The following is a 135724-nucleotide window of genomic DNA, read 5'->3' as shown; positions in this document are numbered from 1 at the left end:
GTCTGTCACGAGGCTGAGGTCAAGGTGTTGGCCGGGTGCCCCCGGGGGGAGGGCCTGCTTCTCAGCTCACTCGTGTGGTCCTGGACAGGAGGCAGTTCCTCGCAGCCTGTTGGACTAAGGGTCTTAGTTTCTCACGGTTGTCCTCAGGCAGCTGTCCTCAACAAAGAGAGCAAGTGAGGAAAGCCAAAGGCAAGTGCCAGCAAGTCAGAAGTCACGAAGGGGGCGGGGGTTACGCCAGGGAGTGAGTAGGACCAGTAGTGGATCCCCAGCACCATCTCACAAGGCTGCCTGTCTCACGTGTCAGCTGGGAACTGGGTCCTGCACTCCCATGTCGCTCATTCTCCCAGGCTCGGGCTCCCTCTGCCCCTGATGGATCTGCAAAACTAGGCGGCAGAGGTTAAATAGCCTCTGTTAATGCCACTGAGTACATCCACCCAAGGCAGCTGTAGCCTCTCATCTCCACTGCTAGGATTCTTGGTAACTTGTCAAAAGGGAAATGAAACGGAGTGAGGTAAGTGGGTCAGAAACACAACTTCTGGGCTGCCTCCCTCCCATTGCTGTGTGTGATGGTATTCACGTTAAGTTCTGTACTCACATTTTGTGTTTTGAGGGTTTGGTTTTGTTTTTTACTCAGTTTTTGTGCCTATAAATAGTGTTGACCTTGGTGAGCTCTTTATTTGACTGGTAACAGTAAGCTCATCTTTTAAATTTGTACCATTATTTGAGTCTAAAATGAAATAAAGAGTTTAATTTTTATGCTCATCTTATGGACTCTGTCAAATAATCTATCTTCATGCCTCTAGGTAAGTAAAAGTCTTCGCTTTGTCTCACATGCGGGTGTGTGTGTGTGTAAATATGGGTGTGCTGCTCTTTTGCTACAAATTTCATATGGTATGTATGGAAATTTGGCTTAGCCCTTGAGCAGCCTTTACTGAGTCACAGATGTTTCTCTCTGTGTGAAGAGGTTCCCCTCCCACGCCCTATTTTCTTCCCATACCCAAAGGCTTGGAAACCTTAGAACCTAGGCTTTGGCTGTTTATCCCGAGGGTTTCTTTCCTCTGGGAGTTTTGGCTGGCTGGTTGGTTGTTGATTTATAATACAGAAAAATCCCTTGGAAATTTTTAAGGTCTCAAAATACAGAAAAGTTGCCAATTAAACAGAAAAAAAAGTGTTGGTGAGGATATAGAGAAATTGGAATCCTTGGTAGGTAGGAAGATAAAATGGTGCAGCCTTTATGGAAAACGGTATAGTAGTTCCTCAAAAAGCTAACACTAGTCACCATATGATCCATCAATTCCATGTTTGGGTGTATACCCCAAAGAATGAAAACAGGGACTTGAAGAGATATTTGTACAATCATGCTTGTAGCAGCATTATTCACAATGGCCCAAGTGTCCATCAGTAGATGAATGGGTAAACAAGGTGTGGTCCATACATACAATAGTATCCTGCATGCTATTTAATGGGGGCAGAGCCGCCGCACACTTAGCACGTGGCAGTTAACGTGAGACCCTGAGTGCGAGACCAGGGTTAGAGATCCCGCTCAGTCAGCCTCGTTGGGGTCCTCGAGCAGAGAGTACGATGAGAGCTGATGGAGGCCTTCTCCCTGGGGCCCTACGGCCTTGGGATGGGCGGGTGAGGTGGGGGCCTGAGGACGGGCTGAGGGCTGGGTCCCACAGAGCTCCAGAGCCCTCCCCTCGGCTGCCCGCTGGCTGGGACCAGGCCTTGAAGCAGCAGCGAACCTCTCCCCATCCCTACCTCGGCAACCTGATGGCGGCGGCAGTCTCCATGGGTCACAGACCGTGGAGGCCTCAGCACCTGGAGTATATGGACATTGCCATTAAGGTAACAGCTTCAGGGAATTCCCTGGTGGTCCAGTGGTTAGAACTTGGCGCTTTCACTGCAGTGGCCCAGGTTGGATCCCTGGTTGGGGAACTGAGATCCTGCAAGCCACACCAGAAAAAAAAAAAAGGTAACAGCTTCAACCAGCTTCAGTCTCTCAGTTCAAGTTTCAAAAATTGGTCCAGCTTAGATCCGTTGTCTCCCACTAGGAGGTGGCCAGAGGTCAGGGTTCAGTTGCAAAGACGCTGCACATCATTACTTCAGGTCCACTTCTGTGGCTGGGGCTATTCTCAAGGGCAATTGTTTGTGACCTGGGACTTCACCTGATGGGTATTTGCTACAACATGTATTCCTATCGATCCTATACAACGGATCCCCTCCAGTTTAAATGAGAAGCCTGAGTCTGGCTGGTCCTGGGCCCCTGGCTCCCTCAGTGATGACAGCTGGGCAGGGTCTGGGGACCTGGTCCCGAGGGCACTACCAGATTTGCCTTCTCAGCTGGGCCTGGGCACTGGCGGGAGGACCCAGACTGAGGTGCTGGACGAACGCTCCCAGGCAGGGTGACCGGCCTGTGCCGGGACCCCCTACTTTTAGCCAGGGCCTGGACCTCAGAGGGTGAAAGTTGAGCCTTGGGACCTTGCCCTTTCTCGTCAGAACAGAGAATAACATTTGTTTTGGTGGAGGGTTACAGGAACCTGTGATCTGACCATGACCTGGCCTCAGGAACAAAGGATCTGACACCAAGAAGTCTGCAACAACTAACCACGCCCCTCCCTCACCTTTCCTATAGAAGGGCTTTGCTGAAAGCTTTTGGGGAGTTGGGGTGGTGGTTTTCTTTGTTTGTTTGTTTTTGCCCGCCCCACACGGCTTGCAGCAACTTAGTTCCTTGACCAGGGATCCAACCTGGGCCACCGCAGTGAAAGCGCCGAGTCCTAACCACTGGACTGCCAGGGAACTCCCAAGTTGGGAGTTTTTTTTTTTTTTTTTTTTGCCGTACGCGGGCCTCTCACGGCTGTGGCCTCTCCCGTTGCGGAGCACAGGCTCCGGACGCGCAGGCTCAGCGGCCATGGCTCACGGGCCCAGCCGCTCCGCGGCATGTGGGATCTTCCCGCACTGGGGCACGAACCCGTGTCCCCTGAATCGGCAGGCGGACTCTCAACCACTGCGCCACCAGGGAAGCCCAAGTTGGGAGTTTTTTAAGGCATGATTCACCCGTCTCCTTTCTCTGCTCCAAACTCCAGCGTTTTGGTATTGTTTGGCTTCGCCGTGCGTCGGGCACACGGACTTGGTTCGATAACACTACAACATGGATGAGCCTTGAGGACATTATGCTAAGTGAAATCAGCCCGTCACAAAAGGACAAATACTGTATGATTTCACTTATGTGAGATCCCTAGAAGAGCCAAACTCATAGAGACAGAAAGTAGAATGGTGGTTGCCAGGGCCTGGGGGGCTGGGGGGAAACAGAGGTATTGTTTAGTGGGAGTAGAGTGTCAGTTTTGGACGATGAAAGAGTTCTGGAGATGGATGGTGGTGATGGTCGCACAACAATTTAAACGTACTTAATGCCACTGAACCGTACACTTAAAAATGGTTAAGGTGGTAAATTTTATGGATAAAATTTTCATGTATTTTACCACTTAAAAATAACAATAAAATTTTGTGGCGCCGCATGGTATGTCTCAGGGGACCCCAGGACTTCTCCTAAATTGAAAGATTTGCTAGCAGGAATCAGGGTACTCCCAGCTAGGGTTCACTACAGTGACATGGTTAGGATATATATACAACCAGGTCATCAGGGACAAAGACCCGGGGGAGTCTAGAGGAATCCAGGTGCAGGCTACCTTATTCTCCCTCCCTTCCCTGAGGGGTCACCTAGAGCTTCCTCTTCCCCCAGCATTGAAGATGCAGCAGCACATGTGCGATGTTTCTATCCAGGAAAGCCCACTAAAGACACAGCACCCAAGGGTTTTACAGGGGCTGGTGGCAGGCACTCTCTGCCTGGCATTTACCAAGATTCTAGACTTGCAGAGAGAGAGCAGGCAATTATTCAGCACAAACCGCATTTTTTTGCACAGTCTAGACACAGTGAGCTACTCTTGCCCGTTAACTGTTGGCTAGAACTGATGATCAACCCTGCCTGCTGTGTTTACCCTTTCATGCACAAAGCCAAGGCAGTGTTAAAGTAGCACCTTACAAACAAGGTTAGAATATTTCTTCCGCATCACCAATGACACAGAAAATCCTATAGAGGGAAAGGCCTTGAAGTGAACTAGCCCTGGGTTTATCGTTGTCAGGCTTTTCCTTCAGGGCTACAATCCTTGGAATTGTTCTGGCTTGTGAGCTAGATGTATGTGACTTTCACAGATGGGAATCTCCAGTTTCCCCCATTCTGAGGCTTCCCTGGGGTGCTTTGTATCAGGGAATCTTAGAATTGTTCTCGAGGATGATGGTATTTCCTAAACCCCTGTTGTTAGGTGTGACTCCTGTACCAGTGTCAAAGACCAGGATAGCAAGTGATTGTAGAAACTGTCATTGCTGTTCTTGGAACGAATTTTATGAAATTTTAGGTGAATTAAGTCATCTAAATAGAATATGTATATATCCTTATTTTCTCAAATTGAGAGACTAATTGAAAGCAAACATTCTTTGCAATATGACCTAAGTGTCCACTTCTGTTACTTTTTTAAAAATAAATATTTATTTAATTATTTGGTTGCTCTGGATCTTAGTTGTGGCAGGAGGGCTCCTTAGTCGTGGCATGTGAACTCTTTAGTTGCGGCATGCATGTAGGATCTAGTTCTCTGACCAGGGATTGAACCCGGGCCCCCTGCGTGGGGAGCATGGAGTCTTAACCACTGCACCACCAGGGAAGTCCCCCACTTCTGTTACTTTTGGTCTTTCAAGAAAATAGGAGTCTTGGGAAGATTGGATAAAATTCCAGCCATATAAGGGGATAAATGTGATACTGTGAGCCTTTGTTTTATAATCAGCAGTGAAATTATTATGAATATGGATTATGGATATTGATTAGGAGACAAATTTGATAAAAAAAGAAGCTGGAGAGGTTGTGGAGAAAAGGAAACCCTCCTACACTGTTGGTGGGAGTGTAAATTGGTGCAGCCACTATGGAGAACAGTATGGAGTTTCCTTAAAAAAAACTAAAAATAGAGTTGCTGTATGATCCAGCAATCCCACTCCTGGGCATATATCTGGAGAAAACTTTAATTCGAAAAGATTACATGCACCCCAGTGTTCATAGCCTCACTACCTACTATAGCTAAGACACGGAAGCAACCTAAATGTCCATCAACAGATGAATTGGTAAAGAAGATATGGTATATATATATAAATACACACACACAGTGGATTACTACTCAGCCATAAAAAAGAATGAAATAAAGCCATCTGCAGCAACATAGATGGACCTAGAGGTTATCATACTAAGGGAAGTAAGTCAGAGCAAGACAAATACCATATGATATCACTTATATGTGGAATCTAAAATATGACACAAGGGACTTCCCTGGTGGCACAGTGGTTAAGAATCCGCCTGCCAATGCAGGGGACAAGGGTTCGAGCCCTGGTCTGGGAAGATCCCACATGCCGCGGAGCAGCAAAGCCCGTGTGCCGCAATTCCTGAGCCTGCACTCTAGAGCCCACGAGCCACAACTACTGAGCCCACGTGCCACAACTACTGAAGCCCGTGTGCCTAGAGCCCATGCTCTACAACAAGAGAAGCCACTGCGATGAGAAGCCCACGCACAGCAATAAAGAGTAACCCCCGCTCGCTGCAACTAGAGAAAGCCTGCGTGCAACAACGAAGACCCAACGCAGCCAAAAATAAATAAATAAATTAAAAAAATACATATATACATGACACAAGTGAACTTATTTACAAACCAGAAACAGACTCACAGACATAGAAAACAAATTTATGGTTACCAAAGGGGAAAGGGGGTGGGGGAGGGATAAATTAGGAGTTTGGGATTAGCAGATACAAATTACTATATATAAAATAGATAAACATGGGAATTCCCTGGTGGTCCAGTGGTTAGGACTTGGCAGTTTCACTACAGGGGGCCAGGTTCGATCCCTGGTTGGGGAACCAAGATCCTGCAAGCTGCACCAGCCAAAAAAAAAAAAAAAAAGATAAACAACAAGGTCCTACTGTATAGCATAGGGAACTATATGCAATATCTTGTAATAAACCACAATGGAAAAGAATATAAAAAAGAATGTATATATGTATAACTGAATCACTTTGCTGTACACCAGAAACTAACACAACATTGTAGGGACTTCCCTTGTGGCGCAGTGGTTAAGAATCCACGTGTCAATGCAGGGGACACGGGTTTGAGCCCTGGTCTGGGAAGATCCCACATGCCTTGGAGCACCCGTGCGCCACAACTACTGAGCCTGTGAGCTACAACTACTGAGCCCGTGTGCCACAACTACTGAAGCCCACGCACCTAGAGCCCGTGCTCTGCAACAAGAGAAACCACCACAATGAGAAGCCCACACACTGCAACGAAGACTAGACCCTGCTCGCCGCAACTAGAGAAAGCCCGTGCGCAGCAATGAAAACCCAACACAGCCAAAACTAAATAAATTTAAAAAAAAAAACAAAAAAATACAACATTGTAAATCAACTATACTTCAAAAAAAATTTTTAATTAAAAACAGATAATTAGATTTGAAAAGTTAATGTCTCATTAAAATGTAATGTCTCATTACATAATTAGTCAAAATGTCTTATTAACATAACTACTTTGGCTTGTTTGGTTGGCCGCCTTTTGGTTTGGTTTCCAGCAAGTAAAACACAGTTAAACAACTTATAACTCATACTTCTTAAGAAAAGAATTGTCTATGTTTTCTTAAGAAATAAGGAAATGAAAAAAAAAATTAAAAAAATTTTAAAAAAAGAAATAAGGAAATGTCGTTCATGGAAATAGTCTGACTCTTGAAATTTTGTGTGATTTATTTTTTTGTTTGTTTCTTTAGAAACTTTTTATTTTATTGAATTTTTTAAAAGCAGACTTGTTTTGGCCATGCCACATGGCTTGTGGGATCTTAGTTCCCCAACCAGGGATTGAACCTGAGCCCTCAGCAGTGAAAGTGCCTAGTCCTAACCACTGGACAACCAGGGAATTCCCAAGTCTTTCATTTTGTACAGCTCCTCAGACCTCCTTTCTATCTGCTAGATTGGATGCTGCCTGATTCGAATCGATGTTTGCCCAAACGTTTAAAAATTTTAATATGCCTTAGTTTACCTTTTAACAGGATGTACGCAGTTTATCCATTCACCAGTTGAAGGACATCTTGGTTGCTTCCAGGTTTTGACAATTATGAATAAAGGTGCTATAAACATCTGTGTGCAAGGTTTTGTGTGGACATAAGTTTCATCTCCCTCGGATAATCACCAAAGAGCACAATTGCTGCATCGTATGGTAAGAGTATGCTTAGTTTTGCAAGAAGCTGCCAAGCCATCATCCACAGTAGCCCAACCATTTGCCTTCACGCCAGCAATGAATGAGAGAGCTCCTCTTCTCCACGTCCTAGCCAGCATTTGGTGTTGTCAGTGTTCCAGATTCGGGTCATTTTAATAGGTGTGTATTGGTATCTCATTGTTTTAAGTTATGTCAACAAAAAATTAGTCAATCTAAGAAAGAAAATGGAAAATTTTATTCAAGCCAAATTTGAAGATTTTATAAAACCCGGGAAGAGCATCTCAGAAAGCTCTGAGAAAAATTGCCTGTTAGAAGTCAAGGCACAGGTATATGAGTTTTTTGAGACAAGAGAGCTGTACATTTAATGACGTATTGTTGACAGTTTACACAATCCAGATCTGAGCGTCATCATGGCGGTGGGTCATGTGGCCTCTTACAAGAAAGACGGAATGTTATCTTTTAAGGAATTGCCTTGTTGATGCTAGGAGAATGCTGCTTTTTTTTTTTTTATCGAGCAGGTATTTCTGCTGCTGGGGGAGGTTTGCTCGATGCCTAATGCAGATACACAGTGCAAAGTAGTGGGGAGAGAGGAGGCCCAAGGGCAGAGGAAATTTTTTATGTTTAAATTTTTCTTGTCTTGCCATAAAATATGAATTTTATTTCACAGTTGCATTTCCTTGATGACATATGATGTGGAGTATCTTTTTATGTGCTTATTTGCCATCTGTATACCTTCATTGGTGAGGTGTCTATTAAATTCCTTATTCTTTTTTTTTTTTTTTCCTTATTCTTTTTATATTTTGGATAACAGTCCTTTATCAGATGTACCTTTTGCAAATATTTTCTCCCAGCCCATGGCTTATCTTGTCACTGTGTTGGGTGTGATTTCTTTTTGTTGATCCATAATATACTAAATTTTAATTACTCAGTACATTACGAAGTATATTTTTGTTAATCTGGTAAGCCAAGAAACTACGTTTCATAGTGGCTTTCAAGCTTGAGACTATTTTCAACTTTGTGTACAAATGGTCTGAATATGCCATCAGCTCTTCCCTGGTGCACCTGGTTGTGACTTGGTTTTCTGAACTGCTATTAAATCTGGAAGGTTTGATGTTTTTATCGCGAGTAGTTCTGCCCTAATTCTGTGTGAACTGAGATGGGTAATTTAAAGGAAAACCTGATTGCCATTTTAGAGACGTCACATCCAAAAGAGGCTCATTTGGGCATTTCTTTTTTGACTTCATTTCAATTCATTGGTCTTCCTTTCTTCTTTTCTTACTTAAAACATTGTCAGATATTCCCAGTTCTTCAATCTTCTTTGTTTATATTCTAAGCCTGTTTGACTTCTTTTTAAAATTGGTTTCATTCTATTTTACATTTTAAAAGGGATCTTTTGGGATAACTGTCACGTGAACTGAAAAGCAGAGTCTTTGGATGACTCATCTCACAGACATTGGGAGGGAAAAAGCAGATTTCTTTTTTCCTCTAATTTTGTGTGGTTACAACCATTCAAATAAGAGAGGAGCCAGTAAATCTTTTCAGTCAGTGTGTTGTGCTGGGTAAGGGGACTGTTGGATAGATGCTGCTGACAGAGAGAGCCACGCTGGGGGTCTGGGCTGGGTCTCCTCCTGCAAGTGGGTCTGCTCCTGCAGCTGGTTGCACCTATAACTATGCTGTGTGTGCCCGACTCTGCAGGAAATGATTTGTTTTGTGTCCAGAACTTTATTTATCTTTTAAATTCATTCGTTCATTCATTCATGCATTTTTGGCTGCATTGGGTCTTCGTTGCTGCACGTGGGCTTTCTCTAGTTGCAGCGAGCGGGGGCTACTCTTCATTGTGGTGTGTGGACTTCTCATTGCGGTGGCTTCTCTTGTTGTGGAGCACGGGCTCTAGGCCGCAGGCTTCAGTAACTGTGGCGTGCGGGCTTCAGTAGTTGTGGCTTGCGGGCTCTAGAGTGCAGGCTCAGTAGTTGTGGCACACGGGCTTAGTTGCTCCGCGGCATGTGGGATCTTCCTGGACCAGGGCTCGAACCCGTGCCCCCTGCATTGGCAGGCGGATTCTTAACCACTGCGCCACCAGGGAAACCCCTGAGCTATTGTTTCATGACTGCTTTTCCTTTATTCCTGCATTTCCTCACTTCCCTAATTAGTAAATGCTTGAATCTGCTCTTTGGAACTCCGGAAAGGCCCAGGAGACTAAAGCCTTTTTCTACAAATAAGAAACGGGGGACACAGAAAGGCCTTTGTACCCAGAAGGGCCCTGCAGGGTCCCGCTCCATTTCACTTTGACTTAGTGTTGACTGAAAAAAAAAATGTACAACCTAAAAGTTGAGAATTATGTTTTATTTGGTGGACTTACTCAGGTCTTAAGCCTGGGATGCAGCCTCTCAGATAGAACTGAGGGACGGTTATTTATTTATTTATTTATTTATTTATTTATTTATTTATGGCTGTGTTGGGTCTTCGTTTCTGTGCGAGGGCTTTCTCTAGTTGCGGCGAGCGGGGGCCACTCTTCATCACAGTGCGCGGGCCTCTCACTATCTCGGCCTCTCTTGTTGCGGAGCATAGGCTCCAGACGCACAGGCTCAGTAGTTGGGGGTCATGGGCCCAGCTGCTCCGCGGCATGTGGGATCTTCCCAGGCCAGGGCTCAAATCCGTGTCCCCTGCCTTTGCAGGCAGATTCTCAACCACTGCGCCACCAGGGAAGCCCCTGAGGGACGGATTTGAAGAGGTCAGGGAGGAGCCAGGATACAGAGGAGTTTTTGCAAAAAAACGCAGGTAGTCAGAACATCAAAAGATTACTGTTAATTAAAGAAAACCAGACATCTCAAGTTAATGAATTTAGCACTTTTCTGTGTATGGGAAGATGCAAGAGTCTGGGGCTTACTGCAATTTTTCCTTTGATGTGCACCTTAACTACCTGGGCCAGTATTCTGTTCACCTCCATCCTGAGTTCCCCTCAGCGTGCACCATGGGATGTCTGCCGTGGCTGATGGCTTGATGGCCACACTCTTTGTCCATTTTTTTTGGCCTGTCCCATAATTTTGCAGGATAAGGTAGATTGTGTTTGGTATACAGTCAGTTTTCCTTCCCGAGAGATCAGCTCTATCATCTTACTCCTTTCTGGATCAGTGTAATCATTGAAACTAGCAAAAACGTGAAGAGCCCAATACAGGGCATGATTATTATTTGTTTTAATTTTTTTTTCTATATCTTTATGTATTTATTTTATTTTTTGGCTGTGTCGGGTCTATGTTGCTGCATGCGGGCTTTCTCTAGTTGCAGCGAGCGGGGGCTACTCTTCGTTGCGGTGCGCGGGCTTCTCGTTGCGGTGGTTTCTCTTGTTGTGGAGCACGGGCTCTAGGCACGCAGGCTTCAGTAGTTGCAGCACGCAGGCTCAGTAGCTGTGGCTCAGTAGTTGTGACGCACGGGCTTAGTTGCTCCACCGCATGTGGGATCTTCCCAGACCAGGGCTCGAACCCATGTCCCTTGCCTTGGCAGGCAGATTCTTAACCACTGCGCCACCTGGGAAGCCCCAGGGCATGATTATTTGTGTCTGTTCATGTTAAATACTTAATATGCTAGATGGGCCAGTGCCACCAAGCCCTCCAAGGCCTGATTCCCCAAGGCTAATTTCCTTTGTTTACAGACTTCACTAATCTGTAGTGAGTACTTAACTGTACTGTATCTATACTGAGTGCTTAATTTAACTACACTGTTTTGTTTGGTTTTGTTTTGTTTTTGGCGGTGCTGCGTGGCTTGTGGGTTCTTATATAGGTCCCCAACCAGGAATCGAACCCAGGCCCTCGGCATTGAGAGCACAGAGTCCTAACCACTGGACCACCAGGGAATTCCCTTAACTACACTGTTCTATGCCCTTTTGTTTGCCTCTTGGTGGGTGTTGAGCCAAAAGGAACAACCAAACCAAAGAACAGGAGAAGGAAGGATTTCTTACTACTTGCAGCAAGTAAGAACACTGGGGATCTCTCCTAAAGCGGTGTCTCTCCAAACAGCAAAATTGGGGAGGCAAGGAAACAGATTGTCCCTTAGGGTCCCCAGAAGGAGTGCTGACCTGTTGACACCTTGATTTTAGCCCAGTGAGACCCATTGTGGATTTCGACCTCTAGAACTATTATAGATTTATGCTGTTTTAAGCCACTAAGTTTGTGGCAATTCGCTACAGCAGCCATAGAAAATTAATACAGGGAGAGATTAATTTTTAAAAATCCTATCTGATGAACTACTCAACTACTTCTTTCGTGATGGTTGAGAATAGATCTAAGATAAGACGTGGTGTAATTTTCATTAAATGTCTTAGTTTAGAAAATGTTGTTGGTTCCTAATTTCCTACCAGATGAAGCCTAAACATTTTTTTAAAATAAATTTATTTATTTATTTATTTATGGCTGCGTTGGGTCTTTGTTGCTGCCCACAGGCTTCCTCTAGTTGTGGTGAGCGGGGGCTACTCTTCGTTGTGGTACGCAGGCTTCTCATTGCAGTGGCTTCTCCTGTTGCAGAGCATGGACTCTAGGTGCATGGGCTTCAGTAGTTGCAGCATGCTGGCTCAGTAGTTGTGGCTCGTGGGCTCTAGAGTGCAGGCTCAGTAGTTGTGATGCATGGACTTAGTTGCTCCGCGGCATGTGGGATCTTCCTGGACCAGGGCTCGAACCCGTGTCCCCTGCATTGGTAGGCAGATTCTTAACCACTGCACCACCAGGGAAGCCCTATGTTTCTTATTATATCACAACCAGTATAGATCTGAGCTACATGGTGACCCTTGGGAAGTAGGTAGCAAGTAAATAATTATTGCTCTGTTATGATTCTGAAAATATGAAAACATAATAGATTCAGACTGGCAGCCCTGAGATCTTAAGGTTTGGACATGGAAGGAACCTCAGAGAATATTTAAAACCTAGAACACAGATACAGAATATAAAAGTCTTCATCATTTCCAATTAGAGCACAGAACCACACCTCTGTGTCCTAAATTTTGGTATAAACTTATCCCACCTCAAACCTGTCTGTCCAAAGCTTAAAAATCACCAATATCTTCCCCCATGATTTTTCTTGCTTTCCTTCTTGCTTTTCTAGCCACTCTTGTAGCCTTAAGTTTTGTTTTCTCTTTTTAATAAATATCTGGCTAAAAGGCTTTTCTTGGAGTCAAAGCACTGAGGTAATATCCTTAAGGGAGGTAAAAAGTTCAAAAGCTGGCTTATGTGTCCAGTAAGAAATCACTTATTCTCGCATAGAGAGGGAAGAATTGCCTTAATAATGCCATAAATGGTCTTTATGAAATTCTCTCCAATTAAACAGCCTTCTCCTCTGTGCTGTGGTCTTTAAATTGGCCAGGTCACTCCTCTGTGGGTAATAGCCAGCTCGCAATGGATTGTTGCTGCCAGTAATCTTTTTTTTTTAAGAAAGAAAATCACACACATAATAACCTGTTTGAAAAAGCCGCTTACTGGGACATTATTATTTGTTTTCTGGCTGCAGAACAATGAATGCAGTGCACAGCTGTCTGTACGCTTCCCTGAATGCTACCGGACTGATCGGCTGCAGTGAAAGAACCTGAGATGTGTTCTATGTATCAGAGCAGAAGGTACTCATACTTAGAATCTCCCGCATTTGTACGTGTATAAATACCATCCCCACCTCAAATGTATGACAGGATGATGGGTATGGTCATGCTGTGCAACGACCAATGAGAATTATGAGTTTAAATTTAGTGGTGAGCAAGCATAAATAAGGAAATATTGCCTCTTCCGATATTAAATACCTTCCATATTAGTGAAAGTTAACCTCAAAAGGAAGAGAATTATACTACTCAGGTGAAAATGACAGGAAGACACTGTTCTAGGGAGACACTGAAACTGACTCAAGAAGAAATAGGAAACCTGGAAAGACCTATAACAAATAAAAAATTTAATTAGTAATTTAAAATCTTCCCTCCCCCCACAAACAAATCCAGGCCCAAATGGCTTCACTGGTGAATTTGATCAAATATTTAAAGAAGAAATAATACTTATCCTTCACAAATTCTTTCAGAAAATAGAGAAGGAGAGAAACACTTTCCAACTCATTCCATGAGGCCAGTATGACTCTGATACCAAAGTTAAAGACATCACAGAAAAGAAAACCACAGTCAACATAGAGGCCAAAATATTAGGAAACTTGAATCTAGAGAAAACGAACATATAAAAAGGATGGTACACCGTGACCCAGCAGGATTTATCCCAGGAATGCAAGATCAGTTTTGTGAACCAAAAACTTATGCAGGAGGCTGCAAATAAGAAAAGAGTTTAGGGCTTCCCTGGTGGCGCAGTGGTTGGGAGTCCGCCTGCCGATGCAGGGCACACGGGTTCGTGCCCCGGTCCGGAAAGATCCCACATGCCGCGGAGCGGCTGGGCCCGTGAGCCATGGCCGCTGAGCCTGTGCGTCCGGAGCCTGTGCGTCCGGAGCCTGTGCTCCGCAACGGGAGAGGCCACAGCAGTGAGAGGCCCGCATACCACAAAAAAAAAAAAAAAAGAAAAGAGTTTATTTGGGGGAGGGATCTTAAGAATTGCAGTTCGGGGGCTTTCCTGGTGGTGCAGTGGTTAAGAATCCACCTGCCAATGCAGGGGACACGGGTTCGAGCCCTGGTCCAGGAAGATCCCACATGCCGTGGAGCAACTAAGCCCGTGTGCCACAACTACTGAGCCTGCGCTCTAGAGCCCGCGAGCCACAACTACTGAAGCCCATTAGCCTAGAGCCCGTGCTCCGCAACAAGAGAAGCCACCGCAATGAGAAGCCCGTGCACCGCAACAAAGAGTAGCCCCTGCTCACCACAACTAGAGAAAGCCCACACGCAGCAATGAAGGCCCAAAGCAGCCAAAAATAAAATAAATAAATTTATTAAAAAAAAAAAAAGAACTGCAGTTCGGGAGACACAGATTCGGGTAATCCGGAAGAGTGTTCCAGGGAACAGAAGGAGTCAGGGACTTATGAAGACAAAAAGCCATGAAGTTGTTAAATGTTGCCTGGTGAGAATTGTGATTCACTCTGACCGAGTCAGAAAATATTTGTCCTTAAGGAATCACAAGTTGTTTCAGGGTAGGGGTCTAATTAGTAGATACGCTGTCGTGAGTTATTTTAGGGTAAGTGTCCGATAAGTATTTTGAGTTTCCGGCAGGCATTCTGGATGACTCCATCAGGTCAAAGGTTACATTCCATCCAGCCTGAGACTTGCATAAGTCACACTTCCTTAATAGTCTCCAGGCTCCATTTAAGAGTGCTCTCTTAGCAATACCAACTGAATTTTGATTCTCCTTTCACGGTTTAACATCCAAAAATCAATTAATATAATTGTGTCATTTTCCAGCACCAGTTATTCTTCAACACCCACTGGTTGTCCTACAAGTAAATTCAATTCTGACACTAATTACCCAGAGTTAGCACAGACCCCTTAATTTGAAGCCTGTCTCACAAGACAGCCCTCAGTTCTGTTGCCACAGCCACAAATCTCGGCTCTCCCCAAGGCTCTGGCACTTCTGACTGGCTGACCACAAATTCAGGGGCTCCCACATTCCTCCTTCAGATTTGATAATTCTCTAGAACAACTCACAGAATCAGAAAAGCACTATACATACTTTAGCAGCTTTATTATAAAGGATGCAACTCAGGAACAGCCAAATGGAAGAGATGCACAGGGCAAGGTGGGGTGGGGCACAGAGCTTCCATGTCCCATCTGAATATGCCACTCTCCCAGCACATTGAGGTGTTCACTGCCATGGAAGCTCCCTGAACGCTGTTCAAGAGTTTTTATCAAGATTTAGTTATGTAGGACTTCCCTCGTGGTGCAGTGGTTAAGAATCCGCCTGCCAATGCAGGGGACACGGGTTCGAGCCCGGGTCCGGGAAGATCCCACATGCCGCGGAGCAACTAAGCCCGCGAGCCACAACTACTGAGCCCACGTGCCACAACTACTGAAGCCCGCGTGCCTAGAGCCTGTGTGCCACGAGAGAAGCCACTGCAATGAGAAGCCTGCACACAGTGATGAAGAGCAGCCCCCGCTCGCTGCAACTAGAAACAGCCTGCGCGCAGCAACGAAGACCGAACGCAGCCAAAAATAAATAAATAAATAAATTTATTAAAAAAAAAAAAAAAGATTTAGTTATGTAAGCGTAGTTGATCAAATCACTGGCATTGGTGATTGATTCAATGTCCAGTTCCTCACCCCTCCCAGAGCGGGGGCTGAAGTTCTAACTGTCCAATTACATGCTTGGTTCCTCTGGCAACCAGCCCCCATCCTGAAGCTATTTAGGGGCCCCAAGAATCACCTCATTAGCATAAACTCAGATAGGGTCCAAAGGGACTCATTAAGAATAAAGACACTCCTAGCGCTCAGGAAATTCCAAGGATTTTAGGAGCTCTGTGCCAGGAATCCAGGACAAAGACCAGGTGTGTGTATATATATATATATATATATATATATATATATATATATTTTTTTTTTATTATACTGCAGTAATGCATCATATTAATAGAATAAAGGACAAAGCTACATGATCACTCACGTCACAGAAAAAGCCCCTGACAAAATCCAAAACCATTCATGATTGAAAACAAACAGAATTCCCTGGTGGTCCAGTGGTTAGGACTCTCTGCTTTCACTGCAGGGGCCTCGGGTTCGATCCCTGGTCGGGGAACTAAGATCCCGCAGCCCGAGTGGTAAGGCAAAAAAAAAAAAAAAAAGAAAGAAAAAGAAAAAACAAACAAACAAAAATATAAACACCTCTCATTAAAGTAAGAACAGAGAACTTCTTCAACGTAACAGGAGCATCTATGGAAAAGCCCACAGCTAACGTGCTTAGTGGTGAAAAAATGAATGTTCTTTCCCTCAGATCAGGAGCAAAAGAAAGGCAAAACGTACACTTTCGCCACTTCTGTAGTAAGACAAAAAAAAGAAAAAAGTCATCCAGATTGATAAAAAATAAAACTGTCAATCACAGATGACATGATCTTGTATGTAGATAATTCCAAGAATATACACACACAAACCTACTAGAACTAACAGGTTAAGCAAAGTGGCAAGACACCTGCTCAACATACAGAAATCAATTGTATTTCTATAAACTAGTACTGAGCAATCTGCAAATAAAATTAATACAATTCCATTCACAATAGCATCAAAAGGAATAAAATATTTAGTAATAGATTTAACCAAAAAATGCAATTTTTCTTTGCTGGAAAGTACAAAGCGTTGCTGAGAGAAATTAAAGTTCTAAATAAATGGAGGGAAGTTCCATGGTCATGGACTGGAAGACTCAGTATTGTCAAGATGGCAATTCTCACCTCATTGATTATAAAATCAATGCAATCTCTAACAAAATCCCAGGTGGATTTTTTTGTGTGTGGGGAAATCGACAGGTTGACTTTAAAATCTATAGGGAGGGCTTCCCTGGTGGCACAGTAGTTGAGAGTCCTCCTGCCGATGCAGGGGACACGGGTTCGTGCCCAGTTCCAGGAAGATCCCACATGCCGCGGAGCGGCTGGGCCCGTGAGCCATGGCCGCTGAGCCTGCGCGTCTGGAGCCTGTGCTCCGCAACGGGAGAGGCCACAGCAGTGAGAGGCCCGCATACCACAAAAAAAAAAAAAAAAAGGAGGTCCTGGTAAGGAATATGGAATTAATAAGCTACCACCAACCAGAAGAATTCGGGAAAGGTCAAAAGGAGAGAAGAGACTCCAGTCCATATGTCCTACTAACCTCCCAGAATCCTTCTTGCTGGAATCCATCTTGGCTAAGTGATGCACGTGCCACCAGGAAGGACCCTGAGTCAGACTATGGGCCAAGCAAGATGATTGGCCAGAGACAACCCGGAAACTAACCCCATTACCATAAAACCCGAGACTTCGAGCCACGTGACAGAGCAGTTATCCTGGGTTCCCTTACCCTCCTGGTCTCTGCCCAGGCGCCCCTTCCTAATAAAGTCTCTTGCTTTGTCAGCACGTGTGTCTCCTCGCACAGTTCATATCCGAGTGTTAGACAAGAACCCACTCTCGGGCCCTGGAAGGGGTCCCCCTTCCTGCAACACTTGGATTAACTAGAATTCTACAAACTGAATTAAGAGTATATGGCATCTTTTTTTCTTTGATCCAGTCTAAGAGAATTTAGTTAGTGCATCGGAGCAGCTTGTGGAAGCATTGCTTTATCAGGACATAGGGAATGTGTCCCATTGTGCAGCCTGGGTTTATTGAAGTTCCAGTAGTGTTTGGGATATTTATTACCAGGTGAGGAGAGTGGGTTAGGAAGATCTCAGAAGCCTCTAGGAGGGAGTAAATTGTTTAAATATCCCATGTGCCTCTGAAATTGAAGCACAGGGCTGAGATGCTAAGTGAATAAAGTGGGCCTGTGGGTCCCAGCTCTTGCTGACTCCGTCTCATTTGTCTCTCTCTCCAATATTATGCTCCTCCGTGCAGATTTCTCACCACTTGTCTCTCTGTGTTATTGGAAACGTCATGGTATCCACAGTAAAGCCAATTTAAACCCAGTAGAGTCTGCAAGCATTAACACTTATGCTCGAAAACGGGGAAAATTATAGAGCCTGCTGCAGGAAGTTCTCATCGCACTGTTCACCAGTGTCACCGGGGGTGAAGAGATGAAAAATGGCCTGGAGGGCGGCAGAGTGAATTTCATTCCATGCAAAGAAAAACGAGATTAAAAATATTTCAAGGTGGGCTTCCCTGGTGGCACAGTGGTTGAGCCTGCCGATGCAGGAGACACGGGTTTGTGCCCCGGTCCGGGAGGATCCCACATGCCACGGAGCGGCTGCGCCCGTGAGCCATGGCCGCTGAGCCTGCGCGTCCCGAGCCAGTGCTCCGCAACGGGAGAGGCCACAACAGTGAGGAGGCCCGCATACCGCAAAACAAAACAAAACAAAACAATTTCAAGGCAATAAAGTACCTTCAAGTGCCTGCACTGGACAAATAAACCAGAGTCACAGGTGTTGGGAAAAATCACAGAATGGAACAGGGTCTGTGCAATGTGGAGGACTTCAGTGACCGGCCATTTGTGAGGTGGGAGTCATAGGGATTCACTGTCTTCCGGGTGGGGGAGGAGGGAGTGCCTCAGAGTCGCTGGGGGCCTCGGCCCTCTGTGTCCCTGTCACCATGGTTTCCAGTCTCCTGGGTGATCTGAAAGCATGTCTCTTTTATTCTGCCTATTTCCCTCTTTTGCGGCCCAGCTTGCTCTCGACCTTACCCTTTTTTAGATTTCTAGAGTGGGTTTCTTAGCCCTGACCACCCCCCCCCTTTTTTTTCTGGTACGCGGGCCTCTCACTGTTGTGGCCTCTCCCGTTGCGGAGCACAGGCTCTGGACGCGCAGGCTCAGCGGCCATGGCTCGTGGGCCCAGCCGCTCCGCGGCACGTGGGATCCTCCCGGACCGGGGCACGAACCCGCATCCCCTGCATCGCCAGGCAGACTCTCAACCACTGCGCCACCAGGGAAGCCCGCCCTGACCCCTTTGACATTTGGGCCCTGTCATTTCTCTCGTGGGGTGTCCTGTGCATGACACAATGTTGAGTTTCTGTGGCCTCTACCCCCAGGGTGCCCGCAGCACTCCCCTCCTCCAGTTGTGACAACCAAAAATATCTCCAGGACTTCCCTGGCGGTCCAGTGGTTAAGACTCCGAGCTTCCACTGCAGGGGGTGAAGGTTCGATCCCTGGTCAGGGAACTAAGATCCCCCATGCCATCCTGTGCGGCGCAGCCAAAACAAACAACAAAAAAAATCTCCAGACATTGCCACATGTCCCCGAGGGGGCAAAATCGTCCCCACCCACTCCTGTAGAGAATCTCTATTCTAGGAGGTGGCAAAACTTAGCTGAGTCTGAAGACTTCTGAGGCATTGAAAGGGACTGCCTTGCTCAGAATGGGTCAAATCGACCTCTTGGAGTAAAATCAGCTCCATATAAATGACCACTTAATGGTGTGGTTGATGCGGTAGACAGAATAATGGCCACTCAAAGATGTCCTCATCCTAACCCCCCGAATTTGTGAAAATGTCACCTTGCACAGCAAAAGGGATTCTGCAGCTGTAATGAAGTTAAGGATCTTGAGAGGGGAGATTTTCCCCGACGCTCTGTGTGGCTCCCGTGTAATCACAGGGTCCTTGCGAGCGGGAGGCAGGAGGGTCAGAGACAGGGAAGGAGAGGTGATGTCAGAGACAGGGAAGGAGAGGTGATGTCAGAAGCAGAGGTGGGAGAGAGATTGAAGACGCTGGCCTTGAAGGTGCAGGAAGGGGCCACGAGCCAACACATGCCTCTAGAAACTGGAAAAGGCAAGGAAATGGACTCTCCCCAGAGCCTCCAGGAGGAACGCAGCCCCATTACTGACGCGGGTCCTTGGACTCTTTAATCAATAGAAACTGATAAGAAACCTGACAAGGAATTCAGGCAAAGCTTTACTGGAACTTGTGCAGCCCGAGGGAGTGAAAACAAGTTAACAGGTGCCCTTGCGTGCTCCTGTGGGTGGGGGTGAGCTGCTCCCTTAAGTGGGGGGAGGGCAGGGGTGGATCGGTGGGTCGGGCTGGAGGGGGGCTTAGGTGGCCTGTCCACCCCCTTGGTGGTGCCATGTGCAGGGGTCATGCACAGGATCCTGCTTTTGCACCCGGCACCTCAGAAATGACAGTGGGTTTGTGGCCTTTTTGTATCTTTTTTTTAAAAAAAATAAGCTTATTTATTTATTAATTTATTTTTATTTTTGGCTGCGCTGGGTCTTCGTTGCTGTGTGCGGGCTTTCTCTAGTTGCGGCGAGCGGGGGCTGCTCTTCATTGTGGTGCGCGGGCTTCTCATTACAGTGGCCTCTCCTGTTACGGAGCACAGGCTCTAGGTGCTCGGGCCTCAGCAGCCGTGGCTCGTGGGCTGAGAGCGCAGGCTCAGTAGTTGTGGCGCACGGGCCCAGCCGCTCCGCGGCATGTGGGATCTTCCCGGACCAGGGCCCAAACCCTTGTCCCCTGCATTGGCAGGCTGACTCCCAGCCACTGCACCACCAGGGAAGTCCCAACCTTTCTGTATCTTATTGTTCCTAATTGCCCCAACTGCACATGCACCGCAGTTGTTTTTAGCCCCTTGTAGTTTCTTTGTATTCTGTTGTTGAGACGTTTGTTCAGGTGTAAGCAATGCAGCCAAGGGTCTCAGGTCCCAGCCTGTCTCAGCCCTGTTGACACGCAGTGAGACCCGTTTCGGAATTCTGACCTCCAGAGCTGTAAAATAATAAATGTATGGTGTTTGAAGGGACTAAGAAATGAGCGCAGTGGCATTGGTTGTTCTTCCTCAGTTAGACAAGGCTCCAGAGAGGGGGAGCAGTGCCTGGTTTCCTGCACTCCCACAGCACAGTGCTGTTTGCTGGCGAGGGGAAGTTGGAAGCAGTGTCTTCCATAAACTTTGCGATGAGGTTAAGTCCTCCTCTTTCCTGCAGGGGCTCATGGGAGCTGATGGCCTGGGCATTGAGGCAACCTCTAACCCATCAGCTGGGATGATTGCCTGCTGGAAGTCAAGCTGGGAAGTAGTGCAGACCCGGCCTGGACCCGGGAAGTCCGTCTTGAACCCTCATCTCTCCGCGGCACCCCAGTCACGCACATCCATCAGCCAGCGTCCCACTGGGAGCCCCGCGGACTTTTCTTCTTGAGAGTTAGCACCCAGGGGGTGTCTGTGAAATGCAGATTGAACAGTGCAAATTTGGGGGTCTTTTTCCCATTTACCGTGGGAGTCGGGTTGTGCAAAAACTGACTGATTTCATAAATTCATTGTTTCATTTAGACATTTTTTAAAAGATTTTTTAATAGACCTAATTTTGTAGAGCAGTTTTAGTCGACAGCAAAATTGAGTGGAAGTACAGAGATTTCCCATACACCCTCTGCCTCTTCACACGTGCAACCTTGCTCACTCTCAACATCCCCACCGAAGTGGGACGTTTGTTACAATTAACGAACCGACGCTGACTCGCCATTATCCCCCAAAGTCCACGGTTTACAGCAGGCTTCACTCTTGGTGGCGTACTTCTATGGATTTGGACAAAGGTACGGTGGCATGTGTCCACCACTATAGTAACACACAGAGCAGTTTTGCGGTTTTCCTTTTTTTTGTTTGTTTGTTTTGCGGTACGTGGGCCTCCCACTGCCGCGGCCTCTCCCGTTGCGGAGCACAGGCTCCGGACGCGCAGGCTCAGCGGCCATGGCTCACGGGCCCAGCCGCTCCGCGGCATGTGGGATCTTCCCGGACTGGGGCAGGAACCTGTGTCCTCTGCATCGGCAGGCGGACTCCCAACCACTGCGTCACCAGGGAAGCCCCGGTTTTCCTTTTAATGCAGATTGCAGACCATGGGAAATACTTGGCGTGTTAGGATCAGCTTGCTCAGTAGATACTCGGTGTAATTCCCCTGTAGCTTCACCCGGCACTTATAACTTTGGCCAGTTATCTATTAAACGTATATTGTTTATTATGAGGAAGAGCAGGTGAGAGAGTGCAGCCAGGTCAGTGTAAAATCCTCCCAACTGCATGGAAAATGTTTAAGTCATGCTCACTTACTGAGATACATTCAGCAAGTACCAAGCACCCAGTGCCATACATTAGGCAGCAAAAGCCACAGAGCTTGGTCCTCCTAGAGTTTCCAGCCTACACAGGGTTGTTTAGGGAGCTTGGCAAATCTGTTAACTACAGATGAGGAATAAGAGAGGATTTGCCCAGATAATACAACAGAACTTTCTTAGGAAAGGATGGAGTTGGCGTGTAGGTCCTAGCAGGCCCTCCAACAAGCCAGTCCAGGCAAAGCTTCAGATGCCAGACCACGGGGTGAATGACCCCTCCCGAACTTCCTTCTGTCCTCCTGGGATTTTTGCTCACTCCTATGGGTGGGTGAGGAAGTTGACAAATGAGAAACCCAGGTTCTGGTCCCTGCTGCGGGTCTTTAGGTTGGCCATGGGCTCCCTCAAATTGAGTTTGCTTATCTGAAAAGAAAGGTTTGGACATGACGGCCTCTGGGATTTCTATTAGCCAGGACAGACTGATTCTCACATGGATGGGGGCCCTGCTAGACCAGGTCCACCTCTGTTTGTTTCCATGTCCTGGTCGGTCAAATACCACCAACCCTTAGCTAGAGCTTCAGATGAGTTCCAAATGCTTGGGCAGAAGTTTCAGCCACGGCCCTGTGGCCCTCTAGACCTGCACTGCTTGTCAGATCAACAAGTTCCAGCTGGAATGCACCTCTTTCTAGCCAGGGGGTGAGTAGGCATTACTGTGCTGGTTTTGGAGTCTTGCAGGAAAGAAACGTCCAGGAAATCGGGCTCTGTCCTCTTGTGCCCTGCAGAGGGCGTCCTGCTCTTGCGGTTGGCCTGCGTGCATCCTGTAGGTCGTTGCTTCCTTTTCGTGTGGCTGAGGCCCAGGGCTGGGCTGGAAGAGGAATGGAACTGACATAGTAACTTCCGATGCAATTTAAACCTGGACTCGGCCCCTCAAACGAAGCTTCTGCTGCACTGTTCTGACTTCCACACTTGTGCCTTTCTCCTCTGGCTGATGTGGAGATGTCGGTCCTTGTCCCGTGGCCTACATGCTCACGTTCCTATTTAAACCCCCGAGTTCATAAATTGTCCCTATCTTTCATTTCCTCTTTGAAAGACACTGAGAACTCAATTTGTGGAAAATGAGGTCCACTCCTCCTGGACCTTGTATGTTATGTTTTTAGGCAAAACCACTTTACAGATGTTACTCTTTTGAAAGTGCTTTTGCCTAAAAACATAACTTACAAGGCCCAGGAGGACTGATTCATTTGGTTCCCGTTGCCCTTTACCTAAGAAGAAAACACAAACAGGAAAACTGTGAAGTAACAGTTAAAACCAATGTATAAATTCATTTCTAACCAAGCTCTAGAATTCCTAGAAAGTACTCTGCACTTCCACTGCAGGGGGCATGGGTTCGATCCCTGGTGGGGGAACTAAGATCCTGCATGCCATGTGACATGGCCCAAAAAAAAAAAGAAAGTACCGTAGAATATATATATATATATACATACATATATATATATTATATATATATATATATATCCTTAGAGCCATTTAATACTGCTGCAGGTTGCCATGAGGAGGGTAGGGGCCGAATGGTGGCACAGAGGAGGGGCCCTAACCCATTGTCACGGGACTTCCTTACTGCGGAGCAGTTACAGCTGTGGGGGAGAGGAAGGCGGACGCAGTTCCGTTTCCCAGCCCTCTGTGCTCTCTGTGGTCCCTTGTGTCTTCCTCCGTGAGCACAGTATGGAACTCTTAGGCTGGCTCCAGGGGTCATTTGTCCCTCCCTCCCACATCCAGGGGACACCTGTCATAGCGTCCCTCAACACTTGCTGTCAGAAACACAGCTGCTGTCTAACATCTGCTGCCCTTACCGGGACTTAGATGAATTTCTCTGTTTTTTTTTCAGGATGAGCTAGTTACCCTTCTGTAGTGGTTAAATAGTGTCCCCACCAAAAGATATGCCTGTCCATATCCTAACCCCTGGGCGCTGTGAATGTGACCTTACTTGGAAATAGAGTCTTTGCAGATGTGATTAAGGTGAGGATCTCGAGATCTTCCTGGATTTGGGATGGGCCCTGAATCCGATGGCTGGTGGCCTGCTAAGAGAAAGGAGAGGCGGAATGGAGGCTCACAGAAGGAAAGGTGATGGGAAGACGGAGGCGGAGACTGGAGTGATACAGCTGCAAACCAAGGACACCAAGGAGTGCAAGAAACTCCCAGAAACTAGGAGACAGGCCTGGGAGAGCTCCTCCCTCAGAGGCTCCGAAGGAACCAACTCTGCCGATACCTTGATTTCAGACTTACAGCCTCCAGAACTGGGAGAGAAGAAATTTCTGTCGTTTTAAACCCCGCGGTTTAGGGTAACTCGTTATGGCGGCCCCAGGAGATCAATACACCTCCTCCCCAAGCCCTGACCATTTCAACAAGAGTGTGTGATGGCTGCCTCTTATTTTTTAATTAATTAACTAATTAATTAATGAGGTTGTGCTGGGTCTTTAGTTGTGGCAGGGCGGGCTCCTTAGTTGCGGCTGCCTCTCATTTTTGATTCTCAGTTAAACCATCCCGTGTTTTTGAATAATTTACATTTCAGGACTTCTCTTCTGGGCCCCTCTGCCGTGGGCCATGGTAAACCTCACGGGTACAGTCTCCTCCCTGACTTCAGCCGGCTTTCCCCCCAGGTTCGCTCTGCTGACCACCAGTGGGGCCGACTGGGTGCCTTTTCTCTCACCTTCACTTGGGCGGGCTGCTTATGCTCTGAGGCCCAGTGACATGTCATTAGCTGAAAAGAGTCTCAGAAGGCTAATGATGTTTTCTCCTGCTTTGTCCTCTCTTCTCTGTTGATTTCCTGAAAATAGACTACCTATTTTTAAAATTTATTTTATTTATTTATTTTTTGCGGTACGCGGGCCTCTCACTGTTGTGGCCTCTCCTGTTACAGAGCACAGGCCCCGGACGCGCAGGCTCAGCGGCCATGGCTCACGGGCCCAGCCGCTCCGCGGCATGTGGGATCCTCCCGAACCGGGACACGAACCCGTGTCCCCTGCATCGGCAGGGGGACTCCCAACCACTGCGCCACCAGGGAAGCCCTATTTTATTTATTTTTATCTTGGGCTGCGTTGGGTCTTTGTTGCTGCGCGTGGGCTTTCTCTAGTTGCGGCAAGTGGGGGCTGCTCTTTGTTGCGGTGTGTGGGCTCCTCATTGCGGTGGCTTCTCTTGTTACGGAGCACGGGCTCTAGGCGCGTGGGCTTCAGTAGTTGTGGCACGCGGGTTCAGTAGTTGTGGCTCGCGAGCTCTAGAGCGCAGGCTCAGTAGTTGTGGCGCATGGGCTTAGTTGCTCCATGGCATGCGGGATCTTCCCAAACCAGGGCTCGAATCCGTGTGCCCTGCATTGGCAGGTGGATTCTTGACCACTGCGCCACCAGGGAAGTCCCTGTGAGTCTGTTTCTTTTTTGTTATATTCACTAGTTGTTGTATTTTTAGATTCCATATATAAATGAGATCATACAGTATTTGTCTTTCTTTGTCTGACTTATTTCACTTACCATAATACCCTCCAAGTCCATCCACGTTGTTGCAAATGGCAAAATTTCATTCCCCTTTGTGGCTGAGTCGTATTCCATTGTGTGTAGGTATAAGACGACAGAAGTTTATCTGCTTACTGCTCTGGAAGGCAGACATCAAAATCAAGGTGTCAGAGCATGCTCCCTCTGAAGACTCTAGGGAAAGGTCCTTCCTCACCTCCTCCAGCTTCTGGAGGCTCCAGGTGCTTCTTGGCTTGTGGCCACATCACTCAATCTCTGCCTCCCAAATCTCCCTCTACCTTTCTCTCTCTCTTTCTCTCTTGTATTTTTTTTTTTTTGGCTGCACTGCAGGCTGGCGGGGCCTTAGTTCCCTGACCAGGGATTGAACCCACACCCTTGGCAGTGAAAGCGCAGAGTCCTAACCACTGCACGGCCAGGGAATTCCCCTGCCTTTCCCTTATAAGGACAGTTGTCATTGGATTTAAGCCCAACCTGATAATTCAGGATAATCTTATCATGAGACCCCTGATTTAATGACATCTGCATAGAGTCTTTTTCCAAATAAGGTCACTCGCACAGGATCCGGGAAGTGGACAAATATTTTGGGGGGGCCACCGTTTGTAGAGTGAGTGTGCTGTGTTTCTGAGCTGTCCTTCCCCCACAGGACTCTCTGAAATGTGGACTGTCTGATGGCCTCTCTCTCACATCTGCAGGCTCTCCCTCCACCCCCAGCACATTTTCCTCACCTTGTAAACCATTCCCAGTCTTGAACACAAAACAAACTGAAGACCCTTCTTCTTAAGACCACTGTCCCTGGAACTCCATTCATCCCATTTTCCCTCAGCTCCCAGACGGCCCATAAAGACAGTCCATGTTCCAGGTCTCACACCGTGGGCCTCCTGCTGGGCCCTGCACATTCTGAATCTGGGCCTGCCTCCAGAGGGGCTCCTGTGACCATGACCGTGGCTGCTGGATGGAGCCCCTGGGATCCTCCATCTCTTTACCACGTTTACTGGGTTGGAGCCTTACCCTCCCGCTGGCTCTGTAACAGCTCCCAGCTGGGGGCACGTGGACCAGCCAGGGGTCTGTGCCAGTGGAGGGTGGATCTCAGCTCAACCCCTCACTAGCTGCCTGCTGATTTTGAGCGAGGCACCTCTGCTCTGGGCCTCGGGGGCTCAGCTGGCCGTGGAGGCCATCGGATGGTGGAGGTTGAACAGGACCAGTCGGCAGGCGCGCTGTGACTTCCGCGGCTATAGGGGCTCCTCCGGGGGAAGGTGATGAGGACTTCGCTTCTCTCCCAGCTCTGCTTGGAGAGTGAGACAACAGGGTGGCGGATGAGGCCCAGGGTTTCTGAAGCCCTGGGACGTCTTGCTCAGCGCAGCCTCGTCCTTTCAGTATGGCTGAGGTTTCTTCCTGGGAATCTCCGTCAGCAACCTGGAAGGGCCCGGCTGGCAAGCGCTGGGGAACGAGGCTCCACACCTGCTGTTTCCTGGCTGGAGAGAGGGCGCAGCTCTGCTGATGAAATTCTACGTGGATTAATTAAAATGGGGGAAAGCATTTCATTGTTGGATCTTGTTACGGAGGTACCAGAGCCTCTTTTTTGGTGGTGGTGGTAGGGAACATGCTTCAAGCCTAGGTTGTTTTTTTTTTTTTTTTGGCCAGGCTGCACGGCTTTCGGGATCTTACTTCCCTGCCAGGGATCGAACCCAGGCCCCGGGCATTGGAAGCTCAGAGTCCTAACCACTGGACCACCAGGGAAGTCCCAGCCTGGGGGTTTATTGTAGGGGAGAAGCCGGTTGCCTGCCTCACTAGAGGTGTGGTGTTAATCCTTAACGCCAGAAGGGAAGTGCCTTCATGGGGGAAGTCTGCAGGGGAACGCTTTAGAAAGATCCCCCCATGCACAGTGGGCAGCCTCACATTCCTTTCTTTTTTCTTTCCAAAGACAAGGGCCGTCCTCCAGGGCAGCTTCCCCCAGGGAGGGCAAGAAAGGAGCAGGCAAGACAGAAGCCACAGAATTTGTGTAACCTAATCTTGGACATCCCATCGCTTTTGTGTTTTCTACTTGTTAGAAGCAGGTCCTTCAGTCCAGCCCACACTCCAGCAAAGAAGATTCCACAGGGACACAGAGGTGAGGATCATGGGGCCATCGTGGGAGCTGCCTACCAGTTCACGGCCTATGGGAACGAATATGTGTCAGGGGAGTGTGACTTTGGTTCCGTGGGAGCTATTAACACCCACAGATTTGTAGGTCAGGAGCATCCTCTTCCTGGCTATCTGGAAGAGATAGGCCCACTCGGTGGCCCATTAATTTATTTGACTTTATCATATTGTACACTTTGCAAACCACTTTGCTTCTGTCTGTGATAGAGCATCCAGTTAAAATCCACAAATTACAGATGTGTATAAGAGCAGGTAGCTGCATGTATAAGAAAATGCCAGGGACTTCCCTGGTGGTCCAGTGGTTAAGACTCTGAGCTCACAACGCAAGGGGCCCGGGTTCAATCCCTATTCGGGGAACTAGATCCCACATGCTGCAACTAAGACCCGGTGCGGCCAAATAAATAAGTAAATAAATATTAAAGAAAAGAAAAAGAAAATGCCAGCTCTCAAATGTCAGCATGAAAAGTTGTTTGTCAACAGTTGTAGGTTTGCAGATTGGGGCTTTGCCTGAAAAATGGGCAGGGGGAGACTCCATCCTCTAGGGGAGCTCAGCCAGACCCACGTTGATGCTGCCACAGGATCGTGCTTACCCTGGAGAAATCAAGGTCCTAGACAGTGGTTTCTCTCCATTGCCACTTGTGGTGGAAATGACTTGGCAAGGCTCAGCTCTGGCTAGAGGGGACCACCCCACTGAATGAGCCAGGCCAGCTCCTTAGGCCACTGGGCAGAGAACTGGGGGAGGGTGAGCAAGAATCAGGACACTCTCTTCCTTTCCTGAACAAGGACATATTTTAAAGCAGCTTAGAATCCTAGGAAATTACAGGGCATGTGGTCCCATTCCATTCATCTAAAGGGGGCCCTGGAATGACTACTTTTGATCGGGAACTTCGGCCAGGTCCTACTTCTGCTTTTTTATCTCTTCCTCATCCCAAGATCTACTGCCCTTTGCGGGGAGCCCCACTCCACCTGGCTGTTCCGGGCGTGTGATGTATTAGCAAGTGCATGGATGTGGGACAGGACAGACCCTTCAGGATCCTGGCCTCACGGCTTCCCAGCTGTCAGACCTCAGTTTTCCCGTCTATAAAGTGGGGATTATACCACCTACTTTGTAAGGTGGTATGAGGATTAAATCATCTATGCAAGAGGTTGGCAGAATTACGGACGTATCACAGTCACGTGAAGTATTGGGCTTCTCCTCTCTCCTCCCGTCCCCCACGACAAAACAAGAAAACCAGAGCTTTTCTTCTGATATGGAATGCTGACTGTTTATGTGGGCTTGCTGTGGAGGGGCATTCCTTTTGTGCGGCAAGTGTGGGGAGTGGAAGAATGTGTATGTGTTGGCGAGGTTGGGAGGGTAGCTCACAGAGATGGAAAGGACAGAGTGCTGCTCTGATTCGCATTTCATTCCAGGAGTGTCTCCTCGTAAGTGATGATGCTATAGGGATGCAGGGCATTGATGGAGCCCCCTCCCTGGTGGCGGCCCCAAGCAGCCTCCCTGGTCCCTTGTGGGGGGACAGTGGCGAAGGAGCCTTACAGAGTGTTACGGACTGAACATCCCTGTCCCCAAAGTCACAGGTTGAAGCCGCAGCCCCCAGTGTGATGATAATGGGAGAGGGGGCCTTTGGGAGGTAATTAGGGTTAGATGACGTCACGTAGATGGAGTCCTCATGATGGGATTGGTGCTCTTACAGGCAGAGACATCAGAGCTCGCTCTCTCCACCATGTGAAGACACAGCAAGAAGGCGGCTGTCTACAAGCCAGGAAGGGAGCTCTCACCAGACCCCGACCATGCTGGCACCCTGATCTTGGACTTCCAGCCTCCAGGTCTGTGAGAATATAAATTTCTGTTCTTTTTTTTTTTTTTTTTTTTTTGCTGTACGCGGGCCTCTCACTGTTGTGGACTCTCCCGTTGCGGAGCACTGGCTCCGGATGCACAGGCTCAGCGCCCATGGCTCACGGGCCCAGCTGCTCCGTGGCACATGGGATCTTCCCGGACCGGGGCATGAACCCGTGTCCCCTGCATCGGCAGGCGGATTCTCAACCACTGCGCCACCAGGGAAGCCCTAAATTTCTGTTCTTTAAGCCCCGAGTCTATGGCGTTTTGTTACGGCAGCTGAAGAGAGAGCTTTCCAAACTGCCCCTCTGGAAGCTTCTGCCTTGCCCGGTGGCAGCTCATTGTAGTTACAGGATGTCATCTGTTGGAGGCTGGGACCCTGGATGGATGAGAATGCATCCTTCTTAGCAAGAGGTTGCTTGTCATTCAGCAGAGGTCAGGGGTGAAGGACAGTATCTGATTGGGTCTAGTCCCTGACATTTGGCGGCCTCTCATGATTGAGAGAAAGGCACAAGGTCGATTCTGAGCCAGGGCAAGGCTGAATAGGAGTCTTTGGGCAGCGATTGGATTATGTTCTTCCAACAGCCACCTGCAAGTTCTGTTCCTGCAGAGAACTTGAGAGCCTCTTGAGGGCTCAGTCAGGGAGGACAGCCACCCATCTTGGATCGAAGAGAAGTCCTCCCCAGCCTGGGGGGCTGCCCTCATCACTGATCCCTGTGGATTCAGCAAAGACCCCCAGAGAGTGGTCTCTCTGTCCAGCCCCTGTCATCCAGGGCCTCAGCCTGCTGAGCCCTGGGGGACATCGCTCCCCACCTCTACACGGCCACATCAGCTCTGCACCTCCCCCAGAGACGTTCCCTTTGTTGCTAAATTTATTTTTGCCTTGTCTGTGCCCAATTATGCTTATTTTCTTCCACCGCTTGCCTCTGAGCAGGGGCGGAGAAGGGAACGAAAAAGGGAAACTGATTTGCTCTCATTGTGTCCACGGAATGCACATTTTCTTTGTGAGATTTAAACGTCTGGGGGTCTGAGCTTTGAAAGTTTGTCTTAAATGGTCTAATTGCTTGATCTCAATCCTGGCTTGGCGTCTTGCATTTGGCACTTCCTGGATTTGAATCTGGAGAGACAGTGGGGGGGCGGGGCCGGGGGGTTGCCTAACTGATGGATATTTTTAGCACATCAAAGTTTGCTTTTCTGGGTCAATTCTATCCTGTCTCATCACCACCTTCCAATCTTGTCACTTCCCATTGCCTCTAGGACCTGGTACGAGGCCACCCCCGTGCTGCTGAATTAACTACAGGATCAATGGCACAAGCCTGACAGCGTCCCCAGAGAACCCAGGGGCGCCGCCCAGCCCTGTGCCCAGGGAAGGGGATGCACGTTTATCGAGCTCCTGTTTGTACCAGAGACTAGGGACCAGGGGCTTCATTTAAGTCACCCATTCTCAAAGTGGGGTCCTCACAAAGCTCCAGGAATTTTTCTTTACGCAAGCTGACCAAATGCAGAAACAGACATGAGAATCCAGCTGGCTTCGGTTACGCCAGACCTTAAAGAGATCTGCACTATTGTAAAACGATGCCTTTCTTTGCGCAGAAATTGTGTTGTTTTGGAAACTGGAGTTTTTTTCATTAAAAAATGTTATTTATGCTAACATGTCATTGCTTTTTTTTTCTTGGCCACGCTGCACGGTTTGCAGGATCCTAGTTCCCTGACCAGGGATTGAACGCAGGTCCCCTGCAGTGAAAGCACAGAGTCCCAACCACTGGACCACCAGGGAATTCCCTATTATTGCCTTTTTTTTTTTTAGGTTGCCCCTCCTCACATGCGGGGATCTTAGTTCCCTGACCAGGGATTGAACCTGCAGCCCCTGCATTGGAAACACGGAGTCTTTTTTTTTTTTTAAATAAATTTTATTTATTTATTTATTTATTTAGCTGTGTTGGGTCTTTGTTGCTATGCGTGGGCTTTCTCTAACTGAGGTAAGCGGGGGCTACTCTTCGTTGCGGTGTGCGGGCTTCTCATTGCGGTGGCTTCTCTTGTTGCAGAGCACGGGCTCTAGGCGTGAGGGCTTCAGTAGTTGTGGCACATGGGCTCAGTAGTTGTGGCTTGCAGGCGTGGGCTCAGTAGTTGCAGCTTGCGGGTTCTAGAGCACAGGCTCAGTAGTTGTGGCTCATGGGCTTAGTTACTCTGCGGCACGTGGGATCTTCTTGGACCAGGGCTGGAACCCGTATGCCGTGCATTTCAGGTGGATTCTTAACCACTGAGACACCAGGGAAGCCCCTGGAAGCACGGAGTCTTAACCACTGGACTACCAGGCAAGTCCCCACCCTATTGCTATTTTTTAAGTGAGTTAATAGATTAAAATTGAGATTTCTCAGTTTTAATGTCTAATATTATAAATATTGATCAACCATGCATGTAAACAAAAGTTCTCTGGGATTTTCAGTAATTTTTAAGAGGGTAAAGGAATTCTGGGACTAAAAAATTGGAAACCACTGACGTAAGTAACATCATTTAATTCTCCAACCACTCTTAAGGGAAGCAGTGTTATCCCCATTTCACAGATGGAGAAGTTAAGCCTCTGACAAGTTATTTACCCAAGGTTTCACAGTAAAGTGGCTGAATTAGGATTGGAAGAAAATATTTCATTTAAAACAATAGTTAATACATACTAACTGAAAAAAAAACTGGAAGATAAAAAAATTTAACCCATCATAAGCCTGCCGTTCAATATTTTGGAATATTTCCTTTGTCCCCAAACTTTTTTTAAAAAATAAATTTATTTATTTTTTTAAAATTTATTTTTGGCTGCGTTGGGTCTTCATTGTGGTGTGCGGGCTTTCTCTAGTTGCGGCTAGCGGGGGGCTACTTTTTGTTGATGTGTGCAGACTTCTCATTGCAATGGCTTCTCTTGTTGCGGAGCACGGGCTCTAGGCGTGTGGGCTTCAGTAGTTGTGGCTCACGGGCTCTAGAGCGCAGGCTCAGTAGTTGTGGCGCACAGGCTTAGTTGCTCCGCGGCATGTGGGATCTTCCCGGACCAGGGATCGAACCCGTGTCACCTGCATTGGCAGGCGAATTCTTAATCACTGTGCCACTGGGGAAGTCCCTGTCCCCAAACTTAATTTACATAATTTGGATCGTTACCATCAGTGCAGGATTTGAACCCAGAGGTGGGTCATAGCGACGAGCTGAGATTGTGTCTCTTGGAGGCAGTGGCGGGCAGCTGCGGTGAGGAGGTGGCTTCTGCCTTTGTTTCCTCCTGTTTTGAGAGTATCTAGGGAATTCCCTGGCAGTCCAGTGGTTAGGACTCAGTGCTTTCACTGTTGAGGGCCTGGGTTCAATCCCTGGTCGGGGAGCTAAGATTCCCACAAGCTGTGCAGCAAGGCCAAAAAAAAAAATTAAAAAATAAAATAAATAAAATAAAAAATAAAAAAATAAATAGAGTGTCCAGGAATAGGTCCTGTAGACTGTATGTTACAGGCTGAATTGTGTCCCTTCACCCCCAGAGCCTCAGGCTGTGACTGTGTTTGGAGACAGGGCCTTTAGGAGGTGATTAAGTTAAAACGAGGCCATTAGGATGGGCCCAGATCCAGTGTGACTGTGCCCTCACAGGTAGAGGAAGTGTGGACACGGAGAGACGCCAGGGATGTGTGTGCTCGGGGAAGACCCTGTGAGGACCCAGCAAGAAGGCAGCATGTGCAGCCAAGGAGAGAGGCTTCAGGAGAGACCAGACCCCCGACACCTCGACCTTGGGCTTTCAGCCTCCAGAACTGTGAGGAAACCCATTTCTGTTGTTTAAGCCCACCGTCTGCGGTACTTTGTTGTGGCAGCCTGAGCAAACTAGCACACGGTATCTTATTCTCTCTTTGGGAACAGGAGCACGAGTCGGGTGGGGCCTTCAGACGACCCACGAGGGGGATCTGCAGGGTGAGGGGAACGAACCCACGAGAAGCAGCAGAGACTGGGCCTGCGAGGCCCTCCCAGGCCCGGCATCCTGGGGCCCCGCTTGGCCTGCCTCAGGCTGGGGCCGCCACCTTCACCCCGAGCTCACGGGGTGGGGAAGCAGCTCAGACCCTTCCAGGCACAGACGTCTGCTTCCGTGGATCTGACCCTGCAGAAAGGACCCTGCTGGCCCGGACCCACTGAAGAAGAGCTCAGGCCCGGCCTTGGAGGTGGGCCAGCGGCAGTGAAACCTGTACTGAGAAGAAGCAAGACAGCAAAGTGCCACTCAGCACACCATCCAGGGAGTGAGCCCAGAGGTGGGACAGGGTGCCCCCTCCCCTTGCTGACTCCCGGCCCGCGCTCTGTCCTCTGGGCTCCACGTCTCAGGGACACCCTGGAGAAGGTGCAGCCAGGCAGCTCCGTGAGTGGCCACCAAGCATTACCAGTGGTGCCCAGGCCTGAAGGCCCCGTCCCTCCTCCTTAATGAGGACATGGACCTGAGCATCCTTCCCGCCTCCTGGTATCACCCTTGCGCTTGTTGCCAAATCTGGCTCCCTGTGCACCTATGCCGAATAACAATATGGAGACAGAGAATTGGAAGATAAGAAATAGAGAGGCTTTTTATTTTCTTTGCCAGGCAAGGGGAAGACACAGTAGGCTAACACCTCAAGAACTGTGCCCCCTCCTTGGGGAATTAGAGAAGATTTTAAAGTGGGGCTCGAAGTCCGGAGCATGTGATAAAGGATCAAGAGTAGTGAAGGTCTTGCATTTCTTTTCTTCTGTAAATTCATGGCCAAAGCTGGCATCAGGTGGCTCGTCAACCGGGTCTGGTGTTCCTGAAGTTATCGGCCTGTGACCTTCTTTCTGAAATGATGAGTGCCACAAGGGAGTATAGGGGGAGAAGAAATGCCAGGTGCAAAGGGTAATTTGTATGGAGTCAGAGAGTACTCAGCTTTGTGAAGGACAAGTCTAGCTACAAGTGTTTCTTAGTAGTAACAACTAAAGAATAACCAAGATTGCTTAACTCTTTCAGGCCTGTTTATGTTGTTTCCTCAGCCTATTCATTGTTTCCTTATTTTTCCTGGTTATCAGGAGAGGAAAAAACCTCATTTCTTTTTTTTTTTTTTGCTGCGTTGGGTTTTTGTTGCTGCGTGCAGCCTATCTATAGTTGCGGTGAGCAGGGTCTACTTTTTGTTGCGGTGCGTGGGCTTCTCATTGCGGTGGCTTCTCTTTGTGGAGCACGGGCTCTAGGCATGCGGGCTTCAGTAGCTGTGGCACACGGGCTTAGTTGCTCCGCGGCATGTGGGATTTTCCTGGACCAGGGCTTGAATCCATGTCCCCTGCATTGGCAGGGGCATTCTTAACCACTGCGCCACCAGGGAAGTCCCCATATAATTTTTCTTTATCCTTCATCTGTCAATAGACACTTAGGCTGTTTCCATACCTTGGCTATTGCAAATAAGGCTGCAAGGGACATGGAAGTACAGATAATTCCTCAAGATAGTGATTTCGTTTCCTTCATGTATATACTCAAAAGTGGGATTGCTGGATCATATGGTAATCACATGGAAATTTTTAATTTTTTAAGGAACCTCCATACTGTTTCCCATAGTGGCTGCACCTTCTTACATTCCCACCAACAGTGCACCAAAGCTCTCTATCTCCACATCCTCACCAACACTATCTCTTGCCTTTTTTTTTTTTTTTTTTTGTGGTACGCGGGCCTCTCACTGTTGTGGCCTCTCCTGTTGCGGAGCACAGGCTCTGGACGCACAGGCTCAGTGGCCATGGCTCACGGGCCCAGCCCCTCCACGGCATGTGGGATCCTCCCGTACCGGGGCGCGAACCCGCGTCCCCTGCATCGGCAGGCGGACTCTCAACCACTGCGCCACCAGGGAAGCCCTCTCTTGCCTTCTTGATGCTAGACATTCTAACAGGTATGAGGTGATACCTCATTGTGGTTTTGTTTTTCATTTCCCTGATCATTAGTGATGTTGAGCTTCTTTTCATGTACCTGTTGGCCATTTGTATGTCTTCTTTGGGAAAATGTCTATTTAGGTCCTTTGCCCATTTTTAAATTGGGTTATTTGGGGTTGGTTTTTTTTTTTGCTATTTTTAAAAATATTTATTTAGGCTGTGCCAGGTCTTAGTTGCAGCACACAGCATCTTAGTTGCAGCATGTTGGATCTAGTTCCCTGACAAGGGACCGAACCCTGGCCCCCTGCATTGCGAGTGCAGAGTTTTAGCCACTGGACCACCAGGGAGGTCCCTTTTTTAGCTATTAAGTTGTATGCATTTCTTGTTTTTTTTTGGTTATTAACTCCTCATTGGATACAGGGTTTGTAAATATGTTCTCCCATCTCATAGGTTGCCTTTTCATGCTATTTTTAAAAATATTTATTGATTTATTTGATGGTTGATGGTTTCCTTTGCTGCGTAAAAGCTTTCTTTTTTCTTTACGTAGAAGCTTTTTAATGCCGAGTTTTTATTTTTATTTGTTTTGCAGTACGCGGGCCTCTCACTGTTGTGGCTTCTCCCGCTGCGGAGCACAGGCTCCAGACGCACAGGCTCAGCGCCCATGGCTCACGGGCCCAGCCGCTCCGCGGCATGTGGGATCTTCCCGGACCGGGACACGAACCCGTGTCCCCTGCATCGGCAGGCGGACTCTCAACCACTGCGCCACCAGGGAAGCCCCGTAGAAGCTTTTTAGATTAATGTCACCCCATTGTTCATTTCCTCTTCCGTCCCCTTTGCAGCATGCCATTTCTACAAGGTTGTCAGAGTATCAATCAGTGTCCGGTCAGGGCAGGAGCAGCCAAGCTTGGCTCCTGTTTCCTTGAATGTGGCTGTCCTGAGTCATCTGTTCTGTGATGAGAGAAACAGGAGCAGCGCTGGTGTGGAGCTGATGGATGGCTTCCAACACCCTCAGGTCAAGGCGCTTGCTGGGACTCTGAGTCATACTGTTGCCACTGCTCCGCTCCCTGTGTCCCAGTCATGCCTTCCGGCCACTCTCATTGTTGGAGACCTTCTGAAGGTCACTGCCAAATCCTGATGCCCTAACTGCATTGTGGGTCAAGGTGAGAAGCGAGGTGAGTCTTACCCTTGGACAGTGCACGGCCCAGTAGACCCCCTCAGGAGGAATCATGGGTGCCTAAATGTATTACAGGGAGGAAGGATGGGGGATGGATGTGGAGACAAGTCACCAGGAAGACCTCCCTTGGGACAGATTGGAATCTACAGCCCTGGAAAGGGGTGTGACATGAGCTGGGAAGGCCTGGAGAGGGTGGGTGTGGTCAGGGCCCCAGGGCCTGGAGCTGCCCAGTTTACTACAGGCAAGGAGCAGGATTTCTGCCCTGGGGCCCCCCCTATCCTAACCATTCTGGGTGGCCCATCACCAGCAGACTGTAGGCCTTGCCTGTCTCCTGGGATGTTGGGCAGTTCTCTGAGGGTTTGACTCCCTGCAACGCCTCTCCGGGATCCCATTCAGCACTGCAACCCTCACCCAGGCCAGCCCACCCTCACCCAGGCCAGCCCCTTCCCGTCTTCCATGACTGTTATGCTGAAGGAGTTCTAAGTTTTCAGATTATTTGTAGCCAAGGTAACCCATCAAAATAGCACAAACTGATTCCTGTTTTGGATGGAGACAGTTTTTATTGGCTTTCCACTTAGTCCCCATCTTTCTCTTTGGTTCCCCTGTGTCTGGGGTTCCTGAGGCTGCCGCCACATTTGGTGATTCACTGGGACTCACAGGTCTCAGCATAGAGTTGTATCTACGACTAAGGTATATTACAGCGAAAGGACACAGTAGGATCACCAAGGGAAAATGATGCAGGCGGAGTCAGGAGAAATCTGTCTAGGACAAAACTGAAAAATTTCACCATCTGAGTTCGTTGAGCTCCCCCCTTTCCACCTGAAGGCAAGTCTAAGATTGGGCGGGCCACACCTGTGGGACAGGTGCCGACAGGTGGGACTGAGTACAGCTCAGGAGCAGGGCAGGATACTCTGAGACATCTGAGACATCTCAACGTGTTCCTGGAAAGTCACACAAAATACCTCTGACTTCCATGAAGTGAGAGAGTGGGACCAGGAGGGGGCGCACTTCTAGCCCCCCCATCTCCCCATACCCCTCCACCCTCACCCTCTACACCCCACCCCACCCCGGCCCCCCAGCCGCCCTGGGCAGAAGCAAGAAGGAACAGGCTGAGGGGATGGGGCCTCGTGGAGAGGTGGAGGCCTGGCCTCACAGGGGGTGGGAGGAAGTGTGTGCCCTCTGGGGTCCTGTGAGAGATTTCATGCAGGGGTGACAAGTCCCTTTTTCCCCAGTGTCACCTCACTGGGCCACAGCTTTCTCGGATATTCCAAAGAAGACTTAATTCATTATCATCTTAAAAATGGATTTATTTAAAAAAAAAAAAAGCCCTCAGAGAACTGCTGGGATTAGGGATGACTGATGGCTTTATTAGCTTGCTTCAATTTTATATTTATGGAATTAAACCAGCAGCCAAGGGGCACTTAATTAAGATTCTTTCTCATCAGTTGGAGAAGAGAAGATGGCGGGGAGACAGGGCTTGTGACCCATATTCTAGGAGGAAAGTTTTAAGTACTTGCAATAACACGCTGGAGACCCTCGGTGGGGGGGCTTGGTGGGTCACAGGCCGGGAACAAGGGCTGTCTTCACGCTGGGAACCCAGGGGCCTGGTCCCGCCCGGTCCTTCACTTCTTAAAGCATTTGCCAGTCAGAGCAGCATCTATTTGGTGTCTGGTCCACAGCGCCCTCTCTGCTGTGTCTGCAGATATACAAGAGCACAGAGCAACCAGGGAGCTCGGGCTTGGAGACAGAATCTGGGTTCAAATCTCGGTTCTCCCCCTTACTAACTGTGTACTTGTGGGCAAGTTATTTCATTTATTAAAAATCGAGATATAGTTCACATAAAATTCACCCCTTTTGAGTGTACAGTTCAGTGGTTTAGTATATTCATAAGACTGTGCAAATATCACCACTATCCAGTCTTATATATTTTCATCACCCCAGAAAGAAGCCCCTACCCGTAAGCAGCCACTCCCATTCCCCTCCCCCAAGCCCACAGTAATCAGTAATGTACTTTCCGTCTCTACAGATTTGCCTGTTCTGTACTTTTCTGATAAATGGGTTAATACGATATGTGACTGGCTTGTTTTACTTAGCATAATGTTCTCAAGGTCCATCCATGTTGTAGTGTGTCAGAACTTCCTTCCTTTTCAAGGCTGAATAACGTTCCATTGTATGGATGGACCACATTTTATTTTTTCCTTCTTCTGTTAGTGGACATGTGGGATGCTTCCACCTTTTGGCAGTTGTGAATAACACTGCTCTTGAGACCCTGCTTTCAATTCTTTGGGGTATATACCCAGAGGTGGAATTGCTGGATCATATGGTGATTCTATTTTAATTTTTTGAGGATCATTCCTTCTTAAGGCTGAATAGATAGCCATTCCATCATACGGACACACCACAGTTTATGCATTCAGCCATCAATGAGCAGCCTGGGTTTTTTACACTCCTTGGCTATTCTGAATCATGCTGCTATGGACGTTTGTGTACTGGCTTGTGTGTGGCTGTCTGCTCTCGTTTCTCTTGGGAACTGACCTAGGAATGAAATTACTCCATCCTTTGAGTCTCAGTGTTTGTTCGTGAAATAGTAGCTGCGACCTTGCAGGCTTAGTGTAAATTGATGAGACACGTACCTGGTGCAAGGTGGGTGCTCAAGAAATGGAAGCTAATAATAACAATGATTTTATCTTTCTCTGTGCCTGAATCTAGTCCTTGAGGAGCTTATAATTTAGTAGGAAAATAAGACAGATAAAAATCAGCACTTACTATGTATCAGGCCCCGTGAGAAGTCCTTAGGTGCAGTCCTCACTCTTTATTTATTTATTTAACCATTTAAAAAATTGAAGTATAGATAACTTACAGTGTTGTGTTAATTTCAAGGTTATAGCAAAGATTCAGTTATACATACACACATATTGGGTTGGCCAAAAGTTCATTCGGGTTTTCAGTAGGATCATATATATATATATTCTTTTTCAGATTCTTTCTGTCATAGGTTATTACAAGATATTCAGTATATTTCCCTGTGCTATACAGTAGGTGCAATCCTTACTTTAGAGATGAGGAAACTGAGGCTCTGAGAGTAATTTGCCCGATTAAGGCAGGGATGGGGTGGCTGGATTGGAGCACAGGCCCCTCTAACTCCAGACTCCTGCAGTGAGTGAGGCAGTGGCTTGTAGGATCTTAGTTCCCCAAGCAGGGATTGAACCCGGGCCACGGAAGGGAAAGAGCTGAGTCCTAACCACTGGACCACCAGGGAATTCCCAGAATGAGGCAGCTTCGATCTGGGGCTGAGAAGACCACCACCCCCCCCCCCATCCTGCAGACACTGCTTCCCTTCAGGTGCACAGGTGAGCATGCAGGGCAGGGGCCAGGCCATGCCCTGGGAGCTATATGTATATACACCCCAAAAAGCCAGGAATAGCACAGGGAGGCTGACCTTGGGGGTGATACTCAGAGTGAATGGGGATTTGCACAAAGGAACCAGATTTGGTGACAGTGGAAAGTAGGGAAGGTTTGGGGCAGGAACTCTTTGGATGGCGTGGGAGTGAATACTTCATGAGGGGAGGGGGCTTGCAAGGTAGAAGTGGGGTGCAGAAGGGAAAGTGAGAAATGGCCCCGGCTGACGACAGGTCAGGCTGGGCTTAGAAACTGGGGTCCTTAGAACCAGCCCTTCGACTTTTCCCTGCCCAAACTTCTCTACTGGATGTAGCTTGTGTCAGACACTGTCCAGGACATTTGGGGCACATCGGTAAACAAGAGATAAAAATCCTTCTCCTAGCTGGGGGAGTGCATCTTCACCCTCCCTCATCTGCCTCCTCCTCAAACCTCTCAAGGGACCTAGAAGGGATCACAGCTCTCCCACAACAAGCTGGGGCGTGGGAAGCAGAGGCAGAGTGGGATTGATGAAGGGGGAAGGGACCGCTTTCCGTACCTGCCGGGTGTTGGGAGGTCCTTGCCTCTCAGTCGGGGACGGTCCCACATGGGGTTGGATGCCAGGAGATCTTGCTAAAAAGGGACAGATTCCAAGGTGGTCTGAGACACAGCCCAGTGAAACTTGAAATCCTGCATCACCCTTGCCTGAATGGAAACCAGAGAGGGGAGCCTTTGGGCAGTTGCTCTTTTGAGATGATCCAGGGGTATTCGGGGAGAAGAAGGGGGAAACTGAGGCAGCTGGGTGGCTTCCCATGTCTACCAGCAGCTCCTGGAGGGAGGGAGCTTTCTTCCTGGGGGCTGAACTCTTTGGAGGACGCCTGCTCATGCCTGCCCCCCAGGACCCCTGGACCAGAGTTTTGAACACAATGAGTGACATAGGTTCTGAGGTCTGCTGGACTTGAGATTGGAGGCTGGATCTGCAGTGACCCCTTGAGCAAGATACTTCACCTCTCTGAACCTCTGTTTCCTCATCTGTGAAGTGGAGATATGAGCTTGTGTGCGGGGAGCATCAGCCTTTGCAGTGCCTGGCAGTGGTGGCTCTAAAAGACGGTATGTCAGTTTTCTATTGCTGCTGTAACAAATAACCACACACGTAGTGACTTAAAACCACACAAATGTATCAATCATTTTGCTGTTCTGGAGATCAGGAGTCCAAAATGCATCTCATGGGGCTAAAGTCAAGGTGACAGCAGGGCTGTTTTCTTCCTGGAGGCTCTGGGGAGAATCAGCTTCCGGAGCCCACCTGCATTCCTTGGCTTGTGGCCTCTTTCTCCATCTTCAAAGTCAGAGGTGGCCGGTCGAGTCTTTTTCACACTGCTTCCCTCTTCCATATTTAAGGACTTTTGTGATTACATTAGGCCAACCCAGATAATCCAGGATGATCTCCCTATTTTAAGGTCAGCAGATTTACAACCTTAATTCCACTTGCAGCCTTACTCTCCTTTTGCAACGTTACATAACATATTCACAGATTATGGGGATTGGGGCATGGTCATCTTTGGGAGACCACGATTCTGCTCACCCCAGATGGCTGCTCCCGTACTCCTGCAGTGACCTGTGATGCAACTGGGGAAACTGTCCAGAAAGAAAGGGGGTCTTTTTACAAAAATTTTGGTTACTATAATTTTTTGGCCGTGCCACGTGGCATGCAGGATCTTAGTTCCCCAACCAGGGATCGAACCCGTGCCCCCTGCCTTGGGAGCATGGAGTCTTAATCACTGGACCACCAGGGGAGTCCTGGGGGTCATGTTTTTCAAGTTGCCGTGCTAAAGAAAATTTAAATAAAATAGAAATATAGCTGTGGTGACATATTTAGAATCCCTGAGTCATTTCTGGGCACCTGGTAGGTGCTCAATAACATGTTAAATGAAGAGCTTGCCCTTGTCTCCAGCGCTGGGATGGGGTCCACTTGGGAGGGTCCCCTGTCTAGTCTGTCCTGGGCTTCCCTGCCCGTCCACACACACGCACAGACACAGACACAGACATAGCCGCTAACTTCCCTGTAGAAAAGGGAAGTACAATGGCTGTGTTCCCTGCTCTCACAAGCTGTGCGGCAGAATGGCCTTCTGTCATAAATAAAAATAAACCCCAGACGCTGCTTTTCAATCGGAAGATGAGCCTAAATGTGAAACAGAAAGCATGAAAGATGAATTGGAGCAATAGCTCTCCCCACTTCTCGGCTGCCGTGCCCGGCTCTAGGCTGCGTGCGCTGCTTGTTCCCGCCCAGAGGGGTGGCTGTTGATTTGTGCACAGTGTCAGTAAACGCTGTTATGACATTATTAATGCCCCGCTCTCCGGCAAAGGACAATGGCCTATTGCCTCTTAATGTGCTGTCTGCTGCGGCAGTCGGAGCACATTAAATGGGGATTTCAAACACCGTAAACCACATGTTTCTTTCTCTCCTCTTCCCACCCCAGGCCGCTGTGAGCTCCAGAAGCAACCTTGAAGCCTTGGGCAGGTGGGTGTGTAGTCAAAGCTGTGATGCCCCAGGAGACTCCAGGGGGGCCCTCAAGGGGGCAGGGAGGTCCCCAGGGAGCCCCTAGAACCACTAGGAGTCTTGACCTTCCTGGGGGCAGCACTGTGTCTTTGCTGCGGGGAGGGGGACCTGACCTCAGGGAAGCTGGACTTGCTGGACAGGCAGGGCTGGTGGGCTCCCTGCTCTGCCCTTGGGTGACATCTGCAGGAGGACCCAGATGGCAGACCTCCAATGAATTTTATCGGTCTTGCACAATGTTCTAAAAATATTGAGTCTGCATTTTAAAATTGTGTGGCCACACGTGAGAAGCCCAGGTTTCTGACTCCCTTGAAATAACTGGGCCCGGAGTCACACAAAGCAATGGCGGCACGTCCCCTCAGGGACCCCCAGTCTTTGACGTTCTCTGATCACTCCAGCCTCTTTCTACCAGGGCCCTGAAGTAGGTTGAACAGTGGCCGCCCCCCCCCCCCCCCAATTCATGTCCATCTGGAACCTGAGAACATAACCTTATTTGGAAACAAAGTCTTTGCGGATGTAATTAGTTAAGATGAGGTCATTCGGGATTAGTGTGAACCCGAATCCAATGACTGGGGTCCTTATAAGAAGAGGAGAGGACACAGAGAGACACACACAGAGAAGGTCACACGGCGACAGGGGCAGACACTGGAGAGATGCAGTTATAGGCGGAGGATGCCAAGGAGTGCTGGGCCCCACCTGAAGCCAGCAGAGGAGCACGTGACAGTCTCCCTCAGGGCTTCTAGAAGGAACTGACTCTACCAGCACGTTGATTTAGGACTTCTGGCTTCCAGAACTGTGAGAGAATAAATTTCTTTTTCTTTTTTTGCCATACTGCACAGCATACCAGATCTTAGCTCTCCAACCAGTGATCGATCCCAGGCCCCCTGCAGTGGAAGCACCAAGTCCTAACCACTGGACCACCAGGGAAGTCCCGATAATACATTTCTATGGTTTGAAGCCCCCCAGTCTGTGGTCGCTTGTTACAGCATACCTAGGAGACTAATATAACTCCCCTCCCTTCTTTTTTTTTTTTTTTTTTTTTTGCGGTACGCGGGCCTCTCACTGTTGTGCCTCTCCCGTTGCAGAGCACAGGCTCCGGACGCGCAGGCTCAGCAGCCATGGCTCACGGGCCCAGCCGCGGATCTTCCCAGACCGGGGCACGAACCCGCATCGGCAGGCGGACTCTCAACCACTGCGCCACCAGGGAAGCCCACCCCTCCCTTCTTTGCATGGCCCACCATCTAGGTATTTTGAGTACGACACCCCCGAGCAGTAGTACATCACCCACTTTCCCCAAATTCCTTCCCTGGAGTCCTGCTCCCCTTTCGGAGAGAGACCCTCCCCTGCCTGGCCAGGGCCTCTTGCTGGTGCTGAGCTCCTCCTGACCCCTCTAGCCAGACCATCGGGTCATGCAGAGGGCAGTGGGAGAGAGCCAGGAAGTGCCACAGTTAGAGCACCCGGGCTGATGCAGGGTCTGCACCTGACCCCCCACGTTGGGCTAGCTTGTGGTTCTGTTTATAGCCTCAAAAGAGTAAAACAGTAGAAAGGGGAGGGTTTTGGAATCTGGTGTGACCCGGCATCCTGGGTCCTTGGATGTGCCCCCCAGCAGAAGTGCCCCCTATTCTCCTCTCATTTGTTTAGGGTCACTCTGCTGCTTATCTGAAGGCTGTGGGTATGTATCTAGAACATGGGTGTTTCTCCAGTGGTTCTCCACCCTGGCCAGCTATGTGGGCATAACCTGTGGCATTAAAAAACAAATGTGACATTGTAAAGCAATTATACTCCAATAAAGATGTTAAAAAACAAAACAAACCCCCCCCCCCAAAACCCCCAAATGTGCCGGGAATTCCCTGGCGGTCCAGTGGTTAGGACTCTGTGCTTTCACTGCCGAGGGCCCGGGTTCAATCCCTGGTCGGGGAACTAAGATTCTATAAGCCGCACAACATGGCCAAAAAAAAATGCCCAGGGCCCATCTTAGGTACCGAATCAAAATAAGGACTGCATTCTGCAGGTGATTCTGCTGTGAGTCAGGGCTGAGAACCACTGGCCTATAAGCCACGGTCTTAGTTTGGGATCCCCAGAAATAGATTCTGAGACAAGCATTCAAGTGCCAGTAGTTTATTTGGGAGGTGGCCTCAGGAACATGGATGGAGGAGTGGGGGATGAGGCAGGGAAGGAAGGAAGCCAACATGGGGCACATGACCGAGCCGGTTACCACTGTGGGCAGAGGGAGCTCAGGGAACTCTGGGAACAGAGTAGCCCACCTGAGGGAGAGGGAGCCCTTGAGGGCTGCTTCCAGGGCATGAATTCCCTGATACTTCTATCTTGCCCCTGCATGTTCGAGCATATTCTCACAGCCAGGAAGAAAGCCTCAGGCAGCGCTGCATGTATCCTCCGTGGTCTGTCTTCTGGCATGCAGAGCTGAATGCCCGGGGGGTAGGACGAGGCGCCAGCAGCAGCTGTTACAGGTAGACAATAACAAGAAAAGTCATAACCACCTGCTGGGAGGGCTCCAAGGTGCCCGGCAATTCACGACTGGCAATTCACAAGTTTTCCCCTAATGTCTGCAGCACAGCGGAGAGCAAGCAGGGCCACATACACTGAATTTCGCCACAGACAAGAGGCCGACAAAGGGGAAATGGACTCTGAAAGGAAGAGACAGCAGGGTGGTCTGGTTCAGTGTCTTTTGCTGTCTGCCCCAAGCTTCCCTGCCTGGCTCGAGCCTGCAATGGGGTACCCTCTCCCACCTTCTGAAATCTGGCTTCTGGCCGAGAGGAGGACACCTCCCCAAATGAGCCACACCAGACATGACTGTGCCTTGGGGGAGACCCCCATCTTCTCCCCTCCCTTTTGGCCTAAATGCCAACCAGGAGCAAATGTGACCCCCTGAACTTATGGGAGAGGTGCACACAATGGGAAGGGGCATTTCATGCCCAAGTGTAGATGTGGCTTTTGCCCTGACATCCAAGGCTTCAGTTATTGCCTGAGTGTGTAGCAGATGTAGGTGCCCAGGGACAAGTGGGACCCCAGGAGAGGACCCCCCGCCCCCACCCTCAGAGATCTCCTTGGCCAGCCTGCTGTGATGCCCAAATTCCCCGTCACCATTTGTCACTCTTCGGCACGAAGGCCTGGCCAGCATGTCCTTGTTCAATGTAAGCTGGCCACCTCGCAGGAGTTAGCGTGTTAGTCTGCCAACACCCCGTCACCATTGGTTTCATATCAGCGGAGAGCAAGGTGATGAGGGAATGGAACGTGGGACAGGTGAATTCTGATGAGGAACGAGCAGGAGAAACTGAACAAGAGTCACAGCTGGTGAGAAATGGCTCAGAAGGGGCTGGGAGGTGGGCTAGGCGGGCAGCAAAGGGGCTGAGGGCCGGGGGCCTAGTTGGACCAGGCAGGGACTGGATGGACCAGAATAAAGGTTTTGTCTTGTGGAAAGACCCTCAGGGTCATCCATGTCATTTTACATGTGGCCTGAGGCCTTGGGCTCTTCCCAGCCTGGGTCTTCCGTCTGTGCCTGGCCAAGCTGGTCCGGCAAGTGCCCTTCCTGACTGAGCAGCATCTTCAGATCCAGGCCTGGCTCTGGGAGCTGCCGTGCCTTGGGTGCTCACAGGGGCTGCTGACCCCTCTCTGCGGTGGCAAACACCTCTCCAGAGTCAAGGAGTGGAGGGAGGGTGGGGTGGGGGTGGAGGGGGGCTGTGCATGCTTTACAGAGTTGGAAGGTGCATTAGTGAACGTCGGGTCACTCTCATTTCATAGCAGAGAGACCGAGGCCCGGGAGTCCCCCTGACTCTCAGGCATCAGCCACTGGTCAATGGAGGGTCTGAAACTAGAACCCAGACCCCCAGGGCGCGCCATTGCTTCTGGGATCAGTGGAAGAGCCTCAGTGTCACAGGCCGAGTTTGAAATCAGAAAGCAAAGGGGAGCTGCTGCAGTTTCTGTTCAGAGGGGGCCAGAGGATGGGCGAAGGCTGCAAAGTGAAATCACTGTGGGTGTGAAGGGGCCATTGCAGAAGCCCACTGTGGCGGCAGAGGCAGCGGCGGCGACCGGAGGGAGGGCCCTGGCACCGGGCGGAAGTGGGGATCGACTCCCAGCGCCGACCTCCTCTGTGCTCTGCAGGAGCCGAAGCAGGCCTCGGCCCTCAGAGCTGGTGGCACCCGGGATGCTTCCGAAATCCAGCCCGCCGCCCGCCCCCCGCCCCCCGCGCCCCACCCCGGGCCGGGAGAACGCACTGCTGGGCCGCAGCCACGAGGTGGCACCAGCGCGCCGAGGAAGCGCGGCGGCCGCTCCTGGGCCGCCCCAGCCGCTGCTCAGCCGCCTCCTCCAAGGAAACAATGCGGCGCCTCCGGGCGTAACGCAGCGCTGGGCCGGACGCCGGACACCCGAGCGCGGGCAGACGAGCGAGCGGGAGGCCGGGCGGGCGCGGGGCGCCCTTGCCCGGAGCCATGGGCGCAGCGCGGCGCGGGGCCCGGGAGCGGCGCGGCCCGGAGGCGCGAGGGGCCGGGGCGCGGGCCCGGGGCCGCCTCTAGCTGGCACCGAGGGCGCGGGCCCGGGGATGAGGGCGACCGCGGCGGGGAGCCCGTCTGCGCGCCGCGGCGCCGTCCCGCCCAGAGAGCGAGCCCGAGCAGGCAGACGCGTGGCCGGCGGTCTGGGGGCGCGCCGCCTCCCGGCCCCCAGACTGTGAAGCGGGGAGGGCAGAGACGCAGAGACGGCTCGGCCGGGCGCCCTCGCCGCCCTCCGGCAGCCGCGCCGCGCTCCCCTTCCCCTGCCCGCCGAGGCCGCGCCGACCCCGCGGGCCACGGCCCGGGTAGCGAAGCCGCTGAGCCCCCGCGTCGCTCGGACCCAGCTTCGGCCCGCAGCGGGTTCGTGGCTCGGACGTGGTAGGAGCAGGGCCCGGGACGGTGCGTCCGGCCTCGCCCGCGGCTCCTCGCCCAGACAAGTTTGAACAATGATCACAGTCAACCCTGATGGGAAGATAATGGTCAGAAGATGCCTGGTCACCCTGAGACCCTTTCGGTAAAGTTGTTTCCCGGTTGGCGTGGGGAGGTCTTTTTCTCCAAGGGAGCGTGGGTTGGGGTGGGCGAGGTCAGCCCCTGCGAGAGTGTCTGTCCCAAGGCTGCCTGTCCCGTTAGCAGAGGGGGCGGTTTGTGCTTCGGCCCTCGGTGGTCACTAGTGGGGCTGGGAAAGGGATGGAGCTGGGGTTCCGGTTCGGGTGGGGAGGGTGTGTAACTCTGGGACGGGTACCGAGTTTGGTCTAGGTTGGAGAGGACTCGGGGTGTGAAGGTGGGAATGGGGGCAGAAGTCACCGATGTTGTGGTCCTGGACCCTGGAAGTCGCCCCAGCCAGGGTGCCCCTTCCCTGCCCCTCCGGTCCTTCCCCACGTCGCGGACGGCCCAACCCCCGCGGCAAAGTTAGCGCTCTGGGCGGGGCGGTACCCCCACCTGGCGGGCCAGTGGAGCCCTGAGTCGGCCCGCTGCTCACCCCCTCTGCCTGTCCCACCCCCTCTGACGCCGCCTTCTGCGCGCACTCCTCTCCGCGGGGTGCGGGCCTCTGTCCAACGGGAGGGTCCCCGAGATTGCGGCAAGGACCCCCTCTGATGGGAATTCGATCCCCGATCGCGGGCCTTGGAGAGGCTGGGGCAGGGGCGGCGCTGTGGGGCGGAAGGGCGACGAGAGCGTGGAGGCGGGATGGAAGCGGAGACCGACCCCCCCACCCCAACCTCGGCGGTCAAGGCCAGGCAGGGCTACGGCCGTCGGGGTCTGCCTGGGTTCTGCTAGTCCCACCCCAGGGGCCCCCAGAGCCCGGCGGTTCCGGGGCAGCTCCCGCTCCTCCCGAGCGCCATCGGAGCCGGGCCTGCAGCCGGGGCTGGGGAGGGCGCTCAGCGATGGGTGCCCAGCGGAGTCAGGGTGCCACCTCGCCCAGGGGCTGAGCGGCGGAGGGCGCCGAGGGGGCGGCGGGGCCCGGGGCGGGGGCCGGGGGTGGGCCGCACTCGGAATGCGGCCACAGGTGGGGTCCGGGCGCGGGAGGGAGCCCGCGAAGGCAGGAGCTGTACGGGCAGAGATGCCCGAAGTTTAGGGGTCGGGAGGGGCCAGATCTGAGGCCCTTCCCTCCAGACTTGAGGCGGAGACCCGGCCCCTCCCATGCCTCCCGCTGGTTTTCCTTCTAATGGAAAGACCGTGGCTCACGTGGCTCCCGCCCCGCCATTGCCTCCAGCTATTGGATCCTCCGGCGTAGGGTGCAGAGTTGAGGAGACAACCTTTAGGACGGCAGGGGTCAAGCTGGACCACCAATGTCCAGAGGATTCGGGACGACCGTAGAGCTGGGGGTCCCCAGAATAGAGCCTTGGGCAGGTGATTGGGGGTGTCAGGAGCCCCCACGCCCTAAAGTTCCCATGGGAAGCAGGTGGGAAGCTAGCATCTCTGGAAAGGGCCTTGTTCCTCCGGGGGAATCCTCAAATTCCTAGCCAACCCAGACCGTCCTCAGCCCTGTCTCTCCCACCCAGTGTTGGCCCCTCCCTCCAGGCGTGGGAAGCCCAGCCTCTGACCCCAGCTTGGCTGGACATTTCCCGGCACAATTGGAGGCAGCGGCTGGCGCCAGCACCACGGACAGCGCCAGCTCCCTAGCGCTCCTTCCCTTTGGGTCCTGCCCCTGTGGCTCTTTCAGGCTCTTTTCTGAAAGCAGGATGCAGAGGTGGGGTTGCATAGGTTCCCCTCCCCACCCCCAGGTTATGTAACTTCCTCTCAGGGTATCCCTAGGCTTCCCAGAGACCCACAGCCACCAGTGAAGTCTTCAAGTCCCCTTCAGATGCGGGGTGTGTGTGTGGGGGGTTTACTACCTCCAACCGTTTCAGCCCTACTTGTTAATCCTCAAGGGCAGCTGGGAGCCCTATTCCCAATGGTTTTCACAGAGTCTCCGGCAGGGTCCTTATTCTATAATTGCTTCTGGAATGTTGCTTGAATGGATACATGGGTGGACAAAACCGTTTTAACTTGAATCTCCTGTAAATAGCCCCAGGATTGGGTCTGGCAGAGAGAGATGCACAAGAGGTGTTTGGGGGCTTCAGGCTCTGGGCTAAAGGCCTAGATACCTTTCTCACAGCAGGTTTTTGGACGCTGGCAGCTCAGGTCCCCAGCTCTAAATACAAGTACCCCATAGCTGGGGAAGGGGAGAGGGAGTGGGGGGCGAGAAACTTGGAGAAACCCATCCTCGTCCTCAGGCTGGGGGGACAAACCGCTGATTTCCCCCAGGATCTTCCTGGATGTGTGACCACCCTCCCCCTACACGGTCCTTCTGGCTGTTATAGCCTGAGACCAGCCTGACTTCATCTTGGGGATCCCAGGGCTAGAGTTCCACCCCCAGGCTTGGTAGAATTCAGTGAGGGGTCCCTGGGAGGTGAGGGAGCAGTGTTCCTTGTGCCATCTGCTGGGGGAAGCTCCCAGTGCCATATCTGCTTTTGGGTTCTGCCCCCCCCCCCCCCCGCTCTGACTTAATCTCTAACAGCTTCCTTTAAGTATGGGTTGGGAATTTTGTTGTGCTTTTATTTTCTGCTACAATTATGTGTTTTCTTTAATGAATCAAATTTTAATTAAATACTGCACTGCCAGTTTCAAATAATGAAGATTAAAATGCGTAAACAAGTCTTGCATAGAGATACAAACAAATGTGGGGTTTGAGGATGGAGGTGGAGGTGGGAAGGCTGGAGGTCTCCGGCATGATTTGGGGGGCCCCCCATGGTGAGCCTGGCTCCACCAGAGATGGGGTTCCTCACCCTGACCTGGGGGGGCTCCCCTTTCAGCTCTGCCTCGGGTAGATTCAAAATCCCAGAACAGCCTCCACCTCTGCTTCCCTAAGGCTGTGCTGGCCCAGAATCTAGTATGGAAGCAGCAGGAGCCTGGGGCCAGACTTGAGGGCGGGTTCCCTGCTGTCCCCCTGGGGATACCTTAGTTCTTGGCACTTGGGATGTAATCAAAAACTATGTGTTGAAGTATAGACAGTCGTGTTTTGGCCAACTCCCCTGACCGCTGTGACGGCACACACTTGTATGACACCCCGTGCACAGGTGTTGGCTTACTCTGAGCCGTGGTGTAATCTACCGTGTGCCTGCCTGGTGAAGACGTGGATGGGGGGAGTCTGGACACAGAAGGCAGCCACAGGACCCTGCCCTTCTAGATCTTACCATCTGGTAGTGATGGGAGCCCTTCCCCACCCCCTGCCCTGAACATGACAAGGATGTGTTCAAGCTGGTTGCTGCAGCAAGGCCTGTGCACACAAGTGCTGATCAGGGCCCAGGTGATTGATGGGCTCCAGGTGGGTTTTGTCTGGACCAATTACTTGCCCTCTGGCTGGCATCAGGTCCTGCTGTTTCCATCTGTACCAGTTGTTCATAAACTTGAGCGGGTATCAGGGTTACCTGGAGAGCTTATTAGAAGGCATTGCTTATCCCACCCCCAGAGTGTGTGATTCCGTAAGCCTGGGACTAGGGCCCAAGAATGAGCATTTCTGACATGTCCAAGGTGATGCTGATGCAGCTGGTCTGGGGACCACACGTTGAGGACCTCTGCTGTCAATGAGCCAGCTTCCGTCTGGAGACTAGAACCTGCCCAACCTTATACCTTAAGGATGCCTCACTGTCCTGCATGGTTTTGCATGTGGCCACTTCCTTGTAGTCCAGCTCTCTTTATCCTGTGTGATGGGAGACCTACTGGTCTGGGAGCTCAACCCCCTGGTCTTTTATTCCTCCATCCATCCATCCCTTCCTCACTCATTCATTCGTAGGGAGCCCTTACAGGATAGGGGTGCGTGTGCTGACCTAACCCTGACCTGCCCTATTGTCTCCGCAGGCTTTTTGTCCTGGGCATTGGCTTCTTCTCACTCTGCTTCCTGATGACGTCTCTGGGAGGCCAGTTCTCAGCCCGGCGCCCGGGGGACTCCCCCTTCACTGTCCGCACAGAAGGTATGTTGGTGGGGAAAGGGGAGTCCGAAAGGGTTGCAGGGGTTGGGGGGTCAGAGGAGAGGGAAGCCTTTGAGCCTAACGCTGCAAGAGCTTTCTGGGGCTCTGTCTTGGGCGTCTGGCCACCTCGTTGGTGGCTGTGTGAATGGTGGGGGCCTTGCACCCTGCTTTGGCTCTTGTCCTGGCTGTGGTAATCAGGCTTCTGCTGGTCTAACCTCTCAGGCCAGGAGGGGCCTTTGAGCCAGGGTCTCCCAGGCATCAGAAGAGGCTGCCTGTGTTGCTTCTCTAGTGGGGTGGTTTGAGGTTTCTGGATATGACACCTGTCTCTCTGAGATACACATATTCTGTACCTTCGGCTCAGGCACAGGGGAGAGGGCAGGACTGCCGTGGGCTCACGTGTCTTATCTCCAAGCTCTCTGGTCCTTCATTCTTGCCCACGTGATGCTTACAAGGCAGTGGAATGGAGGTTCAGAGCATGGGCTGTGGGGACCAGATGGACCTGGTTTGTACCCTGGTTCATCATTTACTAGCTGTGTGCCATTGGCCACATCACTTAACTCACCTTCAGAGAAGGAAAGCAGTGACCGTTTTCAGGAGTTGGATTAAATGGGCTCACGTGGCGTGGGGGTGTGATAGGGTGGTGGCCTGGGAGACCTCCTCCTGAAGGTGGGTCCCGCTCCCCCCTCATCCTACTCAAGGAAGAATGGAGAACAGTTCAGAACTGCTCAGTGTGTCATGGGGGCTCTCCCAGTAACCGTGGGAAGGAGACACATAGTGGGGAAACTGGAGCAAAGGGGGTTTCTGGAACTGTTCAGGGGGCTGCTTTGTGGGCTCTCCCCTGCCCCTCTGGGAAAGTTTCTGTTTGAAGTCCACCTTCTCAAACCCCCAGGCCTCATCCGGCTCCCCTCTTCCCAGCAACGGATAAACCCTCCAGTAGGATGCGTTGTGATCTAGGGTCGGTGCTCCGAGGGGCACTTACTCTGCCATCTGGTGTCTCCTTAGATTCATGCCTTTGGTTTAACATGCACTTCTTTAAATTTGCAACAGCTCCCAGCAGGAATTTCACATTTATTAGACATTCTAGCCTGAATGTAAACGAATCTATCCCCTCTCTGACCCACAGAGATCCCTCGGTCTCTCGGAGCCTCCGTTTTCTCCTCTGGTAAACGGGGCTAACAATACCCTCTTCCCTGGGATTGTCATGAGGGGGTGTGAAGATAACATATATGAAGGGTCTGGAGCAGCTTCTGGCAAATACTGTGAGCTCTGTAAACATTTACTGGATGTGGTGAGTCTGAGACGGGGGCATTGCCGGAAAGAATGTTTAGGGAAAAGAGGACCAAGGAGATGCTGAGGTCTCTACGTGGGAGACTCCTGAGGATGTGGGGGGGGGGGGCTGTGAAGGTGCACTTGAGGGGTAGCTTGGGGAGGTGGAGAGTAGGGGAAGGGGTATAGGGAGCGATGCTCAGGCTACCTGGGTGCCGTCCCTAGCAAGGGGGCATGTCTGTCTGGGTGGGCTGCTGCAGGGGGCTTGGGCAAGCTGACCTTCAGCAAGGTCAGGGCCCCAGCAGGTGGGAGTCAGGGACTGGGGGAGGAGGGGTGTATGGCTGGGCTCTGCTTCTTCTGTTCATCTGCCTGGGGTGGGGGATGGGGGTCCCATCCTGGCAGGGGGTGGGCCCAGTGCCCAGAGGACTGGGGGCTTGTGGGCGTCCTGCCGTGCTCTGCACTGTGCAGTTTTGCCTGGCAGAGGGAGAAAGGGTCCAACTCCAATCTAGATGTTGTGTCTAAGGGGTGGGCAGAGCCATAGAGGGCAGAGGACTTGCCCAGGGTCATGCAGTTAGACTAGAGGCGTGTGTGTGTGTGTGCGTGTGTGTGTGTGTGTGTGTGTGTGTGTGTGCGCGCGCACATGCGCACACGTACACATGGTTAAGCTTCCTATCGGAGTGTAGTATCCAGAAACGGAACCCATCCATGCACCAGCAACCTGGATCAAGAAACAGAGTGTGATCCATCCCCAGAAGTGCCCTCAGGCCTCCTTCCACTCACTACTTCCCCAAGGACTCCAGGACCCTGACTCCTAATAGCACAGAGGAATGTTGCCTGGTTCTCTGACTTTATGAGAGTGGAATCATGCGGCAGGTGTTCCATTGTGTGCCCCCCTTTCTCTCGATAGTACATTTGTGAGATCCATCCGTCTCGTGGTGTGCGGCTGCAGACGTTTGTTTTCACTGCTGCACAGCGTCCATTGTGTAGCTACATCACGATATATTTATCCACTCTACCCCGGGGCGGACATTGGGCTATTTCCAATTTGGGGCGTTTGTGAATTGTGCTGCTGTGGACATTCCAGCACATGTCTGTGGTGGACACATATGGGCATTTCTGTTGGGTGCACCTGGGGGTGGAGTTGCCGGGTCTCCTGTGTGTTGTGACATTAGTTCTCAGACCAAGTGTTTTCAAGTCTTTACACACCTCCCAGGCCCCTGTGCTGGAAGCTTCGTGCCTGGAATATGGAAGTAAAGGCCATGAGGAGGAACTAGACAGGGAGGGAGCCCTCTGAGAACCCCTGGGAACTGACCCCAATTCGGTTCACATCCCAGGTCCCATTGTCCCCTCAATTTTTTTCATGCCCTTGGATTAAGTGGATTTGCTTGGACAGACCCAAAGCAGAGACTTGGAAAAGCCCTAAGTTGACTTTGTGGGCTTAGAATCCTGGTCCTGTAAGAGATGACCCCCCAAATGAGAACCCCACCCCGGACCTGGGGTGGCCCTGCAGACAACCTAGGAGGTGCCAGCACTTCTACCCAGGAGCCGCCCAGGGAAGGATGGGGTTGGAAGTGGGGGGCGGTTGGGAAGGGGTCTGGGGAGCGATACTGGAGGTCACAGTGGGGGTTGGATGTTGGATAATGTTTGTTCTGGGGGTCTGTGAAGCCCCAAGGCAGAAGCAGAAGGAAACCCACTAAGGGTTAGAAAAACGATTTAGAAAGAAAAATCCTCCATTGGTCAATAAAACTGTCTGAGCACAAATAGGGAGATAACCTCTCCTCTCCTTGCCTGTCAAGCCTGTGAAGACGTGGACGTGGCTGGGGGGGAGGGGCCGGGTGAAGGGTTTTCTCTGAAAAGCGGAGCGCCTGCCACAGCCTCTTACGGACTGTGGTCTCCCTGGGGAGGCTCTGGTTTCCCCTGTGGGCCAGTTCCTATTTTGTGATAAAGTTCTCTAGTTTGGGGATAAAAATGTGACAGACATCTCATTCTGTATTCTGCACAGTCATCTTAAGATTTAGGGGAGCAGTAGCCCGAGCAGAGAATCATAACTGGATGGAGGGCTAAGCCTAATTCCCTCGTGCCGCAGTTGGGCCCAGCTTGGGCCTTGGGGGAGGATTTTTTTTTTTATATGCTCCCTCTGCAGTCCTCCCTCCCCACCCCACTCCCTCCTCCTTGCCTCCTGCCTCTGCTTTCCTGCTCTTGTCCTAAGAGGAACTTGCTTCGCTCCTAACGAGAGGGGACTTGAACTTATGTCTGACGCCTACCTCCTGGGGTCGCCGCAGATCCCGCAGAGCCTGTGTGGCGGTTCCTGGCTCTCTGTCCTGTCTTGAAGTAGAGGTCAGAGGCCGTCTCCGGGGAGAGGGCTGCAGGCCACAGGTCCTTGCTTCAGCTGCTTGTGTCCGCCCTGAGGTTCCCCCGTGGACTGGCCCTGCCAGGCGTCCCGGACCCTGGCCAGCCTTGGAACCTGGGGAATATCAGAGACGTAGTTCCTTGCTCTGGCTCTGGCCCTGGATCTCGGTGCTAATGGGGCTTTTCTTCTCAGAGGCTGGCAGTGGATGGGTGAGCCAGGGCCTGCCCTTGTCTTCCACGCTGCCCAGAGCTCCCGTGGCCTCAGCTGGTTTCCGTGTTGGCCGTGTGCAGAGACAAGTGTGCACACTCCTCCAGCTGTGAAACACCAACTCACAGCCCCCTCTCAAGTGCCTGGGAGGTCTCTTCTGTCTGGCAAGGTGGGGGCTCCTTCAGTTTCCAGGAACCAGTGGGAACGGGTGGTGGGTGGGAACAAGAAAGGGGACAAGGGCAGAGAGGAGAGAGAAACAGAGAGCATGTCTGGGGAGGGGATGGGGCCTCGGTGGGTGATAAAGCACCCCTGTCAATATATGTGAGGACCATTTGTATCTCTCAGCATCCCAGCTTTCCTTATTTATATGGAAATATGGAGGGAACCTGTGTGACTTCTGAGATGTGTCACTGGGGCCTCACATTAAATACGTTTCAGTTTAGCCGCCGCTGAGCGCGGTGAGGTGACTCAGGGCAGGCACGTCAGGAACCCGCTCTGCTGATAGCCCTGGCCGGCGGTGGCATCCAGGGGGTACATCATGTGGCTGAGCGGCTGGAGTGGCTGTGTGTAGCCTGCTTCCCTACCGGGAGCCACCCCCTGCCTCGTCCAGGGCAGAAAATGTGCCTAGTGTCCTGGGGCTCCTCAGGAAGTGACAGGGGTGGGGGGTTGGTGGGGGGCTGTCTCTTGAGGTCTCAGGAGCTCCTGGAGTCCTGTACCATCTGCAGACAATGGGAGTGGCCCCCGAACCCCAGGTGCTGGGAGGGTATCTTCGTCCAGTCTGATGGAGGTGGCCTTACAGACCCATCTGAGATCTGTCTCCTTAGCCCCAGCCTATAAGCCCTCTGGTCTTCTGGGGTCCCTCTTTCTGTTGACTTTTTTTCTTTTTGGCCACACCATGTGGCATGCGGGATCTTAATTCCACGACCAGAGATCAAACCCATGCCCCCTGCAGTGGAAGCTCAGAGTCCTAACCACTGGACCGCCAGGGAATTCCCTCTGTTGACATTCTTAAAGAATTGGCTTCGTCCCTTGTATGAAGGGCACTCCAGAACCCCCAGATATCTCCAAATACTCTAAGGGGCTTATGTTTCCCTGGTCACCTCTTGCTCTGATCCCCTGCTTCTACTGAATTATCCTACTGGATGTCTCCCCTCCTGCCTCCTCTGTGTCCCCTACACTGACCTAGTGGGAAGGACACACCTTCCTCCCTAAACCCTCCACAGGGGTGGGGGGATTTGGGGTGGGGTTCGGACCACTGCTCAGCACAGCAAACAGATGACAATTCTCTTTTATCCCTGCCTTTCGCAGACCCCCACTCCACCCTTCCCCACGGGTCATCCCTATGGCAGCGGAGCTTCCCCCATCCTGCTTAGCCCCTCTGGGTCGTTGTCCTGCCCCCTGCCCATGTCCTCAGGTATTGTCCTCTCTCCTGGTCCCCTAGGCTGGGCTGGGCAACTCCAGTCTTCCTGGCTGAATACGCAGCGTCATTTAGGTTTCTCTCTGTCTCATTGCTCCCGGCATCTAGATGAAGCTCTGGCCCACCCAGGGCTTTAGCAAAACAAAACAGAGCTCTCTCGCTAAGGAGATTCTGACGGCTTTTATAGGAACACTTCTTTCCTTTTCTATTACCCTGATCTCTGGGGGCAATTAGGGGAAGAGCAGAAACAAGGGTCCCAGGCTGTAGACCACGGTGGGGACGGGGGTGGGGGGGGGGACGGACGCTGAGGCCCAGAGAAGGACAGTGGCATGCCCCTTCCCCCATCTAGTTGGGGCAGAGCAGGTCTGGAGTCAAGGCTTCCTGGGCCACAGTGCTGCCCCCAGGCTCTGTCTGGCTGTTGGGACCGCTGTAGCTCTAGGCCAGATCTTGCAGTTATTGGTTCCATCAGCTATTTTGAAGTTTTTGAAATGAGATGGGGTTGGGAGTGGGGGTGGGGTATGGTTGTCAGTGAGATCTTGGGAGGGGCACGGACAGTGAGCTCAGAGGGGAAAAGGAAGCTTGGGATGAGCCCGGAGAGAGGGCAGCCGTGTGACAGGGCAGGTGCCAGGCCTGAGGCATTGTGGGAACGCAGCGCCACCCCAGGAGCAGTGATGTGCCTCAGCACTGCTAGAGTGCTATGTCTCAGGTTCCAGCTGCCGCCCAGGCTCTGTGGTCCAGTTGGGCCTGAGTGCATGGCTGGGGGGCCTCTCAGGCTTTGGCCTGAGAATGTTCCCAGCCATGGCTTCACTCTCCGTTCTTCATCCCACTCCTCTGGGGAAGGGGCCACCCCAGCCTGAGCTATGAGCGATCAGGGCAGCCCAGTGAGGCCGGCCAGGCTGTGCGCTGCACAACTCCAGGACATCCATCAGGTGGCCCACAACATGAGCGGCTCCCCTGGGGCTGTGCAAAATGCTGTCAGGACAAATCATCTGATGGGCTCGTATTTCTCTAGCTGAAATGAAGGGAACTCCCTTCTTGTTTTACTCTGTGCTCCAAGCACTGGTTGAAAGCAAGGTATTGCGTTTGAATGATGGGCTTTGGGGGTTGTCCTCAAGACGAGAGTGATTTAAAAGAGTCATCTGTTGTCCCCAGCTCTGTGGAGTTGAAAGAGAGAAGGAGCTATTTATATCTTGCTTTTTGATTGACTAACCGATTGAGGCCAAGTGAGCCGGGAGAGGCCGAGTGGTGGGAGAGACCTCAGTTTTGCTTCACTGAACACTATGGTGAAATTTCCTGATCCCAACTGAAAAATCCATCCAGTTTTCTGAGGGGAAAGTGGGAAGACCATTAGCTCTTTCAGCTACTCGGGTGGGAGGGGTTGGAGACAGTTTCTTTCCTTCCTTCCTTCTGAAGCCCAGTTTCTCCAGTACCCAACCCCACCCTGTGTCTGTCCTCCGCTTCCTCTGCTCTCCCCACCCTTGGCCCCCAGCCCCGCATTCATGCCCATCCTTTTCTTTGGAGCCAGGGATCCAGGCTCTCTGAGGAACCTGCAACTCCTCCCTGCTCTGGATTGGATGCTTGGCTGGGTCCCCCCGCCGAGCTCCCCATGGCCTCCCATCTGACCTCAGGTGGGCTCAGCTGGCAGGGGAACCCAGCCAGGAGGCGACTTGGTGTGAGAAAGCAGTGGCAGTCACTGGAACGGGCCTGGTGCCAGGGGATATGGGGACAAGCAAAGCAGAAATGTCACCAGCAGCCCTGGTGACGTGCAGCCTCTCTAGGCCCCCGTCCTTGGCTCAGTCCCAGGCATGGAGCGGAGGAGACCGGCCCCCTCCTGCCCCCCTCCCCACTTCTCCCCCCGTCTCTGCCTCTGGTCCTCAGTGGCCAGCCGTGGTCTCTCCTGCCCCGCTCCTGGCACCTTGACATTGGGCTGCAGACAGGGCCTGGTGTTACTGCCTTGGGTTTGGGACACTGAGGCCGAGAGCAGGATGACGACTCCCTTGGTCATATGGCCATGCAGGGGGTGCTGGCAGAGGCAGGTGAGAGGCCAGGTGAGTCCGCTGGGCCCTGACCCTTCCCTTTCCTGAGAAACAGATGCTGTTGGTGCCCACGTCCTCAGCCCTCACGATTCCTGTCACATGCTGGAGACGGCTCTGCCACCCCACGGCAGGTGGAAAGTACCAGAGCATGGCCGTCTTTGGGAGCAGCCCTTAAGCGGTGACTGGCGGGAGGTGGTGTGCACGTGCTTGGCCCCCTCGCCCCCCGGGGGAGAACTCTGAGGCCGGTTCTACACCTGCTGGTTTCCCCAGGTTGATGACGTGCCCTCTCTGGGCTGCCTCCTTGTCCCTGGGTCACCTCCCCACTTCCCTTCACCTCCCAAATAACGACTTGCCCTCAAACCCTTGTCTCAGGGTCTGATTCTGGGGAGCCCCACCCAAGGCAGCCCCTGACACCCCCGCCCCTCCAGCAGCCTGGGGAGTCCCTGGGAGCATCTGCGTCCCCATGGATTCAGCTCATTAATTAAGAGTGACTCAGAGCTTGGCCCCTGGGGCTTGCAGGCATCCCGGTTGGGGATTGCAGTGTCTGGAACCGAGCACCTACGGATGGTTTGGAGGGGCTGCTTAAAACCTTCACAAAATTTAATTAAAAAGGAAGGCAAGGGCTGCTCTCCCACACTGGCACGGGCGATGCTAATGATCGGCAGTGATTAGTAAGGAAATCGTGGAAAGTCTCGGGCTGGTTAATGGAATCTTGGTTGAAGCACCTCGTTTTCATTTAATTTTATTCTTCACAAGGTCTCCCGGCCCCTCAACCCTGGAGTTGATCTCTGGGAACCCAAAGACCGGGTCGAGAGTCAGGACAAATTCACAGTGGTTTTTCTAGGGTGGTGTCTGGGGGAGTGGGTGGGGATGGGAGGTGGCTGGGGCCCCGAACCCCTTGAACACGGGCTCACAGCCTGTGCATCCGAGCCACGTGAAGAGCAAGCAGAATGCAGGGTCCTGGGCCCCATGCCCTAGAGATCTGAATTGGCAGATCTAGACAGCGAGGGCCCAGGAATCTGGACTTTAGCAGCCTGGCCAGGAGATTCAGGTGCGGGTGGATGGTTGACCACACTTTTAGAAACCCTGGTTTACAGGTTCTGTCTGGAACTTGCTGTTAGGGGGTTTTGGGGTTCCTGTCCCACTACTGGGCCTTCCCTGTCTTCTCACAGACCTGAGATTATGTCTAAAGCCAGATTTTGCTGGTGACAAAAACTGAGGCCCAGAGAGGTTAAAAGGTCATCCCAATGTCACACAGCTGGTAGGGAGCAGGGTGGGCCCAGGCCTCTCTGGATTCCTGTCCTGCAGGGGTAGGGGGTGGGGCAGGCTCACTCTCCTGACCCCTCCCCTTCCCGAGAAGATGGAGGTGGGGCTGGGGTCTGAGCCACCCCGCCAGACACCAGGTGGTCTCAGGTGGCCTCCGGGCTGCTTGGGCTGTGCCTGACTGCACCCACACTCTTCCTGCAGTGATGGGTGGGCCGGAGTCCCGCAGTGTCCTCCGCAAGATGAGTGACCTGTTGGAGCTGATGGTGAAGCGCATGGACACGCTGGCCAGACTGGAGAACAGCAGTGAGCTGCACCGGGCTGCCAGCGACAGGCACTTCCCTGTGGACAGGTGAGGGGGCCCCGGGAGGGAGAGAGGCACCCCACTGTGTGCTGGGCTGGAGATTCGGCTTCAAAATGCATTTTATACACACACACACACACACACACACACACACACACACACAAAATGCATAGTGTGTGGTTTTTATAAATCTTCCCTAAGTGGCTTCCCATTGTACATATGTTGCCCCTGCTTTTTTCACTCATGGTGGTGATTTTGAGCTCTGTCCATGTCGATGGGCATGTGTGGGTATGCACTTGGTTGTGATGGCCATAGTGATCACCTGTCCTCCTCCCGTGGACATGGGCCGTCTTTTTATTTATTTATTTATTAATTTTTGGCTGCATTGGGTCTTTGTTGCTGCGTGCAGGCTTTTTCTTTAGTTGCAGCAAGCAGGGGCTACTCTTTGTGTTGCGGTGCACGGGCTTCTCATTGCAGTGGCTTCTCTTGTCGTGGAGCATGGGCTCTAGGCGCGTGGGTTCAGTAGTTGTGGCACACGGGCTTAGTTGCTCCGCGGCATGTGAGATCTTCCCAGGCCAGGGCTCGAACCCATGTCCCCTGCGTTGGCAGGCAGATTCTTAACCACTGCACCACCAGGGAAGCCCCGACATGGGCCATCTTTGCAAGCAGGATTTCCTGGTTTATTCATTCTAAATATTACCCCCACTGAGGCCAGAATGTGCAAAGTTCCCCAAGGTTTTGTGCTGCAGCCCCACGTGCCTCTGTGTAGCCCCAGGAACCCAGGTGGTGCATCTTAAGTGTCGGGTTCTCCTGAATCCCAGAGAATGAGGGGACGTGAGGTCAGGGCCATCCCAGCTGGGAGTCCTGGACCCCAGACTTGGATGTGGAGGGAGGAGGCTTGGACCCCACCCATCCCAGGGAGGCACTCTGCACCTGACCTTTTTAGATGTTGAGGTTCTTGATGAGATGAAATTGCTCAGTGTGTTCTAACTGCTGAAAAATTCGTTTGAAACCCACACTTTTACACAATTTGGGAAAAGCTATACCTCGGCCAGTGTGATTTGCTAAAAGTGTTCTACTGCTGAAAATTATGTTTGAAATCCACACTTTTAGACAATTTGTGGGAAAGCTATACCTCAGCCAATGCGTGTGATATAAAAGCCAAAGTTCCAGGCATTTCTGAAGTTCGGTGTTGGGCAAAATCAAAGAAAGTGATGGTGGTGAGTCCTGGTCATTGAGGGGCCCTGGCTGGGTGGAGCCTGAAGCACAGCCCGCCTCTTTGGTCTAGTGGGGGGATCCTTTGCCCCATAGGCTGCCTGGGCTGGACTACTGGCCGTGGGTCCCAACTCAAACAGGCCTTGCTGATTGAATGTTCTGGGTGCCCAGTCAGGTCAGCCGATGTCAGCATCCCCGTCCTCATAATGGGCGCCATTTACTGAAAGCTCACTTTATTGAGTTACCTCCATGATCCTGCCAATCCCACAGCCACCGTATGGGGGGCTTTAATCCCCGTTGCATAGAGGAGGAATCTGAGGCACAGAGATGTTCATGAACCTGCTCAAAGTTGCACAGCTGCTGAGGAGCTGGGGCCCCGGTCAGATGGCCCCAGAGCCCCACCTTTCTAACCAGTGTGCTCTTGGTGGCCGTTCGTTAAATATGCGGCTACGTAGGGGTTCGTTTTTATCCCTTTGCAAGACTTTTCATATCAATTAATTCACAGCTCAGGGCAAACAAATCCTTTGTTAGACCTTTGCTCTGATTTTTTTGTTTTGGAAAATGTAGGCACTAAAATTACAGTCCTGGAGCCTGGGATGAAATGCAGTTGTGGGTGTGAGGAGCCCACCTCAGTGCCTGGCTCCGGGTGGGAGCTCTCCACCCGCGGGAAGTCGGGGCCCCTGGGTGGGCTGCGCGGCTGTGTGCTGGGTCCCCGGTTAAATGCTCTCACCCTCCAGGGACTGAGCATCTGACAGAAGAAACTAAAGGGATCTGTCTGCTCATGAAATACGTCCTGGCACTTACTAAGCACCAGGCACTGCTCTCGGTGCTGGGGACACAGTGATGAGCCTTGCGCTCATTCCTGCGGAGAAGACAGACAGTAACCGAGAAAAAGAAAGAAATGAGATAAAGTCAGATACTGAGCCGTGTTCTAAGGATGAGGCAGTGGGTGACTGGGAAAGGGGCTATTCAAACAGGGCGGTCTGGCAAGGCCCTTGGGAAATGGTGATATTTGAGCTCAATTCTGCATGATGGGAAGGAGCCAGCCACGTGAGGAGCTGGGGGGCAGAGAATTTGAGGTAGAGAGCAGCAAGTGCAAAGGCCCTGGGGTAGGAGCAAGCTTGGTGTGTTGGAGGAAAGGAACCAGTGTGAAGGCCAACCTGGCGGAGCGTGGTGGGGTCTGGGAGGGGTCAGCTGTGGTAAGTAGCATTGGGACACTATTCTTAGAGCTGTGGGTTAGCGGGGGCGGGGGGGGGCGAAGAGGGGAAGCAGAGGGCCCAGTGGCAGAGACAGGAGACAGAGGCAAAGCTGCTGGGCTCCCCTGGACCCCCCTGGAGGCATGAGACTGCTTCTTCTCCACGTGCACAGGGCGATTCTCTCCCATGCTGCTGTGTCCCCTCTGATTCAGCCCCTCGCCCCCCCTCGCATCCTTTCCACTTTCCCGGCTGCCCCCCGCTGTGCTCCCACCTGTCTGGGCTGTGGATCCAGCCTCTGTCCACAGGTCTGTTCATCAGGGTGAGGGCAGAGGGTCCGGGTCTCCTCCTTGGCAGGCCTGACTCCTGAATGTGCTCCTGCCAGCACATTCAGTGTCTCTGGTTTCTTCCAGTCCTGGCCTTGCCTCCCTCCCATGCTCTACCCTTCATCTCCACCCCCTCCAGCTCCATCCCCAGGAAATAGCAACAATCTACCATGACCAGCAGAGCCCATCAAACCCCAAGGGCAGAGCCATAAATTTCAGGGACACTGTTGCTTCTGGTTTCAGGGCAAGAAGCAGTGGGTGTGTCCAGGGCACGCTGGGGCTGCTTGCCCCCACTCCCCATGTGCACAAATACCGCAGCCCCCTCCCCACCTTATCCCCCTCCGGCTGTCAACATGGAGCTGGCGGGCGAGAATCCTGCAGACACGAACCCTGCTGTGTTTCTAGCAAACTCTTCAGTGACCTGCACTTGGATTTCTCACTTTACAATTATCTGTGGCTTAAAAAAGAACAACCTCCACTGCCCTCCTTCTGCCCTTTGGAAGCTTCTGGGCTGTGCCTCCCACTTATGGCTGGTTTATCCTCAGGGAAAACAAATTTGCCTTTTTTAGCCTAGGAAAACAAAATTTGGGATTATTTGCAGATTTGTTGCAAATGGCATCATGTTATGTATCCTAAAACCAAATAGTAGTGATCTCTGAATTTTCCATAAGGCTTCTCTGCAGTGGCAAATAAGGCCGGGGTTTGAGGCTGTCTGCGTTCAAGCCGGTCCGTATTTGTTGAGTGCCTACTGTGTGTGGGGCCTGGGCTGGAGCGTCAGGGATGAGTGGAGAAGACCCAGGAGACAGAAGTCAGAGAGCTCTGTCCTCAAAGAGTGTCCGAGCCTCTTAGGGAGAGGGAGCCAGCACCCTGTCCCTGTGCAGAGGAGACGGCAAGAAGGAAGATACATCAAAATTCTTGTCTGTGGGTAAGGAGTTGAGGTTTTTTTCCCAATTTTTTTAAAGCTTTATTTAAAAACTCAAAAATGCTTCTAGACATTCCTGGCCATCTCTGTACTGGCAGGGCCAGGTGCCGGGGAATGTAGCTTCCCTGGGGTTCTATGTGTGAGGGTGGGGAGATGCTACCGGTTAAGATGACTTCAGGCTCAATTTTAAAAGATATGCCTCACTTTTCTCAGGCCCTGTGCTGGGCCCAGCCCCTGGATTTGCCCCTTCCTAACAGGACAGATCTGGGAGCGTGTCTGGCTCCTGGGCTGGGGAGAGGCCAGACTGGTGGGTGTCGGGGGTAGTTGGCGGGTGGGTGAGAAGGTCACTCCAGGGCAGACACCTATCAAATGTGCCAGAAGTGTGAAGGGTTAAACATCCCTAATAAAGACAGAGGTTCTCAACATCCAATTATATGCCATTTGTAAGACAGGCCTAAAAACAAATGACTCAGAAATTAAGAATAAAAAGAAATGTATCCAGGACACACAAAGGGAAAGAAAGCTTAGACAGCAGTGTTTATAGCAAACAAAGCAGAATTTGAGGCAAAAGAACATTCAACAGGACAAAGACTTCAGCCTCACTAATAATAAAAATCCCACCCTTAAGAAATGGTTTAACTTATCAAACTGACAAGTATGTTTTAATTATAAGACTTTTATCCTTGAGGGTACAGCCAAACAGACACATGTACTTTGAAGATACTTAAAAGCACTACTATTAAGAAGACAATAGGAAAAGGGCCAGTATAGTAGGGATATCTGTGATGGAATAAAATGTAACCATTAAAAAATATGTTTTAAAAGAGATTTACTGACTGGCAATGTATTTATTCATACAGTCTAAGTAAAAGAGGCAAGATACAAGGCGTATGTAGCAGGATCTCAATGTGTCTTAAATAGAATAAACATATGAGATGTTAAAAAGGAAAATCCTCCAGGGGAAGTCTGGGCCCTGGGTTGTGAGTGGGGCCTCTATCCCCCGTAGTCCGGCTTTGCCCCGCCCATGGGGTACCACTCCCTTCCCCAAGTGATGAAACCACGCGCAGGCCAGCTCCAGCTCTCTTCCTATCAATAGTGGGAAGACATCTATCTATGTATCTAATATAAATATATATGTGTACACGTACGTGTATATATATTTCTTGGTGCAGGAGAGAAGGAGGGTCTTACCTGGGGAGGGGCAGGCAGGTCCTTAGTCGTCACTTGGGGGCACTCACAGCGTCAGGACCTCTGATGGGAATGAGGCAGGGGCTGAAGCAGAGGAGGAGGGCAGTAAGAATGCAGGGAAGGCTGGACACCAGGCTGGGGGTTTCCTGTGTCCCGTGTGGTGTGCGTGAGAGGTAGACAGATAGACAGACAGACAGACCGACCCAGAAAGTACACATCTCCTGTCTGTGGTGCTTGTGTTTCTGGCTGTAGTGTTTGTCTACAGCACGTCTTGGTACGTGTGTCTGCGGGCCCCTGTGAGCTCGAGTCTGTGTTTTAAAAGGAGAGCGATCAGTTTCATAGTGAAATAACTCACAACAAGCATGCTGGCTGGGTGCGCAGAAATCAGTGTCTCATTAATTGAATGCAACCCTCATAAATCACGGGAGGAACTCGAAATGAAACCTCCTTCCCGTGGCTTCCCGGAGAGTTGGCGCTCAGGGCCAGGGGACCGAGGGCTGGAATCAGCGATGGCCTCGTGGGGCTGGGAGGAGGGGGCCGAGCCTCAAGGGGGCCTTTGGGGGGCCTGGCCTGTTGGGAGGTGATGCCTGGAGCTGGTGTCCTGTGGGGAGGTGGCCACTGGCTACCAGCTGGAGCCAGAGTTCCCGGCTTGGCTCTGACCCCTGGCTCCTGGCCCTGGGTGGTGGAGGGAGCAGGGTGTCCTGAGGCCAGTGGGTGGCCTGTGGTGTTGGTTGCTTCTTCAGGGCACCCTGGGCCAGTGCTCAGAGGCTGGCTGCACCTTGGAGGCCGGCTGGCTCCAGGAAGCCACTTACGCCCCGAGCAGGAGGGGCTGGTGGCCCATCTGTCATTGTGAGTGAGGAATGCTCAGGTAGGTGTTTGAGGATTTAGAGAACCATGAATGCTTCGAATACCCCAGGGAGGCTCCCTGGGGCTGAGGGGTGGGGTGGGCGGGTGACCAGGGGCCTGTCTTGGCCTCCTTTTACTTTCCAAGTAAGAATTGATCATTTTGGTGGAATGCCTGGTACTTAGTATGTGTGCACAGAGGCCCAGGGCTCACAGTCCAAGCATGTTCAGTTATTTTGCAAATACAGTGGGAGGGAGCAGGGCTGGCCCAGAGCGCCAGTGTCTTGAGTCTCCGCCCCGTCCCCAGCCTGCAGTGCAACCTTGGCAAATCATTTTACCTTCTCTGGGCCAGTTTCAGAGCTAACGGAAGTAGCAGTAATAACGATTAACGATGAGAATAGTAAAAGCGGCCACCCCCTACTGGGTACATATTATGAACTTTGACCTTGGCCAGCGGCCCAATGAGGAAGATCCTATTCAGGTCTGCATTTGACAGATCTGAGGGAACTGGGCTCAGACAGGAAAAGGACTGGCCCAGGTCTTAGGGCTGGAGGGGGCCGAGCCTGCCTGCCCTGTCTGCACTGCCCTGTGGTGCTGAGAGCCGGGCAACCACGTGACTATCACGTTGGTGGGGGAGGGGTGCGAGGTGGCATCTTCGCCAGGCTGAGAGGATGGCTGGACCCTTAGGGCTGGCGTGATAATGCAGAATGTCCCCAGCTTTTCTGCCCCGGCCTGGCACCTACAGATTACAGGTTGGGGCCAGAGAACCTCACTCCTCTTGCTGGGGTGCTTGTGGGGCCCCTCCCACACTGGCTCAGGAAGAACCTTTTGCTACTAGAGGAAGTGCAAGGCCTGGGCCAAACCTGCCTCAACCTGGAGCCCAGGCACCTACAGAGTCCCGGGCCTAGAGGCGGACAGTGCAAGGCTGATCCCCTGGGCAAACTTGGGTGGGAGCGGGGGGGACACAGTTTAACCAATAGCAAAATAATATTTTATGACTGCATTGGCAGAAAGATGCATATAGTAACATTACATATTAAAACCTTTTCTTTGACCTGCAATTGTTTCCCGATGTTTAAAGAAATGGAAACACTTTCGTGGACCCCTAAAAGCACTATGGGCCCTGGTACTGAACTGCCTGGGCCTGATGGGGAAGCCAGCCCTGCCACCACCCTGACCCCATGGTGACAACACTGTTAGCTGCAGGCAGCTGCACACCGTCTCCCCAATCCGTCCCCCCTTTTTCTTTTCCACGGGAGCATTTCCCAAGTCATAGATGTGCTGCGGGACATCTTCTTTGATTGTCATTTTAAAAAAAGCTTCCCAGGGAGAGAAGCCTAATCCTATATTATTTGAAAATAGAAAGTGCTGTGCAAATGCTAAGTCCAGTATAATAATAGTGACGCCAAGTAATTCTGCTTTGAACAAGTTGAACTTGTTAAATCAGACAGATGCCATCTGCACTGTTTTAAAGCCAGGGCTGGTGATATGTTTTATGCAAAAAATGCTTATCAGATGAAAATTGCTGAATTTCCCCAAAAGTAAATTGCTTTGCTCCGTAGTTAGACTTACGAGACTTCCTCTCAGGGATGGGCTGACCGCTATAGGTAGGGAGTAAGAGCATCTCAAGCATTTTTTGAGCATTTACTGTATGCTGAGCACCTGACAGTCAGCCTCATGTTTAATCCTTGCAGTTAATCACTCTGAGGTAGTTGAGATTATTCAGATTTTATATGAGCTAACCCTCATATAAAGGGTTATAAATCAAAGGGGTTCAGAGAGGTTAGATAACTTGCCCAAGGTCACATAGCTCTCCAGTGGAACCAGGACTTGAATCCAAGACCTCAGACTCTGGGGCCCTTTCTTGGTCCAATAAGTCTCCGAATAATGTGGAGAGTCATGGACCTAGAAGTGTGAGGAGTCAAGGGCTCCCCCGCCCCCCGTGGCTCTTCATTTCCCATGAAAGGAGCAGCAGGATGGAGGCTGGACTTCTGCAAGAGGAGGATGGGTGGGAGATAAGACGTTCCGGACAGCAGGGTGGCAGGAGAACCTGGGCTCTTTTTCTGTAGTGGATTAAAAGCCGTTTTCCTCGTTTCCTAGGGCTGCCGTAAAAACTGACCACAAACCAGGCGTCTTAAAACAACAGAGACTTATTTTCTCTCCATTCTGGAGGCTGGAAGTCCACAATCTAGGTATCAGTAGGGCCTCACTCCTTCCGAAGTCTCCGGGGGAGGATCCTTCCTTGCCTCTTCCAGCTTCTGGTGGCTTCACGTGTCCCTGGCTTGTAGACACATCACTCCAGTCTCTGCTTCCATCGTCACATGGCTTCCTTCTCCCTGGGTGTCTCCACACGGCCTTCTTATAAGGGCACCAGTAACTGAACTTAGGGCCACCCGCCTCCAGTGTGACCTCATCTTAACTAATTACCTCTGCAGTGACCCTATTTCCAAATAAGGTCACATCCTGAGGTTCCAGGTAGATGTGAATTTTGGGGGGACACTATTCAACCCAGCACAGTGATGGAGCTCTGGGCATGTGGCCCGTGTGGGGCAGTACCAGGCTCCACTTATGAAAGCAAATCCCTGTTCTTGAAGGCGCAGGACTCCTTTGGGGGTTTTAAACCAGCCACTCATAACCACCCCCAGGCATGGGGGTGCCCAGAGAGGTGGATGGAGCAGAGCCTGGACGGAGAGGTGACTTCAGGAAGGCTTGAAGTGAGGTGGGATCCCTTCCAAAGTTTCTAGGGACCTGGCAGGACCCCCACTGGTCCCACACAGGGGTAACTTGTGCCCTAAGGTCTCTGGTTAGAAGCTGGAGGGCACCCAGTCCTTCTCCACCTGGGAGCCCCTCCTGTTGGGCCTCAGCCTCCCGTGCTCTGGGCCAGCCCTGACCCAGCAGCTGTCAGGTCTGGCCTTCTGCCTTGTGGCCGCCTCCCTCCATCACCAAAATGTTCCTTCCAGGCAGTGCAGTGTCCATCCTGTCCCTGGAGGTCAGTGGGGAAAGCATTCCACGACCCTCATTCAGAATTTATTTCAGAGCCCAATGGACACCAAGGTCATCACAGTCATCACGTTCCTTCTCTGCTGTAGCCCAGGCATTGTCAATGGGTGCGTGTCACCCCCTAAAGGGTGAAAATTGGCTCTTGTAATTTTCGCTACTACAATGGTTTGTGGCCCTCCACAGGCTATAGTGTGTAAACAGATCTGCAGAATATCCGTGGAGTTGACATTTCAAGGGGGGAGGGTGAGAAGGGGAAACAGTGTCTAAAAAGGCTCCTTAAGGGGGTGATAATGAGAAAAGGTTGAGAAACAATGGTCCAGCCCAAATCCCTTCTGCTGCAGCTCCAACCCCATCTGCACAATGATGATCGCTAACGCAGACAGGGCTGCTTTCACGCAGGCATTGCCGTCCTGTGTGCCTTACACCTTTCCTCACTGAGTCCCCCCAGTGCTATGAGGGAGGTGCCACTATCTCCTCCATTTTATTTGATTTTTTATTTATTTAAAAATTTTTATTTATCTTTAATTTTGGCCGTGTGCACGGCTTGCAGGATCTTAGTTCCCTGACCAGAGGTCGAACCCGGGCCCCCTGCAGTGAAAGTGCAGAGTCCTAACCACTGGACCACCAGGGAAGTTCCTTTCTCCTCCATTTTAAAAGATGAGAGCCGGAGGCACAGAGAGGCTAAGTGACTTGCCCAGGGTCACACAGCTCATAAGAGGCAGAGCTTCAGCTCATCTCCTTGTGTGTCACTGTAAATTGGAGATGAACTGACTGTTCTCTTCCCTATAGCATTCCTTGACAATCTGAAGACCAAGGAGAAATATTGCTACTTCCTGCCTGAGGACTTTCTTGAGCAAAAGAAACATCATCTTATATGTCTTTGCTCATTCTTATTTGTAATTTCATAGAAGGTTGTTGAAGGTTGAATTGTGTCTTCCAAAGGGATATGTTGACCTTCTAACCCCCGGTACCTATGAATATGATCTTATTTGGAAATGGGGTCTTGGCAGATGTAATCAAATTAAGAGGAGGTCATACTGGGTCAGGGTAGGCCCTGATCCAATGACTGGTGTCCCTATAAGAAGAGGAAATTCGGATACACACAGAAGAAGGCCAAGTGAAGACAGTGAAAACAGAGGCGGAGGAGACTGGAGTAATGCGTCTACTAGCCCAGGAACGCGGAGGACCGCTGGTCCCAGCCAGAAGCTGGGACAGATGCTCCCTCAGAGCCTCCAGGAGGAACCAACCCTGTCGACACCTTGATTTCAGACTTCTGGCCTCCAGAAGTGTGAGAGAAGACGTTTGTGTTGCTTTAAGCCCCCCCAGTACGTGGTCATTTGTTACAGCAGGAAGTGAGTAAAAGGCAATGCCATTTTCCATTAGAGTTTGGAGAGGGTGGACTGGACTGTGTGTGCACATGTGTGTATGTGTGTGTGTACATGTGTATATGTGTGTGGAGGGCTCGTCTGTCACCCCCTTCCTGTCACCTCTGCCTTGTGTCCCCACCCCCACCTCCGTGTCTCCCATACCAGTTGCCTTTCTCTGTGGATGGGGCCACGGCCTTCCTCTCCTTACAGAAGATAGAGGTGGGGAGGGCGGGGGGCAGCCCGAGGGGCCAGGTGGCCAAGGAGGGGCACCACTCTGCCTCCTCTGGTGAGAGGTGGGGTTTACAGACCCCAGAGGAGCCCAGGTTGGAAAAATCCTCCTTCGTATAATTCTCATTATGTGTGGCAATAAAGACCTTACAATAAAGTCCTTGTAAAGGGATAAATGGAGCTTAAACGGGGCCTGCGGAGCCAGAGGAGGTGGGGAAAATCAAAGGAATTGGAATTATCGCCTTCAGAAAAAGTAAGCAGCTTCTTGGAGAAGGGCCTCCAGAGCCTTCCTTGCTCCGAGACCCACGTGCCAGCCAAGTGGGATCTGTCTCAATAGGAGTTTTGGCAATGAGATAAATACTGCATCTGATGTCTAATAAACTTCTCTGAGAGGGGAGTAGTAATCAACACCAGGAAATAAATTCTCCAAAAATAAAGGCAGCACGAGTATTGATGAGGTGGAGGGCTGTGACGTTTATGGCACTAAACTCATTTAAGATCCTGGGAAGAATTCATTCTTGGGAGCCCAACAATAATTTACTAGAGGTTTAATAGTTGGCAAGTCCCCAGGCTGCTCTGGGTGGAATTTACTTTGACAAGATACAATTCCTCTGGGAGAAAATAGAGAAAACAGACTCAGGGCAGCCGGCTGTGCTCAGGAAAAGGGCCTCCATCGCCTGGAGATCCCTAGACAGATCTCATCCAGGCTCTTGAATGGAATTCCTCTGCCCATGTCAGCCTCAGGCACTGCCCTTCACATGTGTGCAGACACGCCTGGCACCGACAGATGTGGGCTTTCCCAGATGCATGCCACGTGGGTCCGTTGATGGTTAGCGAGCCCCTCCAGCCAGGGATGGGGCAGCAGCGGCTCCATTTCCTGGCCTGACTTTACCCATCGCTACCTTTCCGTTTGGGGCAGGGCGGTGTCTGGGTGCCGGGGGCCCTGCAGTCCTGCTGCCTTTGCTGGCAGGCTGAGGCCTGCCCTGCCCGGGAAGGAGACCGCGGCAGGCTCACCCTGGCTTCTCCCACTTAGGCTACCCCCCGGGGCCGGCCTCATGGAGCGGATCCAGGCCATAGCCCAGAACGTCTCGGACATCGCCGTGAAGGTGGACCAGATCCTGCGCCACAGCCTGCTCCTGCACGGCAAGGGTGGGGGCCGGGGGCACCCCTCTACTCCCAGGAGGCCAGAGTACAGGGTGGGACGTCCGGGGTGGGGCCCTGATTTCTCCCCACGGCAGCTGCCCTGGCTCCCCGGGGCCCTGTGTCTGGCTCTCAGCGGGGTGCCTCAGGGTTCACCCCACCGTCCCTGGGTGGCCCCTTCCATTCCTCTTGATGTGGGGGCATCAGGCTGGGAGGCCCTACCTCTGCCCCCGTCAAAAAGTCAGGAGTACATTTGGGTGGATGCCCGAGGTCTGCCTGTCCAGAAAGCTGGTTCATAGCCATTCAGACCAGCTCCGCACTGGTTCTGAACCCCCTAAGGAGGGTGGGAGTGTTGGAAGAGGGGGAACCCCAGGCACAGGGACCCCCTGGCGGTGGCCTTTCAGGGGAGAAAACTCAGGCCAAGGGCAGAGTGGCCTCTTGCACTGCCCAACCCCAGACCAGCCTACCTGCCTCACGCTTTCTCTACCGCGCTCCTCCTTGGACCTAGGTCCTCAGCAAGGTGACCTTCTCTCCCTGCAGTGTCTGAAGGTCGGTGGGACCAGTGTGAGGCACCCAGCGACCCCAAGTTCCCTGACTGCTTAGGGAAGGTAGAGGTGAGGCCTGGGCCTGAGGCTGGGGATGACCGGGGGCCCCTCCTCCACGGGGGCCATACCCCAGATTAGCTCTGTGGTTCTGCTCCTGGCAGGGATATCCACCATCAAGGGCCTCTCTGCCTGACCTCTGGACCCAGAACCTGGCACTAGCTGGCAGGGGCCCGCCTCAGGGAAACCACTTCTCTGCTTGGGCCATCTGCCTGGGGCACCAACCCAAACGTCCCAGGATGGCTCACGTTGCAGGGTTTTCAGTACTTTCTTACAGCAGACGAACTATTAAGTATACGTATGGCACCACCAGCAGCCTGATTCCCAACAAATTGAGACAAGGTGTGGACCTCATTCTCTCTCCCCCTCCCTCCCGGCCCAGCTGACCAGCTGGAGGGAGAGACCCCCTCCCTGTCCGCGCCTCCAGGGTCCCACCTCTGGCTGCATGAAGTCTGTCCATCCGGGGAGCCAGTCCACAGGCATAAAAGCCAGCCCCCTCACTGGTGCTGAGATCCCTAAGAGCGTGGGGTGTTGGCACTGCAGACCCCTTCCTTGGGGACCAGGTGGGGGTCACTGTGGATGAGTCCTGCCCTGGCCGCAGCCCTGGCCCCCCTCAGAGGCTGCTCCCTGACCTTGGCTTCAGCTGAACCCTGCTCTTGGTTACGGGCGGAGGACAAAGGAAGAAGGACCAGCCAGGCCCTGAGCTGCTGCACCTCCACTGTTGCCCCTGGAACCTTGGCCGCATGTGTCCTGGACTGGCCTCATTCCCCCAGGGTCCTTCTCTTTCTGGGCCTGGGGGATGGTGGTCCTGTCTGGCCTTCCCTGAGGCTCTCAGCAGCCAGGACACAGGGCTGGGTCCTAGGGCCCCGGTCCAGTCTCTCTTCTCTGCTTCTAGCCTTGCTGCATCTTTGGGGTGGGCCCCGGAGACCCTATCCTGGGAGACCTCGGGGTCCCCAGGGACATGCATGCAGGGGCTCACCGAGGGTGCGCACGGGGCTGGCGCTGGCTCCTTGGCCCAGGCTGGCCCTCTCCACAGTGGATGCGTGCCCGCTGGACCTCTGACCCCTGCTATGCCTTCTTCGGGGTGGACGGCACCGAGTGTTCCTTCCTCGTCTACCTCAGTGAGGTCGAGTGGTTCTGTCCCCCGCTGCCCTGGAGGAACCGGACGGCCACCCAGAGAGCCCGCAAGCCCCCCCCCAAAGTCCAGGTAGGTGTGGGAGGTGAGTGGGCCGGCACGGGGCTGCCAGCCACCTCTGCCGGGTGGGTGGGCTGCTCCCAGCCCGCCAGCCTGCGGGTGCCCGTCCCGACTTCTGCAGGATGCTGCAAAGCTGAGGCTGCTTAAGGGGCAGGCTGGGGCCCTGGAGGTGCCCCCTTAATGGACTGGAATAATGGTAATAATAGCTGTCACTCATCGAGGACTTCCTGTGTGCCACTTTATTTGTCCTTATGCAATCGCATTTAATAGATGACGGATCTGAGGTCTGGAGAGCTGAGTTAACTTCTTCAAGGCATATAGTTACTCTGGCTCCACTGAAAGGCGGCCTGGCTTCCCTGCCCTTGGAGCCCCGGCTCCGACCGCTATCTACTGCTTCCTTGTCGCGGCTGGGATCCTGGGAACTGTCATAGCTGACCCCCTCACGAAGGGCTTGGGACAGGTGGCTGATTGGAGCTGGACTGGGACAGACCAATGTGGCTGGGGAGTGAGTGTTGGGGGGAGGAGAGCTGGGCTCCCTGACTGTGGGGACTGGTGGGCCTCTCAGAAAAAGTGGGAGGGACTTCCCTGGCGGTCCAGTGGTTAAGACTCAGCGCTTCCAATGCAGGGGGTGCGGGTTTGATCCCTGGTCAGGGAACTAAGATCCCATAGGCCGGGCGGTCGCAGCCAAAAAATAAAAACAAAGAACAAGAAAACAGGAAAAGGTGGAGAAACTAGAACAGGCCCAGCCTCACGGGGAAGGTGCCAGCCCCTGTGCCCAGGGCAGTGGGTAATGGCGGTGTCGTGGCTGCTGGGTGGAGGATTAGAGAACTGAGGTCTGGACCCTCCTCCAGGCAGTTTTCCGGAGCAATCTATCCCACCTCCTGGAGCTGATGGGCAGCGGGAAGGAGTCTCTAATCTTCATGAAGAAACGTACAAAGCGGCTCACGGCCCAGTGGGCACTGGCTGCGCAGCGCCTGGCGCAGAAGCTGGGGGGCGCCCGGCGGGACCAGAAGCAGGTACCTTATCCTCTATGTGCATTGAAGGAGCTGAGCTCAGAGAGCTTAGGAAGGGAGCTCAGGGCCTCAGGCTGCCAAGTAGACACGGGGTCTACCCTTACAAAAGTTTTATTGCATTTGTTGGAATTTGAGCCGCGGGCAGGGGGAGGCAGTCTGGATAGATGCATGTGGTAGCCCTGGCCCTTTTCGTCTTTGGGGCAGAGTGACACCCCCTCCGCCTTAGGAGTCCTGCAGTCTGTAGACATCTTGTTCTTGTCAGGCAGAAGAGTCATGGCATTTGCCTGGAATGTTGGGAATAATGTAGCCTGTTTGGGGGAAGTTCATTGGTTCGTCCATCTGTCTGTCCATCCATCCGTCCATGCAATAAATATTTACCTGACTCTCTCATCACCCTGTTTATTTCTTTCAGAGTCCTTTTCATTTCATGAAATTATCTCTTGTCTGTGTTTACTGTTGTCTACCTCTTCCATCTGGAACGTAAGCGCCTAGAGGGCAGGATGTGACTGTCTTGTTCACCTGTGTCTCCAGCGAGGTCACTCTGCCTCTTGGCCCCTCCGCTGTGCTCTGGTGCCAGAAAGCGCCCTTCCAGGCACAGCCTGGACACAGTGTCTTCCGCTGGCCGGGTCCCCCTGGGGCGGCAGGGCTGAGGGCTGCTGCTTCTCTGTGCTGATCCTTTGTGCCCCACAACCAGGTCCTTGTCCACATTGGCTTCCTGACGGAGGAGTCTGGGGACGTGTTCAGCCCGCGGGTGCTGAAGGGCGGGCCTCTGGGGGAGATGGTGCAGTGGGCAGACATCCTGGCTGCTCTCTACGTCCTGGGCCACGGCCTCCGGGTCACGGTGTCCCTGAAGGAGCTGCAGAGGTGGGTGCCGGGGGAGCGGAGGGGAGGAAGGGGAGTCCGTTGTCGCCCGGCAGCTCGTCGGATGGAGACATTCCTAATTCCGTCCTCCGGCTGCTCGGTCTGCCTCCTGCCCTTCTGTCCTCAACGCTGATGCCTAGTCATTTTGGGGGGATGCACCAAGGGAGTGTATTTGCGTAGTGCTGTTCAAACAGGGTCCTGGTCTCCATCTCGGGGCTACTGTTTGTGCTCAGGGACTGACCGATACTGGCTTGTGGAGTTGAGCCATGTCACACAGATGGGGTCCCCTCTGCCTGCTGTCCTGGTGGACTTGGTGCAGCCTCAGGGGTCCTCTTCTGGAACGGGGCTCCTTCCTGGGCCTGCTCTGGGGGTTGGGGGCCAGGAAGACCTGGAGGGTGGTGAGGTGGGCCGGTGATGCCTACGCCTTCCAGTGCTTGCCTTTCCAGGGTCCCTCTGATATTGTTGGAGGTGGGAGACTAGTGATTAGAGTGGGTGGGATTTTGTGTGTGTGTGTGTGTGTGTGTGTGAGATGAGGTTTATTTTAACCACTGTATCTGTGGGATGTAGAAATATGTAAGATTTTTCTTCTTTTATTTAATAATATTTATTATATGATATTTGATACATACAAAAATATATGTACCGTATGTCATGAAGTACAAGAATGGAGTGATCGCCCGTGGTTCTGCCATCCACCTTTAGAATGAGAATATTACCAGGGCTCTCATGTTCGCCTGGGGCTCCTCTTGCCCATCCCTCTGTCCTACCCGCCACCCCCCCACCCCCCTGCCCCGGCCCTGGAGGAAACCTGGAACTTGGATTTTGTGTTTATCATCCTTTTGCTTTTTATTATTTATTTATTTATTTATTTTGGCTGGCCGTGCGGCATGTGGGATCTTAATTCCCTGACCAGGGATCAAACCCCTGCCCCTTGCAGTGGAAGCTCGGAGTCCTAACCACTGGACTGCCAGGGAAGTTCCTCTTTTGCTTTTTTTAAAAAAAATTAGTTTTTATTTTTACAAATTCATGTATCAATAAATAATATATTGTTTAGTTTTATTTATTTATTTTTTTGCGGTACACGGGCCTTTCACTGTTGTGGCCTCTCCCGCTGTGGAGCACAGGCTCCGGACATGCAGGCTCAGTGGCCATGGCTCACGGGCCTAGCCGCTCCGCGGCATGTGGGATCTTCCCGGACCGGGGCACGAACCTGTGTCCCCTGCATCGGCAGGTGGACTCTCAACCACTGTGCCACCAGGGAAGCCCTTATTTTCGTTGGGTTTGAGCTCTGTAAAAATGACATCTGCTGTCTGTAACCTCCAAGACTTGTTTTCTCCACCCATTATTAGGTTTTAAAGATTTCTCCACATTGCTGCCTGTAGCCCTATTTCATTCATGTTCAGTGCTGTATGATATTCCATTGTGCGAATGTACCGTAATAATTTATCACTTTTTCCTGTCTGTGGACATTTTCCCCTGTTTTTACGAGTTATTATTTTTTTAAATTTTATTTATTTTTTTGGCTGCATTGGGTCTTTGGTTGTGTGGTCTTTCTCTAGTTGTGGCGAGCGGGGGCTACCCTTCATTGTGGTGTGCGGGCTTCTTACTACGGTGGCTTCTCTTGTTGCAGAGCACAGGCTCTAGGCATGTGGGCTTCAGTAGCTGCAGCCCACGGGCTCAGTAGTTGCAGCATGCGGGCTCTAAAGCGCAGGCTCCGTAGTTGTGGCGCACGGGCTTAGTTGCTCCGCTTCATGTGGGATCTTCCCAGACCAGGGATCGAACCCGTGTCCTCTGCATTGGCAGGCGGATTCTTAACCACTGCACCCCCAGGGGAGTCCTTTACAAGTTATTCTGAATGATGCTGTGGTGGACATTTTGTACATGTCACCTGGTGTCCCTGGGTCAGAGTTTCTCTTGGGTATAGACTGAGTTTTTTCTTTGGTATAGACTTTGGTGCACAGTTGCTGGGACTTAGGGTGCCTGAAAATTCAGCTTGACAAGAAAATGCCAACTGCTTTCCTAAGTGACTGTACCAGTCCAGTCCTACCGTGTGTAGGTTCCCAGTGGGATACGTTCTTACCCGCATTTAGTGCTATCGGACTTTCTCATTAGGGGTGTGGAGTGGTATTGTAACATCTTGTTATGGTCCTAACTTGTGTTCCCTGACAGCTCATGAGGCTGAGCAGTGTGTTATATTTTTGGCCCTCCTTGTTTCCTCTTGATGAAATGCCACTTCACGTCATTTGCTCACTTTTCTGCCGTGTTTCTCTTTTCCATATTGAGTTGGAGGAGTTCTTTATATATTATGGGTATAAATCCTGTGTATATGATATGTGTTTTAAAATCTTCGAAGGCTAATTTGTGGCTTGTCTTTGTACTTTCTTTATGGTCTTTTGTTTTGTTTTAAGGAACAGAAGGTCTTAATTTTAATGTAATCGAAGTTATCAAATATTTTCTTTACGGCTTGGGATTTTGTGCTTGGTGAATTTCTATTCCTTTCACTGGCATTGGGATAAGATTGTCTTAACTTTGTGCCGGGGCGTAACTAAGGAAGGCCTCTGAGTTGTTTGCCTGCAAATGAACTTTTCTCCATCAGCCCATTAATTTACTCTCAGGTGGTTTTCAAGCTAGAATGTGATTCCTCTCCAGAGCCCTCCCACCAGCAGGATGGTCTGTTGGTTCTAGAAGTCTTTCTCTTTTTCTGATTGGCATTTCGTCCTGACCACGAGTGCTGGTGCTGTGTAGCGTGGAAGTGTTGGAGAGAGGAGGATGCTGATGGGGACAGAGCCATCGACACTCCTAGGTCGACAGGGCCCAGGGGGCGCTGGTCTCGGGCAGCTAGTCAGCCTCTGCAGTTTTCCCCCGAGGCTTAAAGTCTGCCAGTGACTCAGGTAGAACTTCTTGTGACCTCAGTCGGGGAGAGAGTAGGGGGAGAGGGAGGCTGAGACTGGGGTGTGCTTTGAAGGTTTACATCCCCATGGCTTGAAATTCACCCCTCTGGAGTCATCCTTTTAAGTTGATGCGCTTGTCTCCAGTAGGCCTAGTAAAGATGGAAAGTGTCTTCAGAGGGGAACGGAACATGTAAGTGTGCATGTGGAAGAGGGTCCGCTTTGAAGGGGTAGAAGGCAACAGGGACCGACGAAGGGGCTGCATGGTTGTGGCAGCGTTGCGAAGCCCATCCCAGGTCGGGGGGGCAGCAGGTTCTGGGGGAGGAGGTGCCACCTTGAAATGGCACCTCTGCCCCATCTGTTTGAATGTCTGTCACCAGAGTGGGAAGGAACTAGGCTGGGAGCTGTCCCCGTATGCCGGTGCTGAAACGTCAAACTAGCTACCCGGTGCTGGGAGAGGGAACCGGCACATCCCTGTGGCATTTTGTTGTCAGACAAGCTGTTGCCATTGTGCGGGCCATTTCAGAGCGGTGTGCCCTCTCGCTGCCCACCAGAGCGCACTGCTGCTCGCTGAGCTGTGCCCGGCCCTGCTCCCTCTGATCCGAGGGCTCAGGAGATGTGTCTACACTGTGTGTGGAGCAGAGCACTGCAGAGGCAGCTAACATTTGCAAATAATGAAAAGAGGCATCTCTCCCTGGCCTCAAAGCTTCCTATGGGGAAACTCAGATGGGGTGGGGTGGGGGGAGGGGGAGGGAGGAGAAAAGGGACCCGAGGTGTGGGACGCCAAAGAGGTCTTAGGCCACTTAGGATGGCACAGCCAGTGCTGTGGGAAGCCAGACCTGCCTCAGGCAGAACAGCAGGCAAGGATCGGGGGACCCTTGTCCCCTGGGTCACCAGAGACTCCAAGATGCAGTGGGAAGAATCCTGGGGGTGGGGACTGTTCAGAGCCCTCATCCCAGACTCTGCCACATACAAGTCCTCTGTCAGTGTGAAGCATCCTGTCAACACCACGGACCCAGCTCCACCTCAAGGGTTAGATGAACTCATGTTTATCAAACAGCGCTGAGCTGGATTCCTCCCTTCTGACCGTGCATCTTCTGGGGCCAGAGAGGTGAGAACTTCCTTCCTTTACTGCTCCCTCAGGGAATGGGAAGGCTCCCGTGCATTTGTGACAGCCCAACATCACACTTAGAGAGCCCTCCTTCCGTGAGAGAGAGCAGGTTATGACAAGTCTCCCTAAGAGGCAGGAATTTAACTCAGTTGTTCTGCTTCTCAGCCCGTGCTGGGGTGTCTCCTCTTGCAACCTGGACCCTGAGTCCTTACCTGCCCAGAGTACTTCCTCTTCCTCTGGCCACCCTGGCCCGGCTGGAGCTGAGCCTGTGGTCTGTGAGGTTGCTTTTGCCCATCACAGGGCCAGAGCGGTGAAGATGGGGGTCACTGCACTTGGGAGGCCCTGAAAGTGAGGCCCTGGTGAAAAGTGCCAGAATCTGAAATATGCCCCTGCTGCCATTTCTTTCACTCCACACATGCACCCACATGCGTGCATGCACGCCCCTGTACACAACCACACATGCACACCCTTGTATGTGCACACCCCACGCATGCACACCCCTGCACACCCCTGCACATGGGGGCACGCCTCCACACACACGCAAACACACACCCTTGCACATGGACACGCACATACCCCTGTGCATGACATGCAGCCCATGGCACACACATGCACACACGCACACCCCCAATGCACACATGCACACACCCCACAGAGAATCCATATCTTTCCACCAGTGTGTCACTTCCCGCCAAGCCTGTATGGATCTGAAATTCCCAGAAGCAGGGGCTCTAGGGAGAGGTCGCCCCACCTCCGCTTGGCAGTGTGTTAAAGGGGCAGGCCCAAGGCTGTGCCCAGACAGCTCTGCCCTTGGCTCCCTGCGGGGTGTAGGTGCAAGCAAAGACTCTTGCCCAGACAGGGCAGAACTGTGTAAACAGCTCAGTCACCTCAGGAAACAGTCTCAGGAAGACCCTTTCTAAATCTGTTAGCAGGTACAATTTAAAACAACTAAAGGAATAAAAATTAAAAAAAAGAAAACCACCTTCCGCAGGAGACAGCACGCTTGTATCTATAAAATTAGCCATGCCCGCTGTGCTGGAATTCGTTTCAGGTGCGAATTCTTAACCCTGGCTGTAGCCAAGCTGCCTTAGAAATATACCGACCTTTGGGCCCACTCTTGGCGTCTCTGATTTAATTGATCTGGGCTGGCAACGGGTATCAAGTCTTCAAAGCTCCCCCAGGCAATCTATGATCTAGTGAGCAGTGATGGTTGGGAAGTAGAAAAGTTGAGGCTGTGGCTTTTCAATGCACCCCCCCGCCCCAAGTCTGGGTAGCAGGATAGCTGTGGGGTTAGGACATTGCAGAATGTGTGCACGGTTCTGAGAAGCAGGATTAGGGCCTGGGGTAAGGGCTCAGCGCCTTAAAGATGTGTGGATTCCTCCCGAGCCTGCATTTGCACACTCAAAAATACCAATGTTACCCTTGGTTGCAGGGTCGGGGTCAAGTGGAGGGGCGGGCCAGGCAGGTACTCCTTGGAGGTGGCCCAGGTAGCGGGGCCTCTCGCAGCCCACCCAGGACATCCGTGCGAACCTCTGCCCTGGAGTGTACTTCATGCCACGCCCTTTCCTGGATGTACTTTTTCCTGGTGACAGCTGTCGGCTGGGGCTATGAGCTCCTCAAACTGATTCTTTGCTGGGACCACCCGGACGCTGCGTAAATGCAGGCCTTTCCTCGAGTGGAGATTAAAATACAGATGTGATTTAGTTTGCTGAAGTTGCCATAACAAAGTACCACAGACTGGGGGAGTTTAAACAACAGAAGTGTATTGTCTCCTAGTTCTGGAGGCCGGAAGTCCGAGATCAAGGTGTTGGCAGGGTTGCTTGGTCCTGAGGGTGTGAAGGAGGACCTGTCTCAGGCCTCTCCCATAGCTTCTGGCGGTTGTTGGTGATCTTTGGCGTTGGTTGGCCTGTGGAAGCATCACCTCCATCTTCGCCTTTATCTGCACATGGCATTCTCTCTGTGTATGTGTCTGGGTCCAATTTTCCCCTTCTTATAAGGACACCAGTCATATCAGATCAGGACCTACACTAATGACCTTATTTCAACTTGGTCACCTCTGTAAAAGCTCTACCTCCAAACAAGGTCACATTCTGGGGTTTTGGGGGTTTGGCGAGGGGTGCACAATGCAACCCATAACAAGACGGTGATCATTTGAACCTAGAAAGGGTTTGTGGGCGGAGATACCATTGAATACAGGCATGGCACTGCCATGGGTTCTGCGGGAGGTGGGATCATCTGGCGGCCCCATCTCCCAGCCTTGTGGAGCTGTTCCATGCAGGTGGCACCAGGGTAACGTGAAGACAGGTCAACGGGATGTGAAGGTAATCCGAATTCTGAGAGTAGCAGCTTGGGTCCTGCCATAGGACGTCTCCCTGGGCTGGCAAAATGCCCCTCGTGGGGAAGACCGCAGGACAAAGATGCCGCCTGTACATTTGTTGCAGTTTATTCACAGATGTTCACGGCAGATGTCTTGGCCACTGACTCAACAACGAGGCCGGACGGATGAGCCGCTTTTCTCTGCTCCTCGTGTTTTGGTGTTTTAATTAACCGACTCACTGGAGTGATGTTTGCGGCAGTGCACAGAATCTACATCTGGCTTTGCTGCTGCTAGTTGTTTCCGGGGTGAGAGCGGTGGCGTGCAGGGACAATGGGCCCTGATCAGACTGCAGCTTGGGCATGTCAGACAGTCCCGCCCGTGCCTTGCGCGTGAGACGGGAGGAGAGATGAAGCCAGAGCTCCCGTCAGCTGCATCTGAGACATCCTCATGGATGCCCGGATCCACGGTGGGCATTTTAAAGTGAAGCCTTTCCCTTCCTGCCTGCCCAGAATCGGCTGTGCTCATCCATTTTATCTGCATAATTTCAAGCATCATTAATAGTACATTGGCATGAGGAAAAATTACCAAGCTCTTCCTCCCTCCATGAGTGAAATCGGGTTTAGTAGAAAATTCGTTGACTTAACTGGAAAATAATGAAAGTTTGAGAGGAGAATGTTTAAATAAGAAGGATGAGGATGGGAAGCTCGGCTGTGTAGCCCCGGCCCCTGTGGAAATCGGTCTCCTGGCATTTTTGTTTGCTCAGTGTTTGTTCAAGGGAAATACTGGGGAGGGTCACTCTGGAGAATGACAGAGGCAGGGACCACATCCTGTCCCTCGTGCTCAGCCCAGCTTGACCAAGCTGCAGCCAGTAAACCCTCTGAGGAGCCAGTCCAGGCAGGCCTCAGGGTTTGAACCCATTCAGATCTGTCTGTGACTGGCTCAAACTGGCCTGAACTAGCCAGCTTAAGGCAGCCACTGGGGGGATGGTGCTACCATTCTCTGGAGTGGGGGGAGGGGAGAGAAGAGAAAAGCACTGATTTTGGGGGGCACATGGGGAAGACCTTGAATTTGGGTTTAGACACGTCGAATTAGAGGTGCCCACGTGGAGGCAGCTGAGTGATGGGCCGCGGGGGCTCAGAATGGAGACAGCATCTCGGCAGCCGCTGGTAACTGAACACACGCGTGAATAAAATTGCCAAGTGATAGGGGAAGAGGCCTGAGAGCAAAGCCTTAAGAAACAGCAACACTGAAAGGCTTCTTGGGGAGAGAGGTGCTGGCAGAGGGACTGAGAAGGAGTGGGCACCCATGGAGAAGATGCTTCTAGAAGGAGGGTGTGGCCAATGATGTCACATGCTCACAAAAACTAAGAAGGAGACTGAAAAATGTCCCTGGCATTTGGTCACATGGGCGTCATTGTCGACCCTAGAAAGAGCCATTTTGGTTGAGTTGTGGGCACAGAAGCCAGAAATTTGTGGGTTGTGGAATGAGGGGGCTGCTGAGGAAGCCAGCAGCGAGTTAGCTTCTTCTCCAAGGAGTTGAGCTGTGAGCGGGAGGAGAGAGAAAGAGAAGTGGGGGGACAGTGGAGTCGTAGGTGGTGTGTGAGTTTCTTGGGGCTGCTGAAACAAAGTACCACAAACTGGGGGATTATTGTCTTCCAGTTCTGGAGGCCAGAAGTCCGAAATCAAGGTGTCGGCAGGGTTGGTTCCTCCTGAGGCTGGTGGAAGACTGTTCCATGCCTCTTCTAGATGCTGGGAGCCTCAGGCTTTCCTCGGCTTGTAGATGTCTGTCTTCTCCCACTGTCTTCACACCGTCTTCCTTCTATTGTGTCTGTCTCTGTTTCCAATTTCCCCTTCTTGTGAGGGCACTAATGACCTCACCTTAACTTGACCATCTGCAAAGACCATTTCCAAATGAGTCACATCCCAGATACTGGGGTTAGGACTTCAACATCTTTTGGGGAGAATACAATTCAACCCATAACAGAGTTTTGCGTGTTTATTTTTCAAGATGGGAGAGTTGTAAGCATGTTTAAATGCTGGTGTGAAGGAACCAGAAAAAGGAGGAGTTGGAGCCACTGGAGGGAAGATAGTATCATGCTTGGTGGCCCAAGAGGATGGCCCCCAGGAGGAAGGAGAAGAGGCAGGATGTGGTGGGGGCACCGATGGGGCTACAGGGATGGAGGCAGGGGTTGCAGCATGCCCACTGATGCTTTTTATTTTATCTTTGATGTAGGAGGGATGAACATCTGCTGGGAGTGAGGGGGAGGGGGCGGGAGGCGTGAGGAGAGTGGACGAGACCAGAACACCCTGAAGGCCGCCCTGGATTTGTGATGTGTTAGCCCTTAACAAAGAGATTTCAACCAAATGTGGCCAAATCTTATGAGTTGACAAGGCTGGGAAGTGGGAGCACAGATACTCATTATATCATTGTATTATTTTCTATAACTTTCTGGATGCTCGAAATATTTTATTGTTCGATCCGAACGGGGGGAGGAGCCGCATCCAGCATCTTGGCGCTTAGCAGACCCTGTGCACAGTGGCTCTTTCTCCCCCACCCATTCCCACAGGAGGCATGAGAGGCAAATGACTAATTTACACTCAAACACTGCATCCCCTCTCCCTTCTGGTTTGTTTGTTTATTTGTTTTTTTGGCTGTGCCACGTGGCTTGCAGGATCTTAGTTCCCCAACCAGGGATCGAACCCGTGCCTCCTGCAATGGAAGCGTGAAGTCCTAACCACTGGACCGCCAGGGAAGTCCCACCTCTCCCTTCTTTTGCCTTCTTCCTCCTTGGGTTCCAAGGAGGCATTTAAATCTGCGTAGCGGGATCATGTTCGGTGTAGCTGAACACCGAGGAAGATGAGGGTCTCTGCTGCTGGGGGCCCAGAGCCTCGCTGGTCCCCGCCCTTCATCCTTCCCCGGGATCCAGGAGGGATGATTCCCTGCACCTCCCCCTCCACGCTGCTCTGAGCCACAAAGAGTGGGAGTCTGTCTCTTGCAAATCAAGGCCCCTAAGCCTTGACCTTGGCCCGTAAGTGTGACCTCACGGATGTAGTGGCCGAGGCGCCTTTTCCAGCTCCGGCCTGGTCCACACTGGGGCTGGGAGGTTGTAAAGGAAGAGCGATTTAAAAGAAATCACAGGCCCTCAGGAAAGGTCCAAGCAACCCAAGTGGGGTGGGGAGAACTTGGGGGGAGTCAGAGAAGAAATGAAGAGGAGGGATGGCTTCTGAAGGCTTTTGAAGGAAGTTGGTAAGGAGGTGGGATTCCTTCCACGGGGCGGCGGGAGGGAGGCATCAGTACATCTTCAAATCTGAGGAGCCATGGGTTCTTGTAAACAGAGGTGGGGTCCTGAGCAAGGGGAGGTCTTGTCCCATGGCGGCTGGAGAGGTGGAAGGCAGACAGTGGGATGAACTTCCTGGAGACTGAAGTGCTCCCCACAGGAGGGATAAAACTCCACTGCTCTGGGCTCAGAGCAGGGGCAGGGCCGACCTGGGACTTCCTTTATTCCTAATGAAGCTGGCAGAAGCATAGGATGGTACAAATAACCCCTAGCACTCCTTCTGACTTCCCCGAAATCATAAAAGGGCCCCTGGTCAAGAGAGGATTTATCTTGGGAGCCAGACTGTTCTGGAACGGACCCAGATTACCCTACGGTTCGTGGCAGCACTCCAGGGCTGTGTCTTTCCTTTAACCCAGGTCCCCCACAGGGCTTGTTCCAGTGGGACTGAGAGCGGAGTCTCACCCATCTTTGTTTCCTCCATGGGCTGGTTCCTCACAAAGGTTTGTGGAACTGGATAGGACAGCGAGGGCCCCTAGGACCTGAGAACCCCCGGAAGAACTGAAAACCAACATCCCAGTGGCAGGCCCCACCCCAGAGCCAAGAGGTGGCACCTCTGGGACCGACCTGGCCATCAAGAGCCGACACGGGCTTCAGTGACCCTCACCTGCACCCGGGCCTGAGAGCCACCTTCACTGAAATCCTGGCTTGGATGAGAGAAGCCTTGATTCGTTCGCAGCATTCACGTGCATTGTTACATAAATGGGGGAAGGAGGCAGGGGACAGCCAGTGGGATGTGTTCCCTGCCCGGCGGCCCCCAGCGAGCTGGAAGAATGAGTCTGTCATTTCACCCAGCTCTCCTGGGAGCAGCAGCCATATTTTTAGCCCTGAGTTTGCTTACTAGGAGGGAACGCTGGGGAAGAAAGTGTCGGCTTTGGACCACAGGCCCAATGCGGGCCGCCCAGTGCAGGCCGTCCAGTTCCATTTCCGAATCCTCCTGCCTGTGTTTCCTTTGGGCTTTGGCTAAGGAGTGGCTTTTCCTTTGAACTCCCTTTTCCTCTGAGCCCTGACTCCACTGGGGACCTGACCGTTCTCTTTAGCTGTGATCCCTGACCCTCCGAGGGCACTGGGACACCTGCCTTTTCAGGAGACGGAAGCTGCGGGTGAGCCCATCGTGAGGGCTTCGCAAGGCTGCTTTTATTGGCTCAGGAAGGTCAGCTCAGGCTGGGCAAGAGAAGAAAACCCTGCAGGAGAATTTAATTCCTTCCTTGTTAGTGATCCTAACCTACCTGCTAAAGCAGCTCGTTAGAAGCCCAGTTAACTTTCTGGGTTTATTTCTCTGTGGTCCTCACGCTCTGGGGAAGGGGCAGCAGCCGCTCTAACAATGGCCGTGAGAGAGAGACGGGGTCAATGTCTTAGTGCTCAGGGGGTGGGCACCAGATGGGGTCAGAGGGCTAGCAGGCCCCAGAGGAGACAAAGGTCCTGGGCTGCCCAGGCGGGGTGCTCCTGGTAATGAGATGGATCCAGGGAAGCTGAAGCTCCCCATGGGCACTTAGCGCCTGGAGGCAAAGATCTTTGAGGCTTTGTAGGATTCTTTTTAATTAGGTCCATCCCACACAGAGAAGACAGAGAGGGAGAGAGAATAGTTTGTTCCAGAATTTGAGCACTACCTGGAGAGATTATTTCTAGCCACAGACCAAAGGCACAGGGAGAAATAAAACCGGAGAATTTTTAGCCTAGAAGGAGCCGTGGAGGTTTGTCCATGTATCATGGAATGGGAGCGGAGGTGGACACCAGAGCGATTCTGTGTCTGCGCGAGGTCACCCAGCGAGCTCGTGCTGGAGCTTTACGCCCAGGGCTGCTCTTCACCGTGTGGAACTCAGCATCTTGATTCCTAGCTGAGGTTTTTTTTTTTTTTTCTTTTGGGCGTAGATTCTATTTTTTTCTCTGCCTTGTCCCATTTGCCCATTCACCTTTTGATCTTTTAGCAAAGAGTAACAGCCATCCTGCTTTGGCTCTTTGCTGAGCCCCTACACCGTGGGGGGCCCTGGAGAAGATGGGGACATGGGTGCCTTTGGGAGACAGAGTGCTGGGCGCGCACTTGTGCGTCTGGGCACGGAACCGTGAGTGTGGGCAGTTTGGTTTTGGCTCTTAGAAAATAAATTGTAGTAAAGTACGTACAACGTAAAATTGACCATCTGAACCGTGTGCGGTTCAGTGACGTTAGGTTCGTTCACATGGTTGTACAACCGTCCCCACCATCCATCTCCAGAGCCTTTTCCCCTTCCCAGACCGAAACGGTTCACATTAAACCCTAAGTCCCCATCCCCCACTGCCCCTGACAGGTTGGCTTTCAAGGGTGGATTAATCTGGGTTGGGCACCGGGATCAGATGACCAGGTGACCTGTAGAAGGGCTCTTTTTCCCTAGATCACTCCTTCCCCCACCCCCTTCATCTATATTTAGACTCCCACACAGGTGGCCTGGGGACATTTAGAAATTCATTCCAACCACCCAATTTGGCAATTCCACAGAAACTTCCCAAGCATTGTGGGTGGTAGTGGGCGGGCAGGGGAGGCTAAGTGGGTGCATCTGAAGCCCCTTCATGCTGAGAGGCTGCTTGACCCCCTCTCACCAGGGCCATGGGGGTGGGGAGGCTCTGTGAGCCCCTCCCGACACAGCCCTGGGCTGAGAGTCGGAAGAGAAGTGAACTTGACATTGGAATTAGGAAAATGTCTGGACAGGGGCCTTTTGAGGAGTCAGCACGGAAGGTGGAATTGTGCAGCTGAGCCTCCCTGGGCACCTTTGTCTGAAGGTTGTCAAGAGACAGCGTTTTTCAATTCATGTCACTGCTCCAACCAACCACTTAGAGTAAAATTGCCCATAAAAGTGAACTTAAATTACAAGTGATAAAACCACAGCCCCCTCTCCCCTTGGCTGACCCTCTGTGCTCTCCCCGGGACGAGCTCAGATTCCTTGTGACAAGAGTAATGAGGAAGCTTCAGACACATTTCCAGTGAAGTCACCGTGAATTGAAAATCTTTGTTTTCTAGGGCTGGGGGGACTGTGGGTCTCTTCATTAACTCCTCCTGGGAAGAGGACCTGCCGTCTCTGGACCAATTTGTCTCTCCTCCTCTTCTTCCTGCTGTGATGTCCTTTTGGGACCCGTGGGGCCACTTGTGTCCTGTCCAGACCAGGAGGCTACTCAGCTAATAACCCTCGGCGATGCCCATCAGCCCTGGGCCCCTCTCACTCACCCACCCCCTCTCTCCTAACATGCTTTTCTTGACCATATTTTCAGCCTTTAAACCAGTTCTTCCAGGGGTGGGGGGATGGCGGGTTCTCATGGTTCATTACCTTGTGAATTCGTTCATGAACACAACAGTACTTATTGGGTCAGATCCTGTCCCAGCTCTGGGCTTTCAAAGATAACCTGGCCCTGCCCTGGAGGGGCCCCGGTTGTGAGGAGGTGACTCAGGGCAGTGCAGAGGGATGGTGGGGAGGGGAGTGGGATGTTGGGGCAGGGGGATCGAGGGAGAAGGGCTTCTCACTCTGACCAGAGGTCCAAGGAGGGCTTCCTGGAGGAGGAGGCAAGGTTTGAGTCCAGGAACAGGAGGTGAGAAGTCTCTGGAAAGGATCAGATGGAGCCAGGGATGACTGACCAAGTTGACATCGTGGAAAGATCTCTCTAGAAAAGAGTCAGGCAAGACAGGAGGGAGGCAGAATGGAGAGGAAATTATCTCAAGATTCCAGCTGAAAAATGACCGTGACCTTAAGTGAGGGGTGTGTGTGTTGGGCGTGGGGATGGGGTAAGGAGTTGCCAGATTCGGAAATTCAGAAGGTGAACCTGATGACTAAAGTAATAATAATCAATGGAACTTTCACTCTCCTTGCCCCACTTGATCCTACCAGGAACCCCGTGAGGTAGGCTTTTTTTTTTTTTTTTTTTTGCGGTACACGGGCCTCTCACTGCTGTGACCTCTCCTGTTGCGGAGCACAGGCTCCGGACACGCAGACTCAGCGGCCATGGCTCACGGGCCCAGCCGCTCCGCGGCACGCGGGATCCCCCCGGTCCGGGGCACAAACCCGCGTCCCCTGCCTCGGCAGGCGGACTCTCAACCACTGCACCACCAGGGAAGCCCAAGGTAGGCATTTCTATTTGTCTTTTGCTGATGAGAAAAATGAAATCTCTAGAGGCTAGTGGCCCCTCCAAAGTTAGCAACAAAACTGGGACTGGGGCCCAATCTCTGCTGGCAGGCCGGGGCTCCAATTTCAGGATGTCACTGTGGTCCAGTGACCCACCATTGTGCTGTCTGATGCCCGGTGGCCCTGGGGAGGAAGGAGAGCTCAGTGGGTGGGAGTGTGGGCGCTGGAGCCCACTGCCTGGGTTCCAATCCCAGCGCCACGCCTTCCTGGCTGTATGATCCTGGGTAAATGACTAAACCTCTCTGTGTCCTAATCTGTAAAGAGGGGAGCAGAATGGGAATGGGTCTGATCTCATAGGGTAGTTGCCCAGATGAAAGGAATTGAAGAATTGATGAGTTGAAAGCACGTAGAATGGTGCCTGTGTTCAAAATGGTAGCCATGAAGGTGAGGAAGATGACACAGGCTCTAGGAAGTCAGTGTGGGGTCATTTTCCCAGGACAGGGCTGTGACTTGCTTATCTGGCCTCTCAGTGGCCCTGGTGTCTGGGGCTGGGGCCAGGGGTGTGGTCAGGGTTGAGGCAACCAAAGGAAGCACCCATGACTTTGTTGGCACCACGCATGGCCACAGAGGGACAACATGTTGCCTGGTAACCAGCCGGAAATGCAGTGTGGGAAAATCAAGCATGTGACTGGTGCAGGTAGCAGCAACTAGACCCACCTACGGTTTATATTTTCAGAATCGTCTTAATTTTCCCAGACCCAGATTCCATGAGGGAGGAGCAGCCACCCGCTTCCTCACTTCTGCAAGAGGAATCATCACCTTGTCTTTCTATTTGTGGTTCTCAATTGAGTGGAGGAAGTGGGGCGGGGGACCAGGGTCTGTCCTAAACCCGGAGCTTCTGTAGCCCAGGACAAAAATGATGCTCCATCTGACTGGAGGGCTTTGGGGTGTGAGAGGCAGCCACACTGGAAAGAAAACAGGGATCCTACAGAGGAGAATGTAAAACCTGCTCACCACTTAAAAATGCCACCAAATATTTCATGAAGTCTCCAGGTTGTGGGAACTGTTTCCTGTGATGGCTCCAGACCCCTGGGGTCCTGGGCTTATTCCCCTTTGCTTTCTGAGTAATTCAGCAAAAAAGCTGAAGAAGCACGCCCTGCCTTAGAAGCCCTGGGTTTGAGAGTCCTGTGTGGCCGTCTGGTTGGAAAGAGGGGCTCATTGGAGGGTTGGACGGGTGGAGACGGGTGGGGGGGTGCTTGGCCATTTTTAAGTTTATAGATAAGAAATGGGAGAAAATGATTATAAGATTTTTGCACTCCTCTCTCCCCGCTTAGCAGCAAAGGTTCTACCACTGGGGGAGCCAGCGTGGGGAAGCTGCGTGAGGCTGGGTGCACTGGCGGGGGGAGGGCATGCCCTTCTCTGCCGGCCACAGACCAACCCCTGATGCCTTGGTCCCCGTCGCCCGAAGCTCCCCGTGACATCTTTCCATCATGGCCTTGTCGTCAGGTTATCATCAACGTCGCTGAAAAGGCCGCGTTAGGGCAGTTTGCTCAGCGCGCAGTGTTTACCGAGCCTCTGTGGGTGTCTTGCTGAGCGTGCGCTAGGTAGCGCAGAGGCGTCCAGGTGCTGCTTTTCCACATGGCTTGAATTGTCTCGAGGAGCCGGAGATGCGACCCAGGGAACTGACGATAACTGTGGCCTTTTGCCATGTGGATCCCTGAAGGGGCTCACTGGGAAGTCTCACGGATGCCTTGCAGCATCTGGACCACGAATCCAAGGGAGGCGGGAATGGGGGAGGTGGGCGGCTGCTGGGGGGCTTCCCTGGGGGCCGACACTAGTCTTCCTGGCTCAGCCGCTCAGCACAGACTGACTGAGTCATTCATCTAAAAGCCGCGTCATCTCTGCCGGGGCTGTGTAGTCAGGCTTAGCAAAGGCTCCTGGATGGTGGGCAGGGGCATCCAGGGCAAAGTTCACGCTGGCACTGGGGGGGGCCAGGCAGGGGGCTTTGAGCCTGTCTCCAGGGAGGTGGACTGGGCAGATGGGAGGCCGTGTCCTTCAGGCTCCAGTGAGGTGATCCGAAGTCTCCACCCTGGGTCACCAGTGGCAGCCCTGTTCCCGTATGAAAGCCTGCGAGTAAGTTACCCAGCAGGCAGGGTCTGCCTGTGGGGCAGGGCTAGGCATCTCCGTGGGCCAGGAGCCAGTCAGCAGCGTGGGACACAGGTCTGGGGACCCTTCAGCTGCTAACAGATGCTGACGCTGCGCCGAGGACCTCGCCAGGTGTTGACGGCACCTTGTGCACACTGGGTACAGGTGCCCCCTCTGGGTGGACACAGCCCTGCAGGGATCAAGTTTGTGCAGATTAACAGAAGGTGCTCCTTCCTTCTGGCAGGTAGCCCAGGCCAGGTACAGTCTTGGCAAGCTAGCCGGGGCTGGATCTCAGTCCCATTTGCCCCTCGTTGGAGTCTCTTGTGCAGTGAAAAACCTATACAACCGTACACGGCTGCCCTGTTTGCTTCCTCTCCAAGAGTTCGCCAGGATTCATGCACTGACCTCACTTTCCTTTACAGCGTTCTCCCCGCCACTTATTCTGGGCTATAGGAACAAGGGTGGGCTCCAGGTCCCCCCGGGGCAAGCCTGTTTGGGAAGAGGGGTTTTTGCTGTCTGTGGGTCCCTCTCGGGGCTCAGACTCTGAAGGGCTCTTCTCTCAGTAACTTAGGGGCGCCGCCAGGCCGGGGGAGCTGCCCGCTCGCCACGCCCCTGCCTTTCGACCTCGTCTACACCGACTACCACGGCCTGCAGCACATGAAGCGGTACATGGGACTCTCCTTCAGGAAGTACCGGTGAGAGGGCAGCGCGACGGTGGCGATGGCCCATGGCAGCCCCCGGGCTCTGGCTGCCGGCTGGTCCCCAAGGTGGGGGATTTTGCACTTTCCCAGGTTCCGCGGTGGAGAGAAGGCTCCCCTCCCCCACTGCCTTCCTCCTCTGACCGCTCTGCCTCCTGACTAAGGCTGACTCAGGTGACAATTAATAAACCACAGCCGGGCGATCCAGGCCCCTGTGCTGCTGGACAGGCTGGGGGGCAGGGTCAGAGCTGACCCAGATGGAGGGGGCAGAGGAATTGCGGGGAGTGGTGGAGCGGAACAAGGCAGGTAACGGGGCGTGACCTCTGTGGGTGGGGACCCAGCAGCCCCCCACCCCGACTCCCTCCTCCACCCCACCCCCTCCAGGGCAGGAGGAAGGCCGATGCCATAGCCCTGTCTCTCTGCAGCCAGCCGGGTACGGGGTTTAATTTAGCACAGAGAGCCCTGCTGTTTATTACGTTTGCTCTAGTCTCATTGACTATCCCACATGATTTTATTAGGGAAAAAAAAAGTGACAGGCAGCGTTATTGCTTTTATTATTAATGCATGTTCTCCGTGCACTGGGGGCCTCTTCCTGCCATTCCCACCTCTTCCGGGGGAGGAGTGCCGACCTCAGCAGTCTGGACAATTCTGGGTCACCGGCAAGGACTCTGGGTGAGGGAACTCCTTGTAGGGGCGTCTGAGTCTCAGCGGTTTTCTTCAGGTGCCCACTCCGGGGTGGCCCAGATGGAGGGAGAGGTTCTGGGCTTTGGCCCATTGACAGCAGCCTCAGTGGGCCAAAGGGTGGGACAGAACCTCCACCGGCTGGGAGGCCCACCTCAAGTGGCCACACTTGCAGGAGACTTTGAGGCACGATGGGCACGATGGGCCCGTGGCAGTGGCTGGGCCCTCTGAGGCCCTGATCTTCTGCATCTCAGCCCAGATAACCCCGGCACATCCTGCGGGTGTCAGGCTCCTGGGCAGAGGGACTGTGGACCCCCTGCCCAGGAAAGTAGAAATCGTACAAGTGACCCCTGGGGCAGTGGGGAGGGATCCCATTCCAGGCTGGGCCTCCCCTTCTAGGCTCCCTTGGGGCAGCTGTAAAAACTAACAGTTTCTGAGTTAGCGGTCCCTGGTTCAGGTGTATCACTAAGACCCTGAGATAGTTATCCCCATTTCACCAATGGGGAAGCTGACCCAGAGAGGTTAAGGCACTTGCCCGTGGTCACACAGCCAGCTAGTGTCTGAGCCCAAGCCCTGACCACACATCACACTATCCTGACCAGCCACCTTCGGGTTACAGAGCCCACGGCTGGCACAATCCTAGCCCAGGGAGACACAGGGAGGTTGGTGACCCTGGTTCCTGATCCCGGGGGGGTGGACAGGTGCCGCATCCGGGTCATCGACACCTTTGGGACAGAGCCTGCGTACAACCACGAGGAGTACGCCACCCTGCACGGCTACCGGACAAACTGGGGCTACTGGAACCTCAACCCGAAGCAGTTCATGACCATGTTCCGTGAGTGTCCGGCTCTGGGAGGTGGCGGGGGCCTCTCCGCGGTGGCCCGGGAGGAGGCAGGCCCCATTCCTTCCTCTCCTTCCTTTTGGGGCCTGTGCGGGGAGGGGGGGAACACACCCCCTTGGCGTGTCCCGTTGGACGGGAAAGCCTTGTTCCCCTCTCTGCAAATGTGTGAGCCACAGAGGAAGCCTCTGGGGTGTGTAGGGAGGGGGCAGCCTGGGTGGTGGGGGGTGGGAGGGGGGAGCATGGTGACCTTTCCAACACCCAGAGGACGCAGCCTTTGTCCTCCTGGAGCACACATTGCTGTCTTGCTCTCGAGAGCGGCTCAGCACAGGGTTCCAGAACAAAGAGGGTTCCATGGCCTTTGAGAAAGAGAGACATTCCAACGTGGAGGGAGACTTAAGTGAGTGGCGAGGGGGCAGCATAGGGAGGCTTTCTAAGCAGAGGGAACAGACGTAGTGAAGATGGATATGGAAAGAACGGAAGGTTCTGGAAATGCAAATGCTCCGGGAGGCTCCAGCGTTGGGGATAATGGGAAGTAAGGCTGGGGGGTGGGGTGGCTGGGGCCCCTGTGGGTGACGGGCTTCGGGCAAGGGATGCCATTCGAGCTGAGCTTTCGTGATTTTTTAAAAAAATTATTTATTTATTTTTGGCTGCTTTGGGTCTTTGTTGCTGCACGTGGGCTTTTCTCGAGTTGCGGTGAGCGGGGTCTACTCTCGTGTGCGGGCTTCTCATTGCGGTGGCTTCTCTTGTTGTGGAGCACGGGCTCTAGGCGCGTGGGCTTCAGTAGTTGTGGATTGCGGGCTCTAGAGTGCGGGCTCAGTAGTTGTGGCGCACGGGCTTAGTTGCTCTGCGGCATGTGGGATCTTCCCGGACCAGGGCTTGAACCCATGTGCCCTGCATTGGCAGGCGGATTCTTAACCACTGGGCCACCAGGGAAGCCCGCTTTCGTGATTTTTAATGAGACTTTAAAATATATAAACACTGACCTCCCCTCTTACATGCAGCGCGCTGAAAATAATTTAACCTTTTCTTGACAACTCGGGGCCAATGCTCTATCTCTCTGGTGTGGGGCCTGCCCTGCGGGGCCGGCAGAGGTGTGTGGAGCCACGTCCCCTGCTGAGTGGCCCCTTCTCCTGTCGCTGTTTGGTGTGGCGCCTTTTCTCCTACTTGGGAGACTGTCAGCTGTCACTTTTAATCGTCGTCAAGCTATCTGCATCCAGCAGCATCTTGGACGTCTAATTGGCGGCTCTTTGAAGGCTGTGGGTCAGAAAGCCGGATAAGCGCCCTCGTTAGGATTGTCTCTAAATTAAGAGGGAGCTTAGTTCCAAGCAGGGTCCCGAGGAACTTGCTCGTAAGTAAAGTAGCTGATCTCTGCTGAGCCTGTCAAATGAATGCCTCCCTTTTGGGTGCTTAGGGACTGCTTTTGTATTACTCTTCAGGTTCTAGGCTGTATTAGAGGCAGACAAGATTTCTGAATAATACATGAGTAATGGCTTGATTGGATCCCAGAAGGTTGGGAAGGTGGGAAGTTTCCTTGGAGCCCAGATGAGGAAACTGAGGCCCAGAAAGGTGGAATGTCCTGTCTGAGGTCACATGGCTCTGTGGGGACCAGACTCCCTCCCCATAGCCCATTGCAAGGTTGTGTGAGGCTTCTCCAAGAGAAGAGGGACTGTCCTAACAGGTCATCTGGTGGCATTGTGCTCCCAGCAGAGTGATTGAAGTGGGATGGGTCCTGAGGAGATTTCTGGAGGGAAAGGAAGTGGGGGTGGGTAGTGGTGGTGATGCTGTAGGCTGTGGAAACAGCATATGTGATAGCAGAGCAGAAAAAATACCATTGAGGATCTGGGAGCAGAGGGGTGGGGTCTTTTAGCAAAGATTCCAGAGTTTACATTGGATATGGTAATTTGAGGTTCACTGTAGGTTCTTGAGCTAGGGAATATTGCGGAGAAATTTTTTTTTTTTTTTTTTTTGGTCACGCCGGGCAGTTTGAGGGATTTTAGTTCCATGACCAGAGACTGAACCCAGGCCCTCGGCAGTGAAAGCACGGAGTCTTAACCACTGGACCTCCAGGGAATTCCACCCCCCAAATTTTTTGAGATACATTATTCTGGCAGACTGCAGATGGCCAAAGGGACAGTGGTAGAGGACGGGGAAGCAGGAGATGGGTTAAGAGCCCTCTGTGATAATCTACACTGAGAAAATGAGGACTTGCCCTGGGGTAAAACACACTGGATCTAGAGTTCCAAAGCTGGCAAACTCCTACTCATCCTCCAAAACCCCATGTCAAATGTCTCTTCTTTTTACTGTCACTTTCACTGATCACCTTATCTATTCCAGGCAGAATGTTTTTATAACTCTTCAACCTAATTCTGTTAAAGCATATATTGAAATAGAGTTATTTGCTTATACATTTATTTCCACTGATAGATTATGTATGAATCACTCAAAAAGGAGCCACTGACTGATTTATCTTTATTTCCCTGGAGCCTATCAAGGTCCTCAGAAAAATGTTAATTGACTGAATCAATTAAAGAAAGAGAGAACAAAAAACAGACTTGCCTGTCTTAATGATATACCAAGTCCAGGAAGGAATTCATGAGCAGACCTCTTTCCCCATCTATTGATAGCTGGTTGATTTCCCCAAAGAGCTAACTGCCTTTGCTCTTTGCTCTGGCTGCCTCTCCCTGCCTTGCCCTGCCCCGAGGAGCTCTTTGCTTAATGGTCCCTGATATTTTAGTTGGTTGCAATACTTCGTTGTCCCACGCCCACTAGTTTAGCTAATTGTTCTAAACCTGTCCCTTCTGGTAGAGTTGGTGGAATGAGATTTTCTTCATCTCTGAGAATAGGGAGGAAATGGCAAACGGGAGAGAGACCTGGGTGCAGCCCCAGCTAGAGCCAGAGGGTAGGGACAGAGACCAGGGTGGGGCTGGGCAGGCAAACTGGGTCAGGGAGGGTCTGGTCTGCCCTCCTGGGGCCTCTCCCTGGCCTGGCAGAGCCTCCTGAGACAGGAGAGCTGCCTGAGCTCTGACCATCACAGAAACAATTCCAGGCCTCCAGGGCCCCCCTTATGCCTCTGAAGCCCTAGAGGAGAGATCATTTTGTTCTGTAGCCTGTCCTTATAGTGGTCGGATTTTCAGACTCACGAATCCGTGAGCTTTCTGGGGCACTTGGACAGAAAACCACCGCCTCTTCTAAGGTACACCAGATATTGATTATAAATTTTGTGGGTATTGAGAGGGATGGGTAGACATATTGTGTTAAATCTACACATTTGATTAAAGTATGCATCCCAATTTCAGAAATGCTAAAATGTGAAAAAACGTGCATCTGAAATGAAGAAGTAGGGTATTTGGCATCAGGGCTGTTCTGGGAAATCAAGGGTGTTTGGCTGTTACCAACCTACTCCCTGCAGCCTCTCCCACCTGGGAAGGTAGAGTAGGTTTAATTGGGTTCCATAAGCACTCTATTCAAGGTCCTCTACGTGGAACGGAGGGATCATGTGACGTGCAAATGGATGACACTTGTGCCTACACATCTACCCTGCCACGGCAGGCAGGGCTAATCAGTGACATTCCTGCAGCGTGGCCGAGGAATTGGAGCCCTAGCTGAAACGCATTCCTTGCCCGTGGTGCGCTCGGTTCTGGGAGGTGAGGCAGGGTGCGATCCGCGCTTTGCCGGAGACCTAACCACAGTGGATGGGGCCACAAGGGAGGGCACGTGGACCCCAGAGAAGGCTTCTGGGAGGAGAGGAGGTGACGTGTGAGTGGGGCCCTGAAGCGGAATAGGATTTTCTCATCCTGGAAAAGGGTGGTGGGCGCTCCAGGCAGAGGGAAGGGCAGGGCAGGAGCTGGCAGGTGTGAAAGGGAAGATGTTCCGTGCATTTGTGAGCCAGCCGGCCGGGCGCTCCCGTGTGCCGGGGACACAGACAGAGCTTTTGCTCTCGTGGGGCTTAGATTCTGATGATAATACACAACCAAATCAATATATACTATCACATCTGGTCAGTGAGTGCTGGGACAAAAAATAAAGCAGGGAAAGGAGACAGAGTGGGATTGGGGTCAGGAAAGACCCCTCAGCAGGGCCTTGTGAGCAAAGGGCTGCGTGGAGAGAGGGCTGGGTAGGTGGTAAGAGATGCCGTGGAAGGGGGCCAGGGCACTGATGCTCTCCCCGCCCCAAACAGGACCCCTTACCTCCCAGCCCCCTTCCCCATCCTTGCCAAACAGGGAGCCCTCTGATGGGGCTGGGCCGGGTAGACCCAGGGCGTGCCCTTGGCTGCCTGGTAACCCTCTTCCTGACCTCGTGGTCTGGCTGCAGCTCACACCCCGGACAACTCCTTCATGGGCTTCGTGTCCGAGGAGCTCAACGAGACGGAGAAGCAGCTCATCAAAGGCGGCAAAGCCAGCAACATGGCCGTGGTGTACGGCAAGGAGGCGAGTATCTGGAAGGTGAGCCCCGCTGAACGCAAGCACCAGCCCTCGGCCCCCAGGGGCTCCCAGCCCCAGGATTCGGCTCCCATCCGCCGCCCCCAGCACCGGACGACGGTGGAAAACAGCCCCCACTAATGGGTCAGAAAAGAGGCCTCTAACTGCCTTTGGAAATACCAGCCCGGGGACTCATGCCTCACCCCTCTCCCTGCTCCCACGCTTTGCAACAAATTCAAATGGCTTAACCTTCCACCCTCCCTCAGATGGATCAACAGACACTCTCACCCCGCAAAGGGGGTTTAGGCTAGACGTGGGGATTCTGTGGGATGGGAGGCCGTGGAGAAGCAGGAGAGGCCTAGGAACTGGAACCCCGTCTTCAGGGCGGGGTCCCACAAGAAGCACCACCAGCATGGGAGGGTACCCACTCACCCCGCCACTGACTTGTCCTCTCTCCTCTTTTCTCTCTGCCCCCCTGGCAACGAGGCAGCTCCAGGTATGCCACGTGTTCCCTTCGCCTCCCGCCCCCCTCCACTCTCTATAGGGTCTCCCCTGGGGGTGCTCCCGAGGTGGGCTCTCCGGGGTTTGTGGCTCCTGTGGATGGACCAGACCAAGGCGGGAGGAGGGTGACGGGGACAGCGGGGTCTCAGGCTCTTCCCGGGGCCCTCTGAGGGGAGGCAGGCCCTGGAGGTCAGGGTCCAGCTCCGTGTGGCGCGGGGCAGCTCCTAGGATGGGCCATTGACCTAAGGCAGGCGGCGTGAGGCGAAAGTTTAATAATAAAGATGCCGATCACGGGGAACGTTGAGCAGCCCCGTACCCCATGTCAAGCCTGTCACATGACCGTCTCAGTTAATGATTCTCATGCTGTGTTGATTAGGATTAAGTCCAGCTGTCACAGAAAAGCCCTGAATAATAGTGACTGAGGCAAGATGCAAGTATGTCTTCTTTTCTGTTGACAAACTCTGGAGGTGTCAGTCCTGGCCTGACCCCTGGGGCTCTTCTCCCCTGGTTGACCCGCCCTCTTTAGTTCCCACCCTGGTCTTGCCTCATCATTTAAGATGACCACAGACAGTGCACAGCCATTACATCTGCCCTCCAGCTGGGTGGGGGGGCGGGGAGAGGAAGAGGAGGAAGGAGGAGGGGGGGGGAAGGTCAGGTTTAGGGACATCGCCTGACCGTTACGCGCATCTCTTCCCCATATGGCCCTGTGGCTAGGTCTCCGTCCCGTGGCCATGCCCAGTCTCAGGGGATGCTGGAAGTGGCTGTGCCCCCGGCAACCAGGTGCCCAGCTCAGCCCTGGAGTTCTGTGACTGAGGAAGGGGGAGGAAAGCGATATTATGGGACATCTCATGGTCTGTGCCACAACAACCCTATGAGGTCATAGCCATGGCTAATATTGGTCCATCCAGAGCTTACTGTTGCCAGGTGCTCGCATATATTTTCTCACTTGACCGTCAACTACGAGGTTAGAGTGACAAGCTAGTTAAGTGGTGGGGCTGGGATTTGAACCCACATCTAACTCTAAGAGCCAGAACAGTTAACTCTGACTCTACATAGCCTCCCCGGTTATGACGCCTTGGATAGAGGCAGAGAGAAGCTCTGGATTAAGCTGGACTACGGGTCCAAGCCCTGGCTGAGACACCAGTGCCCACTGCCAGGTGTGGGGAGAGGGGCGAGGACTCATCCTCATTTGAGGCCAAACGAGCTGGCTGCCAGGATGCCCAGGGTGCTGGGCAAGGGAGCGAGCACAGACGGTGTCTGCTTGGACCAGAAAATACTGTTAAGAAACTGCCCCGAGAGAACGAGAGGTTATGAGGCCTGGGAAGAGAACAGTTTTCTCTCTAGCTCAGGAGCCTCTGGGTCAGCCAGGAGCAACGCTGTGCAAGAGACCTCAAAGCAGTTGCTTCCAAAAAAAGACATCTTTGCTCTGGTCTTTGTGACCCAAGGAAGGCAGAGGTGGCCGGCTGAAGAAAGGAATGACAGCAGCATCCTGGGAAAAATGCCATCTAGAGTTCAGGGGGCCAGGTGGCGAGAAGCGGAGGAGGGAGGAGGGTATGAGGTCGTGACATCCTTAGGGGAGCGGCAGCCGGGGTCCGGAAGAGGGCTTTGGTGAATGTTGTGCCGAGGAGGCTTGTCTTATCCTGGGTCCCCAGAGCTGGAGGCTAAGGCTTAGATGCTGCTGTTTTAGGAGAGCCTGTCCCAGGGAGCAGGACTGAGGGATGGGAGAGAGGCTGCTCGTCCGGATGCAGGGCAAACCCAGCCTTGCTGTTGGAAGAAACATTCCAGACCTCAGAAGTGCTTCTGGGGGAGCTAAGGTGGACTTTTCAAACTGCAACTTAGCGCTGGTTGGTTTTTTTTTGTTTTTTTTTTTCTCCTCTGGTTTACTGAGGTATAATTGACAAAGAGAAATTGTATGTATTTAAGGTGTACAACATGATGGCTTGATAAACATTTATATTGTGAAACGAGTGCCACAATCAAGCTAATTAACACATCCACCACCTCAGTTATCATGTGTGTATGGTGAGAACATTTAAGATTGACTCTCTTAGCAAATTTCAAGTATACAATATAGGTTTATTAACTATAATCACCATGCTGGACATTAAATCCCTGAATTTATTTATCTTAAAACTGAAAGTTTGTCCCCTTTGACTCATATGTCCCCATCCCCCCCCCCCACCCAGCCCTTGACTCACACCATTCTACTGTTTCTATGAGTTTGACTCTTTTCAATTCTGCACATTAGTGAGATCATGCAGTATTTGTCTTTTTTTAACTCAGAGAGCCTTGATTAGCCTTTAAAATGAAGCAGAATAACTTAGAAACAATAGAATAAAAGGATATCAGAGGACTTTATATTTATTAAGAGTAATTATTGTTTTGTAAAACTTTAAGTTTTCATACATAAATACACACACGTGTATGATTAGGTGAAAAAAAGTTGCTCAACAGTGCATGTAACGTGAACCCATTTGTGCATGTATGTGTGTGGTTTTTTGTTTTGTTTTTGTTTTTTTTTTGCGGTACGCGGGCCTCTCACTGCTGTGGCCTCTCCCGTTGCGGAGCACAGGCTCCGGACACGCAGGCTCAGTGGTCATGGCTCACGGGCCCAGCCGCTCCGCTGGGATCTTCCCGGACCAGGGCACGAACCCGTGTCCCCCGCATCGGCAGGCGGACTCTCAACCACTGCGCCACCAGGGAAGCCCGTATGTGTGTGTTTTAAAGGAAATGTACACCTGCTTATAATGCATAAAAGATCTGAGGAAGGCACACAAGAAACTGTTAATAATAGCTGCTCTGGTAATGGGATCAGGAAGTTGAATGGGGGCTTTGGAGACATTTTCTAAACACTTTATGTCCTTGATTTGATTTTTTTCTAGGGCCATAATTCAGTTTTATAATAAGTAATCCTTTTAAATTTTTGGTGTGATTACTGATATGATTTGGCTTTGCGTCTACCATTTTATTAGTTGGTTTCTTTCTTTTTTTTCTTTTTACCTGTTCTATGTTCCTTTTCCGCTCATTTCTTATCCTTTTACATTGATATATTTTTAAAAATCCACCTCCCTTTAGCTAATTGTACTCTCATATTCTTTTGGTCCCGATCTTCTTAATATTTTTATACTCTTTACACTACCCCAAAGGTTATAACACGCACCTTTGACTTATCAACGTCTAAGCCAATACTTTTACGTTTCATTGGGTTATAAAAGAACTTCAAAATGTTTTATTTCTATCCGGCCCCAGCTTATATGTTTTATGGTATTTTAATACTCTCCAAATATTTTATACCCCACGATATATTATTATCATTGTTGTTGTTGTTGCTACTGTTGTTTTGCAAAGTCAATATTCATTTACACTTACCCACATTTACCCTTTGTATTGTTCTCTGTTCCTTCTTACATCTCTGAGATTCCATCTGGAATCATTGTCTCCAGAAGAAACCAACTTAGTCTGGGACTGCTGTTTTTGATTTTCTAAGAATGTCTCGGAGGATACATTCATTATGTACAAATTCTAGCTTGTCCTCTGCCTTCTGTCATTTCCGTTGAGAAGTCAGTGTAGGTCTGATTGTTCCTTTAAAGGTAATTTCTTTTTTGTGTTTTCCTTTGCCTGCTTTGAAGGCTTCCGTTTGGTTTTCAGAAGTTTTACTATGATAAGCCTCAGTGTGGTTTTTTGCTTGCTTGTTTGTTTGTTTTGTTTTGTTTTGTTTTTATCCTACATGGAGTTTGGAGATCTCTTTGGATCTGTGGTTTGACCTTTCACTAATTTTAGGAAATTCTCAGCCACTCTCTCTTTAAATGTTGCTTCTGCCCCAATCTCTCTCCTGTACTTCTGGGACTCCATTTACACAGACATTAAATCTTCATTATATCCCCTTGTCTCCAGCATTCTTTTCTGCAGTTTCCATCCTTTAGTTTCTCTATGCTTCATTCTGGATGTTTTCTTTTGTTCTTTCAGTAAGTGAAGTTTCTCTTCAGCTGTGTTTAATCTGCTGTTAAATCCATCCATTTAGCCTTTAGTTTCTGCCACTGTGGGTTTTTTTTTTTTCCATTTGGTTTCAAATTTTATCTTCTATTTCCTAGACTATATTCAGTGTATTATCTTAAAGTCTGTGCCTGGTAACTCCAGCATATAGATCTCCTATGAATCTGTTTTCATTGTCGTGTCTCTTGGGTGTTGATCATATAGCCTTGTCTCTTTATGTACGTGATATTTTTTAAAAAATCAAGGTATTTAAAATTTTAAATTTAAAAATCTATTTCAATAGCTTTATTGGGGAAAATTGACATGCAATACACTAAACTTGTTTAAAGTGTATAATTTTATGGCTTCTGACTTACGTGAAACCATCACCACAATCATGAGAGAGAATAGATCCACCACCCCTGAAATTCCCTTCTTCCCTTTGGCATCTCTTCCTCCCATCTCTCCTCTCCTCATCTCCAGGCAACCAGTGGTCTGCTTTCTGTCGCTATGGATTAGTTCTCATCTTCTATTGATATAATTTTATATAAATGGAATCATATGGTATATATTCATTTTTGTCTGGATTTTCTCTCTGAGTATAATTATTTTGAGACTCCTTCATCCTGTTGCATGTAACGATAGTTCATTCCTTTTTATTGCTGAGTAGTATTCCATTGCGTGGACGGACTACACTTTATTTATCCATTCACCTGTTAGTGGACATTTGGGTTGTTTCCAGTATTTGGCTATTACAAATAAAGCTGTTATGAACATTCACGTACATATCTTTGTACACACGTATGCTTTCATTCCTTGTGGGTAAATACCTAGGAGTGGAATGGCTGGGTCATATTGTAGAACTGTTTAACATTTTAAGAAAAGTGGTTTTGCCATTTTACAATCCTGCCAGCAATGTATGAGAGTTCCAATTCCTTTACAAATTCATCAATACTTGGCATGGTCAGTCTTTCTAATTTTAGCCATTTTAACAGGTGTGCGGTATTATCTTATTGTGGGTTTAATTTGTAATTCTCTAATGACTAAGGATGTTGAAGATGTTTCTGTGTGCTTATTTGTCTTCCGTTTATCTTTTTTGGTGAAATACCTTCAAAAATGTTGCCCATTTAAAAGATTGGGTTGTTTATTTTCTTATTATTGAGTGGTTAGAGTTCTTTACATATTCTGGATATAGGTTCTTTAACAAATAGATGCTTTGCAAAAATTTTCTCCCAGGCTGTGGCTTGTCTTTCTCTTAACAGCATCTTTCAAAGAGCAAACGTTTTTAATTTTAATGAAGTCCAGTGTTTTCTTTTATGGATTGTGCTTTTGGTGTATCCAAGAAATCTTTGTCTGACCCCAGGTCACAAAGATTTTTCTCCTATGAGTTTTATAGTTTTAGGTTCACATTTAAGTCTGTGATCCATTTTGAATGAACTTTTATATATGATATGAAGTCTGGGTTGAAGTCCTTTTTTCCCTTCCCTTTCCTTTTTTTTTTTTTGCATATAGAGTGATCCATGACTGTTTGTTGAAAAGATTATCCTTCCTCTACTGAAATGTCTTTGCATCTTTGCCAGTATTCAATTGACCCTACATGTGTAGGTCTATTTCTGGACTCTCTATTCTGTTCTGTTGATCTGTCTCTCTCGATGCCAATATCACACTGTCTTGATTACTGTAACTCTACAATAAGTCTTGAAATCAGGTAATATAAGTCTGCCCAATTTCTTCTTCTTTTTCAAAGTTATTTTGTCTCTTCTAGGTCCTTGCATTTCCAAATGAGTTTTAGAATTAGCTTGTCAATTCCTATTTTAAAAAGCCTGCTGGGATTTTGATTGGGATTTTACTGGTTCCCTTTTCTTTTCTTTTTGAGAAAAACTACCTCTAGGTAGTTCTGGAAAATGAATATGAAAAACTGTAGAAATAATTTGAGGTCAAGGATGATACTCTCTTCTTCCAGAGAGGATTTACTTTTATCCTTGGATTACAGCTGGGGCCCTAGCAATCCCAGGTCACCTCAACCAATGATAGTAATTGAGACAAGTTTAAAAGGATTCAGCCCCTGCCAGAGCTGCTCTAGTTCTGGTCCCTCCTTTCTTCCAGGCTGTAACTCCTCAGAGTTCCAGCCCAAAGTGTGGATTTCCATCAGGGCTCCCCATCTTTGGCAGGCCCCAAACTCTGACTTTTGTCTCCCAGGTCTGCTTAGCTGCCTAGATGCTGCCCCTGGAATCATCAGGTGCCCCCAGGAGGAAAACCAACCCCAACACTGGCCTCAGCAATCTCTTTTCCTTCTTCTCCCAGGTCTTGGCCTTGTAATTCTTCATCCTTTGTTAGATTTTCCAGGGCCTTCATAGATGTATTTTACATTTTCCCGTTTTTCCTGGTCATTCTCAGAGGCAGGGCTGATCTGCATTACCCAAAGTGGAAGGCCTCCTTGTGAAAAATGTATACAGTTTGAGTTTCAAAATGTGAATTATTAACAATTATTCTGATGTCCATTGATAATATTCTACAAGAGCTGTGGTTAATAAAGTGAACCTGGGCTGGAGCTCCTGGTGGTCTGATCTCATGCTGGCCGGCGGGACGTGGGGAACCATGAGTTCTTTTTGTCTGACCCATTGGCCTGCTGGGAACTAATCCTCCCTGAAGAGAGCCCCACGCCCCACCCTTCTCCGTGATCTCGAAGCTACTTTCCCCTCCCTCTCTTCTGCGAGCCTCAGAAAATCTCTAAAAAATAGAACCCAGCAGCCGATCCCATGCTTGTTCCTGTCGAGGTCCTACACTGACCGCAGCTCGCTCCCAGCTCAGGGCCCTGGCCGTAGCGTCAGATGGGTGCCCGGACACTGAGGTGTTATGTATTCACCTATGCTCCGTGCCTCCTCAGAGGTCCTTGGAGGTCATCAGGGATTCAGGGGAGGCCAAGTAGCTCCAGCTGGATACAATTAAATGTTGGTCTCTATAGGAGACCTTTGGAAAGAAAACAGGTCCGTGGCTAAAAATAGTCAGGAGGCCTCTGGTCTAATCCAACCTCTGTAACTCATAGATAAAGAAATTGAGGACCAGAGAGGGCAGGGGCCTCCTCAGGGTCACACAGCTGGGCCGACCTGAGACTGGCCCCATGTTTTCCGACTTCCCGACCGGGGGTGTCTCTTCAGCTGGCTCTGCCGTCTGAGGTTGGAGCAAGGCTCCCATCCCCTCCATCTCCTCTTCCAGGGGAAGGAGAAGTTCCTGAGTATCCTGAACAAGTACCTGGAGATCCACGGCACCGTGTACTACGAGAGCCAGCGGCCCCCCGAAGTCCCGGCCTTCGTGAAGAACCACGGCCTCTTGCCGCAGCCTGAGTTCCAGCAGCTGCTACGCAAGGCCAAAGTGAGCCCCAGCCCGTCCCCACCCTCACCCCAGCCCGTCCCCACCCTCACCCCAGCCCGTCCCCACCCTCACCCCAGCCCGTCCCCACCCTCACCCCAGCCCGTCTCCATCCTCACCCCAGCCCGTCCCCACCCTCACCCCAGCCCGTCTCCACCCTCACCCCAGCCCGTCCCCACCCTCACCCCAGCCCGTCCCCATCCTCACCCCAGCCCGGCCACAGACGCCCAGGAGGTGCCCATACGTGCCTGCCAGGCCTGCCGCCATCACTTGTGGCCCCCTCTACGTGTGGACATGCCCAGGACACTGCTGCCCTGAGCCTCGTGTCTGGGCCTCTTAGGGGCTGGTCGGAGCTGGGGGCAGAGATGGGGATGGCCATCAGGCAGGGGAGGCCCCACAGTGAAACGGACCTGAGTGGGGCTCAGTGATGGTGAAGAGGAGTTGGGCTGCCCACCTGCCCCCCCCGCCCCAACACCAGTGCAGCCCAGCTGACTCCTGGACCTGGCTTTCAGAGCCACTGAGAGGGTGGAAGGGCAGGCTGGGGGCAAAGGGACGGGGCGCAGCCTGGATGGAGTTCCATCGGGCCAGTAGTTCTGACGAACTGCTCCTGGAATTCCCTGAGCTGTGTCCCTGGAGCGTGATCCTGCTGTTGGGCCCTGAAGTGTCAGTGAAGGCTGGAGAGTCTCTAGCCAGCTGCCAGGTCCTCTCCTGTTCTCACCATAACTTATTTCTTCAGGGTGTGTGTGTGTGTGTGTGTGTGTGTGTGTGTGTGTGTGTGTGTGTGTGTGTGTGTGCGTGTGTGTGTGTTGGGGTGGAGAGAGGGTATCTTTGTGCAGTGAGCAACCTGAACAACCCTACATGGCAACCCCAGATTCAGAATCACTTATTGATCACCTTTCGGGGCCAACCCTCTGAGCACTCCTAGTACAAGTCAGGTACTGAATGAATGTTTTTTGGGTGAATGAGTAAAGGTCCTTTGAGGTCAGCTGTAGGAGTGGCCTGAAGCCTTCTAAGCTTGGGAACCCTTGTTCTTTTCCCCTCCAGAGTCATAGCCTTTAGAGCAGGAGGAGGCCATTGATATGACCTAACTAGACGTCCTGATTCCACGATGGCTGAGGCACACAGCTGCTCTGGGCTCTCTGCTGCCCCAGCTGCCTCCTGTGAATGTCCCAACCCCAGCCTCACTCCCAGCTTCCTGGGGCTCCTGGGCTGTGATACCCAACCTTCCCTGACCATCGTGCCACCTCGGTTCTGCAGCTCTTCATAGGGTTTGGCTTCCCCTACGAGGGCCCTGCCCCACTGGAGGCCATCGCCAACGGCTGTGTCTTCCTGCAGTCCCGCTTCAGCCCGCCCCACAGCTCGCTCAACCATGAGTTCTTCCGGGGCAAACCCACCTCCAGAGAGGTGAGTGGGAAGGGCCTGGTCCCACATCGGGAGGGTCCGAGATGGGACCCCTGCAGTTCCTGGAAGGGGGAGACTGAGACATGGGGTGAAGGGAGAGATGGGACAGATGGGTGGGGGGCTTCTGCTCTTCACGCAGCCCAGCTTGGCAGGCAGAGGGAGAAGCCTCCCGTCTCTGTGCCCTGGCTAGGTGTTCTCCCAGCATCCCTACGCAGAGAGCTTCATTGGCAAGCCCCACGTGTGGACTGTCGACTACAACAACTCAGAGGAGCTTGAAGCAGCCATCAAGACCATCGTGAGAACCCAGGTGAGGCTCGGATCCAGTCAGGACCACCAATATCCTAAACTTTGGGTCTTTGCTATAATTAGAAAAAGATGCTCCTCTTGGTGAATTCAGACTTGCAGGCCTGGGTTGGCAACTTGGATGCGTGTGTGTGTGTTGAGGGAGTGGGGGGAAAACCTGCCTCTGTGCTGTGAGCAACCTGCACAACCTTACAGGGCAGCCCTGGATCCAGAATCATTTATCGCGTGTCTCTGGGGGCCGGGTCCTGTGAGCACTCCGAGCACAGGTTAAGTGCTGAGTAAATGTTTTCAGGATGAATGCGTGAAGGTTCTTTGAACTCTGCTGTCTCTGTGGTCTTTTAGCAGCACGTCTCAGACTATAATGTGCACACAGATCACCTGGGGGTCTTGTTAAAGCGCAGGTTTAGAGTCAGCAAGTTGGGTGGGGCTGAAGCCCTGCATTTCAAACCGGGTCTGGGTGGTGCCGCCTTTGCATAGCAAGTGAGTAGAGCGTTCTGCGTTTCCTCCAGCAAGTAAGTGTTGGTGGGTGTGGGCGGAGGGCAAGGAGGGGCTTGTGCAGCTCCTCTCCCCGGTGGGCACCTCTGTGGCTTCTGATGGCTCCCTGTGCGTGTGGGCTCTCGCCGTCCCTTCATTTTGAGAAGCGGGCAGACTGTGTGAGCACATGGGGGAGGGGCAGCCCTGCTCTCCGTGATCCCTCTGGACCCATTTCTTGCTGTAGCTCGGACACCAGGCTGAGCAAAAAACCCCACTCCTGTCAGGTCCCCTTCTCTGCCCATCACCAAGATCACCGAGCGTGCCCTCCCTGGCGGGGGGCTGGGGGTGGTTGTGCTGCTCTGGGCGGACTTGTGGCAAAATCAGAGAGCATTAGGCTGCTGGGGCAGGGGCCACCACAAGGGAGAGCCCTGCCCGGGAGGACACACAGCTGTCTGGGGAGCTGGGGACACTGCCGGGCTTGGGGCAGAGGCCACCGCGCATCGGTGCCCCATACGGTCTTAAGGGCTTAACTTTGGGTCCAGAGCTCTGCTTGGTTGTCCTGACCGTGAGGCAGGGTTGCGTATTTTTTTAAATTTTCTTTTGGCCGTGCCATGCAACTTGCAGGATCTTAGTTTCCTGATCAGGGATTGAATCCAGGCCCTGGCAGTGAAAGTGCCAAGTCCTAACCACTGGACTGCCAGGTTTTTTTTTTTTTTTTTTCTTTGCGGTACGCGGGCTGTGGCCTCTCCCGTTGCGGAGCACAGGCTCCGGACACGCAGGCTCAGCGGCCATGGCCCACAGGCCCAGCCGTTCCATGGCATGTGGGATCTTCCCGGACCGGGGCACGGACCCGTGTCCCCCGCATTGGCAGGTGGACTCTCAACCACTGCGCCACCAGGGAAGCCCTTTTTAAAAAAATTTTATTTATTTATTTGGTTGCACCAGGTCTTAGTTGTGGCAGGCGGGGTCCTTAGTTGTGGCTCGCTGACTCCTTAGTTGTGGCATGCGAACTCTTAGTTGCGGCATGTGGGACCTAGTTCCCTGACCAGGGACTGAGCCTGGGCCCCCTGCACTGGGAGCTCAGAGTCTTAACCACTGTGCCACCAGGGAAGTCCCTGCATTGTTTTTTCTTTTTAACACCCTCCTGCATCCCGTGGATCAGTCCCTCCCATTCGGCACTCTCGGTGTTAGCCCACCCCCTCAGCAAATGACCCCAGAAAATCCATGCCCACCCTGCCCACCCCCTTCTTCTACCCACCCCACTCTCGTCCTTCCCTCCTGTCTGTGTGTGAGTGTTTCTCTAGTGAAAGTACCCAGGAAACTGCTGTGTCACAGCCTAGGTGCATCTCTGGTTGTGGCAGATGTGGGCAGGTTGACCCGCGCAGTGGCTGAAGCCCTGGACCTCCACCGGTGGTGCAGGGAGAGCCCTCCGCCCCCTCTTGAGCATCTGCTTAAACAAATCCTCCTCTGCTGGGATTCCTCCAGGTCCCGGCCTGAGGCTGGGTTCTTCCCGGAGCTGACCCCAGGCAGGGGTTTGAGCACAAGTAGTTTGTCTGGGGGGTGATCCCAGGAAGGAAGGTCCTGGAGTGCCAGTGAGTCAGGGTGTGTCATCAAGAAGGTTACCCCTGCCTTCAAGCACCTGGTGCTCAGTGCCGGCGGGGACCTCCGAGAGGTGGGGTACTCGCATCCCGGCTTGTCCTGAGAAATGAGGAAACCGGGGTGTTTTTCCCACAACTGCATCCACCGCTGGCTGAGGCTGAACCGGGGGGGCAGGTGTCAGCTCTCAACACTGGGCTGAGCAAGCTAGAGAAAGCCGCCCACCCCCCGACAGACGGTGGGGGAGGGCGCTGTGGGAAGCTGCCCTGCAGGGGACCCCCATCCTGCACCCTGTCCCTGCTCCCTCTCTGCACCCCTTGCAAAAGCAACCCTCTGGGACTTCCACCCCAGGGGAGCAGGGGCGGGGTGGGAAGGGGACCAGGAAGGCTTTTGCCCACCCCCAGGCCTCAGGTCTGGCTGCACCTTCAAGGTCCCTTGTGACTGTGTGAGCGAGATCCCAGCCCTGTGGAGAGCCATGTTCCCAGCCGCAGACCTAAACAGGGGTGTATGTTGGGGGGCGTCTGTGCGTGTGAGCATGCTGGACACACAAGAAATTGATAACAGTGCCTGCCCTGGGGAAGGGGCTGGGCATCTGGGGTCAGAGGAGAACTTGCTTTGCCTTGTTTTCTCTTGATTTTTTAAAACATGAACATCTGTTTAATTGTTAGTTAATTAAAAATCAGGGCTTCCCTGGTGGCGCAGTGGTTGGGAGTCCGGCTGCCAGTGCAGGGCATGAGGGTTCGTGCCCCGGTCCAGGAGGATCCCACGTGCCGCGGAGCGGCTGCGCCCGTGAGCCATGGCCGCTGAGCCTGCGCGTCCGGAGCCTGTGCTCCACAGTGGGAGGGGCCACGACAGTGAGAGGCCCGCTTACCGCAAAAAAAAAAAAAAAAAATCAATAACAAAAGGGTCCAGGAACCAAGGTACTGCAAATTCGTCAGGCTGACTTGCAGCTGGACCTCAAACCAGCCCGTGCCCCCCCTGCCTTTAGCCATCCCACCCCCAGCCTGACTCTTGGGCAGTTAACCCTTTACCCAAGAATTGCCTGAGAGGTGTTTAAAATGCAGATTCCCGGACCTATCCCCAGCTTCTGATTTAAAAGGACCGGTGCAGCCTTGGAGTTTGCAGGTTTTTAAAATTTTTTTATTGAAATCTTGCTGGTTTGTTCCCGCCCCCTTCCCCCCTCATCATCACAGGCCAGCAATCCCGGCAGGACCAGCACCTGCCTTTCTGTCCAGACGGATCACCATGCACACCTGTAATTAGACCTAATGGGGGTAATTTCCAGGCAGGCTGGCTCCTCCGGTGGGAGATTCACGGCAGGCGGGGCGTGGCTGCTGCGAATGGTCCCCTCCCTCTCACGGGTGGAGGGGGGCTTAGAATCACCACGTGATGGGCTTCAAACCACCCCCGGGGATGACTCGGTGGCTGCCGCCAGGAGCAGGCAGGGTGATATTTGGAGGGGAAATCTCTTCTCTGGTGGCTTTATTTATAACCAGGACTTGAAGTCTTGGACCCGAGGCGACTGGGGGTCCCCTGGGGCAGCAGCTGGCGGCCGGGGCCTCGGTGGCCATCAGCTGGGGTTGGGATTGGCTATGTGGAGCTCAGGGCTGGAGAGGCTGTGCTGGTTGATGGGCTGTGAAGTGGTGGCTGGATGTGGACCTGGGGATTCTCTGGGATCCCGGATCTGCCCCAGGATTAAGGACACCGACTCACAGGGCAGGTGAAGTCAGAACCGCGGCACGGTCAGATGGGTGGGGCCTGGTCCCAAGAATCAGTCCTGGTGGTAGCAGCTGCTTCCCTGAGGCCCTCCTCAGCTTGAAGTCGGGGATGTCCCCTGGGCCAGAGGGCCCAGGATGGGCCTCCAGCCCTTCGAGGTGGGGTCTACAGGAGGCAGGACCCAGCGCAGCCTGATTGGGTTCTGACACACCCATCTCTGATGCGGAGAAGGGACCTGGGCAGACCAGCAACACTTCACTACCTGGGCTGAAACTGCCTGATTTCTGGAGCTGCTGGCAGGGAAACGGCATTATCAGGAGGCGGCTGGGCTGGGTATGGTGCCAACACACATGGTGGGGAGTGGGGGGTGGGGCCAAAGGCCAAAACAGACCTTCCTCTGAGTCTGAGATGGAACATCTCCCAGGTCACCGCGATCTCGCCTCCCGCCCACCTGGCCGACAGTTTCCTCCAAGGAGGCTGTGTGTGCTGGGCCACCGAGGGTTGCTGTAAACAGGGAGGGGGTGGCCAGGTAAGAAGACTGGAGAGGAGGTGGGGGTACTCGCGCTGGGGAGGCAGCGGCCTCATCACCTCTTCCGTTCCCCTTGCTCCTTGCGCCCCAGCTACCAAATCCATCTGGTCCTGTCGGCCCCAGTGTGCGCTGTTCCATAACTCTGATATTTAGACTGACGGTATGTGGCCTCCCTTTGGGGGCACCTAGTTCATGTAGCTCCCGGGTGCCTGGTCTGGGCAGGAAGCTTTACAAATGTCATCTCATTCCATCAGGCTGGGAGATTCCCTGTGTTGCTTTGCGTGAAACTTCCACATCTTGGGCAGAACACAGGCAGAGCTGGGGATGCTTTTTCATTCCATGACTAGTTCCTCAGTGACTCCTGTGTACCAGGCATTGTGCCAGGCACCAGGGGTTTAATGGTGAACAAGTTGTGGTCCCACAGCCCATGGGGCTTATGACCTGAGGGAGACAAGGGATAAATCAGAAATGATGGGCTTCCCTGGTGGCGCAGTGGTTGACAGTCCACCTGCCGATGCAGGGGACACGGGTTCGTGCCCCGATCCCACATGCCACAGAGCGGCTGGGCCCGTGAGCCATGGCCGGAGCCTGTGCTCCACAACGGGAGAGGCCACAACAGTGAGAGGCCCGCGTACCGCCAAAAAAAAAAAAAAAAAATCAGAAATGATGACACAGGCACTAATTCTCTACTGGGAAAGTCTGGGGTGTGTGCAAAGGAAAGTGGTCCTTTAACAGGAGGTGGGGTGGAGCTCTGGGTCTGCTTCCTGGAGGAGGTGACGTCTAAGAGGGGAAGGTGCATCCATGGTTGGCTGGGGAAGAGCAGGCATCACAGCCGAGGAGGGGATGGAATGCTGAGCTTTAGGGAAAGAGGAGAAGCTCAGTGGGAGGGGGTCAGGGAGGGATGAGCTGTCGTGAGGCCCCCGAGGGCCACTGAAGGGTGCACCGGGGAGTGGGGCATCTGCGTGGATAGGGTGGTCGGCTCCCTGGGTGCAGGCCGTGAGAGCCCCCAGATCTGGCTGCTCCCAGGGCCGAGCAGCCAGGTCTGGGGAGGCCCAGGGCTTCTCCTGCCCCATGTGTCTGCCTGTCTCTCACACAGGTGGACCCCTACCTGCCCTACGAGTACACGTGTGAGGGGATGCTGGAGCGGGTCCATGCCTACATCCAGCACCAGGTAGGTGGGTCCCCCACTCTCTGTCTCCAGGGGCCGAGCTGGCTCCAGTGTCTGAGGCCCCACCTCTGCCCAGGGTGCAGCGTGCTTTAACCTCCAGGTCCTTCTCCAATCTGTTTCCTTCCGCGCGGGGGTTGGAGATGGGCAGGGCCGAGCAGTACTACTCAGAGACCAGGCCTGGGGCACCCCTGCCCTGGGCCCCCAGCTCGAGTCTCAACCCCCATATCACAGCACAGAAATGCAAAGACTCATTTTTCATTTTTATTACACAGTTGTTTAGAAGTTTAGTGAGTGAGTGGGGAGTAGGGAAGACCCTCCCCCTGCAACCCCTACCCACAGGATGAGTTGGGAGTGAGGTATTCCATTTTCCCTCTTGACACTGCTTTCCTCTGGGCAGGACTTCTGTGCAGCCCCAGGCCCTGCCCCCCCAGGGGCCCGAGCCCCGGAGAGCCCCTTCATCCTGGCCCCCAACGCCACTCATCTCAAGTGGGCCCGCAACGCCAGCTTGGCCCCGGGGGCCTGGCCCCCAGCGCACTCCCTCCGGGCCTGGCTGGCTGCCGCTGGGAGGGCCTGCACGGATGCCTGCCTGGACCACGGGCTGATCTGCGAGCCCTCCTTCTTCCCCTTCCTCAACAGCCAGGACGCCTTCCAGACGTGAGTGAGCCCCGGCCCGACCCGGCCCAGCTGACCTCACCTGTAGCTCCTTTGCTCCTGTGGCCGCCTTGCCCCCGGCCCTGCCAGCAGTGGGGGCATGCGGTGCTTTCCAGTGAGTCAGGAAGGATCCAGAAGGGACCTTCCGGGCAGGTATCCACAGCACAGCTGCCCACTCTTGGCAAGGCCTCTGCCCCAAACCACCAGGGGAAGCTCCCTGCTCAGTCCCTGACCTCCTCATCCCTCCCTCAGCCCCTGCCCAGCCTGTCTGGGCACCTTCTAGGTCCAGGCCACAGAAGCTGCCCCAGGTTCCCCCTGATGGGTGAGCCTGGGCCCCCCACCCTCCTGCCCACTCTCCTCTCTCACAGCAGGGGCGAGAAGGAGCTGCAGCCCAGCGTTTGTCCTGGCGCCTCCTAGAGACATCTCCCTGGGTCTGGAATGGGATGGGCCAGGGAGAGGGAGTGGGCAGTGCCAGGCTGGGGCAGCCCCCGCCCCGCACGCTGAGTGACCACCTCCGTTGGTGCCCACCCAGGCTGCAGGTGCCCTGTGATGGCACCGAGTCGGAGATGAACCACCTGTACCCGGCCTTTGCCCAGCCGGGCCAGGAGTGCTTCCTGCAGAAGGAGCCTCTGCTCTTCAGCTGTGCCGGCTCCAGCAGCAAGTACCGCCGGCTCTGCCCCTGCCGAGACTTCCGCAAGGGCCAGGTGGCCTTGTGCCAGGACTGTCTGTGAGGGCGCCCACCGGTTGGCCCTCCCCGCCTCAGGAGAAAGCACCAGCAGATTCTGAGCTCCAGCGACCCGCCCTACCCCCCCACCCCGCAACGCCCCCAGGCTGGAGCCTCCTTTCTTGGCCGGGAGGTGGGCCGAGCCCATAGGTGCGCAGGTCTGGGGAGGGAGGCGAGTCTGCCGAGTGCCTGGTGCCCGCCCTAGGCAGGCTCCTTGCTCTCACCCCGAGGGCTCGTGGCAGCGTTGTGGCCAAGCAGCTGGGGGTTGGTCAGAGGGTCCCACTGGCCCAGGAGCAGATGGTCGGAGGCCCCTTGCTTTGTGCAAGACCAGATCTGGACCAGGTGGAGTGAGGGCCTTTGTCCTTCTTGGGCCCAAGGATGCGGCCTCTGGGCATACGATAGAGGAAGCAGGGTGATGCTTGCCCAGTGGCCCACTGGAGGGTCCACAGAGTGGGGAGTGATGTGTGAGGGGTCAGCCTTGTCCCTGTGGAGTTGTTTGGGGTGTGGACAGAAAGGGCCGGGGACTGGGGGGAGGCCAGGCTGGGGGACCCTGTTCATGCCTCCTCAGCACCCCCCACCCCTCCTGTTTTCCCAAATTCCCCTCCTTTCCACACTTGGGCACCACAATTAGGGTTGCAGGGACCACTTAGACCCTGGGTTGAATTGTTTCCCTCTTGCTTATTCCAACTTTCTTCACTTTGGGCATTTCCTGAAACCTATCCCAGCATGACTGCGATTCCAGACCGTGGATTTGTTTCCAAAGCCTCAGTCCCCACCCCAGCCTCTGAGAACAGGCTCTAGAATCTACCCTGCCCCCACCTCCTAAGCATCTTTTGTAGGCTTGGGATGAAGCTTCAGCCCCATGGCACACGTGGCCCAGTTCCTGGATGCCCAGGCCTGCTACCCCCACGTAGCCACCCCTGCCCCATCAATGCTGCGTCCATGTCCCTAACCTCCAGCTTCCTCCAGCCTCCAACCGCCTCTGGATCCAGCCGTCCATCCGTGTGGCATGCCTTCCCCTTCACCTGAGGAAACAGATCGGGCCGTCAGAAACACTGCCACCCCAACCCCGTTTTTAATCCCACTGCCTTCCAGGCAACCCGCCCCACCCACCTAGGCCTGCCCCTCCTCCCTTCCAGGGAGGCAGCCACAGGGCCCTGAGTCCAGAGGGCAGGGCCTGAAGGTGGATACCTCCCATCAGAGAGCCCTCTCGGCCTGGGCAGCTCCTGTGGCCACAGAAACTCAACAGTCACCAAGGACCTGACCTGTCGGGGGAAAGCAATAAAGATACTCTTTTCTCTCTCTCTTTTTTTTTTAAAAGATTTCTTGAAATAGTAAATATTTTGTTGGGATGTGAGGTGCAGAGGAGGAGATGTGCTATTTCTCATCTTTTCCTGGGATGCCCAGGCCTGGAGGAGTGAGGGGGTGTGAACACCCTGGGTGTGGGGGGGTGAATATCTGGGGCCCCCGGGCCCCTCCTCCACATTGTCACTCCATCTACAGAGTTGGCGCTGTGTCAGGCTGCCTAAAGGAAGTCCCTGCGCCCGCCAGAAGTCCACGGCCCCTCCCACCACTCCAGCACTGTGACTCCAGGGACCCCGCTTGACCAGCAGGGCTGGATCCAGTTCTGTTCACCTGGGGCTGGCCTCTGCTGGCTGTGGTTGCTGTGAGATCAGAGAACATAAATGCATTTTGATGAGAGCCTGAGCCAGGTCGTGATAAGAAGACTAACTAGGGGAGGGAGATCAAGATGGCAGAGTAGGGACTTCCCTGGTGGCGCAGTGGTTAAGAATCTGCCTGCCAATGCAGGGGACACGGGTTTGAGCCCTGGTCTGGGAAGATCCCACATGCCGTGGAGCAACTAAGCCCATGCACCACAGCTACTGAGCTTGTGCTCTAGAGCCCGCGAGTCACAACTACTGAGCCCGCGCACCTAGAGCCCGTGCTCTGCAACAAGGGAAGTCACCGCAATGAGAAGCCCGCGCACCGCAACGAAGAGTAGCCCCCGCTCACCACAACTAGAGAAAGCCCACGCGCAGCAACGAAGACCCAATGCAGCCAAAAATTAAAAAAAAAGATGGAGTAGAAGGACACAGAGCTCATCTCCCCCCACAAACATCAAAAATACATCTATAGGGCTTCCCTGGTGGCTCAGTGGTTGAGAGTCCGCCTGCAGGTGCAGGGGACGCGGGTTCGTGCCCCGGTCCAGGAGGATCCCACATGCCGCGGAGCGGCTGGGCCCGTGAGCCATGGCCGCTGAGCCTGCGCGTCCGGAGCCTGTGCTCCGGAAGAAGCCACAACAGTGACAGGCCCGCGTACCGCAACAACAACAACATAATACATCTATAGGGTTTCCCTGGTGGCGCAGTGGTTGAGAATCTGCCTGCCAATGCAGGGGACATGGGTTCAAGCCCTGGTCTGGGAAGATCCCACATGCCGCTGAGCAACTAGGCCCGTGAGCCACAACTACTGAGCCTGTGCGTCTGGAGCCTGCGCTCCGCAACAAGAGAGACCACGACAGTGAGAGGCCCGCGCACCGCGATGAAGAGTGGCCCCCGCTCGCCGCAACTAGAGAAAGCCCTCGCACAGAAACGAAGACCCAACACAGCCAAAAATAAATAAATTAAAAAAAAAAATACATCTATATGTGGAAGAGTTCTCCCAGAAAGCCAACTGAAAGCTGTCAGAAGATCTGTCACAACCAAAGCTGTAAGAAAGATCTCTTTGTAATCAGGTAGGACAGAAGAAAAAAAACAAAGCAGATGGAAACTGGGCCCCTGGGAGGGAGCTCTGAAAGAGGAAAGGTTCCCTCATCTTGGGATCCCTCTTTACCATTTGGGAGGCCCGCTGGGGCAGACAGGGAGCTGGAGTGGCCTGGACTTTGCTCGGGAGGTGTGGGTGGGTGCTGACTTGCTGCCAGGCAGGGTAGAGAGAGACCAGCACCGACAGCGGCCACGTCTCCACACTTCTCAGCCCAAAACATGCTACTGCTAGTATGCACAGTGGCTGGGGCTTCAGCAGACAGACCCAGGGAGAAGACTTGATTTAGCTGTGTGGAAACAGCCCAAAGGGCCTGGAGTATGGTCTGGGCACCATTGTTAACACGTGCAAGACGGGGGGGCGGGAGTCTGCCATATAAGACCCCTGCTGTCAGTGTGCTCAGGTGGGGCGTGGCTACAGTGGCCACGGGCTCTGTGAGTGCATACACTGGGGGGGGGGGGGCAGGGCTGACATCTGAGCCTATTATCAGCACTCCCTCAGCAGGGGCAGGTCCAGGGGCAGGTCCAGCAGCAGCTGACTTTGTTGGTAGGCACACTGAGTGTCGGGCAGCATCACAGAATTGCATGTCCCCAGGGGGCAACCCCTGGGGAGGAATACACAAGGGTTCTTTTCCCAGCGGAAGTGCTCCAGTCCCACCTACCTCACACTGCAGCTTAGAGCTGGATCTGGGAGCTTCTACTCCAACAGCTGGGGAGCAGACCCTGCCCCCAACATAGCTGTGACAACCACAGAGCAAAGAGGAGGACCCACCCAACATCCAGTGCAGGCTCTGGTCACCACAACACCAAACACGCCCCCTATCAAAGGGACAACAGCCAGCACACCCTGAGGAAAGATGTGGCAGACATCCATACCCAAAACAGCCCTCACACCAAAAATATTGGACTCACACAGTCTATACCGGGTCACTCCCATGTAAAAGCAGCCCTTTGAGACCACAGTAGAAAACTGTTTCTCCTAAATTCAGAGACAGAGAATTTAAGTAAAATGAAAAAGTGGAAGAACTACTCCCAATTAAAAGAACAAGAGAAATCCCCTGAAAATACAATGAAACAGACCTCTTCGGTTGACCAGACCCCAAATTCCAAAAGGAGGTAATAAAAATGTTAAAGGAATGAAGAAAGATTGATAGAAATATAGATCACTGTAACAAGGGACTAGAAACTATAAAGAGGAACCAGTCAAAATTAGACAACTCAATTGCCAAGATAAAAACTGAGCTAAAGGCAATGAATAGCAGACTAAATAATGCAGAAGAACAAATAAGTGATCTGGAAGATAGAATAATGGAAATCACCCAATCAGAACAGCAGATGGAAAGACAAATTAAAAAAAAAAAATGAAGGCGATATACGAGATCTATGGAATAATATAAAATGTGCCAACCTACACATAATAGGGGTTCCAGAAGGAGAAGAAAAGGGGATTTAAAATGTATTTGAAGAGCTTATGGCTGAAAACTTCCCAAACCTAGAGAAAGAAACAGTTTTCCAGGTACAGGAAGCACAGAGGGTCCCAAACAGATGAACCCAAACAGACCCACACCAAGACATGTCATAATTCAAATGGTAAAAGTTAAAAATAGGATTCTAAAGGCAGCAAGAGAAAAAGTGTCAGTTACAAACAAACCCTCATAAGGCTATCAGCTGATTTCTCTACAGGAACTTTGCAGGCCAGCAGGGATAATATATTCAAAGTACTGAAAAGGAAAAATCTGCAACCTAGGATACTCTACTCAGCAAGATTATCATTTAGAATAGAAGGAGACACTAAGAATTTCTCAGACAAGCAAAAACTAAAAGAATACAGCAATACTAAACCTAACCTAAAAGAAATATTGAAAGACCTTCTCTAAATAGAAAAGAAGAATCAATAGGAAAGGGAAAAACACAATAGGAAAGGCAAATATATCAAAGGACTGAAGATCACTTAAATAAGCCAGTACATAGATTAAAAAATAATCAAAACATTTTTGTAAAAGTGATTATAACTATAATTAATAGCAAAGGATAAACATGTGGATGTAAAATAGGACATCAAAATCACAAAATGTGGGGGAGAGAAGTAAAAAAATGTAGATCTCGTAGAATGTATTTGAACTAATATGACTATAAGTCTACAGCAAGCATATATAGTTATGGGTTAACATACTTGAAAACCAGGGTAACCATGGACCAAAATCATACAATAGAATCACAAAAAACCAAAAAGAAAGGAACTCAAGCACAATACAAAAGAAAACCATCAGAACACTAAAGGAAAAACAAAAGAAGAAAAGAACAAAGAAGAACTGCAAAGTCAAATGGAAAACCAGGTTTAAAATGGCAATAAATACATACTTATCAATAATTACTTTAAATATCAATGGACTAAATGCTCTGATCAAAAGACATGGAGTGGCAGATTGAATAAAAAACCAAGAACCTACAATATGCTGCCTACAAGGGATTCACTTTAGGGTGAAAGACACACATAGAAAGTGAGGGGATGGAAAAAGATATTTCATGCAAATGGAAATGACAAGAAAACAGGGATAACAATAACCATATCAGATAAAATAGACTTTAAAATGAAGTCCGTAAAGAAAGACAAAGAAGGACACTATTTAACGATAAAGGGGTCAATACAGGAAGAGGATATTGCACTCGTTAACATAGGCACCCAATATAGGAGCACCTAAATATATGAAACAAATACTAACAGACATAAAGGGAGAAATTTACAGGAATACAGCAATATTGGGAGACCTTAATACCCCACTGACATTAATGGACAGATCTTCCAGACAGAAAATCAATAAGGCAACAGAGGTCCTAAATGACACAATACAACAGTTGGACTTAATTGATATCTACAGGACACTCTATATTAAAAAAAATACACATTTTTTTTCAAGTGCACATGGAACATTCTCTAGGATAGACCACAAAGTAGGATAAAAAATAAGCCGTAACAAATTTAAGAGGATAGAAATTATTTCAAGCATCTTTTCTGACCACAGCACTATGATTATAGGCCAATATCTTTGATGAATATAGATGCAAACAAAACTCAACAAAATATTAGCAAACCAATCCAACAGTATATAAAAAAGATCATACACCATGATCAAGTTGGGTTCATTCCAGAGTCACCAGGATGATTCAACATATGCAAATCAATGTGATATGCCCCATCAACAAAATACACAAACCACATTATCTCAATAGAGGCAGAAAAAGCATTTGATAAAATTCAACATCCATTCATGATAAAAACTCTTATCAAAGTGGGTATAGAGGGAACATACCTCAACATAATAAAAGCCATTAATGACAAACCCACAGCCAACATAAGACTCAACAGTGAAAAGCTGAACTAAATTCTGAAAAAGACAAGGATGCCCACACTCACCACTTTTATTCAACATAATATCCAAAGTCCTAGCCTCAGCAATCAGACAAGAAAAAGAAATAAGACATATCCAGATTGGAAGGGAAGAGGTAAAATTGTCATTATATGCAGATGGCATGATATACTCTATATAGAAAACCCTAAAGACTCTACACAAAAACTATTAGACCTAATAAATGAATTCAGCAAGGTAGCAGGATATAAGATTAATATATAGAAATCTGTTGCATTTCTTTTATCTTAAACATTTATTTATTTATTTGGCTGCATCGGGTCTTCATTGCAGCATGCGGGATCTTCATTGCAGCATGTGGGATCTTCATTGCAGCACCCGTTGCAGCACACAGGCTCTTTGCTGTGGTGCACGGGCTTCTTTCTAGTTGTGGTGTGCAGGTTTTCTCTTCTCTAGTTGTGGCGCGGGCTCCAGAGCACATAGGCTCTGTAGTTTGTGGCACACGGGTTCTCTAGTTGAGACGCACGAGCTCAGTAGTTGTGGCACATGGGCTTAGTTGCCCTGTGGCATGTGGGATATTAGTTCCCTGACCAGGGATCGAATCCACATCCCCTACATTGGAAGGCAGATTATTTTTTTAAATTAATTAATTTATTTTATATTTTGGCTGCACTGTTAGTTGTGGCACGAGGGATCTTTGTTGTGGCATGCAGGATCTTTCGTTGCAGTGTGTGGGCTCTTCATTGCGACATGCGGGTTTCTCTCTAGTTGTGGCACGTGGGCTTCTCTCTAGTGGCACACGGGCTCCAGGGCACATGGGCTCTGTAGTCGTGGCGTGCAGGCTCCAGAGTGCATGGGCTCTGTAGTTTGCAGCATGTGGGCTCTCTAGTTGAGGTACGTGAGCCCAGTAGTCATGGCCTGCGGGCTTAGTTGCCCCGCAGCATGTGGGATCTTAGTTCCCTGACTAGGGATCATACTCGAATCCCCTGCATTAGAAGGCGGATTCTTTACCACTGGACCACCAGGGAAGTCCCAGTTGCATTTCTTTACACTAAAAATGAAATATGAGAAACTTAAAAAAAAAATCCCATTTAAAATCACATAAAAAAGAAAAAAAGTACCCAGGAATAAACCTAACCAAGGAGGTGAAAGATCTATGTGCTGAGAACTATAAAACATTGATTCAGGAAATTGAAGATGATTCAAAGAAATGGAATGTTAGCCCATGCTCTTGGATTGGAAGAATTAATATTGTTAAAATGGCCTTACTACCCAAAGCAATCTACAGATTTAATGCGATCCCTATCAAATCACCCATGACATTTTTCAAAGAACTAGAACAAATAATCCTAAAATTTGTACAGAACCACAAAAGACCCAAAACTGCTGAGCAATCCTGAGGAAGAAGAACAAAGCTGGAGACATAACCCTCCCAGATTGCAGACAATACTACAAAGCTACAGTAATCAAAATAGCATGGTATTGGCATCAAAACAGACATACGGATCAATGGAACAGAATAGAGAGCCCAGAAATAAACTCACACACCTACAGTCAGTCTTCGACAAAGGAGGAAAAACTATACAATGGAGAAAACATAATCTCTTCGGCAAATGGTGTTGGGAAAGCTGACAGCCCCATGTAAATCAATGAAGTTAGAAGACTCCCTCACACCATACACAAACTGAAAATGGTTTGACCTAAATATAATACATGATACCATAAAAGTCCTAGAAGAGAAAATAGCAAAACGTTCTGACATAAATCGTAGCAATATTTCTTAGATCAGTTTCCCAAGGCAAAATAAATAAAAGCAAAAATAAACAAATGGGACCTAATCAAACTTAAAAGATTTTGCACAGCAAAGGAAACCATAAACAAAATGAAAAAACCTATGGACTGGGAGAACAAATTTGCAAACAATGCAACCGACAGAGGGTTAATTTCCAAAATATACAAACAGCTCATACAACTCTATATCAAAGAAACAACGCAGTCAAAAAATGGGTAGTAGACCTACATAGACATTTCTGCAAAGAAGACATACAGATGGCCGACAGGCACATGAAAAGATGCTCAACATTGCTAATTATTAGAGAAATGCAAATTAAAGCTACAATGAGGTACCAGCTCATACCAGTCAGAATGGCCATCATCAAAAAGTCTACAAATAATAAATGCTGGAGAGGGTGTGGAGAGAAGGGAACCCTCCTACACTGCTGGTGAGAATGTAAATTGGTGCAGCCACTGTGGAAAACAGTATGGAGGTTCCTTAAAAAAGTAAAAATAGAGTTTCCGTATGATCCAGCAATCCCACTCTGGGCATATATCCAGAAAAGATGAAAACTCTAATTCGAAATGATACATGTACCGCAATGTTCATAGCAGCATTATTTACAATAGCCAAGATATAGGAACAACCCAAGTACCCATCAACAGACAATTGGCTTAAGAAGAGGTATATTGGAATAATACCTTGCCATTTGGAGCAACATGGATGGACGTAGAAATTATCATACTAAGTGAAGTAAGTCAGACAAATATTATATCACTTATATGTGGAATCTAAACAATAACAAATGAATTTATTTACAAAACAGAAACAGACTCACAGACGTAGAAAACGAACTTATGGTTACCAAGGGGAAAGGTGGAGGAGGGACAATTAGGAGTATGGGATTAACAGATACACGCTACTATACATAAAATAGATAAGCAGTAAGGATTTACTGTGTAGCACAGAGAATTATATTTAATATCTGTAATAACCTATAATGGAAAAGAATCTGAAAAATATGTATACATATATACAACTGAATCACTTTTCTGCACACCTGAAACTAATACAATATTGTAAATCAACTATACTTCAATTTTTAAAAAAAGACGTATTTCCTGAGCATTTACTGTACTTCAGACACCATGCTGAGAGTTTGATACACCACGATTTGTCATTTTATGTGCTTAGCCATCCTACCAGGTAGGTACTATTCTATCCCCATTTTACAGTTGAGAAAACTGAGGCACAAAGTTTAAGTAACTTGCCCAAGGTCACACAGCTTCTAAGCAGTGAGACGGGATTTGCTATAAAGTGAGGATCAAATGACCCAATAGAGGGACAGCCCAGCATGGTGCCCAAGCCACAGTATATGTTCATGGTTTTACATAATCCTGTGTTTGAGATGCTCCCCTAGCCAGGGGTTCTCAACGGGGGCAGTTAGCTCCCCAGAGGACAACTGGCACGATCTGGAGATGTTTGACTGTCATGATAGGGGCAGGGGAGTAGCCTACTCCTGGCACTCAGTGGGTAGAGGCCAGGGATGTGGGTCAACCTCCCCACAGTGCACAGGACAGCCGGCACCAACATGAACTATGTGGCCCAAAGCATCAGCAGTGCCGAGGGGGAGAAACCCTGTTCTAGGCCAGCTGTTCTCAAACTTTGGCGGGCATCAAATCACCTGAGTCTGAGCTTATTAAAACCCAGGCTGCTCTCACCCCCAGAGTTTCTGATTCAGTCGGTCTGGGGTGGGCGCTGGGAATTTGAGTTCTTACCAAGGCAGCGCTGCTGCTGCAGGGCCAAGGCCCACACGCTGCACACCACTGGTCTAGATCAAGTGGGTACCAGTAGCTAGTTTACTTATTTTCAATAGAATTTTAGTTTGCAGTTCCCTGATGACATAGGATGTGGAGCATCTTTTCATACGCCCACTGGACAGCTGTATATCTTCTTTGTGAGGTGTCTGTTCAGGTCTTTTGCCCATTTTTTTTTTTTTTTTTTTTTGCAGTACGCAGGCCTCTCACTGTTGTGGCCTCTCCCGTTGCGGAGCACAGGCTCTGGACGCGCAGGCTCAGCGGCCATGGCTCACGGGCCCAGCCGCTCCGCGGCATGTGGGATCTTCCCGGACCGGGGCATGAACCCGTGTCCCCTGCATCGGCAGGCGGACTCTCAACCACTGCGCTACCAGGGAAGCCCTTTTGCCCATTTTTTAATCGAGTTGTTTGCTTTCTTATTGTTGAGTTTTGAGGCTTTTTGTATAGGAGACTACATTTGAATTTTCTTGAAATGTTAATGAGGGCTTCCCTGGTGGCGCAGTGGTTAAGAATCCGTCTGCCAATGCAGGGGACACGGGTTCGAGCCCTGGTCCTGGAAGACCCCACATGCCGCGGAGCAACTAAGCCCATGCGCCACAACTACTGAGCCTGCACTAGCCCCCGCTCTCCGCAACTAGAGAAAGCCTGTATGCAGCAACAATGACTCAATGCAACCAAAAATAAATAAAGTAAATAAATTAAAAAAAAATATTAATGAGGTGGATGAGTGGGTGGGGGGCAGGTGAAGCTGGAGGGGCAGGCAAGAGAAAGAAGTCAGGCGCTGGGAAGAAACTGCAGCCCGGATACAAGACCAGATGCTGGTGCCAGGAGGCCCTTCCTCCCTAAAACCGAAGCTGGCCACCCCCTGCTTCACCCCTACTACTGCTGAAATAGGCATGGACCGGCCTCATCCCCACCCTGCAAGGCGACTCCATTCTCTCCACTTACAGGTGAGGAAGCAGGTGTGATGGGGCCCCGCCCAAGCCTTTGCAGTCACCTGGGGAGCGTTGGCCATCCCCATGTCCAAGGCTGCACGCAGGCTAATTAAACTGAAATCTCTGGGCGGGGGCCCGGCGACAGAACTAAAAAAACCAACAACAAAAAGACAACACTCAGGTGTTTCTAATGTGCGTCCAGCGTGAACCACCGGTTTCCCCGTCATGCCTGGATGGCTCCTCCCTGCTCCCTCACCTCCCGGCTTTGGTCTCATAGACTGTGATCAGGTTGAGGGCGCTGGAGGAGGCCTCCTTTGAAGGCTTAGCCCCCCCAGTCCCCACCTGCAGCCCTCAGGCCAAAAGCAGCTCCTCCCTACAGCCCAGGGCTCAGGAGGCTGCCAAGCCTGGGAATGAAGAGGGAAGAGGCTGCGTCAGGCCTGGGCCTGGAGCCAAGAGCGCACACAGGCTCCAAGACAGAATCCTGAGATCAAGGGCCGGAGAGAGAGTGCAGGGAGGCTGCTGACCAGCTTTGCTTGCCCAGAACCAGGGAGGGGGAGGGCTGCCGAGGGGCAGGGTCTCCTCTAGTCTCTGCAGAGCGCTGAAAGGCATTCCCAACTCCAGTTTCTTCTCCCGGTCACCAAGGACCCTCTTAGCTGGGGCTGGGCCTGGCAGATATGCCTCCCCCATGTCCTGGCACCGCAGCTGCAGCCCCTCCCTTTAGCTGACTCAAAGTCCCCTGAAACCCCATGTGTTCCTCCTGCCATGTCTGGGGGAATGAGCCCAGGGCAGGGGTGAGGTCTCGAGAAAAAAGGCCCACCCACGCACCCCTGCATTGGGAGCACAGAGTCTTAACCACTGGACTGCCAGGGAAGTCCCGGTGGCCCACGGGGGTCACGCTGGTTCCTCTAGTATCTTATCCTAGTGACCTTTAAAGTGGTCGCAACATTTCCTTAATTGGGGGGTCTTTTCAGGCCGGTGCTAGGGAGAGGTTCCCCCTGTTCCCCATGGCCTCTGCCTGTGCAGCCCTGCCCCCAGCTCGGAAGGGAAGACAGGTGTGGAAGCCCCTGTTCCAGCTCTTACAAGAGCTAAGTCAGGCCCGAGCCGGCATCCGGGCACCCAACCTGCTGCCGTGGGGCTCACCTTATTTTGCCCTTTTTTTTCTCCTGTGTGAAACGAGGAAAATGATCCCAGCACACACGGGGGATGAAGATGAAACAAGACCAGGCAGGTACAAGCCAGGTTGCGATGTGTGGGATGAGGCGGGTGTTGAGCAAGTGGGCTGCGAAGGCTCAGGGCCGCCTCCAGTTGCTTCCAGGTAAGAGGGGCTGACCGCCCCTCCCCGGCAGGTGAGACCAGTAAGGCTTGCGGGAAATGCTGCTCCCAGCCTGCTGCTGCACCAGACATTCTGAACCCCCAACCCGGAGGGCCTTCTTTTAGCCACAGCTGCTGGGGGTGGGGGATGGCTGTCCTTGGGTAGAACGAGATGCAAGGTGTCGTGATTGAATTGAGCACCGCCTCCCATCCCCCCCAAAGCTGTGTTGAAGTCCTAACCCCAGTGCCTGTGAATGTGACTTATTTGGAAAGAGTCTCCATAGGCGTAGTTAAGACGAGGTCATACTGGATTAGGATGGGCCCTGAGTCCTTATAACAGAGGGAAATTTGGACACATACATACACAGGGGAGAAGGCGATTTAGAGACAGAGCAGAGATTAGAGCGATGTAGCTACAAACCAAGGAACGCCAAGGACTGCCTGCAACACCAGAAGCTGGAAGAGGCAAGGGAAGATTCTTCCCTCGAGGCTTCAGAGCGAAGGGGGGCCTGCCAACACCTTGATCTCAGGCTTCTAACCTCCAGAACTGTGAGAGGATACACTTCTGTTGTTAAAGCCATGCAGTTTGTGATAACCGATTACAGCAGCCATAGGAAACGAATACAGACGGGGTCAGATTTCTGCTGCTTTTAAAGATAATAGCAGGAGAGAGGTAACCAGACTGAGTGCCCTCAGTCATGAGCCCAATGGCCCCCCGGCCAGGCTGTCGGCCCCAGCACACAGCCCAGTCCATCTTTTCTCATAAAAGCGTGGTGCTGGCTCAATAAAAGCCCCCAAAGGAAAAACAACGCTTGTACCCAGGGCTCTAGGCAGGCTGTGGATCATGCCCGTTCTCCTCGCCGCCAAAACCCCCAAATACGGGCTCTCAGGGCACCTGGGAGGAGCATCCGGGCACTTCCAGCAGGAGGGGGGCGGTCCCTCCAGCCTGACTTCCCAGGTTGGCACTGCTCAATCAGCCTTAGATCATCTCCCCCTGACTCTGCTAAATATAGCCCAGCCTCGACTTCTGCATATATTTGAATACTGGGCTCCAGAGACGTGTGTTCTGGAGAAACGGTGCAGCTGAGTCCCCTGAGTTGGGTAATTCAACTCTCAGCTACCCCCTCTGTCCCTGGCTTCCCAGGCTTGACCGTCGGCCGCCTCTTCCTGTCAAGACCCTTTCGGGGGCGTCTTCTCCAGCGGGGATCCCCAGGGCTTGGGTGGGGTTGGGCATTTGGCTTTTGGAGTTTCAGGCTGGGGGCTAGGTCATGTGAGGGCGTCTTGGACCCATGTGAGATATCCCTGGACACTTGATACCCTTTCCCTAGCCCCCCCCGCCTCGGTCCCCCAGAACCCCTCTCTGTCCACCCCATTCTGGGGTCCTAAGAAGGTGGGGATGGAGGGGTGGGTAAAGGTTGTGAATTCCCAGCCTTGTCTAAAGCTGGCATCCTCATTTCCCGTCACTCATTCCTCCAGCAAACACTGGCCCAGCACAGGTGCTTGTTACAACGTTTGGCCCAGAAGATACAAGGGCTCCCGTCTATAGTGCCCGTGTTTTGGGCACCGGCATCCAGGGCCTGGGGGACTCACCGGGCTTCCTGAATCTGCTGATGCTTGGTTTTCATCCATTCTGGAAAGTGCTCAGCCAGCATCTCCTCGTATTTCGCCTCTTCCACGAAAAGAGAAGAGCTTCCTCATCTCCCTGCACCGGGACAGGTATTTTCTGCTCTACGCTTTCACTGAAGCTGTGGTCCTTAAGAGGTTGCTTTTCCCCACCTCGATCCTCAGGCCCCGTCTCCCGCCTCCAGGGAGAGGCTGACATCCAAGCCCCTTGGTGCAGGGTTTGGAATCGCCTCTCGGCCTCATAGGCTTAAAGGCCAGGCTCATACACTGACCACCTGGTAGCTTTCATCTCCAGCTTCATTTGGGCCACACCTACCCCGCGGAGGGGGCGGGTTCCCTCCTCCAGCAAGCTCAGCTGAGCCTTCACCTAGACGTTGCTCTTAAAGAAAACTTTCCAGTTACCTAGGCTGAAACAGGACTAAGTTGGTGACCTTCCTAAGGGCGTTTACATTTAAAGAATGGCTTTTCTCATGAGACAGAACAAAGAACTTGGCCCTTGGAATCAGACAGCCCTAGGCTCAAACCCCATTGACCCTCATCACTGTGGCAACCTGGGCAGCCTGCTTCTCTGAGTTTTAGGCTCATCTAGTTAACTGCGGACAATACATATCGGTATTAGTTTCCTATGGCTGCTGTAACAGATGACCACAAACTTAGTGGCATAAAACAATACAAATCTATTAGTTTACAGTTCTGGAGGTCAAAGTCCGAGATGGGTCTCATAGCTAAAATCAAGGTGTCAGCAAAGCTGTGTTCCTTCTAGAGGCTCTGGGGAAGAATCTGTGTCCTTGCCTTTTCCTCCTTCCAGAGGCTGCCCACATTCCTTGCTTTGTGGCCCCATTACATGGCTGGCCAGGTCTGTCACATCTCATCGCTTGGACACCGACCCTCCTGCCCGCTCTTGTGATTCCACAGTGCCCTTGTGGATTATCCAGGACAATCTCCCTATTTCAAAGTTAGCTGACTAACAACCTTAATTCCACCTGCAACCTTAATTCTTCCCTGTTTTCTCCCTTGCCATGTGTATTAGTCAGGGTTCTCCAGAGAAAGATGTGTATGTATGTGTATATACAGGATATGTACATATATAGGAAGAGATTTATTTTAAGAAATCGGCTCATGTGATTATGGAGCTGGGATAGTACGAAATCTGAAGAGTGGACCATCTGGCTGGAGACCCAGGGAAGAGCTGACGCTGCAGTTCAGGTCTGAAGGCAGAATCTTCTCTTAGGGGAGCTCAGTCTTTTGTTCCATTCAGGCCTTCAACTGATTGAATAAGGCCTCCCACATTAGGGAGGGCAATCTGCTTTACTCAAAGTCCGCCTATTTAAATGGTAAGCTCATCCAAAAATAACATTTGACCGCATCTGGGCACTGTGGCCCTGTGAAGTTGACACATAAAACTAATCAACACATGATGTAACATAACATATTCATAGGTTCTGGGGATTAGAACATGGACATCTTTATGTAGGTGGGGGACATTATTCTGGTGACCACCACTACCCCTGTATTAGGGTTCTCCAGAGAAATAGAACCAACAGGAGATTATCTATCTATCTATCTATCTATGTAAAATGGAGGCTGGCAACTCTCACCATCTTCATCTGGCAAGCTAGAGACCCAGGGGGGCTAACAGTGTAATTCTAGTCTGAGTCCAAAGCCTAAGGATCTGGTGAGCCAATAGAGTATGTTCCAGTCCAAAAATCAGAGGCTCAAGACCCAGAAGAACCAGTGTTTCAGTTTGAGTCCAAAGGCAGGAAAAAAAATCAGTGTCCCAGCTCAAGACAGTCAGGCCTTACTCAGGGAAGCATCAGTCTTTTTGTCCTATTCTGGTCCTCAACTGATTAGACAAGGCCCATTCACTCTGGGGAGGGCAATCTGTTTTATTCAGTCTACTCACTCAAAAGTTAATGTCATCCAAAACACCCTCAAAGACACACCCAGGTTAATGTTTGACCAAATATCTGGGTACACATCAAGCTGACACATGGAATTAACTAACCATGACACCTTCTTGCAGGGAAGTTTTGAATACCATCACACACACTGTGGTGCTGGGGCTGGTTCCCACTAACGTGCAGAAATGGTTGTTAAATTTTCAGGAATTTTACAAGCCAACTGTTAACTTGTTGGTATCTTGAAACTGGCCGTGGTGGGAGTGTTTACACCTTGGAAATTGGCATGTGCTGCAGATCAGGGCTTTGAAGGTCTTGTTTGCATTTTGTTTTCAGAAAGTAGGTTTATCCCATGTGTAAGGTGCCTCAGTCATCGTTCAGTAAGTGGTGATTCTCTTCTCTTTCCTGCTCTGCTGAAGACAAAAGTCCTCACTACCCCATGGAGGGGATCTCCAGAGGCGAGGTGTCTCCCGGGTGGAAGGGGTGTTTTCGCCAGTACAGCCCTCTCCCTCTCCCCTGCCTTCTTTCCTCCCAGAGTTTGGAGTTCCCAGCTCTGGCTCTGGCACCACTCAGAGCCACTCAGCCACTCAGGCTGCTCCCTTGCCCACCCTGGGCCCAGGCAAGCCTGATGGAGCCGACAGGGCAGCTGCTCAGAGCCCCGCTCGTCTGAGGGTTTGACAGCTGACATGTGGCTGTGGGCTGAGCAGGGTCCTGCCTCCTCCTTGCCACTGCTCAATAATGAATAATAATTAACAAAGAAACTGTTTATTGAGAGCCATTTACCACAAAAGCCTCAGGGTACGTTGCAGTCAAACATAATTAAAAGTGGCATCTTTTAAACTTTGATTTGCAATGGAAAGCTTGGCTCTGTTGCCCAGCATGAGTGCCGCCACACCTCTCTGTGATCCAACTTTGCAGATGGGGCCTGAGAAGGCGGGAGTGAGGGGTCTGGTCATGGGTATAAAGGTGCAGCCAGAAAGCATGGGAAGGGCCCTGGGGAGTGGGGCCCCAAAGATCAGGGTGTGCCCTCAAGTCTATGAGGGCTGGTGCAGCTGTGGCCACCAGTGGGGAGGGAAGCAGATGGCCTAGAAGCAGGTGGCCGCCCTCCATGAAAGGGCAAGACACAGCCTGTGTGCCAAGCTTGGACCACATGGCCTCTGTGCCAGCTGAGCCCAAAGTTAAGACTTTCTCTTTTTAGACCGAGCACCCTGTGCTCCTTCCCTAGACAGCAACTGTGATTCACTCATTCAGTCAGCAAGTGTTTATTGAGACCCTACTATGTGTTAAGTACTGTTCAGGAGATCTGTGCACAAAAGACACCTGTTCTCATCGAGCATATATTGCAGCTGGTGGAAGACAGACAATAAACAAAAATGAGAAAATTACAGCAAGAAGGAGAGGGAGTATGGAAGGTGGGAAGGTGGCTATTGGTTTATAAGAAGACACTTGCTGAGATGGCATTTGGCCAGGAAGCTGGAGGAAGTGAGTCAAAAGGAAGAGCATCCCAGGCAGAGGGAACAGCCTGTGCAAAGGCCCTGAGGCAGGTACAAGGTGGAAAAAAGGCTAGTGTGGGTGGAACAAACACAGAGATGGGGAGAGTGGTGATCAGACTCCATGCTCTTTACAGAGAGTCCTAAACTCCAGTTCTGTGCCTGGCCCTGGGCTAGACCCTCAAGGTACTGTGGTTGAACCCCCAAATGGAGAGGCATTTAGATGGCAGTGAAAAATATAGCAATAGAACCCTAACCTGCCAGGGCTTGTGATGATCAGCCAGGTGGGGGACCCCACCCTAAGAGCCCGGGCATCCCAGACTTGAACAAGGATGGGTGGAGCCTGGGAGGTAGCTTCCCCTGGGGATTGCCTCCCACTCAGCTTTCCATCTCGCTCCAGCCGGGTCCTCTCCTGGCTTCCCGGGCCGCATCAGCTTTATTCTTTTCCTGTTGAGACCCCCTTGGGAAAACTGCCTCCGGGAGGCCATGAGTCACTGCTGACTCTGGATGATGACTTCCCCTTCTCCTGGGGAAAGAATGGAATTAACAGGGCGTATCAGGGCGCCAGGGCCCCTCCCAGAGATCAGCGGTCACATGAACGTGGACCATCTGCGGTTGCCCTGCTCACTTGCTCTTTACGTTTCTCTAAAATCAGAGATGCTTATCCCTTTGTATCCCAAGTAAGGCTAATGGGAACTGCACTGAGGTGACACCGAGGACCCCCGATTCCTGCCAGGAGTGGGAGAAGAGTAAAAGGTATTAGAAGGGTGTCCCTGCCTGCTAGAGTGGTCACCTGGCTGTCCCCAAAGGGGGCCCTGCTGAGGGCTGCAGACCAAAGCTCTCTGCTCCCCTCTTATCAGCAAGCACACTCCAGGCCCAGGATGGTGTCAATGCTTTAGAAATCCTGCCTCTAGGAGAAGGCTGGAAGCAGGTCACATCTAGAATGTGAGGTGGGCTGGCATCGGATAGGGCAGAAAGGAAAAGCAGAATTTTTTGGCCAGGTTCTCAGCCCCTTGGTGTCCTGCAATTTCCATTTCATTTTTTAAAAAATATTTATTTATTTATTTATTTATTCGGCCGCACCGGGTCTTAGTTGTGGCACACAGGGTCTTCGTTGCTGCGTATGGGATTTTTAGTTGCGGCATATGGAATCTAGTTCCCTGACCAGGGATTGAACCTGGGCCCCCTGCATTGGGAGTGTGGAGTCTTAGCCACTGGACCACCAGGGGAGTCCCTCCATTTCATTTTGGTAAAAGAAACAAAATTGGTTTTAGCTCAGAAAGTAAGGAGAATCATCCCTAATTTTGGAAGCTTCTATACAGCTGGCTTGATGATTGACCTTTGGGGTCCTTGTTTCCATCCATCCATCCATCCATTAATTAAAAAGCAATGTCCAGGGCTTCCCTGGTGGCGCAGTGGTTGGGAATCCGCCTGCCAATGCAGGGGACACGGGTTTGTGCCCTGGTCCGGGAAGATGCCACATGCCGCGGAGCATCTGGACCCGTGGGCCACGGCTGCTGAGCCTGCGCGTCTGGAGCCTGTGCTCCGCAGCGGGAGAGGCCGTGACGGTGAGAGGCCCGTGCAAAAAAAAAAAAAGCAACGTCCAGGCGCGCTGTCTGAGCCAAGCACTGTGTTTTAAGCTCTCCAGACTCAGATTTGTTCCATCCATCCCTGGAGAAGGTAGGCTCACTCAAATGTTTCAGACTGCAGTGGAATTATAATTATAAAAAGCACACACGCTGCAATTCGGGTTCAGGTTGAAAGTACTAATTTTCTGGTTTCAATTATTCAGCAGAAATTAATGAAAATGCAAAAGGAATCTCAAAGGAGCTGCTCTCACCAGCTGTGGTGGGTGTGGGCGAGGAAAGTTGCATAAAGAGGAGTCTAGGGCTTCCCTGGTGGTGCAGTGGTTGAGGGTCCGCCTGCCGATGCAGGGGACGCGGGTTCGTGTCCCGGTCCGGGAGGATCCCACATGCCACGGAGCGGCTGGGCCCGTGAGCCATGGCCGCCGGGCCTGCGCGTCCGGAGCCTGTGCTCCGCAGCGGGGGAGGCCACAACAGTGAGAGGCCCGCGTACCACAAAAAAAAAAAAAAAAAAAGAGGAGTCTAGGAAAGCAGGGTGAACCCAAAGGCCAAGGACTCCAGCATCTATCCCCAACCCCATCAGCCTAGGAGCTTCCCGAGGGTGGGGAGCCTCCTGCACCGACCCAAGACTTGGAGTTCGCACCTTCATTTGGGGGCGGGCACGGGGAATGTGTTGGCGCCATCTGTGCCAGATTCTGGGGAGACAAATAAGACAGCCCTGCCCTCAGGGACCTCACAGCCCATCAGGAAGACGGTGTTATGGCAACACAGAGGATGCGGCTCAGCCGGCAAGGGATGGCTGGGAGGAGGGGAAAGGAAGGGCTTCCCAGAGGCGGTAACTCCTGGCAGAATTCCAGAACTCAGAAAACCCCCCTTTGAACAAAGGCACCATTCTGGGCTCCTGGTGACAACTTGAGGCAGGATAATTTCCCATGTGGCATGTCTAATTTGTCCTTCCTGTAAAAGAATCCGACTTCAGAGAGCTCTTTTTTCTTGTCCACCCCAAAGAACAAGATGGGGTGGGCTTTGAGTCCAGATGACTGAATTACTGGGGGCGGACAGTTCCGGGGCTTTCAGAATGGGGACACTGGCTGGGAGGTGGCTTCCCAAGGAAGGAATATCAGAGCTTTGAGGGTGGATGATTCTGAGGGTGGAGAAACCTGTGTCCCAGACCCATGAGGATCCTTACCAGGAGATAGGTCTTCAGAAGGGATGATGCACAGATGTAGACAGATCCCAAGAGCTCTGGGCTCGGGAGCCTTGGCAAAGGAGTCCGCAAACCCAAGTTTGCCCCAGGGATGGAGCTGCCCATCTTTGAACGGACTCCAGCATCTGGGATGAAGAGCATCGCCCCGGGGACCATGCAGGGATAAAGATGTGGGCTTCCCCATTCTTGTATGACCTTTGAGAGGGTGGGGTGTGGGGCGGAAAACATGACTGACTCCAAACTTCTTGCCTCTTTCAGTAGCAGGATTTGGAGTAAGATTTAACTGGAGTTAGCCAAGTGTTATCTATTTCAAGAGAATGAGAAGACAAGCCACAGACTGGGAGAAAATATTTGCAAAAGACACATCTGATAAAGGACTGTTATCCAAAATGTACAAGAAATTCTTAAAACTCAACAGTAAGAAAATGAACAACTCCAGATAGCTGGCTCACTCTCCTTTGCTCTGATGGTTCCTCTCTCAGAGAATCTTGGATTTCAAGATTTCCTTTTAAAGTTTTTTCTGTGTTTACAGACAGGTGACCTCCAGGATCTTGTGCCCCGCTGGGGAAGGAGGCCACACACACAGCAATTAGTGATGTGAATGGGCCAAAGTGTGTTCATGCAGAGAAGGACCCAAGTTCAGAGGAGGGAGAGGGCTCCGTGCACTATGCTGGGCAGGGCAGGTGGGAGCTCAGATGTACCTGAGGGTCAGGGGACACCAAGTTCACCACACACCAAGGCAAAGGGACACAGAGGGAAGAGCCTGGGCTTTGAAGAGAGCAGACCCTGAGTTTGAATCCCACATATGACTGCCCTTCTGTGTGCCTCAGTATCCCCAGCTGGAAACGTGGATGTTTCCATGGCCATCCATGGCACCTATGTCCTGGGGTTGTTGATTGGATGCTGGTGTTTTTCTGGTGATCCGGTAACCAAGCTTTGTTTTGTTTTTTTAATTAATTAATTAATTTTTGGCTGCGTTGGGTCTTCGTTGCTGCACGCGGGCTTCCTCTAGTTGCGGCGAGCGGGGTCTACCCTTTGTTGTGGTGCGCGGGCTTCTCATGTTGCGGAGCGCAGACTCTAGGCGTGCCGGCTTCAGTAGTTGTGGCTCGCGGAATCCAGAGCGCAGGTTAAGTACTTGTGGTGCACAGGTTTAGTTGCTCCGCGGCATGTGGGATCTTCCTGGACCAGGGCTCGAACTCATGTCCCCTGCATCGGCAGGCGGATTCTTAACCACTGTGCCACAAGGGAAGTCCCCCAAGCCTCGTTTTTATGGTATCAGCACCCTGGTTTTCCTTGAGGGAATAGTCACCTCTCTCCCTTGGTGGCACATGGCCCAAGGCAGATCAACAGGACCCCATCCTCCCCCAGGACCTTATCTCCAAGAGTGACTCAGGGCAGAAACGGGCTGCATCAGGCATGGGGCTGGAGCCACTCTGGCTCCTGTCCTCCCTGGCCTGGCTCTCCCCATATGTTCTGAGCTCCCGAGGCAATAAACTCCTGATTCTGCTTAAGCCAGTCAGAGTTGGATCTTGCGCAACCAGTGAGTACCAGCTGATGTTAATTGCCACTGTTGGAGGGTCCAAGGGGTCAGGCACTGGGGTTACTGAGAGACTCAATATACAAACGGATAACGGCCAGACTGTATATAAAAATAGAACGCTGACCCACAGCCTGCAGCAACCAGCCCAGGAAACAAACCCATTATCTACAGTAACCAGTCCAGGAAGCTGGCCTGCTGGCTGTAAGTCAGACTTGGAGGAATTCAGACCACTATCTCTAGCAAACATCCTGGAAGCCTAACAACCAGCCCTGTAACAACTGGCCCCAAACAGCTAGGACTTGATTCA

General features: G+C 51.8%; 1 protein-coding gene across 2 annotated transcripts; it reads left to right on the top strand.

Moving 5' to 3' along the window:
• The first annotated feature begins 47190 nt into the window (after positions 1-47190).
• MGAT5B (alpha-1,6-mannosylglycoprotein 6-beta-N-acetylglucosaminyltransferase B) lies at positions 47191-114194 on the top strand. Of its 2 annotated transcripts, XM_022589489.3 has the most exons (18): positions 47191-47320; positions 51145-51257; positions 59998-60145; positions 71413-71528; positions 72060-72133; positions 73158-73328; positions 74168-74332; positions 75024-75193; positions 91634-91765; positions 93151-93284; positions 97602-97732; positions 98199-98204; positions 105398-105553; positions 106808-106954; positions 107142-107258; positions 112666-112740; positions 113135-113391; positions 113921-114194. In XM_022589489.3, exons 1-18 carry the CDS (start codon positions 47253-47255, stop codon positions 114117-114119), a joined length of 2379 nt encoding a protein of 792 aa, XP_022445197.2. In that variant the 5' UTR covers positions 47191-47252; the 3' UTR covers positions 114120-114194. The 2 variants fall into 2 exon arrangements, with proteins under 2 accessions (XP_022445197.2, XP_089757760.1); XM_089901634.1 differs by lacking the exon at positions 98199-98204.
• The last annotated feature ends 21530 nt before the right edge of the window (positions 114195-135724 follow it).

Source organism: Delphinapterus leucas, chromosome 19 (genome assembly GCF_059928025.1).
Source record: "Delphinapterus leucas isolate spDelLeu-1000000601 "Yukka" chromosome 19, BTC_Dleu_Yukka2, whole genome shotgun sequence".
In the NCBI taxonomy this organism is placed as follows: domain Eukaryota; kingdom Metazoa; phylum Chordata; class Mammalia; order Artiodactyla; family Monodontidae; genus Delphinapterus; species Delphinapterus leucas.
This window is presented reverse-complemented; position numbering and strand designations above follow the sequence as displayed.

Coding starts and splice junctions, on each gene's coding strand:
- MGAT5B (XM_022589489.3), top strand. CDS start 47,253: ATGATCACAGTCAACCCTGATGGGAAGATAATGGTCAGAAGATGCCTG. Junction 72,134..73,157: donor ACTGCTTAGGGAAGGTAGAG/GTGAGGCCTGGG, acceptor CCCTCTCCACAG/TGGATGCGTGCCCGCTGGAC. Junction 107,259..112,665: donor AGACCATCGTGAGAACCCAG/GTGAGGCTCGGA, acceptor TCTCTCACACAG/GTGGACCCCTACCTGCCCTA.